Here is a 121896-nt window from a genome sequence, read left to right as displayed (position 1 = left end):
GAATTCTGGTTCCATTCTTTATATTTTTGCTCACTGTAACCAAAATATAAAGAATGACTCCTGACTTTTGCACAGTAATGTTGATATGACAGAATGAGAGGTACTGTAGACATAAAACAAACAAACAAGGAAACAGATAACGTCAGCTCGGAACTGTTGTTTATGGCGGTACAAGAAGAGGAGAAAATTCCTGGTGCACCATAGTGGCTTGTAATGGCATGTAAATTGTGCTCAGGTGTCTTTGTAATTCCAGGAAAAATCCGGAGACTTCAGTGAAGTCAGCCTCGAGCGGCATTGGAGTCAACACCTGGCGGCCACACGTGGTACTTCACCTCAAAACTTCCGTGTTGGCTCCTGCTTTGAGGCAAGGATGTGGTCACTTTGTCCCACCCAAAGTTTGTGAAAGCGGCCGTTGTTCTGTGAGACTTTAGGGCAACTGTTTTAGGTAATTCACTTTCATCTGGATGCCTGGAGTTGCATTAAAGCAGAAGATGCATTCAAGGAGCGCACAGTAGATCAGAGAAAACACGTCCAAACGTTCTATGGGATAAAGTTACGGAGCAGGCTGTAAACATTTCTAAGAAAATGAAAACTGGATTTACTGGTTAGAGGAAGGTAAGGAATATGCCATACTCTTTAACGGCTTCTTCTGCTAAAGAAATTAAAAAATATATATATTTTACTGTATCTGTGTTAGCTGAATAATTAATGAGAGTTGCGCACAAACTTTTTTTTTATAATAATACCTTAGTATAGAAAAAGTGATATGAATTTGTATGTTCATTATTCTTCTTATTAGTTTTCATCATAATTTATTTTTAACGTCGTTTTTGTGCTTTTAAAAATATAAAAATATTTTCCCGTGTTCTTTTATTTTCTCACTTATGAATAAATATAAAAGAGATGTTTGTATTTTTTACGCTATTATCTTTCGAACTCTTAAAATGTATTTCAACTAACGACTTACTCAAAATCATAATTCTAATCTTGTTCTTTTGCTTGCTCTTCTTTCCTGCGCTCGTTTGGCACAGTCGTCACGCTCTGTGGCTCTGGATAATGTCACGTTAGCTCTGGCAAAGCAGGAAATCCCACATCCCTGAGGGGACCCTCAGTGTCACTCACACTGAGAAACTTTTAAAAATGAATTTCTACTTCTCGACCCCATTAATGGATGATATGAGCCTTGGATCAACTTGATGTTTTATGATCCCATCCTATCACTAAACCCTTAGTAAAGCAGTCTTTGCTCTTCGTGTTTCAGTCTTCTAATAATCAGGGGCAGCCTTTTGTTATGCCTGTCTTTTTACCATCAAATGCCCACTGAGGTGTAAAGGCATGATAATCCAGTGTGTCAAAAGGGGCTGTGAGTCATTTCTCCTGCTTCAGTGGGACCCCAGGTTTCTTGTTTGTATTGCTTCTTTTACAGCAGAGTTTGGCTTAGATTGGTTGGCTGTCTTGAGCAAATTCATAAAGACCTGTTTTTTTTTTTTTTTAAAGTCCATGCTGCACAAAGTGTGAGAGTATGCTGCAGCTGTACTGTGTGTGTGCATGTGTTTTGCATAGAGATACTATAATATACGCATCTGTAATAGGAAAACATTCAGAGCATTCATTTACTAAATGTCCCGTGTTAAACAGGAAGGTGGTGTGATTCTGCCTTCTAGAGAAAACACGCTCAACCGACCAATGGGAGTCAAGACTCGTACTGATGTTGGCATTGCTCCTTTTTTAAAGTTTTCCATACATTCCTCCTCTAAACACAGACACTCTTGTTGTATCACTAGGGACATACCGATGTTTCGTCTGTACTCTTGTGCCACTGTTTCACTTGATGCTTACTTTTCTTTGCTCTGCACAGCGCCCACATGCTTCAGCATCATTTCCAGTTTCCCCCCGAAGAGGAATTTGGCACATCATTGTGATAAAAGGGATGAATGAGGTACAGAGCACTCCTAAATGCATGATGTTAAATCTACTTTACGCTTTAAATGTGGATTTCAAGTGCCACTGTGGTAATTGCAGTCTTAATACATCTTCTCTTTAGTCAGAATAATGTGTTGCTGAGTGCAGTTTGCTCATCATATTGTCTAATGTTAAAAGCACTGCTGTGCAGCGTTAAATAAAACTGGCATATTACAGTTTAATTTAACCCTGCACAGCAAATGCCATATAAAGTATTTAATCTGGGGTTTTTTTTTAATGTATTGATCAGTATCTTGGGATTTTTACCAACTTGTTTTTTAAAATTGCATGTCTAATACCATTTCATACAGACAGCATATAAATGGGAGTCACTGACGCCTTTCTAAGGCTTTTACCCTTCAGCAAGCAGCTTTGCGATGGTGACCACTGGAGACTGTGCTTGTGTCTTATATCCTCCTTCCTAATGTGACCTCAGAAAATGGTCAGGTCCACTATAATTAAATACAGCTCAGCTCTCTCTCTTGTAATAGTAAGCAAGAGCTTGAAATAAAATAATAGTAATAATGAAATGACCAAAGATCCTTATCAAATATTCTAGCTGGGACTTTCTTTATTAATATATTAGAAAAAGTTATTTTTCTACATAAATAAACAGATTTAATATTTATCTTTTTGTTTTAAACAAGACCTTTGTGACATTTAAAGAACCTGCTGCTTCCTCACAATATTTTTATCATTTGTATTCCAGGGGCGATCTGCTATCTTCAAAAGGCGGCACCTTGCCTTGCCCAAGGCCAACACCATCAGCTCTGAACCAACCAGAGACACTCTCTCGGTGGATTTGGGAGACAGTGAGGCTGCTCAGCCTGAGGGTGATGGAGCCTTCCCTTTATCTGAGCTCTCACACCTGTTCGAGAGCCAGGATGGATCCCCAGCAACTCAGGACTCGAGTCAGGAGTCAATTCTGGAGCCGGCCCAGCCGGGCCACCCCGCAGACAGCAGACAGTACCTACGGATGAAGTTCCACGGTGCTTTCAAGAAGGGCATATCCAACCCGATGGACCTCCTGGAATCCACCATATATGAGTCAAATGTGGTTCCTGCTCCCAAGAAAGCACCCATGGACTCACTCTTTGACTATGGCACCTACGGAAGCTCAAGCAACCAGAAGAGACGCAGAAAGAAGCTCCCAAGAGGGTGAGAGAAAAGATCTAAGCTGTTCTCAAACTGCAACATTTGTGTGCTTCCAGGAAACATGGAAAATGATTCAAATGATTCAAACATCTCGCCTTAGGCGTTTACCTTTCTGTCGTTAAAATATACTGGATTTTTATCCGTGGACAAAAGGGCTAGTTTGGAAAAGTTTTGTCATTAAAAACAAAATCCTCCCACATTGGCCACTCTGCAGACAGAGGTGTGCCACATGAAGTGGTGCAGTTTGAACACATAGAGACGCACTGTGTGTGAAGCACAGTCCCTAAAAGCCAACAGAGAGCATGTTGTTGTTTCCCCTGCAGCCGCTGAGGTAATATTAAGGCTGCTGTCTGTTCCTGGCTGCCCTACCTGCCCCATACGCACAGAGGTCTATTTATTGGAGCAGTGAAGGCTGTTTGATTGCTTATATAGTTTGTAAGTAAAAAAAAAATCTTAATGTTCTATCAGTGAAATATTAAAAATTCACTGGTTCACAGGGAGTTCCTGCTCTTGTTGGATCATCAGTTCAGTTGGAACATGTAACGCAACGTAAATCCTGTTTCTGTGTCATCTCAGTAAAACAGAGGCATCCTGTGACGAGAGCCAGAGCTCTGATCCTCCAAAAGTCGTGAAAGTATTCAACCGCTGGCTTCTCTTCGACTGTGTGTCACGTGGAGACCCCGCGGAACTCGAGGGCCTGTTGCAGTACCTGCAAAGTAACAACAAGAGGTTAACCGATGAGGAATTCAGAGGTACGTTTTAAGATGCAGTTGATTCATATTTGTTTCCTACTCTTTCTAATGTTTTTGGGGGTTTTTTAAGTTTTGTCAGCTCTGCGCTCAGCTTTGTCCTCCGGCTCCTTTGACCTTTTGCACTTCCTCGCCTCTCCCTGTCTCTATCTGGTTTTGACTCTGACAATATTAAGAGGAAAAGGTGGAATGACGTTAGAGTCTTTGTGTGACCCAGTGCAAAGCTTCCTGTGTGTGTCTGAGGAGCTTTATGTCAGGCAGCACAGAGAAATCACAGCAAACTGTGGCCTCTGTGAGAGAGTTTAAATAGTGCTTTATTTTTAGGCTCAGAATCTCATAATAGCTTGTTTAAAAGGGCTTGTTTGACCCCTGTCTTTAACAGCCTGTTACTGTAAATCCCAAATACTGATTTATTTCCCAAAACTTGGGCTAATTTATCGTGTACATGTTCTGGGGTGTACTACAGCACATCTGATAGGATTGGGGTAGCCTTGGATGCTGGAGGCCTAAAGGGGTATTGGAAGCTTTTGTATCACACTTAGATTAGATTAAATAAAGAAATAAAATCCCTTTCTAAACAAAATATGTCTGGATTAAAGTCTTTTCTTTTTCTTTCTGGTAAACTTTTTTCTTTCTACCAGAGCCATACACAGGTAAGACATGTCTGCCAAAAGCTTTGATGAACCTTTATGGCCGTCAGAACAACACCATCCCAGTGCTGGTGGACATAGCAGAGAAGAATGGGAGTCTCAGAGAGTTCATAAATACGCCCTTCAGGGACGTCTACTACAGAGGTATGAAAATAATCCCAAAACGACCACATGCAGTTGCAGAAAATGCATTTGTGCTTTAAATTAATGTGAATTTTGCGGTTAGTATATAGGGCTGCTGTCCCTTCTTCTTGCCCTGAGTTACAGCTGGCAGGGGAAAATGTGTTTATAGTTAATATGTTTGCAATGTCTTGGAACCCTGAATTGGAGAAATGGTGAAGTAAACAACAACTGTTTACAGTCCAGACACCATTTGTTTGGCTTTCACTCCTTACACTGTTAGCTGTGAGACAGTAGCACCTTGTGACAAAAAATGAGTTGTTAGGTCACTCAGTGTAACCTCTGAGCTTTTACTCCTTTTTGCACTTTTGGGAAATATTGTAGAAGACAGTTACTAAAACTTTGAGCTCCTGAAAACCTGTCCACAAACCCAACCCTTACTCCACATTGATTTAATTAACACAAAGCAGTGGTATGACATAACGTAATATTTCTTCTGCTGGGTTCGGTGGCGTTGTCAGGCCAGACAGCGCTCCACATTGCCATCGAACGACGCTGTAAGCAGTATGTGAAGCTGCTGGTGGAAAAGGGAGCTGACGTTCATGCCCAGGCGAGGGGACGCTTCTTCCAGCCCAAAGACGAGGGTGGTTACTTCTACTTTGGTAAAGACCTTTGTAAGCACATAAAAACTTATGTGCTTCTGTTTTTCTACTTTTAGCGCACCTATTCCCAGTCCCAGTCAGCCACACATACAGAGTCCTGGAAATGCATATAATCTTTATATAATTGGGAGGTTTGTTTGAGGTTTGTATGACTTCACCGGTCACATTTTCAATTTCCACTCTCACTGCTTTGCTCATAAGCGGTTATTCAGCTTTTTTACAATGCAGAATTCACATCAGCGCAACGCAGGAGCTGCCAAGATCAAGTAGTTAACGCATGGAGTATTTTTCTGGCAAATAAACAGCTGTTTCCATGGAGAAATGAAGTGACATTTTGGCAGAGCCAATACACTCAGGGTACTGCTGTGGTCCAGCGGTGAGCTCCACCTTTACCTCTACCCAGATTTTTTTGACATATTGAGGAGCTTTCATTAGTCACGCTCTGAAAACACATGAAAAGACGAACCTTATGTCAGCTGTTCAAGGACTGCATCCAGTGAAAGGTGTCTGTGTCCTGCATTTGAGAAATGTAAACATCCTCTGCTGGTGCAAAGCACCTCATTGACCTGCTAACAGCAGTAGGGGAACTACATCAGAGCCGGTAAAGTAAACCCAACACTGCCCTCTGCTGGGTAATGTTCAGATTTTACTAAGGGACAGCATATAACAGGTTTGACATCAGCTGTGTGAAGTACCCAGAAAAAAATGTCTTTATATACATGTTATCATTTTTAATTGCAATCGAACAATATAAATGATGCACATTGTTTTTCTCCTAAAACGTCAAAAGACAAGTAGATTTGCTACATTATGGGCTCTATTTTTACTTTTATTTAAAAATTTTATTGTATTTTTTACCCAAACCAAATTTAAAAATTGTCTGTATGGTCACAATCGAGCATCACACTCCTTACTCATCAAACAGGGGATGATTTCTATTTGCACTTAGCATGGCTGTCATTCCCAAATCCCAGCGTGTCCGGGCACAGTGTGAGTAATTTGCTGCGGAGCTTTGCAGTGAGGTGTACAGGAACCTGGCAGGGCTGATGGCTAATGGGATTTAGACTCACGCTAACACTCTGCATGCACCCGTGCAAATCCATGAAGAGGAGCGTTTCTATGCGGGGTGACAAAGTAATCTGTCACCCATGGCAACGGCTCATTTTCAGCAGCTGCTTTTGGCACTCTGGCCCCATTGCGCCCCTCCCTCAAACAACTGCTAATTGTGCTGTTTTCATAGGGGGGATTTAAGTCAGATCTTTGATCCATGTTTTGTATGCTTTGCAGGGACATACAGACACCAGCTACAGTTCCTAATTAACCCTCCTGTTGGTTTGCTTATTTTTAATCTGAAATGCAGCTTTCCTAATAATCTCCTGTGATTTCAGAATTAAGTGAACACACACACACTCTCTGTCTGTTTGCCCAGGTGAGCTGCCTCTCTCTCTGGCTGCCTGCACGAACCAGCCTGACATAGTGCACTACCTGACGGAGAATCCACACAAAAAAGCTGACCTGCGACGCCAGGATTCACGTGGAAACACGGTGCTGCACGCGCTGGTGCACATTGCAGACAACACCAAGGACAACACGCGTTTCCTCACAAAGATGTACGACCTGCTGCTAATCAAGACTGCCAAGCTTTACCCAGACTGCAACCTGGAGACAGTGCCGAACAATGATGGCATGTCGCCTCTCATGATGGCTGCCAGATTGGGCAAGATAGGGGTAGATAAAATGTTTTAAGCATCATTTTCACTTATTATAGAAAGTCCAAATCAAAGATGCTTAGGCCACCTTGTTCATGTTCCTCCAGATTTTTCAACACATTATCCGACGTGAGATCAAAGACGAGGAAGTTCGTCATCTGTCCCGTAAGTTTAAGGACTGGGCCTATGGTCCAGTGTACTCCTCCCTCTATGATCTCTCTTCACTGGATACATGTGGCGAGGAGCCATCTGTGCTGGAAATCCTTGTCTACACCAGTCACAATGAGGTAAACAAAGACAGTATTTTCTTAGTTTTTTTCTTTCAAAACTTGAAATTAAGGTTTTTGAGCCCACCGTTTGATTATTAAAACATCTAAACTAAGCATAAAAAATACACGGGAAACCTGGCACATTGTATACATATACAAATATCAGGATTTATTTATGTTTTTATGTTTTCATCACATCTATTAGCATCATGTTTTTGGTCCTCTGTTGTCAGAACCGCCATGAGATGCTGGCAGTGGAGCCCATCAATGAGCTGTTGAGGGCCAAATGGAAAAGGTTTGCTGCTGTCACTTTTTACATCAGTGTGTTCTCCTACCTCATCACCATGATCATATTCACCCTGGTGGCTTATTACCAACCAACAGATGGAAAGGTAGGTGTGAAATGACTGAAAATGACTTTTCAAGACACCACTTGAATATTTTCATTTATCATTGCAGGGATTTAATTTTATGTTCTGTCTCATGTATAAAATACAATGTATCCTCTGCTATAGCAGCAATTTTATGTCCCATATTTGCTCAGTTCTGCACTAACAGGAGTTCAGTGCTCTACATTATAAGAATATTTACTTTTTTGGGGGTGCGGGGGATCTGCTTCCCTGCCAAGAGGCAGATAAGGAGATTGATGGCATTCTCATATCTTTACAATAAATATTAAGCTACAGGCAGCTGACAGTTATCTTTATTTAGCATAAGCAGGAGGGAAACAGTGAGCATACCTCTATCCAAACTTTGAAATGTGAAACTCCAGAGTAAAATGTGACAAATTGAAATCTTACGGGGGATTACATGCTAATACTAAACTAAGATAAAAGCTGCAGGCTCGGGGTTTATTCTGATAGATATAAGATTGATAGCAATCTTCTCATCCAACTCTCAGCGAGGAAGTGAAGCCACATAGGCCTCCAAAAAGATAAACTAATCCTTTAATTTTTGGTCATAGTCACTTTTTTCCTTATAAACATTCTGCATATGATGCTTTTCTTGTGTGTTTTGCTAAGATGTTCAGATGTTCTTCCTTCCAGCCTCCATACCCACGTACCACATCGTCTGACTACTGGCGGATGGCCGGGGAGATTGTCACACTGGCATCAGGAATCTTCTTCTTCCTCACAAATGTTAGTGTGTGCCCTCCGACCTCTTGTTATATTCTGACCATCGCTTGGTTGATGCTTTCTCCCAGTCTCTTTCAGCCTGTTCAGCAGTGTTGTTGTCACTGTGGAAATGTTTCTCTCACTTTTTTTTTCTTTTTGCAGATTAAGGACCTCTTCCTGAAAAAGTGCCCTGGGGTGAAGTCTTTATTTATTGATGGATCCTTTCAACTGCTGTAGTAAGTCTCCATCCTCTGTACTCACAGGCTCTGATCCTCACCTCCGCTATATCGTTTGCTGGCTTTTACCCGAGGCAAATTTCGCATCCTTTTAATTGAGTCATCTAATTAATTTGTCAGCCTCCTCGCTGGCATGTTTTATATTTTAAATCTTTAATTAAACCCATGATCCAAACACAGAGCAGAGGATGTCGAGCATCCTCTCTGAACTGTGTTGATTTAGATCATTAGCCGTGATGTATACATTCTGTTAAAATGCCAAATGCCAGCAGTCGTATCTTCCTGCCATCATCCCTACTTCAGTATTACACAATTCACCAGTGATACTGGTTTACTGACAAAGTTATTCTCTGTCCTCTCTAGCTTCATCTACTCTGTATTGATCATAGTCACAGCTGCTCTCTACCTGTCTGGCATTAAGGCCTACGTCTCTGTCATGGTGTTTGCACTCGCCCTGGGCTGGATGAACACACTTTACTTCACCAGGGGCCTGAAGCTCACGGGCACCTACAGCATCATGATACAAAAGGTTAGACTGTGAAAATGGACAGCTAATTAAAAAAATGCAAGACATCCAAAGGCTTGTGTGTGTCTTAACATTTGTTTTCTTCTTAGATTCTTATCAAGGACCTTTTCAGGTTTCTGCTGGTGTATGTGCTCTTCATGATCGGTTTTGCATCAGGTAAGCTACCGGGACAACAGCACCTTGAAAAAAATTATACAATCGTCACACTTTTAGTAACTGCTTTCAATCCTTATGATAATCACACATTCTGCTGGCTGTAGCATCATATTTATAATAATCAGACTGGTAGAACTTGCCTCTCAGGTTAATGTTCATGTAAGTGCTCACAGACTCTTAGCCAACCTGCCTTTTGTTTCCATCCCACAGCCTTGGTATCTCTGCTGACAGTGTGCCCAGTGTGTAACGGTAGTTGCCCAACCGACCAAACAACCTACCCTGCATGCAGGGACAATAACACTTTCAGCACTTTCCTTCTGGACCTCTTCAAGCTCACCATTGGGATGGGAGACCTGGACATGATCTACAGTGCACAGGATCCAGTCGTCTTTCTCATCCTGTTAGTTACTTACATCATTCTCACCTTCGTGCTGCTACTCAACATGTTGATCGCTTTGATGGGGGAGACAGTGGGTCAGGTCTCCAAGGAGAGCAAAAAAATCTGGAAGCTTCAGGTGAGTCAGTTGTTTGTGGAAGCCGACGAAAAACGAGGCTCATTTAAACATATAATTTAAATGGAAAAGAAATGAAAGCCTTATAACTGCCAGCAGGGGGCGACGCTTCTGCTAGCATAAACGAGTTTGATTACATAGAAGCCAATGAGAAAATAAACTTCCTGCACTCTGGATTTTTGACTTTCCTAACACATTTGTGGTCTCAGTGTCTACTGACAAGTTTTATTTTAAAGAGCATGATGATTATTTAAAATTATAGAACCATAACTTACTGTAATACAAAGCACCTCTGTCTGTGTCTTTCTTCTTTTTATTTTGTCTGCCCGCTCCTCCTACATGATCAACCAGACTTGAGCACAGGTGCATCTTAGGCCCCTGAAGGTTCTTATCTAACTCAGCTATTAGCACAGCATCATGTTGCCCAGTATCTGCCTAGCAACAGACTAAAATGCTTTCATTTCCCCCGTTTTTTTTAAATTTCTTTCTGTTTGGACTACTGTAGCTCACTTTATGTGGGGGTCAGTCAGTCGTTGCTCTCACGTCTGCAGCTGGTTCAAAATCCCGCAGCACAACTCATAACAGGAACTTGTAAAAGAGAACACGTAACAAAGTACTGAGATCCAGGAGGAAGCTCAGAGCCTTTTCTATTGTTGCTCCTAAATTATGGAAAAACTTGCCCTTGCACATTAGAGCGGCCCCTTCACTGTCCACTTTTAAAACATGTCTTAAAACCCATTTTTATTCTTTGGCTTTTGACCGTAGTGAGACTTAGTTGTTTTTTTGTTTTTTTGTTTTTTTTAAATTAAACCGTTTATTAACTAACTAGTTAATTATTTTACCTTTTTTCTTCTTTAATTTGGCTTTTATTTTTATCTAATGTAATTGTATTATTTAGTAATTTAGTACAGCACTTTGTGTCAGCTGTGGTTGTTTTTAAAGTGCTTTATAAATAAAGATGATGATGATGATAAAATAACCTGTTTTAGCATTTAGGCACCTATAACACCTTATATGACCATTGTATCATTTTTCATTTCACCAAACTAATGTCATATTTAAATCCAGAAAATGGTGTATATTATTACACCATCACTTTACTTGGCAACCACCTAGCAACAAGCTCACACCTGTTTTTTGGCTTTAATGTACCTACAACACTTGATGAAAGCACTGAATCGTATTAAATTCACACAGTAACGTCTCATTCATATCCAGAGAAGTTGAATTATACATGCATAACAACCACCTAACAACGGCCTAAAATGACCCATGTTTAGTGTATGAACACCTGCCACCCGTATTTGGTTACTTTCCTCGTTGTGATTAAACATATCAGTATGCCAACAGCACAAACGGATAAAACGACACGGTAGCATGGGCATACACTGGTGGAGTCAAATAGATGACAGAGTTCAGAATATGACTATGTTGTGATTAAGAGGGCTGCAGCATCCCTCAAACGTGTCAGTGAGATCAGGCTGCAGTTCATCCTGTGGAAATCTTCAGTTTGTGAAGCATATAGTTGCCAAAGATTTATTCTCTAGACATAATTATAATAACATGTACAAATTTTTTATGGCAAACTATCAAGAACTTCTTGATATTTATTTATACATAAAACAGGGACAATAGATATTAACATTGCTTTAAACAAAAATGCAGCTGATGCAGGAGTTCGCTAGTTTGCAGACCTTGTCCCTGGTTAGACACAATATGTCAATACAAATATAACTCAAAAAGCAGCAAATAATAATAATATTGATAATAATAACAGACAGCATCTACTACAAGTAAATCCAGCATTTAAGAACAATTAACAGTGATAGAAGACCCATTTCTGGGATCCCAAATGTACTTTTTTTAGGCTATAATTTTACCTTTACTTTAAAACTTATGAGATCAGTTCATGTTGTTATTTTTGGTGGCAAAGTGCTCCAAATCTGTGAGTATTTAACTGTAAACGAGCACTGACAAAATGTTGTGTTATATTTCCCTAATTTACAACCACCAGTAATTAAGCTGCCCTTGTGGTTACAGCTTTACTGCTGAATTTCAAAATCTGCTTTGTTATGATAGTTTCTGTTTACTTCAAATATTTTTCATAATTTGTACTCCCAGTGGGCAACGACTATCTTGGACATCGAGCGCTCGTTCCCGGTCTGTCTTCGCAAGTCTTTTCGAGTTGGAGAGATGGTGACGGTGGGGAAGAACTATGATGGCACACCTGATCGGCGCTGGTGTTTCAGGTGATCTGTCTGATTCGTAATCTGTGCCACTCAACAGCGCCGGCGCTACAACTAAGAAATCTCATTGCTAATGGGGTCCTTTTATGTAATCAGGGTGGACGAGGTTAACTGGTGTCACTGGAATCAGAACCTGGCGATAATTAACGAGGATCCGGGAAAGAGTGATACCATCCAAGCCAACGGGTTGCAGCAGGGCGTTAGAGCTTTGAGGAGAGGTGAGAGATTCTCGTTGCATTCTCGTGGTTAAATAAAAAGACAGATACAATGTACACTCATCTGGACCACACATTCATTTAATCTTCCTTGTTATCGGCCTTAGATCGCTGGTCCACAGTGGTCCCGCGGGCGGTGGAGTTGAGCAAAGGCTCTCAGTCTCATGATCTCGCGGTGGAGATGGAGCTGCTGTCACCCAGGCACTGATTCCCGCAGATGATGAGTGCTGTCCTTGTGATGAGGAGACAGCAGAAAGCCATCAGCATCAGTGAAATCACTCTGCAGGGAACGATTTGGCCAATAAGTGTACTAATTTGCACGCGTCTCCTGTGCCTTTTGTTCAGAAAAGCTGTCACGAATATAAAAGCAGCACACTCTGTGTAACAGGACAGACGACATGCAGAGACACTGGATAAAGAATTGCCGAGTTAAAGACATTAAATGCTGTTAGAAACTAACCCTGAGACCAAAAAAGGATAACAAAAAATGTGTTTTGTAAGCAGGGAGCTGTAATTTGTTTTGTACTTGTCACATAAGAATGGAAAATCTCAAAAAAATGTACTGTACCTCCACTTTTCAGACATCAGTGTCAGAATACTCAGGGATATAAGAAAGCGAGAATATTTCAGCATTTACAGTGCCGTATACTTTCGAAAACACAATCGTAGCAGGCTAGCAGAAGCATAATTACAATATTATTGCATTTTTTGTGATAGTAATAAAACTTTGCACCTATATTTACAATAAGAGATACTTCTTTATGAAAACATATCAATAAATATTTATAGACTTATAGAATAGAACTTTTTCACTTTTAATTTTCTTACTGTGTTTTGCAAAGTCCTCCCCCGTGTGTTCTTAATTACGCTCCACATGCTGATTTAAATGTTCATTTTCTAAAGTGTAGGGGAGCAGTGTCTGCAAAGAGGACACATCTATTATAGAAAGTCTATTTCTTTCCATTTTTATATGATATTAATTAAATAGTTTCCAAACTTTGACAATCTCAGGCTAGGAATTCCAGCTTAGGCAGACACAGCCGTCATTTGGACTGAAACACTATTTACATTATTACACGTATACAGAGACATTATTCTGAACATGGTGGGCATGATGAGCAGGTTATAGTTGTCAAGCAAGTATGCAAATGGAAGACAATAGCCTTCCGTGTTCTTTTGCAGCTGGGGTATTTGCATAATCAACTCTCAGTCCCTCCATTATGTACTTCCCCTTATTTGCTGCAGTGTTTTCATTGCAATTGGCTCCTTGCCCTATATAGCTTGTTTTTAAAAACACTGCTTGTTTGTGTTACTGCATTACACAACAGCTGATGGGCTGTACATTTCATTTTCACTTATTCATTACTGTTAAAAGTCACATTATGTTTACATTTCCAATCTATGACTGTTCATTTTTATACTGTTTGTACGTTGCTGCACAGAACAGTAAACACTGACTGTGTTTTATATGTTGTTTGTCTTTTGGGTGCTTTTTCTACAGAAAATACTTTCCAGTTAGGTTTTGAATGATTAAAAATCCATGTTGCTATTTTACTCCCAAAGGTAAATAAAACCTGACATTAGACCACAGTGAGTGAGACGACGGTCTAATGTGGTTTAATCCATCTGAGGAAATGCTGAAAGGATTCCTTTTCTTCTGTGCCAATAATTGCTATCAGTTTATGACTTCTGTTGTTTAGTTTGCATTTAATAATAGTCCCCAGCCACTTTATTAGTTACACCTTGCCAGTACCTGATTGGACCTCTTATGTCTTCAGAACTGCCTTAATTTTTAATGCGCAGTTTCAACAAGGTAATCTTCAGAGATTTTGGTCCATGTTGATATGATAGCATCACACAGCTGCTGCAGATTTGCCAGCCGCACATCCATGATGCAAATCTCCCAAAGGTTCTCTATTAGATTGAGATCTGGTGACTGTGGAGGCAGTCAGTAGCATAGTGAGCTCATTATAATCCTCAAGAAACCAGTTTGAAATGATTTGAACTTCATGACATGGTGCGTTATCTCGCCGGAAGCAACCATTAGAAGATGGGTACACTTTGGTCATAGAGGGATACAGATGGTCAGCAACAATACCAAGGTAAATTGTGAGGTTTGAACAATGATAAGGAGTTCAAAGCATGCCAAGAATATATCCCCACCCCATTACATCACCAGCATCAGCATGAACCATTGATACAAGGCAGGATGGAGCCACGTGTTCATGCTGTTTATGGTAAACTCTTATCCTACTATTCAAAGGTTGCTGCATAAATTCAGACTCATCTGTTTTTGCAATCTTCTTTTGTCCAAATTTGGTGAGCCTGTGCAAATTGTAGCCTTGGTTTCCTGTTCTTAAGCTGACAGGAGTGGCACAGAATGCGGTCTTTTGCTGCTGTAGCCCATCTGCGTCAAGGTTTGACGTGTTGCACATTCAGAGATGGTATTCTGCATAGCTTGGTTGTAATGAGTGGTTATTTGAGATAGTGTTGCCTTGCTATCAGCAGGAAGCAGTTTGGCCTCCTCTGATCTCTGACTTCAAAAAGGCATTTTCACCCAAAGAACTGCCACTCAGTGGATATTTTCTTTTTTCTCTTTCCATTCTCTCTAAACTCCAGAGACGGTTGTGTGGGTTAATCCCGGTGAATCAGCAGTTTCTGAAATACTCAGACCAGCCCGTCTGGTACCAACAACCATGCAAAGTTCAAAGTCACTTAAAGCACCTTTCTTCCCCATTCAGATGCTCAGTTTGAACTTCAGCGGGTCATCCTGACCATGTCTGCATGTCTAAATGCAGTGAGGTGCCGGGAGGTGACTGACTGATTTGCATTAATAAGCAATTGAACATATGTGCCTAACAAAGTGGCCAGTGAGCATATGTAGTTAGGCTATTATCATAATAGTTATAAAGAATATTCCCTTTCTTTCCATGAAAAAAATACAATTCTACAATGTAAGATCTGCATTATCTACAGTGTTTTAAAATTACATAAAATGTATACAAAAGTCAAAATGAACCTTAATTTTCATAAACTCATGCAGTATTCCTGACCTCTGCAATCCTCATCTGCATCACTTGCAGTTCCTTCTCTGGCCTGCTGATGGCTGCAGAGCTCTAAATTCCTCTACCGCTGTTGCAAGTTGAGATTCCAGTTGACAGAGTGTTAGCCATGTCTACCGTTGTGACTCTAGGGCATCTATATATAGTATATTTTAATTATAGCTGTAAATAATCAATTGTGAGGGCTAACTGTTATAAAAACATATGGTAAAGTGAACAGAATGCGGTTCGCCAATGAAATATATTTTCCCACTGGACCTCAGGTCTTATTGATGCCCTTGGAAACACCTGGCCAGTGATTATGGGCTTTTGCCTTCCTAATGAAAGCACAAGCTGGCAACAATTTATGGACTGGTTCATTGCCTTTCACATTTCATCGTTACACCTCACCTTTCCCTATTTAAAGAGGAGCTGGAACGGCAATTCTCACTAATGATAACCAAAGCCTGACTGGACACCTCTTGTCCTTCTCCTCTCTCTCCTCGCTCACTGAGGCCAGCAGCGCTGAAGGACACAGGGAATCTCTCGCCACCTCAGAGAAGAGGCTAATCCTCTTTGCCCCAACTTTAACTGGGCCACTAATCCTCCAGGTTTATCTAAGCAGTGAGCACCTAGCGCTGCTGACAACTTGGCCTTCCCTCCTCTCTGTAGCCTGTTAAGTAGGGCAGGACTCGGTCCTGCGAGTGTCACTGTCAGCAACTCTAGAACCGCACACTTACACAGGAAGTGTGAACTGTTAACAAAATGGCTCACTCTCTTGCAGCATGTGCATGCTTGCTGCCACAAATGTGTCTCAACAAACCAAGTGACAGCCAAGAAGGATCATGTCGTAACTGCCCTTCATTTAGTAACCACACAAAAGGAAAAGTTGCCAGTCTCAGCAAAGTTTAAAGTAAACTAACCACCTTAGATACTGGCAGAACAAATTGTTCCGCTATTGTCTGGCCAGTTAAGCTTTAAGGTGTTCAGGCTGATGAGTGGATACTGAACTGGACTTGGGCCAGCTCATTCTTTCATCACCAAACAACAGCCCAGACTGTCTGATGACTTAAAGTACAACATTAATTGTCTGCCTGAGGTCCAGCAGACCAGCACAGAGAAGAAAGCACATATTGGTGACACTCCCACTAATCATTTCTCCAACTTTCATTGCAAAAGAGATGATAAATCGTTACTGAATGACGCTCTACAAGGGAAGATTATGTCAGGCTCAGACCTGAGAGATAACTCCAGGAGCACATTTTCTGCTGTATTCAGCCAGTGCTAATTGTCTTTTCGAAATAATTCCTTCCATGATCCCCAGTGAAATATTTCACCGCAGTGGGGTGCTTCTAAACGTAGCGAGCAATCACTTGACGCACCGGGCGATGAAGAGGAGGAGCCAGGAACATACTGGTTAGGCGGCGTGTGAGATGACCTTTCAGTTCATCTAAGATGAAACGAGGCCGCTGAACCCGAAATGATTCAGAGTGTCTAAACTGACAGGCGAGGGCATGGCCATGGCAGAGTTTCAGCCGGCTGCCCGGCCTCCACAGGCATCTCTCATGATTTATTGTGAAATTGCCAGGGACTCAATGTGGCGTGCAGGTGAATGAGTTTTGCTAATAAGAGAAGCATTTCTGCTCCACAGAGCTCTTTTTCTATCTGAGCGAGCGTGTATGAAATCAGTGTGCAGTCTCCCACTACCACACGCTCTGGTGGAGGCAGCTGGCTCATCAGTCTACGACTTATCTGATGTTTTAGGTGGGTGGAGAGGCTGGCAGTGAGGAGAGAAAAGAGAAGAAAAGTGTCAATATTGAGGTGTTGAAGGTACCTGTGTTGTTCAACATTTAGATTAAGTGTATGCTGAGTTACTTCGAGTGCTGGAAAATTCTCAACACACAATTCCTATAGATGAGTTGATATTAGACTGTTATATAATATAAGCGATGGAGTTAAATATAGTGAAAAAAACCAGTGTAAATGGTTTTTGGTGTTTTAACTGGAGGGAATTTTTCAGTGGTTATTTTATAGGTCTGTTCTTTCATTATGCCGCAGCTTGTGTGTCCAACCATCAAAGGAGATGCTTTCACTTTGAAAATTTGTGTATACTGTGACTTAGCCTGCATTTGTCTTTGCTTGAGAGCAAAAACATAAGAAAAAAAATCAGGCAGTCCCACATTATTAAATTACTGTTTCCTTTGTGTCCCAAAGCTTGCCTGGCAACAAAAGCACAAACCACACATGCGCCATGAACTGCGAGGCCTTACCGATGCTGCAATAGACTGCTGTAAAGGTGAAAAGGATTGTCGCCGCGGCATATGGCGGTGATGCACAAAGTGAATCCTAAGACTGATATGCTTATCTTCATTACAGCAAGGTCTTCTTCAGGGATTTTAAAAATTGTTTAAGAAAGAAGGAATGAAAGTAAGGAGTAATGCGGATAACAGGACAGACATAGAAGTCATCTGCTTTATTTACTTATGTCAAACAATAATACATAAGAGACGAGAGGTCAAAAGAAAACCAACCATCTACATTTAAAATAAAGAAATTTCAGTCCTGAGATTGACAAAAAGCAGGGAGAACAGACAAAATATCTACTGTGATCGTTGGGATGGAGGAGGGACAGTGGCAGTTTCAGCAAATTGAAGATGATGGTTGTGGGGAGATTAGGGGGAGATTGCAGAACTGGAGAGGGTAAGCAATCACTGGGATGCTTGGCTGTAGGCACATTCAAAAGTTGAAAACCCCACTACTAAAGGATTTTACAGCTTTTTTTCTTTTTTCTTTTTTCTTTTTAAATATTCAGACTTCTTAGTTCAAAATCTGAGTCTCATATATTATAATTTTTCCAAAAAAGAAAAAAGGAAGATATTCTTTACATATTTTCATCCTGAGGAGACAAAATCATTTTTAAACATAAATACAACACTGCAGGGAGAACAATAAGAGAGATGCTTTATAGATTTCCCATTTCCATATATATTATTTTCTCAAGGTTGCGGCACCCTCAGACTTTGGCAGCGTTGGTGCATTTGAGATCGTTCGGGAAAAACAGCCCTGTTTGTCCACAGGAACATTCGGAGAGCCTCACAAACAGTGAAAGGAATCAGGAAGAAAATAAGCAAAATCCCCAGACTTTTGAGTTTTGATTGGATACAGCAATATCCCCACAGCGTAAACAAGATGAATATTTGGAGGCCATAAGCTTTCTCAGCTGAACATACATACTTGTGGCGCTGAAGAAATAAAAACGCTCTTGGAATTATGCCCCGCTGCATTGCCTTTCAGAAAAGGGCTCCGAGGCTGTGCCTTTTGGGATAAAGATCCTGATTTATTTCTTCATCTGTGCTGATCTTTTACCTTGCGGTGCATTTAACAGGTGCTGAAAACAAAATTTAAATTCTACGGCGCTCACATGTGACCCATCCAGTTCTATCAGACAGCACTAAAGAGACAGCAGTGTGCTCAACGTTTGTGACAAAACACAGAAAAATCTTTTAATGGTATTGTGCAATACAGCAATAAGGCTGGTGGATTAACAATACAAGCCTCCTCAAAACCAACTGAACTATTGATTAAGGTATTTTCTTGCTAGGTAGGAGCCAAATGGAGAGGAATGGCCTTGTGGATGTAACGTTAAGGAGGGATGCTGGGAAGAACTCTGAGATGAGAGCCCCAGGGGCCCAAGGGCAGCCAGGGGACATGACTGAGGTTGACCAAATCATTGTGGAAGTAAGGGGGTGGGGGGGCGCTTGGGCCTTCTCCCCCTCCTGTCATCTGTAGATTAGAGCAGCGCCAAGACTCTACAGAGTGAGCAGCTGCCTATATATTTTTTTGTCCTTCCCTCCCCTCCCGTTCCCTCTCTTCTGAGAGTGAAAGAGCTGACCCTGCTTTGAACGACCCCGTCTGCTCTCTTTTCTTCTCAGCAGTATTTAAGGCGCATAATATGCAACTAGACCTTTACACTGGGTAAAGGTCCTCGTGGACTTATTGGGATTTACTAAGGGATTTTTACAACCAGCATAAGTCATTTCACCTTCGTTCTGCCCTCGGGCGATCCTTGAGAGCATCTCTCTGCCCTTGAAAATGTGTTAACAGTCAATATCGGTCTGTTGCTACAGCGATAAATTACAGATCCAAATGTCCTCATTCAGACTGAGATTTCTGTGTCATTAATAATTTCCTGGACAAAATATTTGTTGAAGTGTTAAAAAGTTTAAAGTGAAGTTTTTGTTTGTTTGTTTTTTTACTTAGGAAAATCAGATTGAGGCTCAATAAGTCTTTCAGCCAGAGAGGTGATTTCAGTTGGCCTTCAATCTGATATGTGACCGCAGAGCCAAATAGGGGAAGCTTCAACCAGGCACCAGGAATATGGCAATTATCCTGATTACTGATGCTTCGAGGCTTCTCTGGCCCCCAAATCCTTGCCCACATCCTTTCCTCTCTCCAAACCCCCCTTTTTTGTTTTTTTTTGCTGAGACCTGTCACATTGCACAGGACCCATCAGCCAGGCAGAGAACAACCATATAACCATATATAATCCAACAGAAAACAAATCCCCTCGATCAAACACAGCCCAGCCTTTAAAGCAGGCCTCTGAGCCCAGGTGCCAGGGTGCAGTGCTGAGGCCCTCAGAGAAGCCGCGGAGGCTGTGATTTAGCAGCCTCCCCCCACCCACTCACCCACAGAAAACCATTCTATCCTCCTCTTTAACGCCAGCCAGCCAGTCCTAACCTTCAGTTTGTTTAAGCACTGCTGAACCCAGTTGGCCCCGGACAACGGGAGGGTGGGCTTAGATAATGACATGCCATATGCCACTCTGCCTCTGCAGCTGAGTGAGCCATGGCTGGATCAGCCCAGGCACAAATCTATTTGAAATTTAATTCTATTATCCTAATATGGGCTAAGCGTCCATTGTCCAAATCAGGAACAGAGGAATGGACCACAGTTCCAGGGATAAGATGCATCCCATCAATAGAAGCTCATTAATGTGTGTAAAGGACCAAGGGGACAGACAGTTTGGAGCCTGTACATAATGAACGGTGGCCACAAAGGCACAGAGTCACCTTTCGCTAAATAAAACTGTTGTTGTTTTTAACTTTGTATTTTTCTAAATGACAAATGATCGTATTCACGTGGATTTTTTCTGTTTATTCGGCTGAAGTTGGCTTCAAATGGCCAGATTTCTCTCAGTATCTAAGAGGAAATCCTTTACTATTTGAAAGGTGTTTGATTTCAACCCTTTGACTGAATGAATACTCTCTGCTGGCTGTGTCCTGTAGCCAGACGTCACCCAATATTCCCATTAGTAGAGAGGCCTGGTGCCTCAGACCTCCACTGGTGGGAAAGGCCAGACACTAGAAGCTCCACTGCCTCAAGTGTCTCCTCTTCACTTCAACATCATGTGACAGGGTTTAATGCTTGGATGCCGAAGCCAAACGGAAGGGATTTTGGGAAGGGATGTATCTGTAAATCTGTCAAAATATTTCTACAAGACAGAAAATATGCTGGAATCAGACCGCGGCTGGGGCATTAAGCTGTTGAAACAACATGAAAAATTTCACTGGAATGTTAAAGAGGCTTACTGTGCAAATTTAAGCCAAGGGGCTTGGTACTCTTTAGACTGGAATCTCTGTCAGCGTTCAGATACAGTGGCATGCCTACGAACACCATTACCTCAAAATTTAAGGCTCATCGTTAATAATTAAGGGAAAAGATCAAATCATAACGATGCTTCTTCTTCTTTTAAATATCCGTCGCATTTCAGTATTAACGGTTAATGTTTTTCAGCAGTGCTGTCTGTCCCGTATCTTTGGATGGCCAAAGTGTAAACATTTAAAAGACGATCATCTAAATGCACTGCTACTACTACGTTTATCATTACAGCACATTATCCGAGCGATGTCACACACCGTATTCCACTCTGGGTCTCACAGAGCTGCTGTAACAATATCCCAAGCTTCCCACTGCCTTTTAGAGGTCACATGTTAAAAAATAATCACAGACTTCAAAGCCGAAATGTGGCTTCTGAATACATTTTTAAAGAAATTTATTTTACACCTCAAAACAAAAGATGGATAAGGATTAGGGATGTGGTACATTGGGAATGTATTGACAACTGTAGTTTACATTTTTTTTGGTGTAAGCTCAGAGAAAAAAAATGTTAATACAGTCATAATAATTGCACTTCATAAATCTAGACTAATGCCAGTATTTCCCCACAACAAAGCTCTGGTTCTTTCTTCCTCTGCAGTTAATAAATTCAATTTACTACTCAAATTTGACTGACAAAAGAAATGCTAATTTAAGACCAGAGGACTGCTGCACTGATCCAATTTTTCTCTTTCACTTGAGTCCCACTAGGCAATAAAACATCGCAGTAATTTAAGTGCAGTACATTCAAGGGAATCTCACAGTCATAATAAATATTTCACTGCTCTGAATCATCAAGTTAAGACTGGCCTCGGCTAAACGCATCCCAACCAGGGGCTGAAATGGACAATGAAAAGCAGTGAGCTTTGAGTCTCATTTCATCTGATGCCAGAGGACAGGGCATGATTGTTTTCATTTGTTTTTGTTTGCAGGATTAGGGGTGAATAGCACCCCGAAGATATGATCTCCATTTGTTTCCACCACTTTCTCATGATGATAGCACCTGACAGATGAAGAGGCTGTAGTGCTGTAAATACAGTCATAAAGGAGTCACGTGAGAAAATGCTCTCTAGCTCCACTGAAAATCTAAAGCCTCCGAAAATAAAAATTAAATAAGAGGGGTTGAATTTGCAAACCATCTCCCGTACATTATGCAGATATAATGTTTATGGGACCGGTGACTCAGTCTTTCGGTCTTGGTGGTAAAAATCTTGTAATGACAGAATTTGAGAAGAAGAAGAAAAAAAAAAGTCTGAGGATTTTGAAGAACACAAATTTAAAAAAGAAAAAGACAAAGCACGCACGCATGCACTCAGCCACATACACGCATTAACATACATGTAAGGTTATGCAGATAACCTCCCAGTCACATTCTTCATTGTAACAATTCTTTTTCTTGTAATGTTTTTTTTCTTTTTTGCAATGTTTTCTTTTTAAATAAGTATTTATTGTATTGTATGATTCCAGTGTTGGTTAGGAAAAAAAACAGCTCTCCAAACAGGTTCTTACAGAACCAAAGCAGCAACTATGCCTCACACCAGGACATAAGAAACTGCACGTCAGCCAGAGGAGAAATTATTAAGTCATCAAAACAAGAAGTGGAAAATAATAAAATTAAATTGAAAAAAAAAAAAGCAAGCATTTGAGACACTTTTCCCCATAGCAGCCAAATACATATAATATACCTACAAATATATCAAACAACAAAAAATAGGTTCAAGTTTTTCAAGTTTCTTAAATATATCATATCCAAACTACCCAATTCCAAACTTCAAAGTTAACAAAATTCAAGCAGTGCAATTTATGTATCAATTATTATAACAGCAATAATAACTAATATCGTACTAGCCTTTTAACTCAACCTTATGATCCTTGTACATAACACCCGAGTACAGCCTATAGTCTTCTCACTTGTCAGTACATGTTTTGTTTTTTTGTCTTTTGTACGTGTTCACGTGTGTGTACTGTTACAGAGTTTGGATTTTGAGAGCAGCCCTAAATATTGGCCCTTTTGTGACCATTTCAGTGACAACCTACACAGTAGCTTCATCCTTAGTATTTAGAATGGGGATACAAGTGGCTTATGCACTTCATGTCAAGCTATGATTCTGGTCAAAACAAGTTCAGGCATGAGAAAAAAACAAAAACAAGAAACAAAACAAAAACAGGAGACCAAAAATATAATTAATTCAAAATCCTATTGGCAAACCACAAGCTGGAACATCAGGAGAATCATGAAATCCCTTTTCATTCCCACTGGCAATCACTACCACTTTTTGTATTTGGGATTTCCACAGCCTACCTTGAAACCACCAAACCTAGGGCCACACAGCACGACAACTGCTCTTCTCTAAGCACCCACACTAGTTAAAGCAGTGGCACTCGCATCAACCCCCTGCCCCCCCTCCCAAAAAAAACATCTGGTTTTTTTTTTTGTTTTTTTTTTTTAAACTTGGAGAATCTTCACAAATTCACAACTCTTGATTCGTTTCCTTTACTTCCCCCTTTATCTGTAAACAGGGAGGCGGATGTGTGCATGCTGGTGGTCTAAGAGACGTGGCACAGACACAGTCTCGTAGCCTTTGCCAAGCATCTGCTCCTTGATGCAGGGTGGGTGGATGTCGTTGATCAGGTACTCCAGAGACTGCAAGCTGCTGCTCAGCACAGACGTGTTGCACAAGCTTTTGCTGGGCAGGCTGCAGCACAAACCTCCCCCGCTGTCTATAGCAGGGTGGTGATGGTGATGGTGATAGTGGTGATGGTGGTGAGGGTAGCCCATCTCTCTGTGCCCTGTGGCCGGCCCTCCGGTGGAGGTGCCCAAAAGCTCCTGGGGATTGTAGCAGTCACTGTCAGGTGTCACCAGCACGCTGTTCCACGGCGGCGCAAAGTACTGACCCACTGAGAAGTTTCCGTGCATACCCACGCAGTTCAAAGGGGAAGAGCTGACTTTGTCCAGCCCGCCTCCTCCACTGGCACTGGCAGTCAGGTGGTAAGGTCTAGAAGAAGAGGAGGACACCTGGGCACCCATAATCCCTCCTCCTGGAACACAAGTTTCCGGGGACTTGCTGATGGCGCCCCCTCCTCCACTGCCTCCACTGTACATGCGGAGCACAGCCTGTTGCTGCTGCTGTTGCTGCTGATGTTGCTGCTGCTTCTGCCATAGTATATAGTCCATACCATCTGCGTACACACCAGTCTTCATCGCCTCTGAGTTCTGAGCCGGCAGCCCCTGACCTGTATATACCATGTTAGCCTGGGGACCCATTCCTACCACATAGCCTCCACCGGAGGAGTTAGAAGAGACCCCCATGACAGCCGCGCCCTGCTTGGAAGGGCTGGAATTCGATGGTGCGGTGGCAGCCCCTTGACACACCTGCTGCAGAGCCTGGGCCTGGCAATGTTGGTTGATCTGGTAGATGATGCTCTGAATGGAGGGAAGGTTGGATTGCGTGGGCAAGGCCAGGCCTCGGCCCCCCGTTACAGGGATCACTGAGCCAGCTACAGTGACATTTGGGGGTACTGACAGTCTGGGGCCTTCTGGAGGCTTTGAGGGCCCAGTGTGGTATACCATTTGGCCATGGCCACTGGCTAAAGTGCTACTACTAGGGGGCGGGTATGGGGCAACAGCTATGTGGGCTGGAGAGAGCTTAGTCCGTCTGCCTTCGGAGTTCTTGAGAACACCTTTTGAAGAGACGAAGGTGGATGTTGACGATGATGACGATGACGAGGAGGAGGACTTAACAATAGCAAGGAGACCCTGGTAGCCCCCTGTGTGGAGGTGTGGGTAGGGACTATAGCGTTGGCCTGTGGTGTCATATCCATTTACAGTCCGGTTAAGGTGCTTGTGCTGGGGAACCCTGATGTTGGTGGGGAAGATCTTGATGGACAGCGGGCTGTTGGCTGTCTTCTGAGCATAGGCATCAAGTTCTGCCGCAGTGGGGTAGCGAGGGGAGTGTGTGGGCACTACTAGTTCACCTGCAAGACACAAAAAAGAAGAAAAAAAAGAATGACTTAAATGAATAAATGCCCGTAGAAGAAGCGAACAGCAGACCTGGGGTTTAATTACCAGAAATATCAAAGAGCCTGACAGCAATGGCATTCACAAAGCCGGGTCAATCAATTGTAATAACCACTGTTCTCCTGGAATAGTAAGATCTGGCAGCAGCACCACGGCTAGATTGAAAGCAGGTTAAAAGATGTCATCGTGACACAAGAGCAGGCGAATAACACAAGATTACAAACAGCAGAAACACTTCAGAGCAAACCCACACAGAGTTTGAAAATTGTAAATGAGGGCTGGCATTCATTTGCGTTCTCTCTCTCGTCCTCCATCTTAGCTTTCCTCCCATCTCATTTTCTCACCCTCCTGTGGAAGTTCATCCCTAGACAAATGGATCTTTTTAAAAACTCATTCTGTCAAAGCCTGGTACCTTAGGCGCTGTTAAATCAGTGCATTGTGAAATTAATTCGGACTCTCTTTAGCATTGAATTGGGTTAGCCTTGGATACCAGGCAAGGAGGGATGAAGGGGAGGGGATAAAAGCTTGTTTAATTGCAGTGGCACATTTGAGATTTATAAGTGCTATCACTTACTGGGTCTTACCCTTGGCCACAGAATTTTCACATTTTTTATTCAGTCCAGGAGTACATGAGAGGCCCTAGCAAAAACCTATTAAAAATCCATGGGGAATTAGTAGCCTGGTTAAGGTGAACTACATGAGAGCAGAGCCAAGTCCAGAATACTTGAGTGATATTTTTTTTTTTTGCTGAAAGTATTTGTTAAAAAGGCAGAAAAACATAAACTCAGTGATGAAATAAATCAAACATTAGTTTTACAAATGGTATGCTCATACGTGACAATGAAATATTTCCAGTATGAGGTTAGAGAAGTAAAAAGCTGGCCTCCGTATCCTTGTAATATAAATTGATGTTACAAAAACTACACAAAAATGCTTGATTGAACAGGAAAAAAAGATAAATAGACGCCAGTATAGCAAATGTCTTCCTCTTACTTTACGTCCAAATTCTCTCTAAGGTTTGACCAGTGAAACCACTCATTTCAAAAATCAATTGGACACTGGTGTTGAGTGAGACTGGCGATGGTCCTCGGTCGTTGAACCAAGGGTTGGCCATTGTGAACTGAGGTGGCAAACAGGAAAAAATGCAATTTCTAAAAACCCCACCATGTGTCATTGTTTGGGGGGGGGGGCACGGAGGTGAGGCACTGCAGTGAGATTGGATTTAAACAACATTATTCAGGCAATTTCATGGCTACTTAGCTCAGTGCAACAAAAAGGGTATGGGGGTGGGAAAAGAACTCAATTTACAAGCAATATATCAGCTGCCACAAATGACTTGCAACCCCTTCAAAAATGACTTTTTTATGCAAAAGCTAACAAAATGCACAAAAATTTAACTGCCGTAACTGTGCCGTCAGCAAATGTCCTGGCGACCCAAGGCAGTCTGCAGGGTGCAGGCTGTGACTAGGACTCACTCCATTTGCTTTCCGATTGCAAAATCATTTTAAAGAGACTCCACAGCCAAGTAGTCACAATTCTCATTTCTTTGCTCCCATTACAGAAAGCATGGGGAGTTCATTTCAAAAACCCTATGGGTCTCCAACTGTGAAAATGATTAAATCTACAAGATCCATATCATAAAAGAAATAAATTGGGAATTTAACAGCAGACTGGAGAAACTGTGAATATTCCAAGCCAAATTTAGTGCCTGAACTATTATACGCGTGTTGTTTCATCCGACAGGCAACATGCTTTCCAGATCAGAAACTCTATGGCATCAAATTAGGCTTTAAATTTTGTAAAAGAAAGAAAAAAAAAGTGCTGACATTAATTATTTAATTTTAATTTAGAGTGTCATTCTAATGGGCTTGTCTGAGTATGCCAGGCTAGCCTATCTAAGATCTAACCAACCTTACTGAGGCAAAGCCCTGCTTCCCTGGTGACAGCAGTGCCATTTGCTTTGATGTTCTGACTTGCAGAGGAAAACTGACAGAAGACTTATTTGCTCAGAAGAAAAAAAACATGCTCATTTCAAAGCACATTGCTGGTCCACATGCAAATGGATGGCAGCATTTTTTCTGATCATCTTTACATGAGGGCAAAAAAACATCTTTGATCATCACATGGTCTAAATGAGGAAAGATACTTGGCTTTCAGGCATATCAAGGGCCTGTGCCCTGCCGCCCCTATAAGCCCCCAGCTGCAGTATGCCCATCATTCCACCTAATTACTGCCACATGAGGAAAAAAACTATAAAAACAGCCAGGAAATTCATTAAAGGGTGGCTAATTCTATTCCTTCTCACTGACTGAGCCCATATTTTCCATGCCTGAGCCTGCATTTCTTCTGAGAGAGAGAGAGGAGAAAGCCTTCTCCCTCCGTCTTTTCCCAGCTTGGCCCTTGTTTGTCAATAGGCAGAGCCTTTGGCACACCAACCTGGCATCAAAGGGTTTCACACTTCACAGGCCACAGGGATTAGAGGCCTTTCAGGCCTACAAAACCCATCTCAGCTCCACAAAGGCTTCCGGTTATTAGAACCCATGGGCATAAAGGAAGAAGAGGAGGAGGAGGAGGCAAATGAGCATCTGGATGCTTCTGATTCTGGCTTCCTCTTTAAAAAGTTCCACGGTAAAAATTTTATAGCAAAGTTGATTACAGTAGCCTAAGTATGGCCACAAACCAGAGCATATTTCACTCTCATACACACATTGTTATTCACACTGTGTGTTTGATGTGCGGGGTCTCTGCATTTCTCTCCTCCAGAGCAGTAAGTCTATAAGTGAGGACATGGAGGTTAAAGGAGTGAGTCTCTTTTTAGGCTGGCGCTCTGTGACTTATTGGTTTAGGCTGCAGTAGATCATAGCAATGAGCAGCAGCATACAGATGGTGCGGGCTGATAAACACCCTCTGAGGCCGCCAGCACTGCCTCCTTTGTGCGAGCCCTTACCTCCTCATAAGGTGGGAGGGGGGGTTTCCTGCACCTGTGCACACTCTCTAGCGTGGTCGTGCATGCAAACATCATGCAGAAAAACAGGGGGAAAAAAATGGGGGGAGGCACATTCGCATGCATACACACACCTGCATCGGCAGTTGTGTGTCTCATTTGCCATCAGTGGAGCATGTTGTTATCCTCTGCTCAGCGCTCTCTCATGAAATGTAGGGCAGGGACAACAACAGGTGCCTGTGCGGGCGACAGCCTGCAATGCCTCCTGGGCTAAATGCTTCACACTCGCTTCATTTCAACATGCGACAGCCTTGTAAGGATTAATTATTTCCCCTGGGGATGGAAGAATATGCTATTTCCCTTCCTGAGAGCAGGAGGCTATGTGCACTCACAAGCACATGAAATAGCTCACAGTAAATGAACAGCAAAACCTGGGCAAGCGCTGCTTTGAAAAGAAGTAAGAGCGGAAAAAAAACTTTCACATGAAAGGAATGTAAACAAACCAAGCATAGTGTGATTGAACTGCATTGGAGATTAGATAAAAGCTCAGGCAAACACATGCATTAGTACTGAGAGATCACGCGCCAGGGAGCGGAGATGGCAGGGAGGCAATTAATGGGCTGACCTTCGTCCTTAATCACCCAGTGCCTGGCACACAATGCCCATGTGTCAGAGCAGCACATCTCTAAATGCCACCCCTCATTAGCACGATGCACGCCGTGAGAGAGGGGCTATCTGTGCAGTGCTCCACTCTCCAGCGGTCAGACAGAGATAGCAAGGCAGGGATTGGATAACATGGCAGCACAGCACTGAACTGAGCTGCAATAGGCCATGATATGATCTAGAAATCCCATTTCACTTGGAGGATGGGCACTCTCCTTTCTCTCCATTTTTGATTGGCATGAAACTCCCCAAGCGCAACGTCCTTGGTGTACCCGGTGCTGTCACTGTGATTGCGTGTGTGCTTTTTGTGTGATTGCTCTGTGTGTGTGTGTCTGTGTGCATTTGGTGAAGGGGGTACCCAATTCTGAACACTCAATTAACACTCCTTTAATTAGCCAGCAGTACATTTTGAATTCTGATGAACTAATTTTCTTGGTGTGACGGTGGAAGAGGCGGCAGAGGGGGGAGGCCTGGTAAAGATGAGGTCCACTGGGTACAAAACAGCAATAAAGAGGGAACTGGTTAGATTAGACTGTAAAAAATCCATTAAATTCTGTGCACTTCTTCCAAGTGAGAGGTCAAATTGTGTTGATCACAAGAAGCAAAGGCAGACAGAGAGAGTATGAGAGCATGGAGTTAGGTGAGGTGAAAAGAGGAGGGGTAGCAGGGGAGAGGAGCAAAAAAAAGGAGAGGAGATAGGGAGTCAGAGGCTGTGCGAGAGTGCAGCACCAAATCCAGAGGACCACGAGAATGCTTTGCATTTTAATTAGAGGTTTAAATGAATAAGCGGAGGAAAAAGTCTGAGAGAACTGCCTGAGATGCCCTTGCTCCCATTTATTAGTGTTCCAAGTGTTCTAAAATTATGAGCAGGTTGGAGAAGTTTCTTCTTATTAGCGGAGAAAACGCTCCAAAACATCAAAAAGCCCTCAGCATTTCCTCACTCACTCCTGCAAAGTCTACGTCCCTACTTACCACACGCTTTGATCCCCTCTGACCATGCACACTGGTGAGCAGGGGAGAAGAGCGCTTGTTTAGATGAAGGAAGAGGACCATTTGGTTGAACTGCAATTAGGTTTTCACAGAACAACGAGTGTGTAATACACTCAGACTACGGCCAAACAAACAGAGCAGCCTGTGATGAGGTTAGGGCAAACTACAGGAACAGAGATGACCAGGAAGACGAAAGAAAGCGAGAGGTCAGTCTTAGTTCAGCACCCGCTACTTTCGCTGGGAACCATTTCCCCTCATAATGACAGTCCACATTAAGTAAAAGCACGTCCTCGAAATACTCAGCATATATACCGTAAACCTATATGCACTCATGTGTGCTGGGCCTCTTTTCTTCGCCTTTGCTCTTCATTTATCTGGGTTGTCTTTTTGAGGACTGGGCTGGCGGGATGCTCCTTTTCCACACTCTCGCAGCCCATTCCTGCACTAATGTACAGTCAGCCATTAATCTCACTGTAATAAATTTATTCAAATTAATAATTCATGGCAATTCAAATCCTTCACATCACAATCTCCCAGCTTGGAAAAGGTTTGACCTGTCAAGCACGGGGCAGGCTGAACAGCATTGTCCCTTGAAGGAACCCTTGACCTGTGGCTATTGTTTATCTCTTAGCAGATAGAATCAGCGTCCCTTAACTTGCTGTAAAAGGATGGGCAGGCTGGGGAAAGCCAGAGGCAGCTTCACGTCCTGAACAATACCTGCCTTGTGCTAATGGAGGTGTCATCTGGCACAAGGCTGATTAGTCAGCGATTACAGCCAGGCCTCAATTGCCGTGACAACTGCTGCAAACACAATGGGCCCTGATAGAGCCAGCTGTTTGGTCCTCTGCAATTAACCCTGCATCCCACTCGTCTCCGGCAGAGCGCTGCCTCTAATTGACTATCGGGCACACAAAGCAGGGGCTTTCGTCCAGACCCCCTGGACATAGACCCCCGCCCCTCTGCCGAGGAAGAGATGATAATAATAGAGGCGTCCTGTGGACTCAGCCGCCAGTCAATCAAAGCCTCGGTGCCCCACAGGAGCTTCCTGAGGAGAGGGAGAGAGCGGAGGAAGCTCATGTATGAGCCACTGATCAACAGGGTAGAGCAGCCTTGCAGGGGGGCAGACATGTTGAATATGCCCTCAACCAAAGTACTAATCAATTCAAGTGCACGTGAGGGGAAAGGAAACCCTGCTGCTTGCTTGATATCAAAAAAGCATTTTTTTTTTACAAGCACTCATCTCTCTCTGTTCATCTCAAGGTTGATTTTCTGTGCAACAACACAGGGAAGGAAAAAAAAATCCAGGCAATTATTTGTCAGGCCTCTGCTATCTATAATTGCAAAGATAAAAATCAATCACTGCAATGATTTCTCAGAGGATAGAGCTGTCTGAATTCAGCAGCTGCTTGTGTCATCACAATCATCAAACAAATGCATATTGTGAGGCAGTGGAAACAAAAATGTGCTCACCAGATAACTCTTTTCTAAATACTTCATGACTTATTGATTGGATGTTTTTTTAATACGACTTTGTTGAATCAAAATCGGTTTATTTAACGCAGCTTTTTGTTTCCAGTTGCCGTCACTTTATCAAACATCGCACACAAACTTACAAGAAAATTATTTCTCTAATCAAATTAATTTCTATGTAAATAAAAGCAGTAGCTGGACAAGATATTTCAACAGGGGATACCATACTGCACTGCATATTGGGCTTTTAACCTGCCAACATGTTTCACAAATAGCAAAGCGGATAATGAGAATGTTAAAGCAATCTGCACACTGATCCTTCACAGGCACGCAGGCATGGCACCATGTCAAAAATGGATTTAATTGTTAAAATAGATTTAAGCAAAACTTGGACAAAACTCCCACATTTAATCTTTCATTTCATTAAAGACAATCTCATCCAAGATTTAATCTATCTATTTTCCACACAAGCAGATGGAAGAAATACTAAACTGAAAGACTAATCTGGGCTTCCTCCTCACTGCAGCATGAGGTCATTTGTTTAGCCTGCAGTGAAGCGGCACACGTGTGCGGTAAATACAGTACGCTGATACAGAGATGGGGTCCACAGGTACTGGATAACAGTGAAAAGGAGCAGCAGAAAAACAGAAATGTTTTTCACTTTCTGTTCCGCATGTTGTTACACGTTTTTTAATGTTTTACATATGCGGCTAACGTGTCCAAATCAAAACTGCTAATTGGATTTCTATTATAAAGGTTTCTACCAAAGAAATGTGAAATATTATACCATCAGGACACTGTCGTGTTTACATTTTCTCATTAGAATTTATCTCCAAAGCCAGATGTTACTGAATCAGCTATGAAAATTAATTAGCTGGTTTGATGTGGCAGCCTCATGCTCCTTCTAGACAGACCTGGCTTTTATGGGCTGTAGGGGAAATTACTGAGAACTGATTGATCCTGAAGGACTCCTCTGTACACATGGCCTGCCAGCCAGACACACACACACACACACACACACACACACAGATCCCACTAACAACTAATTCTAATATTTTACCCTCCCGATGAAACTGATGTTTTTTCTCTTTAATAACATCAATAGCAATTCATCAATAAAATCCATAAATCAGAATTAGCTTCAAGCTAACTGATTTCTTATTAAAAACCACCAAACAGGTGAATAAACACAATTTAGTCTGAAAAAAGGACAACTCTCAGCCTGAGTGTGTTGACCTCTAAAACCCACCACTCTCTGAAATAATAGCATTGCCCTCTGACCCATAAAAAAACATTGACTCTCCCTCTGCATGTCTTTGGATCTTTTTTTCACCGCTTTCTCTTGTTTCTCCCCATCCTTTTCATTTCTTTGTGCTCCTCTCACGCTTCATCCCCCTCTCTGTCTTTTCATCCTCCTCTCCGTCTCCTCTGTCTCTTCATCCCCCTCTCAGTCTCTTCTGTCTCCCTCTCTGAGTAAGTGAGTTTCATCTGGGGTGCTTGCCGGGCGAAATCACCTCAGGGCGAACACTTTATTATCTGTAGTCAAAGCGTCACCACAAATACCATTCTACACACACAAGTGTCACTTTCCATTTGTCTGCACTCTGGCTGCATTAGCAGAGCCTTGCCAGCCCAGAGCCTCATCTCAAACGCACCCAGCAGAAGAAAACTAACAGCGTGGGAAAGCACTCGCCCTGCATTCCTGCCCCATTAACACCACTGGCAGCACCAGAGCAGACCTGCTGCCTCTCAAAGGAATTAAGACATTATTATCAACACTGACCTTTCTGAAATATCTTACAATATGACAAGCTATTTAGGCAGGAGCCTTAGAGTCTAGGGGAAGATATCTTAATGTGCATGAAAGGGAACTAAGCAGATGAGCCTCCCTTTAATTCCGGAGATCACTGCACATGTTAATTACTAATGATCTAGCTGAGAGTCTGGTCAACACAACACCAGTGGGTAGTTTAGTCCTCTTTGAGCCGCAAAGGAATGCAGGCCGGCAGCAGCCGTGTCAGGCCTTTTGTAGGACACCCGTGCACCAAACAAACAGAAAAACTGGGGCAACATGTTTACCTCACACTACACGCTGAATTTCATAAACAACAACAACAACAACAACAAAATTAATTTAAAAAAAAAAACACCCAAACAAAAAGAACAAGCTCCGTGTTTGTTCCCATGACAGCCAACACCAAAAAAAAAAAAAAAAAAAAAGGCATTTCAATGGAAGAATAACCGTCCTGAATATTTCACACTGTGAAGAGAGCTGCTCACAGCCACAGCGTCATTTCAGGAACAAGTTTCACCAGGCTCTTTCCATTTGCAATAATTTATGGGGCTGGATGGGCAACATAATAGATTAATGGAAAAAAATAACTATATTCATCGCAAAAATTGCTTTCTGTTTAATAATCAAGGCCTGCCAAAGGGCTTAGTTGAGTGCACGGTTCTGTATAGAAGCAGGTTCTGTGATGAGCCAGCCCTCAGGCCTGCCTGGGCCACCCTCATTGTGCATACAGCATGGTCTAGAAAGCAGAGCTTTATCAGCAAATACCCCGAGTCAGCACAAGCAGCGGGGTGGTTATGTGCTGCGACTGGCACACCAGCCGATATTGTCATGTGCGATTAGGCCTGTGCTCATGAGCCTGTGAACTCATTCCTATGGCATCAAAGTCAACTTCACCTCCTACTCTCCTCCATTTACATCCATTCCTCTCTGCTGCCCTCTCCTCCTTCCTTCCCCAGGTTCTTCCCATTTTACATTCAGCCCTGCCGCTTCACAGCGTACCTTCAGTGAACCTTGTGAAAAGCTGTGCTCTGCTGAAAACAGATAGAGAGGGAGAATAAAACAGCAGGTTAAACTGGTTTGATTTCCAAAACAAATCTCGACAGCTTAATTAACTCCAGCCAAAAGGGTCATCCACAAGTTAGAGCCAGCCAGAGCAACAAAGGAGCAGACGGCTCCAGTTGTTTTGTTTTGTCTTGGTACACCTCTCCAGATGACAAGGCTGATAGAGAGGAACAAAGCACAGCTCACGGAAGACAGAAAGACAAACTATGAGGCCCGTTATGGGGAGACATCAGGAAGAGGAAACAGAGATTAAACCATTCAGCGATGAGCCAGAGAGCAATGCGGGACACAGAGCCAAGAAAAAACCCCAACAAGCTAAAAACCTGACCTGAAAGATTTATGTCAGGCCCTCCTTGTTCTGTCTTTAAGAGAATATGCCACGCTGTGACACCATTTTCTCAAAGGGCTACATGTACAGCAAAGAGCCAGCAGCATTCAGAGTCATGCACAAACACAAATGGACACAGCAACAACACACACACAGTTTTGGAGTAAAAAAGAAAAACCCAGAGGTAAAGATCGTAAGCACATAAGCACAAGAAAAGGAACCAGTGCACAGAGCAGAGGAGACGGGGAGGTAAGGGAGAGAGAGCGGGAGAGAGATGGAGAGATGAAGGAAGGCTGGAGGGGCCTGGGCAGGCCTGTCAAACTGGAGGAAGTGCTGGTGCGCAGGCCTGCAGGTAAATGGAAGAAGAAAGGCGCCTGCAGGCTGCCTGAGGCAAGCCTGGGCCCTTCTGTTCTATCATTTAGGAGACAAGTCCTCCACTGATTCCCAATTAATATTTAACACTGCACAGACAACAAGGCAGTACACATGCCGAGGAGAGGAGAGGAGAGGAGAGGAGAGGAGAGGAGAGAACCATTGAAAGGACATGCATAAATGAGAACGTTGTCAAAAAGATTAATCAAAATTTGTAAAAGATTTAATGTCAGTGGAGTTTTTGAAGGAAGGATTTAATAGATGCAGTGTTCTATAATGTTAACCATCGCTTAAAGCTGAATGTTTTAATGTTTATTTTTCATCAATAAGGCTCCATCTTATCCAACTATGGGTCTGTGGTCAAACTTAAAAACTTGTTTTAAGTATTAAAGTTCAGTTCAACGGAATTCAGTATGCTTTATTGGCATGAATGATGCACAACTGTGTCAAGGAACCCCGTCACCAAAGCGACAAAATTAGTTTATATAGTTTATGTGTTAAGTTAGATCGATGACACCTTAAAGTTAACAGAGAAAATGAGATACAAATGCATTACAAGAACATTGTGAGTAGATCGTCACCCACTATCTTGCTGGCGAGATTCACCAAGCAGTCTGAGTGCAAGTGAAAGCACCATTAGATGATGTAACAGGTAGTGTAGAAGCAACATACTGACTGCTGTATGGTCTTCGCAGACCCATGGCTCTTATTCATTATTATTTAATAGATTCATTTTTATTGCATAAAAAGAAGTGACTATAGGCCACTACAAACTATTACTGATATCAAATTTGAGTTGTATTCTTGCAAGTAAATGTTTTGTTTCTTACTCAATGCACTCCTCTAAATGAAACCTGTATATTTGTATCACTGGCACCATCTGGTCACTGCCATGATCAATTTCCTGAGAAGCCACTTTCATTTGAAGACCAATCTGACAATCTGAGTTTGCAGATTGTCCTTTGAATTGTGATTGGTTAGGGGAAACTGATTCTTGGGGATAGTCTCTAAAGTCTTTAAGGAACCATGGAAGAGGGTTGTAGCAAGAGGTCTAGGATAAAACCTTAGGGTCAGACCATGGCGTCAAATCTTTAACTATGTAAGTAAATATTCAAATATGAAGATCCTAAAATGACAAAAATGGGCTTCATTAGAATGAGTAAACAGCAGACTGCAGTTAAATGTCCCAGTGGAGCAATGATTTGATTATTGTGCTGTGGTCAGTTTGCACTCCCATGCTCTCTCTGCCAAAACCTCTGCACTGCTTCGGCAGAATGAAAAACCAAAGGCAGGAGTGGTATTAAAAGTGCATTTCTGGTTCAAACCAAAACTACACACTGCTAATGGCTCTCTAATTTCAAATTGCTCACACATGACTTCTTGTGCATTTTCTAATCATGTTTACACCCTTCAAAGAACTTGTGCAATAACATACTGATCAATAAGTACTCTGTGAATCTCAATAATAGCTATGAGGTTAAAATGCGTTGGCTAATTCACTTAAAACTAAATGCTGGTGAATCCTCCAAAGAGGACTACTTTTATGCAAAATATTGCCAGTTTAGTAGAATTTAAGAAGGTAAATAATAATATCTTGATTTAAACTTTCGAATCTGCTGTAGTATTTTCATTTGGATGAAGCAACTAGACAGAAATAGAGCAATTAATGGCTTGAAGTTTGGTTAAAAAATAACTCAAACTTTTCTTCCAACTCGCACACTTTTAAAGTCCAATTACTGGACCAAAATTCCGTTTTTATTTTAAGTTTTGTTAAGACGTCCATGCTCAAAAACAAAATATCCTGCCAGGAGTGTGCCAAACCTCCTGAACGCCTCTCACAGCCAGGCTGTGCTGGGTTTAGCTTTATGAAGACACGATCATTTCCTGTGGGACAGCTAGAGCTTGCAGACACTCTCTGTACCCTCGCTCAGATCGTCCAACCCACCCCCACTTTCTGGCAGGCGAAGACAGAGGGTGTCGCTGCCTTGCACCTGGGATGCCCAAATGCCAGCTCGGAGGCTTTGGAACAAGGAACCTGTTTTTGAACCCAAGTCCTGCTGCGACCAAAACTACACCAGAGTCCCTTTTCCTCAAGCTCACCTCTCAAGGCAATAAGATTGCTTCACCCCCTGTGTTCACAGCAGAAGGCAGAGGGCAGAGGGAAGGCATGGCTCTGCTGGATGTCACCATCCGGAAATGATTCTCTGTGTGCCAGCAATCAGACGCCAACACGACAGAAGAGGCTGTGGTATGCATGAGGTAAGATATGTACAACTAATATCATATGGCCGTCTCTCTGAAATAAACTGCGACTCAAAATTCTCCGCTTTTCACAATCTAGCAATATTACAGAAGTGCAAATTACACAATCAGTGCAGCTATGCAAAGCCAGCGATTCCTCAAAATGAAACTGCATAAATAGGAATCGTGGATGAGTTATGGAGGAAGACGTGGATAGCTGTCAATCACCTTGCACTGTAAAAAACACCTCGTGACCTCTGCTTCCTTGCTGCAGACAGTGGAATAATGACAGTCTCTGTGGACCCTCTGTGGAATTCCAAATGGGAGTTAGAAATGAGGTAGTTCAATCAGCGGGAAAAGGTCAAGTGCATGCAGATTTGCTCTCCCTTGCAGTCTCCATTCCTTTTTTCCCAGTTTCGCTTTACACCCTCCAGCCCCCGCCACCTCCAGGGTACTGAGGCAATCAGGGTAAAGGCTGTTATTTCTGCTGCCGCAAGTGACCACGTTTAAATATTCAACTAAAAAAGTCCCTTCCCTCCCCTTTCTTGCCAACTCCCCCTTTTCCCCCTTGGATAGTAGTTGTTGAAGTATTGTGGTGCAATTTGATACGGCCAGCTAATTCCACTGTTATGTCTCGTACTGCCTCAGACAAGTGTGGAGGAGAGGTGGCAGCAGGTCATTACCTGAGCATATTTCCCTCCCAATGGCAATGTGGCTTAGGAAGAGAAGCAGCTAAAAGCAAAGAAAACTAATGGCCTTGGCAGCTCTGCCTGCAAAAGCATGGGGCTATTAGGAAAACTACAATCCCCAGGTGTACCTCTATGTCATGTCCTAAGGCTGTATGTGACAAGGCCAGGTTGTCTCTGTCGATCAAGCTGGAAGAGGGCCGAACCTGGCCTGACATAGCATGAACCTGGGATACCAAGCCTTCTGGGAATTTTTCATCTACACCTGGCTGATTGGCACCCCCGGGCCTCCCGGGTGGTGTCACACAGGGTTATGGTTGCAGGTGTGCTTGTGTAAATGTGTGTGTACACATCTCTGCTACAAGAAAAATTCTGGGCTGTACAACAGTTGATTGAAGAGTGGCTTTAGCTTTAAATAATAATTTAAAAAAGTAGCTTTATGTTTTTGACATAAGTAGAATTGCGTTCATCTTTAAAGGAAAATCATTTTTGTTTTAATTAGGCTTAGGTGCAGTGACACCAAAAGTAATTATAAATCACCATTGTGTGCTCATGAGTCGCAACCAGGCCCTGTTGAGGTTAGAGACACAAGGGAACACCCAGGTTTAGCCCAAAGTCTGATCCAATCATTGGACAAATATGGGAGTGGCAGTAAGCTGTTTTGTTAACAAGGGTACTGTAGCATTGACAGCATGTCTGCACAAAATGTGCAAATATGCACACCCATTTTGACAACTGCATCATTACAAAATGTCATGCTGGCACAAACGCAACTGCTAAGGAATGAATAAACAAATTAAAACCTGCTGAAATTTGAAAAGATATTATTTTGGAAAATAGCCAGCAGAAATACCCCCATCAACTACTCAAGTGAAGGATTCTGGACCTGTTATTCTCTAGCTGACATGCGACAGAGTAATTGCTGTCTGGGCAAGAGGGGAGGCAGGGTAGTGGTGGGGGCTGCTGGGCCTCCTGTCCAGCCATCTCAGTGTTCACTGGACTGGTCCGCCTCCCGTTCCCCTCCGAGAGCGGGGCTTTAACACTCACCCGTGTTCCCTGGACCTTCCGGACCACATCGAAGGATGATCAAGGAAAGGAATGGGTGGAGAGGGAGGTCACCACCGGCTGAGGGTGGCCAGGGTCAGTGGCATCCATTCACCCCTCTCCCCCTGCAGGGCCTTTCTCTCTCATCTGCCTGGATGGGTGCCCTCTCTGTGGGGCACAACACGATGAGAGGTCCTGGCTCCGCTGCCGTCTCTGCCTTTCATGTCTCCATATAGGGCAGTGGTAGATAGACGCGGAGGGGGAGGACGAAGGAGGGGGCAAGCTACAAATGTCACCCATAAGGGGGGATTTAATTAAAAATGACAGGGGCTGGCGCTGGAGAGTGCAGCCACATATGTGCGGAATTTGGGCGCAGTGAAAGCAAGTGCCTATGATTTATAATTCAAGTAATGCTCCGCACTCCTTTTAATTCTACGGCCAAAGAAAAAAAACTATCAAAAGGCTGCCCTGTGAGGCTAATCCAATATGATATTTTTAAGGGCAGGCGGTCAATAGCTTTTTGAAAAGCCAGCTTCTCTGTCTCCCTTTCTGCTTCTCTCTCTCTCTCCTCTACTTGTCTGTCTTTCCCCGTCTCTCTCTCTGCTCCTGCCTCCTTTCTCTCCCCGCTCTACAGTACCTCACCCCACCCTCCTGAGCACAGACACAGAGCGGGCTGTGATAATGGAAACATCCCGCTCTCCGCCTCCTGTTTCTCCTGCTAAGCTCTGTGCGCTTGGGGGAAATTGATTGTCTGGCGAGCCGATCTGAACACTTCCAGCTGATGGTAGAGCCAGTTAAGTCCTTTTTTATTGAGGGTATGAGGGATTTTTAATGGGATTCAATAGGAGTCGCATCAATGAACTGTGCAGCCACTCGGCATCTGCATGCAGGGGCTTTTTCTAAAACCCTCCTCGCCCTCTTATCCCAATGCTCTGCCACCCCACCTCCACTTTCTCTGACACTGAAGGAAAGCAGATGCAAATGACAGAGCTCGCCTCTACCTTCGCTGCCACGTAATCCCCCTCCTGCACTTTTACTTACTGTCCATTTCAAGGGTGTATTCTTATATTCAGCTTCCTGTTGAGAGCCCTGTCATTTTACCCACAAACCCTTTCCATTCTGGCACAAACTTGGCCACGACCAATCAGTCATGGGACCTGCTCAGCATGGTGACCTGAGTGTGCCCACTTCTGCAGCCAGACCCACTGTCTGCTTTTCTGCAGCCTTTCTAGGCCCGGACAAACAATTGCCTTATTGAGGCCAAGTGGTGCACGATGGTGGAAATCCAACACTTGCCTCCCCCTCCCTCCAGTCCAAGGACAGAAAGGAGGTTATTATGTTCAAACATCCTCATTATGAACCTCAAGTCAGTCACTGCGGTAGTCCTTCAATCAAAGGGTTTAACAGGTGGAGAAGGAGAGGGAGTGACAGGGAGAGTTAGACAGAGAGGGTCAGCGAGAGGGAGGGCAAAGGGAAAGCTGGAGACTGTTCTTTTTCTCTATTGATTTGAGTCCTGACTCCCACTGGCTGCTCTTCAATAAAGGACCTTGAGAGGAAGTGGGCTAATCCTGCAAAATTGGAAGTAGGGAATCGATTAAGAAGACTGCTGAAGACTCCTTCCATTTCTCTCCCTTCCTCTTCATCTTTACCTTCACTAATTTTATTTTCACAATTTCTCCTTCCCCCTCCCCCTTTCACTGTGCCTCTTTCTCTAAAACCTCATTAGCGATTTGTGGTTGGTTCACTAATCTAAAGAGCTAACCCTTCCAAATGCACCCAAGGCTTTGTTTATCTCTCTGTTCCTCCCTGTTTCATGCACATCTATACACCTCCATATCCACACAGACTAGAAAAAACAACAAAAAAAGTCTGAGTACATATATTATACAGTCACCTTTTTGTTTATGATTCTTCTCTCCTCTGCATAAGGAATTTGGAAAGTGATGCTGAGCTGAAGAGTAGCTAATTGGACAGTGAGGAGCTGAAAAAGAATTTGGGCAGTGCTTCATTTCTTCGCCAATCAAGAGTTTCAAGCCTTTCACAGGGCTAGTTAAAGGCTTGATACAATGCTCCTCTGATGAAGAAGCCCAGATCCTTCTATTTCCACTAAGCCTTTGTAAGCTTGGGTAAAAACTGCAAGGTTAGTACTCCCCTGCTCTCCATCCGCCAGCCTTTTTAATCAGCTTGAGGTAGCTCGTAGCCCTGCCATGTAAACAAAGGCCAATAAAGAGTCTAGGAGTGTTAAATAAGCAGGAAAGACCTTTCCTCCACTTGTCAGACAAAAAAGGCTTATTCAAAGCTTCAGCAAAGTTAACGAGAAGTTCACCTTCCAGAGGCCTGACCGCTGCAGCTCTCTCTAATCCCAAACTGGTTAGAGCTAGTTTCGCCAGCACTCTTAGCGGTTTTCAGCCCTGGCTCATCTCTGTCCCTTTACACCATTTTGTGGGTGGACAGAGGGTGGTGCTAGGGAGCAAACAGAGCAGCTGTCACACTTTACATGCGGCCGGCACAACCAGGGCCAGACACTGTAAATGTTTACAGACCCTCAGGGTCACCCAGGGCCACTGAGGCACGTTAAACACTGTCTGTTCGGCCCTGTTGCCACGACTGCACAATCAGCACTGCTAAACAGCCTCCCTCACAATGAGTAGCCAAACAACATAGCATTCCAAGGCCTAAGTGCAAAGTGAATGAAAGTGTTTAGAATTCCTCAGAGTATTGAGAGAAAATAGTGCCAACAACAGAAACTGAAAAGTCTATTTTTTGTAACTTCTCAGTTAGGGTTAACAACAAGTTTCTGTCCTTCAGCATGAAGATCAAACACAAACGTCGTTCTCATTCCACTGCTTCAGGCAAGAATTCCTGACCTCCATCGCACCCTCTCTTTGTTAACTTACATTTCCGTCCAAGGGCTTGTGGTGGCTCCAGGGTCTTGCTGGCACACACTGGGTGCTGGGGTTGAGGGTTTTGCCTCCTCTGCAAACAGGCCAGCATGGCGAGGTGGGCACAGTACAACAGCCGGGGGAGTTCTGCGGCCAACCTAGAGTAGAAAAGGAGCAAGAGAAAGAGAAAAAGAGGAACACTGCAGTGAATTAAGCAGGATGATTCGAGGTCATGGCCGTGTCTCGTAAGGCTGCAGGAACTCACTCTGGGCTAGATGGGCTAGGTTTCTCACTCACGATTTAATTGGTAAAGCATGCCTACGGCTGCCTGCCCCTCAGCTGTGTGTTGAATGATAAACACACACCTGCATCGGGGCACCACAGTTGACACGGGTTCAGAGCACAGTCCAGGCCAGTCACTCTGCAGCTTCAAACAGCACATCCACAAAGCCATTCAACCGCATCTCCTGTCCATGAAACCATCGTCAAAACAAACACACGGGCTCACACACAAAGTAGCAATACTCAGGCACACTGAGACACATTCCTTCCAGGCCAGTGTGTACGTGGTGATTGATGGCGTTATCTATGGACAGCTAAAAAAAAAATAAAAAAATAAAAAATGGGAATGCTGAGAAAACAGCAGTCTGCCTGCAACAACTTAACATGCAACAGCTCTGGGGGACTGTCAGGAAAGGCCTGGGGGGGACTGAGTGGTGTCTGCATGTATGTGTAGCCGTGTGTTGAACCGTATGGTTGCATGTGTGTGTGTGAGCAAATGCGATGGGCTAGGAGGGGGAGACTGCCAACCGTACATCAGAGCTAGTGACGGCACTAATCAATCTCCCTCTAGGCTATAAATCTCCAGCTCTACACTTCCATTTTTCCCCCACAGCCACCTTCACTCAGGAACAGGGAAGCAGTTGCTGCTAGTTTCTTCTGAAAAAGCCCATCCTAGTCCTAGTGGAAAGCACAGGACACAGTTTTACATATATTATGCAGATACAGGTTATCATTCATTAGAAACTTATGAGTGTCAATGATGACTGATTACTTCTACTGGTTTTATAGGCCAGATGAAAACAGCTAAAGCAAACCGCTGAGGTTCCAGAAGTGATTTTATATGATAAGGATCGAGATTCACTTCACCATTGTTTACACAGCAGATACCGTTCATTTCCTGGAACCACACGCTCTCGCTGTATTGAACACTTTTGCAGCCCAGTCTCACCTACAATGGATAATGGCTGTGTCTATAAAAAGGATTGTGGCCTTAATCTTAGCTCAGCCTGTGTTTGAATGTCTTGTCCAAAATGCATCAATATAAAACACTATTGTTTCCATCTGGGCTGGTCTCCTCTCATATTAAAACAAAGAACAGAGGCAAATATTTCATCTATGCTGTCAGTGCCAGCGTCTCCCGCCATGATGCGTGGCAGATTATTGAAAAATGATTTCTCATGCGCCTGTCACAGGCTTGTCCCCTGTTATTTATTTTCTCAGTGAATCACTAAATGAACATTTAGCCACCTGCCATCAGTCCATTACTTAGTTTTATAGATTATCATTTTAATATGAAAGAATGCAATTACAATGATTACAAGATAAATTAATGGCAGCAAAGCGCCGGCTCCTGTCTCATTCATTTAAAGAATAAAGCAAAACACAGACCAGCAGTGAAAATCGTCAAAAAATTAAACCAGTCATTGAAGAATCCAAACAAATCAAGCTTGTAAATGACCCAATGTTCCTGTAATATTTGACCAAAGTGAAAAACCATCATCTAAAGCAGGCTACGTTATGACAAACACTTACAAAGTCAATTTTGTAACTTTTATTGAATATCTGTGACAATGACTTCCAAATGCACAAATGCAAATTTGTGCTACGTTATCTGGCCTTAAAACAGAACATCCCCAGCACAGTTTAGGTGAAAAAGAGGAAAATTATAGACAAAATCCTTCCTCTAAGTTTGGCAGTAATTAACTTTCGATTTGTATTTACAGGTGTATTTGTATAAACTTGTGAAATTCCCCACATATATTTTACCTTTTAAAAACAGGAGATTTAAGAAGTGCATCCAAATGTTCTACAGCCATTTAGCTTTTCGAATGATTCAAGCAAAATTTGATTAGAAGTGTGAGGGTGGAAAATGCAGAAAGGAACTACGATATGCAAACACATCTAGCTGCCTGTAATTAACACTGAATGACTTCCCTGGTTTGAATAGGCAATGATCAGAAACAGGTGTTAAATGCATCCTCCCCGCCCAGAATGCAGTCTTTCACCCATAAAAAGCCTTTTAAAAAAATAAAAAAATAAAACAGTTTTAAAGAAATTACATTTGACCTCAGACCCCGAGGCTTGTATAATGCACTTAACACTCGCATGTATTTTTAAAGCATTTTAGAAGCAGCACAAAACAACTCTTTTAGCCTGTCGGTGTGAAAAGGGTGTTCACTAAAAATGCATCTCTCTAATAAATATGAGTAAACTGCATCTTTAGACTCCGAAGACTCCACTCCCTCTTCCTCTCTCACACACATTTGCAGTGAAGAGAGGGGCCACTCTCTGTCTCGCCAGGTGCTTGAGCAAAAAAAGGTCGCTTGCAGTGCCATTTCCTCTCACACACAGGCAGGCCTGGCCTAAACACACTGGCACTTTGAGCTCATTACTGGCTATTCACATAATCCTTTCTCTGTGTCCTCGCTGTGAGGATACTAATTTCACAACAAGCCCATCCTCACAGTCCATTTGTTCAAAGATAGTGGTTGAGAGAGTGGAAAGGGACACGGTGTAGATTGAGACTAAAAGCTAGTCTTAACGGGGGATACCGCCACCGCTTTCCCCTCTCTGAAATAAAAGACAATCGTCTAACTACCCTCCATTTTTCTCCATTTGCTGCTCACCAAATGTATTCGGAGGCATTATACTTGCTGAAAGAGACCCTCTTTTTTTCAATTCAATTTCAAGAACCAATTTTCCCCTATTATTGCCGTTAAGAGAGAAGCCGAAGGTGCAAGTCTTCAGCTTGTTTGTCATGTCCCTCTTTTCCCCTCATCTCCTCCCATTAGGTTATTGTACTACTTAGCAGATGTCTATCAGTGGCAGGAAATAATCTCCAAACTAAAACCCTGTGATCCATCGTCCAGCTGCCCAAAAAAACAGCCTGTCTTCCTGAGGTCAAACCCCGTGGAGCTGCTGAAGAATGTGCGAGCACACACACTCACTGCCCCCCCCCCCAAAAAAAACCCACCTGCACTTCACTCACTCATCAAATCCACTCACAGGTCTCCTATTACACCAGTGCAGGGATATCTCAAAAGCCAGGATGTCTATCGGCTCTTTCTCGTTCTGCTAACGCTGCTGCAGGGTTTGCAATGGGGGCGGAAGATCAGTCCCATGAGATGAGGGAATAAGCCGGAATCAAGAGGCGGTGGGCTTGGCAGAGGGCTATTTCTTAGTTAAAAGGTTCTTAAACTGCAGAGGAGATCAGAAGAGATGGCTCCCTGCGCCCAAAGCTGTCTGCTCAGATAAGCATCCTGCCAAGTGCGGGGTGTAACAGGGTGGTCATGGATGAATGTACGGTGTGTGCGTGTGTTTTTTGAGGTATACATGTTCCAGGTGAAAGAGAGAGTGAGGCAGCTGATACCCAGGACATGTCCGTGCTAACAGGTTTTCATCTTAAAATTAAAATGTAAAACTTTTGCGGCTTTTTGCCTAACATCCAAACTACTTTACCTTTTTTTGGGGGGCACTGAAAACAGAGATTTTATTTGAATTTAAAAACTCTCAGACTGTGTTTTAGTCTGAAGTAGAGAAACGATGTTGGAGACAACATGTGCAGTTTGATTTGAGTCCTCGTCTGATTCATCACGCTGCTGTCACATTACGCTTTTCATCAGTCTTGACTACCAGCGGTTATTTTAACACGGTACATCAGGTGTTGCTGACCTTGATTTCTGTACCATCAGAAATCAAGATCAGCAATGTGCTTATCATGCTGGCTCTATGTGCCGGTGGCATGCAGTGTTCATTTTTTCAGGAGTTTATTTATGAACAAAGGTTATTTCTTTGCTGGTGCAAAAATGCTGATCTAGTTATAAATATAAATACATTAAAGTTAAAGTAGCCTCAGGGCCGGGTACTTATGGCTCTAAAAATATATCTCAAGTGGCAAAAACTATCCAAATTAAATGCATGTCCAACCTGAACTGTTGGCTTACTGTGTAATCAGATGGGTGCTGGTTTAAAATACGTTTGCATTAAATGTGAACCGCACTTCTGCAGCTGTTTGTGTTTAAACAGCATTTATCATGTGTAAACTCTTATTTACTGCTATATGAAAAGTTTATCAGTATCACAGGATTTACGCTCATATAAGCCAGTCTGCATCTCCAGCAGCAACATTCTGTATTAATACAGGGCACGCGTATCAAGACTGAAAGCTAGCATCTGGCTGTTGGGGTGATTAACAGGTTTGACTGCCATATCCAAAACCTAACTAAACTAGTCCGTGGCTCCTATAACTGTAACCGCTTTCTTGTAACAATTGATTGGAATAATTAACAATGTATTGATTGGATATCAGCCCGATTCTGACAAAAAGCTGCACTGGTTACGGCCATAATGGCTCCAATCAATCACTCGAGTTCTATTTTGTCCCGTGTTTACTACACTACGCTTCAGCTGCAGCGCACTCGCTCTCACTCACTTACGTTCAGTGTAACACTTGCTGGGAAGCTTTTATTGCACTTACAGCAACATAACTTCTTGTTGTCAACTCTGCTTCTATTATTTCACTTCACCTGTGTAGAGTGAAACTGCTTCCTTCCTTCCCCGAAGAAACAGGTGAAGTCGTAAGTGATAGCCATATACAGAAGCTTATTTATCATAATTTTTTGTTCTCATTTTAATACTTTATTCCCACTGGGTTATTATTATTATGATCATTGTTTTACTAAGAAATACTGAAACAGTAAATTTATATTCTTGGATGTATCTTATTTAATTTTCTTGTATTCAGTGTGTTGCAAAATAAAGGTTTGTAGTATGATACAACATCAGCACCGCTATCTGCGAGAAGCTGATTTCATGTTTTGCCAGTGTTAGCGGGCAAAATAAACTATTTTCCAGCTCTAGTTAATGTTGCTGTTGTTACCAGTTTACAGAAAACTTCTCATCAAGCTTCTACAGTTAATCGTCTTAAGCGTCAGCAGTGAAAATTTCCCCTCCCAGCAGTGGTTCGGGAGCCTGGCAGACAGCCTCGACAATAAGCGGGGGGCGTGGCTTCAGCCTAATTGAATGGTGACCCTGCAGTCTCACTATGGGACGCCCCATGCAGTGCTTTTAACAAGCTGCTGTGTCTCCCCTCTTAATAAGCCCAAACAAGTTAATCCAATCGACACACTCAAACCCTTTCTTTTTCTTTAACAAGGCACTGCCTCTACCCCGTTAATCCCTGGCTCCCCCCTTCTCCGTCACCATACCCTCACATGAATGGAGGGAGAGTGAAAGGCTCCATTAGGGAGGACTGGCAGTAAACCCCTTTCGGCTCGGCACTTTCCACACACCAGCATTAAATTATTTGCACTCATACTGTATATTCAAACACCCACTCACTAATGCTCACATGTATCCGACAAAAAAAAAAAGGGGTCTATTTGGATGTGGCACACAATGAGAGGGTTATGTTCGCCGACCCTGATCCACATAGACAAACCAACAACAAAACCACACACAAACAAAAATTCTGAGGGGACGTTTGCCGACAGGCACGCACTCTGGGACATGAAAAAGGCATTGTTAACAAACCCTCCCAGCTCCACAAACAACAGCCACTGATTCCCTAACAATACAAGCCCCTGGATGCACTCACCCACCAGCTCTGTACAACCTCACACCAGCGCGATAAATAACCTGCACAACAAAAGGCCATTGTGTGTAAAAGCCAACAGTTTGGGCATTATTGCCATGATATACAGTGTTGGAATAACATATTGGCAGCAGAGCCTTATATATAATAATGCAGCATGTCACAGTTATTGGGGCTTATACGGCCTTGTATGCCGAGCAGTCATATTTATAAGAGGTTTCCCTGCAGATGAAGGGCAACTTGGCAAAAACACTCAGCTGTTAGCTTTCCATATTCCAGTCAGCTTCAATAGCTTCGCCCATGGGATGAAGGGTGAGGAATGTCTGGCAGTCCAATAGCAGCGAGTCGTCTGTCATCTCTAATCAAAACACGCATGCCTAGACTAATGTCAAGCCTATAATAGCAATGAGGACTAATTGACTTCACAGCCAACTACTGCATCTTTGTGCTGAGCTACGTTTCATTAGTGCTAAATAACAGCCTCACGGAGCATTGAGCTGTTACGTGGCAACTAAACTCCAGTGTTTAAAAAAGAGGAAAAGAGACTGAAGTTCAGAAGATAGTAAATGTATGTCCACACAGACTAAGGAGCATTTAAACCAGTTATGAGTGGACATATTAAAAATACTCTCATTTCTCCAAATGAACTGCAATACGAGAGTAAAATCTGAAGGTGGTTCAAGTTGACTTGTCAGGCAGTGTTTCCACCAGTTTGCGCTCCTATTCTAGGAAGGTGCACTGACAGACACCTGCCTAGAGGTTGTTAATGTTTACCATTTGCTGGGTTTAATGTCAATTATTATAAGTATGAGACCGTGCAATCTTATAATCAAGCCGTGCAATCTTATAATCAAGCTGTAAATTCTTCCTGATCTTGTTCTGAGAATATTACACAGCAGGCTGTAAAAGATTATTAAGACTTTTTTAAGAATGTGTCTATTTTCCTGACTTATTTGGCAAATCCCGTTTAGTCATTTTGCATGCACATCAAGCTTCATTTGTCTTTTCAGACTGTTTTTAGCTGCGAGAACTTGTTTTGTGCCTCCCTCATAGTAATTGCTTAATAATCACACTTGATTTGGTAAGTCACATTAGTATTCGAAATACTGGTGTTGTGTCAACATCAGCACATTAATTTGCAAAAGGCAACACGCTCCCTCAAAAACCTTACCCAGTATCGTTATTATTTTCTATTTTTTAACAAAATCATCAAGGTTGTTTTATCTTAAAACATAAATATTTAACATTTCTGGATAAGAGGATCCACTAGCCTTTAAACATACATCAACTCAAAGATGAGATGTGAAACAATATAATCAACAACAGACCAAATGCTCAAAGGAAGGCATCGTTTTATAGATGGACTTTTTACCATAATTCTGACAATAATTCATGTTACAGTGTTGGACGGTATTGATCCCCCCTCACAACTTTTGTTCTTCGCTATAATGCACTCCACACTTGTCACGTTAAAGACGGTAACATTGTATTGATTGCAACACGGTATATTACACTCTTGTAGAGAGATTTATTCACTAACTGTAGGGTTGGCGGTTTGATCCCTGATCACTTGCTATAATGTGTTGTTTTTCACTTACACCTCACAGAGAAAATCCCCGGTTTCAAGAGATTTTCACTCTCATAAAAGAAAGTAACCGTCAATAAAATAACTGACATTCATCTTACATTTATTTGACTTAATACAGTGCTTGGGATGCATGCCAGTGCTTTGTATTGACTTGAATTGTTATATCACTAATCTCACTTTTCTGAAGCCTACATATTTTTTCTTGTTTCAAGAAACCTTGCTAAAGCATCTGTACTGGCAGATAATTAGACTTATTTCTAGTGGGAATTCTTCTCTAATCAAGAATTTAATTCTTATATTTAGTTATTTATTTGTTTGTTGTTGCCGCGAGCAGACCAGCTCGCATAGTTCGGCTCACTCTTTGCACCTGCAGCTGTTCCTGCACATGGAGTTCATAACATGCTCCGCTGCCTGGTAAGGTTTCGAAATAAAAAATGTCCCCACATATCCGAAACATTGTAAAGCACGGCCAATCCGAGCTAGTGAGGACAACAATGTATAGTGCGCCGCAGTACTAGGAAGCAATCAGTCTCCAGTTCTCAGAGGTATTACCTGTGCAGCTTTCGGTGGGACTTACCAAAGCATTAGTCATGTAAGGCTTAACATTACTGCTCTTTTTACACCTACAGAATGAGTGATCACCGCGGAGCTGTTACAGCAAGCCAAGCACGATGAGTATGACCTTCACATCACATGTGACAGTGAAGGGGCCTTGAGCACCGAGGGGTTAAGGACATTGTTCTTGACAGAGTCTGCCAACTTGCGAAACGGTTTTCTTTTCAACAGGCCTGAGAGCTGAGACAGTTTCTTCAGCCTCGATAAACATGAGTAAAATGTAACTGAAATATATCTAATCAACGGTTAATGTATTCAAATAATAAATCATTAAGGGAAATGTGAATATATACCAATCAGATACATTTCATTTGAACAGATTTTATTCAATTTAACATTTTACTACACAGGAACTGTAATTTTGGGCATAATTTGAGTTTAACGAATTCTGACCGTGCTTACTGATCAAACAGTAAGAGTTTGTGTTGATTGAAGGGTTTGTTTATTTTGTGTAAACAACAGTACAAACGGAATACCGTTTTAGCCTTTAGAAAAGCGTCCTTTGCACTAATAGCCGACCGGGAATCTGCCCTCATTCATTTCAACCAATGTACTCTTCCAAAATGACAGAGTCCCTGCGCTCCTGCTCAAGCCTGTGGGGGACTTTGAGCAATGAGAGTGTGGCTTAAGATTGTCAGACAAACCACAGTGGAAACACATCCTGTTCCCCGCTTATTGTCTCAGCCGTTGTTGTTTTTTGTTATATTGTTTTACAAAGCAAAAGGATCAGTTGTTGTTTCATACCACTTTCACACACAGACCCAGCTAAATGATTATCGAACAATGTAGAGGCCGACTGTAAAGTTGATCCTGAAAAACACAGGGCAACTGAAATGGATGATCTTTAATTAACTAAAGTTTAATCACACATTCAAACTGCATATCAATCCAAAACAAACAAACAGAATGCTTCTCCATGCAAAACCCAGGAAGCATGTCCAAATATAAACCAGCTCCCTCCCTGCTAACTTCAGCAATATGTGAAAAAAAACAACGATTTTTTTGGTTTTAATGCTGGGATTTCTGTTTTCCTCCATAAACCTTATTACACACTGTTTGTAAAGCATTGTTGATGTTGCAAAATTTCTTATCCCAATGTGACACAATCCTTTATTGTCCCAGACAGGTCCATTCATGGCTTAACACAACAACAATAAAACAAGGGCTCTTTTTTCCCCCCTTTCTAACCATCCTATAGTGGCTCACTTGAATATTCAAATGTTCATTGTCTTTTCTGCGTTTTGTTCATTGTTTGTTGTGCTGTCATTCCTCAGCTTGGCTCCTGAACTTCAAAGAAAGGCTTATGTCAATTTATGATGAAATGGAGTGAGCAGGCGAGAGGCAAGACGGAGAGGGAACGAGCGAGAGAGAGAACCTTCATGCAAAACGGCCCTGCCTCAGAATGTATGCTTATTAATGGGTGTTCAATAAATCAATGGAATATAATTAAATTCAAACAGTGTGATTTCTTCTCCGACTCCAAATATCACTCTCTCTGCAGGGCCTAAGGTGACCCCAATTCCCATGGTCCAAAGGACAACTCCGCTGTCTTTCACTGGAGGGTGTCACAGATCCAATACTAAGTCATGCATAACATTAGCGTGTTTTGAAGCCCACAAGGCAATCAAATAGTGCACCGTTGAAATGTTGACACTGATCTCATTTGATATATCTCAAGTGTGACAAAGCCATTTTTGCTCTGCTGGATATTAAAGACTTTAAAAGAGAGGATGACACGAGTGCTCACAGCTAGTTTGGAAAAGGAAACAGGCAGTTTTTGCCACATATTTTCTCCGTATTGCAGTTTATATCGCTGAGGCTCAGCAGTCTCTCTTTTACTCCATAATGTGTGCCATCCAGCTGTTGTCATCTTTTTCCCTCTCGAAGCTGGCCCCGACCATGCCAGCAAAGGGAATCCAATTGGACAGAGTGGGAGGTGAGTCTGCGGTTGGTAATCACCTGCTGGCTAAAGGCACAGATGGCACAAACATCAGCAAGATGTTCATGCAGCAGCGATCCAAGAAGTCTTTCTGACAGGCTGACAAACAAATACAGAAACCTGAGAAACCCACAGGAAGCTGAGGAAGCACTGCAAGCAGGTTTGATGCAGAAAGTTGGCAACCTGGGAGTAAGTGAGCAACCTGAGGTGCCAAGCACTGATCCCTGTGCTGTTTTCACAGGCAAGATGCTGATTGCAGATTTAAAAATTTAGACTCTTTGCTCAACAAGAGTAGCCTAATAACGTACTGTGCTGTGAGCCGATGGCAGAGTTAGCAGCACTCATGCAGGCTGACTTCTTCTTCCTCTGTGATTTTATTTAGCAGACCAAACACTTGCATTCTGTTTCAGGTTTTAGGACTGCACTTCAACGAGAACACGACTGTAGTACATCTGTTAAGATTTCTCCCTGAGCTGCCATGACTTCTCCTGACACGCTGGAGAGAGCCCATTTAAGTTTTCACTAGGATTAACAGGCGATATATTTAACTACAACAGTTTGCACAAGCATGCAGCTATCGCTCCAATCAGGTGTAAAGCCTGTTAGCTCTTCTCTCTCAGCTCTGGATGAAGGAAGTTAGACGAAGTCATTTAGTTTATTGATGTTGCTGGCAGAGATTTTTTTTTATTTTATGGTAGTCAAGGCTCCCAACACATCAAACATATCAGAGTAAAAAGGCCCCAGAGACATCCCTCTTCTTGAAGACTCCCCAGCAGATGAGCTCCTTCTGCTGTCTGTGTTACTGCTTGGTGCCGTGGTTTGTCCTTCACAAGAGACAGGTAACACTGCCAAGACCCAGTAATTAGTGCAGATGGAGACTGTAATACTCTCTTCCCCTCCCTGCAGAAATGCCAAGGGAGGCAATCTATAAATTCCTGCATATTAATGCAATTTAAAACCACTCCAGACACCTTGCTGGAGGCATGTGATAAAAAGGGTGAAAGCCAGACTATGGCACAGAGCTGCGGATATGTCGCTGACATCAGTACCGTCTCAGCAACTTTGTGACCTAACACAAACCGGAATAGAGTCCCAATCTGTCTCCTTTCTTGGAAAAGGCTTTCCAAATCCTGACCTTAGGCCTTACAACTGGGTCTCTATCAATAATTAAATGGTAATCTAAAAACCCATTTTAGTTAGGTCATCTTTCTGCGCCATTGTCCCCGCTTCTCTTCTTCCTCCGTCTATTTTTTCCCGTCTTTCCGTAAGATCTAGTTAGAGATTCCATTAGCATGAGAAAGCAGGCTGGTAATTGTCTTCACCCTACTGAGTGATCCCTGGATAGAGGATTAGGCAGTGAGAAAGCCCTATTTCAACTTGGAGCACAGATGCTGCCCACAGCCACCCACTCCAGATTAGATTAGACTGTGGAGGGATGAAACCAACTGGTAACTTCAAGCAGCATTAAACAAAAAGCGTGGACAGGAGGTTAAAACCAAACTTTTGTTCACCTTTCAGCACCAGCTGTGGCCACCTTGTTTCCTTTTCTCTCTCTGTGTCTCTCTCTCAGTCTAGTCTTTTTCAAAATTTCTCTTTTAATCTACTAATATGCTTTTCTGTTGAAAATGGGGATTGTGGGAAAGGCAGCTTATAGTTTCTCTCTCTGATATACACAGAGTATTTAGAGCTGAATCTCCCTAAATCATCCCCCTGGGCCACCCTGTCCGTCACTAATCTGCACTCCACCACCCACTCATAAGGAGGTGTCACATTTCTGGCACTCCTCCATGGGATATAAGCACTTCAAACACTACAGCTTCTCCACTTGACCTTTCCACGGAGATGATCGATTAAGCCAGTTGGATTTATTCCATAAACAGGCAACCATTACATCAGAAAGGCGAGGAATTTACCTCTGAGGCAGAACTTAAAATCCATATAAGCTTCATGAGGATTCCAATTTTTATTGGCTTTTTCAATCCACGTCTTGGAGAACATTAATAACCACTGAGCTTTTTCGGGAGGCTGTTACCGTATCTGAACCGCAGCAGTTCTCCGGCTGTAATTATCGAAGCAAATCACAATGACAACAGAGTGAAATTCAACCGCTATCTGTACTCCATAAACCTGATGATGCAGGAAAACGATTGAGCTCACTGCACTGCCGGGGTAGTACGAGGCGCATTATAAAACAAGGGGAAATTTAGCCCTGAAAAATTCAACGCCGCAAATGTGGCTTCCTTCTTTTAAAAACGTAACAAAAAAACAGAAAAGGAAACAAAACACAAACTGATACTTCTTTAGTTTGCTGTTTAGGAGGCTCTGCAGGGTAAACAAAGGAGTATAAGCAACAATAAAAGCTTTATTACACTCAGCAGAAACTTTATTAGGTACACCTGTGAAATCTAATGCAACAGCTCTACCATAAATTTGTCTGGAGACTCTATTATGTTGCACCCCTCACATTAACCGGGCTGAAAGCATATAAGGAACAATGTAGTCTAGCTCAGGTGTTGGGCTACATCAAAAAAGTGTAAAAGTAGACTTAAGGGTGGAGCTGCTGAACTGCATTGCATAAGACTTCATTGTCTCTAGTGAAGAAGAGCTACAACCCTGTAGCTTTCTTGTTTTTATGCTTGAATACCTTTTGTATGCTTTCAGTACAGACAAGAAACAATCTGAAGTGAATCAACAGGGTGAAGACACCTAGTAAGATGAAAAGTATTTCGGTGGCAGTACGCTCGAGTTAACAAGCTCAAATTTCATTTGTGAAAGTTAAAACAGGAACTCTAAAACCGCTTTCATTTAGCCAGAAAAGCAGAGACCTCCATCGAGGAGCTGGACTCCTCCTGTTAGTGATCACAGTAGCCAGAGAGCTCTGCTTCAGCTCTGAGGGACTCCTGCTCTATGGTAATCATATCCTATTTGAATAATGAGGCAATACCACCACTCCTGCTGCCCATTCCCCCTGCATCCTTGACTGGAGTCTTTGATAGACACTAATTCTAGCTCCATCTATAAAGCTCCTCTCATGCATTTTTAATAGAATCTATTACTTTAGGATTAAATTATAAAAGACTGTCCTCCTTAAATTTTTAATAGTTTGCATAATTGGTATCAGGGCCTGAATGCGGACCATAAAAACCCAGTTTGTACAGGGCTAAGCTGCAGAACGAGTTAGACGAAAGCACAAAACACTGTTGCACAAAAAGTGCATGGCTATATGACACTATTGCATGCAAGCACACATCTGCACACACATCGCAGCGTGCATGTGAGCGAGGCTTTTACAGCTTTGGTTTCACTGTCGCTGTGAATACGATGGCGCGACCTCTGAGGGAAGGGCACAATAAGGTCAGGGACCACGAGAGATACTCTTGGCTGCTGACTCCTGAAGCAGCCTGAGGCAGGAGGAGTCACTTGAAGGAAACTGGAGACATGAACCAGGTGTCCACAGACACCTGCTGCCAAAGATGTGACCACAACACTCACCAGGGCAAACAGCAAAAACTACTTAGCAGGTTTACAACCTCCCTTTGTCCCCACAGTCACTGATAACTGTGTTCAGTCAGCGTAAATGGAAATGTATTTCCCCTCTCTGTTCCTCGTCGCAGGCAGATCAGCCACAAGTTAAATGTCATCTGCGCTCTCTCACTCTCTACATCTCTAGCTCGGCTCCTTCCAATAGCAGACAGAGCATACAGGAGAACAAATGTGTCTGAGACATCGCCTCCAAACTAAAGCCCCCTTAGAAATCTATGCACGTCACCAGTCCCCAAATTAGCACCACAGGGACACCCTCCTCACCGCCCCCGCATGCTAGCGGCAGCTCTTTGGCATATCTGTACTGGGGAAAATATTTCACACTGTATGAATTATTAAGTGAGGGGCCAGTGCTAAGCAGTGTGGAGATAGACCAGTTATTCACAGCTCTATTGGGACGGATGCGTCGGAAACCCGGGCCGCTCGCCTATCAGATCGTTTGTCACGAGCAATAGACAATTTACAATGAGAGAATTTTTCAATTTATTCGTTCTGCTGTCACTGCACTTTTCCACCTCCACTCATTCCACTCGACAACCCCCCCCCTCCTTTAGTTCCGTCTCTTCTGGTTGAGGGGGCTCCATGCCCGAACCACCCGCGCGCTTCTCAGTCTGATACTGTTGCTCACTTTGTCTTCTGCGAGGGGAAGTCTGGGAGTGTAACACATGCGTAGAAGGCACGAGGAGAGGGACTGTGCTGCTTTAATCATCTTAACTGAAGTAAAGGTGTGTTAAGGACATGCTGTGTTACCTGAGGGCTCTAGGTGATGAAGCTGATCTGTGGCTCTGTGACAGGGGAAAGAACAGGAGACTAGGGGGGAAGATGCTTGGCTGTGCCTCTTCAGAACTTTTTGAGTACTTCAGAACTTTTTTTTTGTCCCTGTGTGATAGGGGCAAAAGAAAGACTTAACTGAACCAAACTGCAAGTCAACAGAAAAGAACCTTACAGAATGCATAGATGTGACAAATACTATGATTGGACCTGTATTGTAATAAAAGACTTAAAAAGAAAAACACATCTAGAAGGATTTTTTTTTTTAAGTTAATGAGAATCTTCTTCAGGAGAAAGAAGAGGATCCCACCAGGCATTTCCTCTTTCACTTAAGTGGAAATGCCAAATAACAACTCCCACACAGAAAGACAGAAGACCTCAGCACAAACGTCTGGCAGAATGCAATTTTACCATTAATTACCGAAGCCACACATTTCGTTTTTGTTCACAAATACCCTCCGTTAAAGAGGATGAACTGCAGAACAGACCATGCCCGAAAGCCCAAAGCAGTACTCTTGCACCATTTCATGTTTCCAAACCTTTAAAAAAAAAAAAAAAAAAATAGATTCTGTCTCTCTAAGCTGAATATACAAGAGAAACAGAACATTACATGAGCAGCTTTGTTGGTCTAAATGCTTATGGAGTGCACTGAGAGCAGCAAAGCAGCCCAGAGTGTTTCTTTATCGGTGATGTCCTTTGAAAACCTGATGCAGACGGGTTGCACTGAATAGGTCTTGATGTGAAAGGCAGAGATGTTAGATAAATGTGCTCATAGCCAAGGCCTTTGCCCTCTTCCCGATGACGCGTTCTTTTACTCAAATACCTACTCCCCCTTTACATGCAAGCACACACACACACACGGAAACACAGACGAACAGTGCCAATAATCCCACTGAGGGCAGCATTTGTTTGGGGACAAGGTGACCCTGTTGCCTTGGGGCCTGTGAACAGGCACAATGAAGGCCTCTCATCCTGCACACACCCAGCTGGCTGTGTTGGGCTGACGATGGGTGGAGAGGTGAAGGGGAGAAGGGTGGGGTTGTGAGAGGCATCGCAACACCCTTCGTCTGCAGTTTTAAAACTCCATTCAGGAAGCCCCCCTGAGATAGCTCTTTTCACACCCTTCACAGACGGAGCAAAATCCCCGCTTGTAACCCAGAGTCACGCAGTCAACAGATGGAGCTGCTATTGAGTGAAGGATCGCGGCAGCAGAGGCGGCTCCCCATCCATCCCCGCTGGAAACAATGGGGCAGCAGGTCAAGAGTGCCGTCTCCAGGAGGAGGGGTCAGGGAGGAGGGGCGTGCTTCGACACAGTTGAGCTATGCGAGCGCTTTGAAACCGGAGGAACTGAGAATCTTTTGGGGTAACGGACAGAGGGGAGGAGGCTCGCGGCTACGTGCAAGTCGCCAAGTTCCCGGGGATCAGGCTCAGGTGGAGGAGGATTGCGTGTGAATCTGGGACAGCAGTGTTTGTGTTTAACCTGCAAACAAGAACAAAAAGACATCCCTATGCACACACATTTGCCTGTTCAGAAGAAAACACAGACTTACAGTTTAACATACATTCCAAGGACTCGCACTTATACTCGCTCATCTCGTTGCAAACACAGCCACGCGTAAAGAAAAGCGGACCTCATTTTTGATCAAAAAAGAAAAGGAAATACAGAAAAAAAAAACTCAGTGCAATGATGCTTTATAGACAGAAAGGCGAGAAAACGATTGAAGTGCCCCGAAGACATTTTTTTCCATAAAATACTAATGTGTATACTTTTAAAGTTCGTGTCAAGTATTACAAAAGTGGGTCAGAGAGCTTTCTAGTTTTGAAAGCACACAATTAAAAAGCAAACACTTCTATTCAACTATTCCTTATTGTTCAAGCTCTCAATTTTCTCACAGAAGCATCACATAAGATCAAAGTTCCAGACTAAAGCTTATATAAATAGTGACACTAAAGTGCTCTGAATTTATTAATGTTTTGTGTGTGTGTGCTTTTCAAATGTACCGAGTTAACTGTGTGAACCACAGAGGAAAACTATGAATAGCTACATGCTGAATCGCTCATGTGTGCGTGCATGCACAGGTGCATGACCACACAGATCAGAACAAAGCACTCGTGGCTTGCTTTACAGGGGAAAGTATATCCATTTTCATTGACCAGAACTCTGGCTATTATTTTGCTCTGACCTGGAAGTCAATTAGTCAGCTAGGTTGCACTGCCTCGCTGGATTTCTATGACTGGAGCAGAGACAAAGACACAATCAAGGTATACAGTGATCCCACAATTTCAGTCTCTTTTATATGGCATGAACATTTCTGAGGGAGAGAGAAGCCAAAATACTGCTGCCACATGCTCCTCATCCTTGAAAGGTTTGGTTTATGGGGCCATTTTGCACAGGAAGGAACTCATTATAAAGCAGAGGGTGTCAAGAGCATTGCAGCAATTCTCCATTAACATCCACTTGACAAGAAAGTGCAAAAAAAAAGAAGAAGAAAAAAGAAGACTTCCTATCACTCGGGATGTTCACAAATCGCACCTAATTAAACACAAAAGCCTAAGTCCATGAAATCAGAGTGCAGAAAGCCATTTGAAGACAGAGGTGAGAGAGAGCGTTTTCTTGGTGGCAAGAAACATACATTGCAAGGAGGCCACAATTTCATTCATGTTTGCGTCTCCTTCAAACAAATTGTCAGCTAAGTACACTGGGACAAAGGGCTGAACTGTTATTCTACCTTCGCTAGGTCACATCACAATACATCAATGGGTTGCCATTTCAGAATATGCTGCTGTTATGCTATTTGAGCCCAGAATTGAAAAAAATAAAGACTATTCCAACCATGCTGAAAAGGATCAATAAGCGCATAGAAAAAGAAAATGGCCATAAACACAGAGGCTTTTATTCAGAGTGCCACAATGTAGATGAAAGCACAGAATGCACCTGGAGAGCGAAGCTGAAAGAGGCAGAAGACAACAGAGCCCACAGAGTTATCAGGTGGGTCCAGAGAGCGTTATCTATATTCAGACCTCGGGATCATCCATCTCCGCAGCACCTATTAGAGTTCTAATATTGTAGGTTTTAAGGAGGCTCTGCTTTCCTGCCACAGTGAGACAGATTCAGCACTGTTGCCCCCTTTCCCTTTTCAGTGTGGTCTCACAAGGTCCTCTTGGTTTTCTACAAACAATACTGCTGGGCTGCGGCCCTTATTTAAAAGATTAATAGGATGCTGTCTTGGCAGAGAAGCAATCAGTGAGGTTTCTGTGACAGCAGAAAATGTGTGAAAACAAGGGAAAGAGGAGAGACCATTGTCACGGTTACCAACTGGCTGCTGGAGCTCAATTGAGATAGCTGTGGCTTTCAAGCCCAGCTGTCAATCACAGCAGCGAGCATCAATGGGGTAAATTTAAATGATAAAACGATAAGTCATGAGCAGGCGATTTCGCTGTCATCAGGACGGGGGCTGCTTCAGAGTAACTCACTATGGGTGCAGAGATTTCACTGCAGCCATATGGAATTTGGTTTTGCATCGAGTTGCTGGCTTCACCCCTCAATCATGACAGAATGTGTAATCACCAAATGTCTTCCTCTCAATCCCTGTTACAATTGGCAGCACAGTGCTGCCACTAGAGATGGGGGAACAAAATGGAAAGCTGACTAAATGACAAGCTTTAAGTGACACTTAATTTGAGATACCCCGGCATTCTCTCAGCTCCAGTAAACAGGATCTATCAAACTTCGCCCACAGACTGTATGACTCCGCAGCTGTCTGTGGGGAGAGGCACAGTATGCCTGAGAGGCCCCCAGCTACCAAGAGTGATGATAAAGAAATCAAATCCTTAATAGTTCCTAAAACACTCCAGAAGAGCTATAGGAACAATTAGCACACTTTCAAAATGTGTACATTTGCATTGTCTGTGTGTCTCGAGGATTTTCGACCTCTGACGATAAGCATAGACTGTATAAAAAAGATGAACAAGGCCACTGGTTTGTGCACTCCCTAAATGCTGATCATATCATTTTTTTGAAATCAGATATTACATATAAGGTGTGGATCTGACTGAAAAATCCAGGGACACTGCTGGCCACCATAAAGCATAAACTTGACGTTAAAGCACGCTAAGTATAACGGAGCCGTAACGTATAAAATTCACATCTTGTATAAATAAGATTTGAAACCAGCGACTGACACCAAAAAACAGCTGGAAAACTGCTAATCATGGTCACAGATCAAGTGAGAAGTCGGTTTGTTTACCCACAGACTTTATACAAACAGACTTCTTTTTCCACCCCAAGAAGTCGCCCCCTGCTGGCCATTAGAAAGAACGTAGAGTTAGAGCAACTCTGCATTGGCCTCACTTTTCAGACCCAGAGACTATGTCCATCTTTTATTTACATTCTGTGCAACAAACCCATTAAAAAAAATTAAATTAAAAAAAAAAACAAAAAAAACAATACTTGGAGGTCATATCACACAACGTACAAGGCACATCTATAACCACACATAGACACACAGAGATACACAGAACCTCTGTTATCAAATGCCCCTAACTGTTCAAAAAGTTATTTAAAACCCGTGTAACAGAAGCTAATGACAGCCTTAGAGGAAATGACAGAGTAGGGAAAAACACAAGTGAGCTGGTGAAGAAGTGAGAGAAAAACACTTAACAGCTGTTTTCTCCCTTCTTCCCTTTGCTCATCCCAGGAGAGAGTTCCACACGATCTCCCTGATCCTAGTTTGTGGCTGACAGAGGGGACCGCAGATCTGTTCATCTCCCCACTCACATGGCTCTGTGCGTCCCCCCCCACCCCCGCCTGCCTCGCCATCGTGCTCTGATGCCAAGAGGGAAAGATGGTAGAGAATGAGGAGGGGAAGCGGGAGTGGGGGGGGGGTCTACATCAAGGAGAGACTCTCCCAGTGGGTTCTCGTCAGTTCCAGGCCATTGCACCTTGTTCGCTGGGATTTTGTTTACACACACACGCACGCACACGTGTGCACAAGAACTCACACACACATACATGCGGAGGCAGATGACTATTAATGGATACAATAATGCAGAGTCGCTTTTCAGTTTTTTTGGGCTGCACAGTCACGTGTTTTGTTTTTAACTACTGTTGTGACAACAGGAAGCTTCAGCGGCAGATCACTGTAAGTCACTGACAAAGAAAAAAATAATACAACAGTCTGAAGCCTCGCAGAGCTCATTTAAGTGGCACAGAAGCAGATGACATTCAATCAAAACCCAGTGATACGGTTGATGTGGTCAGCGGTAATGTGTAGCCAAAAGGCCTGACACACTTCCACGGTCTTCGGGGACAAGCGGGGAACGGCAGGCTGCCCTTGTGTGTTCAGTCTCTACAGATGTTGCCTTGGAGAGCGGCTGACTGGTGGGCTGCCGTGACAGCTGGACAGCTGTTCTATAGATGCAGCTACAGAAGCATGGCACTGAGATTGAGGGGGAGGATAGGGATGTATGTTTAGTTTATCTGTATGAAGTTCCCAGGACATACGAAGCTGTCAATTTTAGCATTGGTGCATGAGCCCGGATAAGAAAAGATGGCACCGAAGAGGATATGGAGAAAGAGCACAGATGGGCAAATATCAGACGCGGCTGACGATCTATAAAGAAGCTCCAATAACAAAACAGATTTTTTTTTTTAAGTGTAGATATAATACGTCAATCCAGAAATGAACAAATACACCACCAACTGGCTACGCGAGCGCAAGACAAAGCATTTAATTTGATCCACAAGGTCTGTTTAAGCAGCCGTGACTTTTTATCATCATAAACAAGTAAAAGTTTAATATGAACTTCACAGGCGTGTTCAAATGATTCAAATCTCATGAAAGAGGAAAGGAAAGAAAAAAAAAAAAACTGGGAAGATTAAAAAAAGAAGAAAGAAACAGAAACAGAGAGAATAACTGGCAGATAATTTAAAGGACTCTGGAATTTGTGCCAACACCGAGGCTGCTGGTGATGAAAGGCAGCTTAAATTGGGGGTCATGTTCAGATATTACACCTTTACTCTGCCACTTAAAAATCCAGTAACCTAAAATTCAAACCTGCAAGAGAACAGTGCGAGTAGACTGTATCTATTACAACAGAACTGCTTCAGACTAAGATCTGAAAAAACAGAACAGATGAAAAAAAAGAGCTGAAATGTTGGGAAACACTCCGCTGTATTAAATGTTGTCACCTGCTGAATAAACACGCTGTAAATCATGAGTTAAATAGCTGGGACGGGTGCCAGTCACCACTGCCAAAGCTCGAATTTGTCCTTAGCGGGCCAGACTTTTCATTATACCATAAAAGGTCAGCAATTTGTTCAACTCAATAAAAAAATGTTAATAAAACTAAGAGCTCACATGAAGCAGCCCTTGATAGCTTCTGGTCGCTCATCAGAAAACATGAAAGTGTGTGTCTGTGTATTTGTGCATCTGCACCGTCACCAGTGTGGCATTATGTCGGTCAAAGGTCGTACAGCGGCAGGAAATATAGCTTTGGCCTAGTCGTAATCCAGGCCAAACTCCAACAGCAAAAGCACATACAAACACTTTCCTACAAACACACATGAATGCAAGTGCAATTTTGCATTGCACAAAAGCCGGGAGTCGATAAGCACCACCACGCAAAAATCCCCAATTCCAGCTCACACCCTCCACCCTACTGTGCTAAATAAATGAAAAGCCCCATTATAATTATATATGAAATCTTTTAGAGGAAAAAAGTGATTACTGTGGATGCAAGTCTGGAAGTGGGTGGGGGTGGGTCATTGCTAAGCAACCAGTCATTATCCTCCAGAGTAGAGAGCGAGGTGACCGGCCATCCATCTAACTCCGGTGGCTTGCCTGGCTCCTGTGTACCCCCCCTCGCCCACACCACAAACACCTTCTCTTCCCCTTCTTTCCTCCGCCACTCACCCTCTCTGGCTCTCCCTCTTCCTTGCTCCCTCACTCTCTCTCTGCCGTCTCCCCGTCCGAATACAAACAGAGATAAAGAACGCTGCAATCGCTCTTGACACACAAATAGGTTAACACAATAAAGCCGGCTTTGCCTGGCTCACTCGAGGGAGGAAAGCAATTCCAGCAGCAGGCAGGAGGTAATAAAACAGGGCTAGGAGTGTGTGTATGTGTGCGTGTGTCCATACATGTCCTCATGTCAATGTTCCTGTGTTTTTGTATGTGAATGGAAGCAGGCACACAGAAGCTCTTTGGCCCCAGGGCCTAATATCCCAGGGATTTTCAACCCTTTCTTGACACAAATAATACCAGGAGAGAAAATGACAGAAATTCCAGGGTGCTCTGCCATTTAGATTAAAGGAATGGTGGTTTTATATTAACAGTATAGCTGACCTGCATGATCCCTATAAAAACATTCTCCTACGGGTCATATGGCGGCTCTTTTGCAAATGGTCTCTGCCTCGCATGGTTAAAATTCAACAAGTAAATTGAATGAGTTTTATCTGTGCAAGCCTCGGCTCACTCTCCCTGATGCGGCTGCCAGGCCTGGCAATAAATGATAAAAATCTCCAGAGTTTTATTAAATCGTGTTGCATTCACGCTGAACTCGGGGAAAATGGCGAGGTGGCTTCTGCAATTACAGTGCAGACCAGACAACATTGTTTTCTCCAGTCAGTGGAAATTTCATTACCTTACAGCAACCGCCTTAGAATTGGGTAATAGCCTCTTTTTGTCACAGACGTAAGCCGTCTGCGGGAGGTGTGACACCCCCTTAAGTGTTATCCATTTGCAACAATATGCACCAAGCCAGTCGCAGTCCGGATGCTGGTCAGCATAATGTACAGCGTTATTCAGTGATACGGTGGAGGAAGAGAACGGACCAAACAAAAAAAAAAAAAGAAAAAGGAAAGCGGTCAATAGCTAATTCCTGAAATGACTGTGGCGTAATCAAAAGCATTGAACCTGGATACATCCATGCAGCTGACATATCTCTCCTCAGGCTACGCATGCCCCCCTTCTCTGGCGTGTCAATAAATAGAGAGAGGGCTAGCACATTTGGCTGTGGATGGACTGAACTGTGAAGAAACCCCAATTAAAGCCTCTAGAAAAGTTTCACACATTTAGGTCATACAGGACAACCATTTGTAAGCGTCAATCAATTCCCCCACATTTTTACCCGCGGCTTCTTCAACCAGCTAATCAAACAGCAGAGATGTAAAGTGGTGGCCATTGTCAACAGGGAATAAATTACCAAAGCATGAAGAGAAAACATCTTATCTGTCTGATGTATTTCCTGCTTCTGCAGAAAGCTACAAAGCCCAAGGGAGAGCAGTCAACCAAAATGCAGGGAGAGATGGAGATTAGGATGATGTGCAGTTCCTTGTTCCATTAAAGTTTGATCTTCCTCAATAGCCGAGGAAAATCAGATATCTCCCATTCAAGATTAAAGTACACCAGCAGAGAGGCAGAGATTAATCAGAGGCCTGCATGAGATAAAAACAGCCTTGCTTCTGGCATGGAAAACAGTGGCAATAAAGAGTTCAGCTGATAATATGAAACATGGCGAGGCACAATAGCAAATCAAACAGCATGTAGGGGCCTCCAAAACAAATCAAAGCACCGACTAGACTGCGATACAGTGGCTGAAGAAGTACAGCAGGGGCTGATCTGATAGTAACCAAGGCCTTCATTTTATTACTGTTTAAGGTTGAGGAGGGCACGCTGTGGATTTTCCCATGTTGCTCTCTGTCGCCAGCCTTTCATTCCCTCTCCTCCTCTTCTCCTTGAGATCAAATGGCGCTGGGGTGATTTCACAGCAGCCTGCACTGTCACCCAGAACAAATCAATGTGACCATGAGGAAGGCAAGAGCGGCATTGTTTTTAAGGAGAGCAAATTCGCTGTTGGAGAGCTTGTCAGATTTGCTTTATTCTCCTTCTTCCCCCCAAGAAGTCTTTGCAAGGAGCATGCCACCCCTCACTTTACTGCCTGTGCTGTGGAACAAACTATAAACTGCACAGTACTCTGGCTCGCCATATGACTGTACTCATTAACCACGTTTGAACAGCACAGTTCCCGCTCACGATATTGCACAAGCGCCAAAAAAAGAAATAAATAAAATGGGCTGGGTGTCCCTAACCTTTAGAAATGAAAGACTAGACATTAACCTCGAGCCCTGCTGAGACGTGACTTCCATTCTGCCTGACGGAGGGGCGAGAGGGGAAAAGAGAGAGGAGGTCGGAGGATCATTGCTGTCCGTCATGCGCTAAGTGGTTGCAGATAACCCTGATGAGGAGCTGCCAAGGTCTCATGAGCAGAGTAGTGAGCAGGTACAACTCACAAAAATAAGTGAAAATGATCAGTGGGCAGAGAACCGACACCCTTACCAGAAACACAGAAAGAGTGCACGCAATCACACTGCTGTAACTTATGTTAGAGTAGTTCTTCTGCATCACACAAAATCAACTTTCATGTAAACGCTAGAGCGCCTGTTTATAAAACCAAGAAGCTTGCACTGTATTTAAAATTTACTACCACGTCTCACTTAATGCTTTATGATGTATAAATGGAATCTCACTCTGGCATCACATTTCGCACAAGTGTTGATGTCATTAGGTATAAAGTGCTGTGATTTCATTCGTTTTTACAAGGCTAGCAGCATGAAGAGGTTTTTCTCCTACCATATACTGTATTATGGAGTATATGGTTGATAAAATGAGTATTTCTTCTTCTTCTTGTTCTCATTTTTTGATTACTGTAGTTCAGCATTTATAACCATGACAGTGTGGACACACTGGGAAGAATACTCATTTCATTTGACTTCCTCAGTACAGCTAATATAACCATGAAGGTTAATCTTTAAGCGCTGAAATAGTCATAATAATGGTCACAAAAAAAGGGCGATATAGATTAGATAGCATTAACAGCTAGCAGTGTATGGGGGTGCTACCTGCACACAAATGTGCTAAATAGCTAAGTAGAAGGACTCTTATTAATCCTGCCTGCAAAGTCCCACCAACGCCACCAAGTCTGCTGGAAAGTGGACATCACTTTTCACCTGTATTTGTTCACGCCGAGTTGCTGAAAGGTGTCTCTGTTTCTCTAGCCCCACTTCCACGTAATGCTTTTTGTTTTCTGTTTCCCTTTTCATGTTCTGTCACTACTGTTCCAGGTACTGATGTGCAAAACAAATCTCTGTACAGGGACAATAGAGTTTATATCAAAACAAGTAAAACTGCAAAGAACAAGAAAGGGCAAATTTTCTGTTGTTTGGCTTAACATGAAAAAGCGTTAAAAGCGTTAAAACAAGAACTGTTATAGACTTTCGCTGATATGAAACACTTTGATCAGGTACCTAATGAGCTGCTGTTGACGTGGCTTTGAGGGTCCGATGATGTTTCCAGGTAAGAAGCTTTGTGCTTTCCTGTGATATCAGTTAACGTAAGAGTTGTTGTCTTTTCTTTGGCAGGAAAAGAAGATGAATTTAATGTTTGTTTTCATCCAAAGTGTATTATTCTATAATTGGACTTGGTGGGAAAAAGCTATTTAAAAAAAAAAAAGATTTAATTTGCACTTTCAGTAAGAATGGACATAAGCTTAGACACTTGAGGGGTCAGTAGATCTTGAGTAAGGCGCTCTCTCACACACACACACACACACACACACACACACCCCTACTATTTTAGTCATCTTAACTGTCAAAATGAGTTTTGGTGCCTCTGGGTAGGTGTTGAGACAATCAAACCATGCAGGGATTAAAAAAGATTAATACACAGCACAGGAAATTAAACTTCAGCGACTTTAACGATATTCATGAGTGGAGCTCACTTATTCACTCCAGGCAGGCACTTTAATAAGCAAAGAATACAGCAAGGAGCCCAAATGCAATCAATCAATCAAGCTGATACGCTATTTGAGTTCCAAACTTATAAAATTTCAGGGTTATTTTGGCGTGTTTCTGTTAACTCATTGCTCAAATATGTTCACTACCTTCCAGCTGTTGGCAGCTCAATTAAGTACAAGAGATTACATTTTACTCAAGTTGGCGACTTACGCCCGTTTCATTTTATGATCAAGTAAAAAATAATGTGGAAAACACGTGAAATTAACTTTGAGCCCACAAAGCACCGATATCCTTTTGTCAGCTACCAATGCAGAGAAAGCAGAGCAAAAGCAAACATGGTGAAAGCGAGAGGAATGAAATGTGGATCAAGTCTTGAGCTGGCAGCGGGACCCTTGAAGCTCCAGTGTTACAAAAAAAGAAAAATCGAAAAGCAAGCCAAAAAAAAGCAGTCAGAACAACAACTACAATCTCAAAAAGGTAATTCAGTGACCTAAATATTAAAGCTTCCCTGCCATTCCACTCTCCCCTGCCTTGTCCAACCATCATGTTGAGTTAAGGCAAGCATTATGCTGGGGAGACTATTTGTTTAGGTGAGGAGCAGCCGCAGAGCTAATATGAGCACAATTTGCTCAGCAGGTCATAGACGCAGAGTGGAGGAAGTAAATGAGGCAGTTCTGCCCCCTCGGGTGCAGCTCCTGCCTCATACATCACTGGATGTTTTATTCAATACAGCCAGGAAGGCTCTATGTCAGGTGCCCTGACTGTGGGGGCGCCTGCCCTGCTGTAGGGGCCCATATTACATTCTGCAAGCTGCCTATCTGCAAGGCTGCTGGAGAGAGAACGACTGGAAGATAAGAATTTGAGGATGCTTGTAGTCTAATGATAAAACATACAGTGTGTGGCTTTTTCACTGCACAGTCAGCATAATGTGGAGGCTCATTTACGTGCAATGCGAGCAATGGAACTAAATATTGCAAAGCAACCTCAGCAACCAGCGAGGCTCAAAGTTCACGGGAAACAATCCAAACTTTATCAGCTAATTCACAGTCGAGTCAAATTTTCAGACTTCCTCTGGCTGCACCAGAGGCTGGGGCCGCAGAGGGCACGTGAGCTGTGGAATTCACGGGACAATGACAAATTGTCTCCCGACCTTAGTGCAGCACTGAGGATCATCCATATCACCGAGCATAAAGTGAAAACTTTTACAGCGCTAGGCACACATGCTCGTGAATTTTATGAGTCTCTCTATGAAAGCCTGTCACACCATACAGGCACACAATAAAATAAAATAAAAAAGACAGAGATTGTGTATCATTAACACACCAGGGTGAAAATCTCTAATTGCAGCAGGCACTGTAGTTACCCTACCCGTGCGCGGTGACGCACGGGGGCGTACAGATGAGAAATTCGCACCTTTTGCTCTGAGCCGCAACTCTTCCAGTGCCACACATCCCCGTGTCTGTGATGCCTGCCTGCAGTGCACTGGCCTCGACAATATACTTAATTGCTACCCATACTTGAAAAGACCAATATTACACATCAAAGCAGCTCCTCGAGCAATTCGGCAGCGGCTCTCTAACAAGTCGATTTTTACAACACTTCCTATGGGTCAAACAAAGGGTTTAAATCCGAGACATCATCAACCGTGTGGGCAGCATCCTGGGGGGAAAGGAGGGGGGCATTTTATAAACATTCATTATTTTCAGGCGTTTCTCTGTTTCGGCGACAATCCTCCCCAAACATTGAAGCGAAGCTCTGACACAAACTACCATGATGGTTACAAATAAATGACCCGTACCATTCAGAATCTACACGACTGGGAGAGACAGACATGCAAAATATATTTACCATAAATTGCTCCGTAGTGTACACTAGAACTCCATGCAGATCGTAGCATTCACTGAGCAATCTGCCTCATACTTCTGCGGTCCAAATTAAAACGGATTCATTCTGTTGCCCCAAAATCCAGATGCTGCTTTGTCGATGTCAAATGTTGATTAAGTTTATCCTCGTCTTCCGACGGTATGCAAATGTAGCGGTAACCCTGCAAATTAGATTCCACACTCTAGCCTCTAGCATGCAAAGTTAATAAGCTTTGCCTTTTTTTCTCGATTCGGCTGCCAATTTTTGTCGAGGGCAAAAGCGCAGGTCGGCAATTTCAAGAGCGTCCTCAGAAGGATTGCGCACCAAGTGTGCTTCGGGTTTTCACCGTTTAGTCTCCGAATCAAAGTAGGTACAGGGTCCCGGTTGATCTTCCTCTCGCTTGAAGATATCTCCAAATAGCAGAACTCTTAACCGACACACTGGGTAGGTTTAGCGGCTACGCAGTATTCCAAAAAAATCCCCCCGCTGTTACGCATGGGTTTCGTGGTCCGCCTGCTCAATTTTGACGACCTTATGAGAAATGTATCATTCAAATGTTTTCATCTAGGCAATATTGTGTGAAGGTACCCTGAAAGAGATCAAGGCTGGGCCAAAGTAGCTGCCTGAATATCCTAAACTGATGCGATGTAAAATCCCGGAGAGCAGGCTCTGCTCCGTCCGTCACTTTATCCGAGGTGTCGGCAGACGCTCTGAGATGTGTTGCCTCTCGATTCAGACTTAAATTTCCAGGTGAGGCTGTGGAGTAACCTTGACGGCAAAGCCCCGAAAGGCTCTCTTTGGTAATATTAACCAAACAGGAAAAGGTTACGTCTGGATAAAGAGCTAGCTACTTCTGGCAGCTCCGGGATGCGGTCCTGCCCTTCTGCCGAGCTGCCGAGACTGACAATAACCCGGAACGCTGCAGACTGTCAGGCTGCACAGACCGCCCACCGACCAATCACCGCACTGAGGGAATAGAAACATTCCCACGGGTTAGCCAATCATTGGTAATTGAGGACTGTTACCATAGAGATCCTCGGCGTCTAGGCGTCTGAAACCACGTTGTTTATACGCAGAAAAATAATAATAATAAAGAAAACGTAATTATAAATTTAACATAGCAGAATTCATATTAATATCGTAATTACTCTTTTATCCATTGTAGGGTTTCATCCATTCCCCCCAGCAGTCAAAGGTTAACAGCTTTATTGGAAAACCTGGGCTCAAACCCGAAGGCATCTCTAAAGTGCCCTTGAGCAACAATGACCTCAAGCTGCAGGAAGGCCCCCCTGTAGCTGAAATTAAGTATTGTTATGCAGCTTGAATAAAATTAAGTGTGATCAGTGTGCTAAAATTACTACACTGTTCATAAACGTAAACGTTTCAAGTGCTATTTAACTCCATTGCTTTGTAAATTGCTTTGTAAATCTAATAGAACAGCTGTTACATCTTTTAAAATTCATTTTAAACATCCAAAGTTCTCTTCTTTTCTGATCGTCAACAGCCCGGGAAGCATGGAGCTTGCTGTTTTCTACATGATATATTAAGACAACACTTTTTTCCTACCAAAATTCCCATATTTCCAGTTGCTTCCCGTTTTAAATTACCCACATTTCAGCAAGAACATCTTTAAAAAAGTATGACATGTCTGTGACTGTCTGCTTAACTTTGCAGAATTCCATCACTGACACCAGAAGCTTATGAGTCACTGGAAACCTCACAAAACACCTATTTTTGCCAAAAGAAAAAAAATGTCACTACAACAGTGGGGAAGTGGACTGTTTACTCTGACAGAAGCCCTTAGTATTTTTCCTCTTCTTGCCAACTGTGTCCGGTGCACACAGACCCTGGGACACACAAAGGCAGTACAAGCAATCACACATCATGGACTCTCATAATAAGCTGACGCTGGGAAGTGGGTGATGCAGCACTCAGCTTATGCCAGTGCTGATAAGAGCCTGAAAGTATTACCTCGGTCTGGCAGCCCGCTCCAAGAAATCCATCGTGAGCCAGGTCATCAATTCTGCCCTATCTGATTGCTCACCAATCCCTGGCAGCTCCATGTCGCTGTCCTGGCTTCTGCCTTTGAAATTTTCTCTATGACTTGCACTTTTGTGCTAGTTCTTTCACAGAAAAACAGACACATACTGTATGTACACACAGGATCTTTTATGTGATCTTACACCTACATGTCAAATAATAAAGCAATGTGTGTGTGAGAGAGAAAGCAATGTAGACTTTCCAGAACAATGGATTGCCTGACTTACTTAGTCTCAATCAGATCTCCTGCTTATTGCTGCAGTGGACCTAAAAAGCATACATTTAAAACTTGTGGAGTTCATTCATATCACACATACTGTGTGGCTGCGCAGTCAATCAAACAGATGAACAATTAATTGAAAAATACTCAAGCAGGCCTGTGCTGTGCTCCAGTGAGGCAGTCGGGCAGGCAGGCAGGCAAATAAGCCATTTGATTAGCTGATAAGCAGATGACTCAACAAACATTCAAGGCATGTTTACTGTGGTTTGATTAGAGTACGTCCAATACGCAGAAGATTGGACACAAATACGTTGTGAAAACACTCAGCTGTTCCAATCCCCAAGGCAGCATGAGGGCACATAAAAACAATGAATTATTTATGGGGGAGACTAGTGAAATATCACAGTGGATAATTTTCTGTGGGCTATATTAAATGTAGTTTTCAAAATGATATGGCTGAGTCTGTGCATTTCCCAGAAATCATTCCCTCCCAGTGACAGGATCTAGAGCCTGGAGATTGGACATGAAATCATATTAGATATTTCCCCTGCCAAGAAATCTATGAGCGTTTATCTAAAACACCAAAGCAAGGGTTATTCACATGCTAATTGGGCCTCCCTCTTTCTTAGTAAATATGATCAAAGGATATTTGCTTTGTCTCTGTTTTAGGTATTAGCTCTGGTTCAAAATGAAAGACCTAGAATCAAGGCAAGCCTTTTGCATGCCACATCTGAAAGAGGGTTCACAATACCAGTAAATCCAGGTTCTGCTTCAGTAGAAATCACTGCAGCATCTCTTTGAATGGGGCATCTCATAAATAAAGCTCTTATACTCCCCATCCGGAGCTAACATTAATGTCTGTCTCAGAGCTGAAAGCCTTACGCTGTTACAATTTGTTCCTGAAAGTCAACTCAGTTTAATTGAGCAAAGTTCAAGACTCCGCAAACAGCAAAGTAACAGGGAAAAAAAATCGATGGCGGCAGAGGCATGGAAAAAAGAGATAGCATTGATTTATCTGCCATTGATTCACGAGGATCGCTGCATTGTGCCCTGCGGTTGAAATGCACCCTGTCTGCCAACTGATGGGGATGAATTTGAAAAGGTGTCAAGTGGTTGGAGGACACAGAGGTGGAGGATGAGATCGGGCGCAGCGAGCGGTGGCTGGGGAGGAAGAGTAGACTGGAGTGGGAGCAAGGGCATGAAGTATCAAACAGAAAGAAGGCGGAAGAAGAAAGGCTTGATAAGAGGGGATAATGTTGCAAGGATGACACCACTACCATGCGGGCCCCAGTCTCCATAGCGTTGTGTTAAAATGTCTGACAGGAGCGAGGAGAGATCAACTTGAAAGCAGAATACCGAGTGACCCGAAGGACCTCAAGTTAAAACCACCGCCATGACACCTGTTTAAATCCACTCTGCTCTATCCGTTTGATGATAAAAAACATCTGAGATTAAAATAACACATCAGACTCTAATATTTCAGAGTATTATAAGCAGCTGAGGCAGCGGGGCAACAACAGTTTAGTCAGTGAGAAGTAAAAGGTTGTTACAATAACACTGTGTGTAAGCATTTATCAAATCCCGCTGTTGCAAGTACTTGACAAGAAAAGCAACTTTTGCAATATTTTAAGTCTCAACTATTGGCAAATAGATGCCTCCTCAGAGACTAATACTGACAGCCATATGTTGTTGAGAAGAGGGGAAGCCAGGACAGAGATCAGAGGCCAGAGCAGCTACACAGGCAGAGAAGCATTATTGCTCAACTTTGGTATCTTTACAACATCCCTTTTCCTCTGCTGTGACTGCTGGCAGTCTCCTGTTTATGCCGACGCTAAAAGAGAACTATTATTTTCTGTTGTTTGATGTTAATTGTGTGTTTAGGGGTATTTTAGAAAAGCAGACATAGTTTCTTTTCATTGCCATTGTGGCAGCATTTTTAAATATTTTGTTTTATTTTCCCAAAGTCTGTGCGTCTGTGTTCAGTGTGTAGTAAAAATGTAGCTGTTCGACCAGAAGCCCGACACCTATTTGTGTTTTAAAACGAGTCGTGTAATCATAGCGTGGCTTCAAGTGGTTCCTGAGCAGCTTTAGCTAAGAGCGAGTCTATTTTATTTTTTTCCCTTTTTGCAAAGTGCAGTTTAAGTCAAGATGACACTTGTTTGACTTAGAAGTCTGCTTTTTTCTCAGCGGCGTTTTGGTTCAACCCTGGAAAGCATCTTGGTTTCCTGTGTGTGACCAACCAGTGATATCTTCACGAGAAACCCCCCCAGTGCCTCCGCACACACACAGGAAGCCGTTTGCAGGGAGGCTGAGTTAAGGTTATCTAATGCATGCCCTGTGTTTGGTGCAACTGTGCTGTGCGTGATGACTGTTATTATTCATGCGACCAAGGTTGATTTTTCTAAAAAAAACAAAAGTTAAATCCAATTACTGTTACCACATAAGGGTGTGAAAAGCAGAAACTGTGCTGTAAATGAGAAATAACAATGCTGAGTATGAAACAGATACCCACAGATGATCAGAGATGAAATATGATGTTTGTTTCACGTAGCCAGATCCTTGCACATCTTCATTAAAGGGACTCATAAAAGCTCTTGAGTGTGGGAAGATCATTCACAGCGTGACCCCCTGTCACATCCTGTAAAATCTCACGGCATCTCGTCCTCCTCATAAAAACAAAAAACACGGGGAAGCAGACGCCCAAACTGTTTGAATTTGCTACACCTAAGGTAGGAAACCAGATTCCAGTAATTGGAAGGCTTTGAAGCAGAAGTTGTTCCTTGTAGCTGTCACTGCAGTAAGAAAATAAAACAACTTTTACCACCTCCACGGGGTCTGTCAGCATCTTTATAGTAGCTGCACTACCTAGCAGGATATCAAAAAACGACAAATTTAACTATATTCTTTTATTCGTTAATCTAAATGTGGTGGATTTAAATATTTTACATCTACTTAAAGCTTTTCAGGATCATATAGAAATATCAGAATCTTACAAAACTGGAAGTACAAAATATTAGCAACTTACCTCACACTCTTGTCTATTAAGAGGCGCTCTTGAAATCACACATTTACAGTGTTTTCCTCCCCACAGCATCTGGTTAAGGCAGGTCTGCCGAGAACACAGCTATTCTTCCTGTTGTTTGACAGCTGCACATGCTGTATCACCTCTCCCCTCATACAATGCAATGTCACAGCAGCACCACTGTATGTAGCAGCCAAGGGGCCACTGAATGTAACCTAAGTAAAGGACTGCTTTAGAGAAAGGGGCCTAGGAACAGCAATAAGAAACATAAAGATTCATTGTTAATATGTTTGGGGAAAAAAATCAGAAAAATACATTAAAAAAGTTGTAAATTACAATTTCCTCCATTTTACATATTAATCTTACAAGATCTCTATGTAGCACTATCATTTACTCATGTAGGTGGCAACTTGTGCATTGTTATTCATTCCTAACTCCACATAAAATCAACACCATGAAACCACTTTGCATGACATATAATACAGAAACATCAATTACAGATGAATTGAATGTACAAAAATACCTCTTAATCTTTGATTTCAGGTGTTTTCAGTCCCAGTGCCACAGGTGCATAAAATCAAGCACAGAGTCATGTACTCTTTACAAACATTTGTGAAAGAACTCTTTGCTCTAAAGAGCTCACTGAATTTGAGTGTGGTACTGCCACGCTCAAATGCCACCATTGCAACAAGTCAGTGTGTGAAATTTGTTCTGTCCTAGATATTCCACCATAAACCACAGAGGTTACAGAGCGAGGTCACTGAGTGCATAGTGTGCACAAGTCCCCAGCGCACTGCTGACTCAATAACTGCAGAGCTTTGGCATTAATATCAGCACAAAAACTGCATGCCAGGAGCTTCATGGGATGGGTTTCCATAGTCAAGCATTATATCTGTAAGTATCATTTTCAGTTGGTCCAGTACATTTACTCAATTTCATCTGTGTGTACATTCAAAAGCAACACTTTCTGATGGTGTTTGCACTAAAAAGTTAATTCTGTATTAAAATGATTTTGATTAGATTTGACTCATTCTAATAGCATTTCAAGTATGCAGTGTGTTCACTGAGGTGGACTCAAAATGAGCGTGTGTACATATGCTGAATTTTCCTTTTGAGTGTGGTTCTGTATGTATAATTTGCAATACAAATTTAATTTAATACGACTGCAGGAGGTTCTCGCAGTCATCAAAAACAGTGAAAGCTGCAGGAGCATCTCGAAAAAGAATTTGAATTATGTGTTTCTGCTATTCAATTGAGTTGCAATTCTCCATGTCTGCCAAGGCGTGACCTTTAACCTCATCACTAACCCATCAATTTATGCTATTAGACATTTGTGCGAAGTGCCATCATAATTAACCTATGGATCCTTGGCCTATGGTTAAAATGTGCTTTGTAAGGTCACAGTGACCTTTGACCTTTTCCCACTACACCCTAATAAGTTCATTCTTTAGTCCAGGTTGACCTCTTTGGCAGATGTAATGAAATTTCCTCCAGGTGTTTCTGAGATATTGCATTCAGAAGAATCCGATTGACTGACATACCAAAAACATAACTGCTCCGCTCACAGCTGTTGCCAACACAGATTTTGCATTTTGGGGCATTTTCAATCATGTTCTTCAGCAACCTTTAGATGAATCTCTTGACATCCAGGCTCAGCAGTTGCTTTCTACAGTCATTATTTCCAAAGAGTACTTCGTTTTATGAACACAGCAAGTACAACCACAATTCCAAAACAGCAGCAATGCCATGTTAAACGTAAATAAAATCAGAATGCAGTCATTTGCAAGAATCATAACCCAATTTTTTATTTTTAACATAGAAAATAAATCAAATGTTTAAATTGACAAAATGTACCATTTAAAGAAAAATGTTAGCTTGTTTTGAATTTGATAGTGGCAAATTCAAAACATGTTCTTTTACCAACAGTTTATAAACATGTGGGAACTGAGGAGACCAGTTTTGGGGCTTTTAGGAATGGTGTCCCATTTTTGTCTAAAACAGGATTCTAGCTGCTCAACAGTCCTCGGTCTTCTTTGTTGTATTGTTTTGAGTTGGTGAAAGGTTTGAAATGCAGGCAGGCCAGTTCAGCAGCCGGATTCTTCTACCATCAAATCCTGCTGCTGCAGTATGCCGTTTAGCGTTGTCCTATTGAAATACGCAGGAAAAAGACGACATCTGGATGGGAGCATATGGTGCTTTAAAACCTGTATACATCTTACAACATTTATGGTGCCTGTCCAGATGCGCGAGCTGCCAACTCCATTGGCAATAGCCCCATACCATCAGAGATGCAGACTTTTGAACCCAGTGCTGATAACAAGCTGGATGGTCCCTCTCTCTTTAGTCCAGAGGATGCAGCGTTCATGTTTTTCAAAAAGCATTTTAACTTTGTATTCAACTGACCACATAATAGTTTCCCAAATCCATTTTAATGAGCTTTGACCAGAGAAGATGCCAGGGATTCTGGACTACTTTATTGTATGATAGATCTTTTACCTGCATTTGTTGATGGCACAGCAAGTGTTCTTGAGCCCATTCAGTGATTTCCATGACAAAATCGTGCCTGTTTTTAATGCAGTCCTGCATGAAGGCCAAAGATTTCGGGCATCCAGTGCTGCACACAGAGATTTCTCAAGATTTTCTCAATCTTTTGATGATAATACGCCCTGTAGATGATGACATGATGAGTTTTCACAATTTTATGTTGATGATCCTTATTCTGAAATTGTTCTGCAATTTGTAGATGTGGGTATTTATTAGTGAACCTCTGTCCTGTTGTTCCTCCAGGTGTTTCTTTTTGTGCAACTTTTCAGCTTTTTTGTTGCCCCTGTCCAAACCTTTTTGAGACATCTTGCTGCAATCAAAGTCAAAATGAGCCAAAATATTATTCATTAAATAATAAAATGTCTCAGGTTTAAGCATCTGATATGCTTTGTGTGTTCTACAGTAAATAAAATCTGGGTTTGTGAGTTATGCAGATCATTGTACTTGTATCTCTTTTTATTTACATTTAACACAGCACCCCAACTTTGTTTAGAATTGGGGTTGTTGAATAATGTCAAAATGCTTGTAGCCCATGCACTGCAAAGGGGACCAAATTCTTTTTAACTTAACATTTTAAAGCCATATTTAAACATGTTGTGTAATAAGTCTATTAGTGCTATCTTCTTGCCAACGCTGTTTTTCTGCTCATGAAGCTGGAGTGAGAAGTAAGCTGTAAACAGATACTGAAAATAGCCATTCTGTCTGTCTTATTGTGACAGCACATATTGAGTTCATTAAATATTGTGTCATGTTAAATGTACAACAGTTACAAAGAACAATCCAAGTAGGCGGAGTTGTGTGTTGTGAAGACTGTTTTTCTTTTAAGCAAAATTAGCCATTTCCCAGCTGAAGCTGAAGGATTAACGTACAAATATGGGACTGACATTGAACTGTTCACCTAGCTCTGCAAGAAATTAATCATATCGTGACTTCATTGTAAGGTCTTGTAAAGTAGCAAAGTTGTCTGTCTGTTAATATTAGTCTTGGCTGCGCTCAGTTATTTGCATTAATAGATTCACATGATTTTGTAATCCCGTTTGCCAGTTACCATATTCTGAATTTTTTGTGTCAATTTTAGAATTTCCCTGGCTTGTTCAATTCAAGTTGTGAGGTAGCTGGCAGAACACTTTCCGCGTCTCTCCATCTCAGTCAGTCAGGCTCCAGTGGACAGAGGGACCATCATCCTCTGCTTTGCGCAGTGCTCAGCTCTGCCCAATTTTGCACCTCCGTTTGCAAGTGATAGAGCACTATCAGTTCTGACAGCTCCCCAGAGCCACTGGGATTTGAGTGCTCCCTCCTTTCACCCACCCTGCACCCCAAAAAACACACACACAAGCACATTTTTCTCTACTGTCTGTGTCTTAAAAGGATGACGGCTGAAAATGAAAGGCGAAACAAAAGCTGTCAAAGCATAGAAAGAAAGAGAACTGAGGATATCTGTAGTGATGTTGAGGACAATGGGATACTTTGTCCCTAGTTTCATTATTGGCTTGTGTTTAATTTGAAACAGACAGCTAATCACATTAAAGACAACCTCTCAACAACACTGGGGCACTGCTGTCTCCTGGAAGCAATCACCACGCTGAAACTGTCTCATCAGATTCTTGGTTCAATTACTTAACTCCATACAAATTGTCCTTGATGCAACTGGAATGTGAGCTCTGATGACTGCATTTCTCTGACACTACAGGAGCTTTAGCTGCTATACGGTGATAATGATAATGATCATCATTAAAATACTATGTTTAAGTTAATTGTTCGTATTTACATTGTTTATATGATAATTTTTCACTATAACAGCTTTACAATAAACAGAAATCTGTACTTAATACCACATTCTTAAATATTTAAGGTAAACATTGCCATGTTATTGCAATGAGTAGACAACTTTGGTAAATTATAGTATATAGTATTTATGCTACTGTCACTATTGTCTTATGTGGCTTACATAATTTTCTTAAGCTGAATGTCAACGCGACATTGATGTGCATATTTTAAAGTTGATATGGCTAACTTTTTTGAAAGCTATAACCTCTGTGACTGAAAAAGAAACAACATGAAGTGCCAAAAATGGTTTTAGTCTTTATAGTCATTTTATGTATTTCTCCAGTGAAAACTGCACAGGGCATAAAATGTTATATACTAACTCGGACTTCTTTTTATTAACATCCCGGACCCACCCAGGCTGCCCCTGGGTGGGTCCGGGATGGGTGTGAGGTTCTGGGGGCGCTCCGTCTCTGGGCTGGGGCCCGGGCCGGGCCTCGGGGGCTTGGGTCCAGGTTGGTGTGTTGCCGGGGTTGTGGGCGGGTGGGTGCATGGGGGCCCAGCCCTGGAGCAGGGTGCCACCGGTGCATCAAGCCACCTGGGGGGCTCTTCAACTGGTGGGGGAGATTGTCACATCTTGCAGGAGCTTTCCTCTCTTCAGGAGCTCTCTCTGCAGGAGGGGGAGATACAGGAGAGGTGGAGGAAGATCTCAGCCTGGGTGTTTGTTGTCTTATGTAGTCTGGAAGATGAGTGGATGGTGGGGTGGGTGCAGTTTTCTCTGTGGTGGGGTTGGGTGGACTGTCCCGGGCTCTGTGGGGCCGGGAGGCGCTGCTGCACTGGGCCCCGGTCTGGATGGGCCTGGGCCCCCTTTCCCTGGCGGGTCGCGGAGTATGGGGGTGCCTACTGGGGTCAGCGGGGGAGCTGGCCCCAGGGAGGGGTCACTTGCCCCTCCCTTCCTTCCCTCCCCATCTCCAGCTGCCTCCCTCTTCCCGCTCCACCACAACCACCCACACATGCAGGACCTTGGAGTAGGGGTATGTCACCAGGGTGCAGAGGAGGCTGTGCCCCCCCCCCCCCCCCCCCCCCACACTCTAGCAGATCATTACATGAAGGAACCTTTAAAAAAAACAAAAAACAAGCGCGTCCATGCTCACAGGTGTACACACGGGTGATCACACCCACAAACTACACCCTTTTTGGCTCCTACCTCAAAGCACACTGTGTTCTGTTGATCTTATGTGCTGCACAATAATGTTTAACATTTAGTATTTACTGTCATATTCCCATATATCATTGTGATGTTGTTTATTCTATTACTCTTGTTCTCTTCTGCTTGTTTTCTTTTTTCTTTCTCAGCAGGTGATTGATATATGCATTTTTTTTCTTTCTTTTTTTTTCTGCCCTTTCTGTTGGTTTTTGTCTTTTGCCCTTCTCCCCCGTCACTCTTCTCAGCTGTTTCTCTTCCCCTCTTTCTTTCTCCCCTTCTTTCCCCCAGTCAAGTCTGTCCCGTATTCAGTAAGTGAAAATAAAATAAACAATAAAAGGTGAATCAAATGGACCATTACGGCAAGGCTGGGATGGTCAATTTGGTAAAGTAAATCCGTTGGGCATCTTTCTTTGCCTTTAGACAACAATTCTGATGGCAAAAGAGCCAAACGGGACAGGCACAAAAAAAACAAAAAAAAAAAATTACGTATTTCGAGGGGTGATGCCAACATATGCAAGCTACCAGAGGTGGCATAATTACAGACATTTTTTACTTAAGTAGAAGTACAGATACCTGTGTTAAAGAAAATACTCAGTATGCAGTACAGTAAAAGTACTGAATCAGTTTCTTTCCTCAGGTAAAAGTGAAAAGTACAGGCTCTGAAATGTACACGAGGTAAGAACTCCTTGAAGAACAATTCTATTTATTTTTATGCAACGTTAGCTGAAATTAATATATATTAATATGAAAATAAAATTATATTAATCCATAAGAATATAAATGTGATTAAAATCTAAATTCTACTTTAAATGAATGTTCTCATCTGGAATCTGTTATGTAGGAGAAGAATTTTGAAAAAATAACATTTCTGCTGCCTACATTGTAGAGGGGGAGTTTGCCTCCACACTTAAGAAGGAAAATAAGTGCAGTGAGGAGTTAAAGTGAGATTTGGCAAGTGGGAGAACCCTGAGATCGGTGGTAATGGCTCAGCGTGGGGAAAAGAATCACAACTCACAAAAATTTCTATTGTGAGCTCCAGTCGACTTTTACATCTTTCTTCATTTCTGAGTATCTCACACTCGTTTTGCTCCCTTTTACATACAGCAACTGAACCTTTAGCTAGCAACACAATGTGCAACAGACTGTACACAGTTTGTGTGGTTGCTGATGTTTGTTAAGCTGTTAGAAATGTTGCATTTGAAATTATCTGACAGTTAAAAAAAAACTTTTCTTGCTTTATGCTTGCTCCTCTTCTGTATTGCTAGCTACAGGGAGTGCAGAATTACTAGGCAAGTTGTATTTTTGAGGAATGATGTTATTATTGAACAACAACCATGTTCTCAATGAACCCAAAAAACTCATTAATATCAAAGCTGAATGTTTTTGGAAGTAGTTTTTAGTTTGTTTTTAGTTTTAGCTATTTTAGGGGGATATCTGTGTGTGCAGGTGACTATTACTGTGCATAATTATTAGGCAACTTAACAAAAAACAAATATATACCCATTTCAATTATTTATTTTTACCAGTGAAACCAATATAACATCTCCACATTCACAAATATACATTTCTGACATTCAAAAACAAAACAAAAACAAATCAGCGGCCAATATAGCCACCTTTCTTTGCAAGGACACTCAAAAGCCTGCCATCCATGGATTCTGTCAGTGTTTTGATCTGTTCACCATCAACATTGCGTGCAGCAGCAACCACAGCCTCCCAGACACTGTTCAGAGAGGTGTACTGTTTCCCTCCTTGTAAATCTCACATTTGATGATGGACCACAGGTTCTCAATGGGGTTCAGATCAGGTGAACAAGGTGACCATGTCATTAGTTTTTCTTCTTTTATACCCTTTCTTGCCAGCCACGCTGTGGAGTACTTGGACGCGTGTGATGGAGCATTGTCCTGCATGAAAATCATGTTTTTCTTGAAGGATGCAGACTTCTTCCTGTACCACTGCTTGAAGAAGGTGTCTTCCAGAAACTGGCAGTAGGACTGGGAGTTGAGCTTGACTCCATCCTCAACCCGAAAAGGCCCCACAAGCTCATCTTTGATGATACCAGCCCAAACCAGTACTCCACCTCCACCTTGCTGGCGTCTGAGTCAGACTGGAGCTCTCTGCCCTTTACCAATCCAGCCACGGGCCCATCCATCTGGCCCATCAAGACTCACTCTCATTTCATCAGTCCATAAAACCTTAGAAAAACCAGTCTTGAGATATTTCTTGGCCCAGTCTTGACGTTTCAGCTTGTGTGTCTTGTTCAGTGGTGGTCGTCTTTCAGCCTTTCTTACCTTGGCCATGTCTCTGAGTATTGCACACCTTGTGCTTTTGGGCACTCCAGTGATGTTGCAGCTCTGAAATATGACCAAACTGGTGGCAAGTGGCATCTTGGCAGCTGCACGCTTGACTTTTCTCAGTTCATGGGCAGTTATTTTGCGCCTTGGTTTTTCCACACACTTCTTGCGACCCTGTTGACTATTTTGAATGAAATGCTTGATTGTTCGATGATCACGCTTCAGAAGCTTTGCAATCTTGAGACTGCTGCATCCCTCTGCAAGATATCTCACTATTTTTGACTTTTCTGAGCCTGTCAAGTCCTTCTTTTGACCCATTTTGCCAAAGGAAAGGACGTTGCCTAATAATTATGCACACCTGGTATAGGGTGTTGATGTCATTAGACCACACCCCTTCTCATTACAGAGATGCACATCACCTAATATGCTTAATTGGTAGTAGGCTTTCGAGCCTATACAGCTTGGAGTAAGACAACATGCATGAAGAGGATGATGTGGACAAAACACTCATTTGCCTAATAATTCTGCACTCCCTGTAAATGCTAAAGTACAAAGGCCACCACTTATGGACACCGGTACTTAATCTAACTCACTTAATTTAATCCTTGAATAAAACACTATAAATGATACAGTTGAACATAAAGTAAGGAGCCTGTTTTGAAAATCCAAGGAGTAGAAATTATAGATGTTTGTATCAAAATGTAGGAAGTAAAATTAAAAAGTTATCAAAAAAAAAAATCCTTGCATAGCAATGTTGCTATTCAGACTAGCTAACATTAGCTACAGATGGACAGTGTTAGCTGAAAATATAGCACTCTACGCTCTCTTCCATACATGGTCACTTCATGATGAAAAAACATGTAACTTAAATAATGACAAACTCAAGTCTCAAAAGGTTTGGTGAAGTTCCATACAGAGTCTATACTATTAGGAAATTTACATAGACAGCCACAGATTTTGGTTATTACCATATTCTCGCAAGCAAATTGCATGTAAATGCCAATCCATTTAATCATGACCTGATAGAAGACTGTCCATCTTATTGCTGTTTTATCACCATCTTGATGCACCAAAATCACTTGGAAGACGGCAACTGACTGGAAGTAGTAGCAGGCATGGTTCCCATCACTGAACCATTTTCAACCAACGAGATCACAAGTTCATTCCAAACGTCCGCAGTTATTTTGGTGATCCAACCACTGTATGTATGACTGTAGCGTTAGCTATTGTTCTATAACAATATGTAGTAAAAAAGGCTGTTGATTATAGACACTTTAAAGCTGAACATTTCACTGTGCTATTGCGATGAGGGGCTGCTTCACAGACATAAAGATTTACCCTTTAAAAATAAGCTGAATAAACTATCAAAATATTTAGGCAGAAATGAGAGAGCAGGTTGAAAGTTTGTGTTGAAAGCAGGTTAAGTCTCCCAGCAGGACATCTTAAGTCAAAGCACAAAGTATGAACAAGATCAGAGCGAAATCTTAAACTGGAGTCTTCAGAGCGGAAAGCTGGAGCAAGATAGAAACATCCACTTCACATGGGAAGAAAAACTAGCTGATATAAGCGGCATGCAATTAGCTGGACTTAGAGGATGCTTTGTAAAAATTAAATAGTCCATTTCCCATTTCACCACGACGTAATTGACTTTCAGGGTGATTTATATTTGTTCGGCTAAAATCACTCCAAAAGAAACTGGATCCAAAGAAGCTCTCAGGAATCCAGGTGTTCATTTACATGTCCGTTTGCTACCTCGTGTCTGCATGTCAGATGATGGTTAAAAGGTGCACCGACAGTGGTGAATGCTTAAACTACACAGTCATTGACCTCTGTCTAGCACTGCACTCTTCTTTCTTCAACTGTTCTAGTTTCCTCACTTCAGTTTCTTCACAGATTTTCCTTCAACACCCACCTCATTCATTTCTCTTTCTCAACTGCTTCTAACCTTTGACTCTTCCTACCACTCTTAATCCCTTTTTTGTTTCAAGGAAGGATCTTGACTGCATTATTCAATATTCATATTTCCATCTACACCATTCCTCCTCACTCAACTCTAACCTCAGAAAAGCTGCCTTTCTTTTGCTTGGTGAATTATTATCCCATCTTCTGTGAGACCTTGCCAATCTATTAATCTAACTTGCCATTTACTGTCTTTTCTCTCCAGCTCTGTTAAAGGTTGGCTGCCTCTCCTCTCACTCTATCTGTCAGTCAGTCTTTGTGTGCAAATCCCACATCTTTCTCCCCCAGACTGAATTATTCAATTTAGATGCCATTTGTTTCACAGTTGGCAATAGGGACTGTGTGCACTCTCCTCTGTATAAACTGTGGTTCTAATCGCCGGCTGAACCCACCCCCTTTAACTCTGAATATTCTTAAGCAATGCAGCCTCTTTTCTATTTCACATTCATTTTCTGTCCATTCCTCTGAATTAGCAGTATATATGTGTGAAGAATGTTTTAGGAGCTGTTGTCTCAGGGGACACTTTCACACATGGAAATCAGTTTGTCGAGACGAGCGTTTCACTCAAAGGTGCCATCAAGATTCACTATTATGAGCAGGGAAGGGGTTGACATGTCTGCACCCTTGACCTTACTCCATTTAAATAGGTTGTTATTGAGGGAACACACCTTAAAAAGTTTTTATCAGGACAAACAGAAAGATCAGTTGACACAGGATTTTAAAAGAAATATAAGAGATTACACACAAAGTAAAACTTATTCTCTCTGCAGATATGAAAATCAACTACGGGACCAAAAGAGTAATATCATTTACACATAACACTTTAGCTGCTACATCATTGGATAATGTTGTGCAGATGTCCATTGTATTACAGGACAGGAACACAGGACCTGGGTTTTGGTGTGTCTGGCTTTGGGTCGTATTGATTGTTGGGTTTACCCTCCATGGTTCTGGCTTGTTCTGGCACATTCTGTGAATGTTGGATTGGATCAACACCAGAAATACAGTGATTGACTTCAGAAGGAAGAGGAAGACTACATGACCCATGTCTAACCTGGAACAGGATGTTGGTGTATTGGAGGAATACAGGTAGCTGAGTATCCGCATCAACAATCCGGTCGTTAAGTCTGACGTCACTAGCCGTGTCTGGGCCTAAACTCCGCTGCAGGTCCACAAGCTAACTTTTTTTCCACTCGATAAAAGTTAACGTGAGGGTTCTCAGTGGTCAGGAACAAATGTAATCGCATGGCAGGATGCTGTAAAAGGACCAAACTTCAGCCAGGAGAACAACTGAGATAATCCATCCACAATACGAGGTTAGTCATTCATATACTGCTGCATGGGCTGGGCTGTAGTTACATTGTAAGGTTTTAAAAACTGAGCTTAAATAAATGATTAGCGGTAATAAAAGCCGAGGGAGGTCAACAGTGATCACTGACTGTTTTAGGAGCTTTTTGAGATTAAATAGAAGAAAATACAAAACTTAAACATGTTAACAACACAAAAGCCATATTAAACGCAGACTACTTTAGGCCCGGAAGTCACGTCATCACTTAACGACCGGCTGAACTGGAAAACCAACACAGAGGCTATTTACAAGAAGGGGATGAGTAGGCTCTTTTTCTGAGATCCTTCAAAATGTACAGGAAAATGTTTTTCCATCAGTCGGTTGTGTTGAGTGTTGTGTTGAGTTTACTTTGCAGTGGTCTGCTAAAGGAGCAACACTGGAGCTGGTGACACCAGCATTGGATAAGCTGATCAGGAAGGCTGGCTCTGTGATTGGCTGCAAACTGGACACCTTTAAAGCTGTGTTGGAGAGAAGGTCACCAATCAAACTTTTATCCACCATGGATTATCCTGACCACCCTCAGCACAACTTACTCTAAGAGACTGATACAGCTCCACTGCCACAAGGACAGAAACAGGAAATCTTTCATACCAAATACTATCGCCCTCTATAATGCAATATATGTCTGTTATTGTTGGCATTCATTGTTTTAAATTACTATAATTGAAAAAAAAAAATCCAAATATTGAATAAATAAATTCTGATGTATTTATCTGGTACCATTTCTGGTTGCATGCCTTCACCAGGTTTCAAACCCCGACCAACTGTTCTAGATACGGTAAAGTTGCTGTCCAGCTGCTATAATGACACAGAGCCTCTGATCATGGGAGCAGGAGAACAGGCCCTAAGCACCAGAGAGGCAGGGCCACAGTCAACAGGACCCAAGTTAAAGACTGCAAAGTTACCCCAGAGACAATCCAGCACATAGTAGCAGGATGTAAGATGTAAACTGGGACAGCATACACTGAGAGGAAAAACCAAATGGCTGGGATAGTGTACAGGAACATCTGTGCCGCATATGGACTAGAAGTCCCCAGTTCCCAACGGGAAAGACCACCAAAGGTGGTTGAGAATGACAGGGCTAAGGTCCTATGGGACTTCAAGTTCCAGACAGACAAGCAGCTGCTGGATAGTGGTGGTTGACAAGGAGCAGAAGACTGCAATTGTGATAAGTGTAGCAATCCCAGAAGGCACACAAGAAAATAGAGAGGTACCAAGGGCTGAAGGGACAATGGAAGCAGATATGGAAGGTAAATTCCAGAGTGGGAATAGGAGCCTTAGGAGCTGTAACCCCAAAACTCTAAGAATGGGTCCAGCTGATTCCAACATCAGTGGCCTCTGTCCAGAAGAGTGCAGTCCGAGGAATGAAGATGCACACATTCCTACTCTGATGCTGTGTCTGAAATCCGTTCCAACTGACAAGTAAGAGTACTTGGTGTAAACCCTGTTATTTTAATTTATTTATTTATTTTGGATGACCAAGAAATAAATATGGAGTGAAAGTAACAAAGTAATAATTTTTGTAGGAAATTAATAAAGCAAACAAACAAAAATTTGGCAATGCTGCTGTGATGAGTTTTATTATTCTAACATTTAACTTGTATAAATTCATATTGTTAATTATTGGACTGGAAAACGATGTAGAAAAACATTTTGGCTTCCAAAGTAGGATATGCCAGAAAAATGATTGAGAACCACTGCATGAGAGTTCCTGTATTGTTGTCTTCTGTGTAGAACAACAGGTCTTAAGTTAGTTTGGTCAGCTCATCATCAAGTTGTTGCATCTGTATCACAGCAAATGAGACGGTGAGATGGTGCTATGCTTGTTTTTTTTGTACCAACGTTCTGACCATTTGTGTGACCTACGGAGAGCCTACAGAGAGGGGTTTTCAACCCTCACTACATCCTATGCAGTCCTTTAGAAACCTAACAAGACGTAGCTCAGCTGTGTGTGGGTCGAATGCTGATTGGTTGGCAAGTGGGCGAGGAGAGGGAAGAGAGCTTCGTTTCTTCCATTCAGGAATTCGTAAGGAAGGGAAGAAGCATGATAAAACATCAAAGATCAACAAAACACAGCATGAATACTTTTGAAGTGGAAGGACGCAGCCTCGCCCACGGTTTCGCATTGGGTTAAGGATGTATTATTTCATCTTAAATTAGAGAAAATTAGGTTCGTTTTGAGAGGCTCTGTAAATACATTTAATAAAGTCTGGAAACCCTTTTTGATATTTTTTGACCAACCATCTACACAGGTTCAGGAGTGACCTTCATTTATTTATTTTTAATTATATTTGTTTGCTTATTTTTTCTTCCTTCTTATTCTGTATACCTTGGCTGGTGTTATTTTGCACTGATTGAAAGTTTTTCCTTTTAAACTTTTGATTACTTGACAGCGAAGAGGGGTGTTGTTTGTTAGGGTGGGTTTTTATTTTAATTTTTCTCCCCTCTTTTACTTTTATTTGACGCTTTGTATTTTTGTATTTCATTGTGAAAAATAATAAATATACCGTATTAAACACCAAAACACAGCATGAAAAGCACAGGCAGAGGCTGCGGCAGACACGTTTCAGTGTCAGCTTCAGTCAGTTTCAGTTCTGCTCTTTGTATAACTTTGCTCTTCTCTGGTACTTGCTGATCCACCAACAGCTTCATAAGGCAGACTGGCTCACGGACCAGTTGTACCACTAGCAAAAGACCTTTGTCAACATTAGGGGCAGGTAGAAGGGCAGTCATTATCTCCCTGCAGTCTGCCAATGCACTGGCAATGGAGAACCATTAGAGTTTCCTGATTTGGTATATATAAAATCTTAAATCATAGCTAGTAATTGCAACAACTAATTAGAAACAAATTTAAACTTTCATGCAACTGATTTTTCTAGAGGAAGTCAAACTATAACATTCAAATTGAAAAGTGTCAACATACCTTTCTAAACGAAAATGTCTGTGCTGATCCCTCCCTGATAAAACGTTCAACAGTTGACTTAATGCACCAGTAAAGCCTCAAAGATTCCCTGCTACAATGCTACATTTAAAATGTGAATGATAGGGGCTCTTTCTGGTGCCAGTAATGCACTCTACTAGCTTAGCCCTGACAAACATGTATCCTTTGGGCCCATCTAATCTCTGATGCCATGGTTTCCAACACCTCTACTCCAACTGCAAATGGAGGCAATCCGTTTCCCGGGCAACAAACTTCTCTCCTTGCTTCGGTCATGCAAATCCCTCTGAAGAAAGGGCAAAAAGTTAAGGAAGCCCATCCAGCCACTTTGCAAAGTGGTATGACAGAGACAGGATTCAGTGAAAGTGGGGAGACTCCTTTCTCAATAGAGCTGCAGGCTTGTCTCACTCCCATTTCATTCTCTCTCCACCAATGTTCCCATCTCTTGTGGAAATAGTGTGAAAATAGTCAAAGGACTTATTAACTCACACAGACACAATAGACACATAACCCCCCACTTTTTAAGGTAAATTTCAAATAAAAAATAAATAAATAAAATAAAATAACGATCCCCAAACGCATTGTTCTTTTATTTAAAAAAAAAAAAAAAAAAGACACACATACACAGAGGACCAAGGTAATAGCATTAAAAGCTGCGATAATACAGACAGGAAAAGGGAATGACTAGTCTGGTAAATTAAATCTACGAGAGCCTCTGTGTACCTTGAGACCCTCACAGGGGCATTTTCTCCTCGGTGGCCTTAGAGCACCCTTCCTCCTAATGGAAGGGAAGCAGAACAGATGGGACACAAATTGCACTTTCATACACCTCAAGGTTCAAGGCAATTTCCCCTCTGCGCCAGTGAAGTTCTCGGATTGCCTCTCCATCCTTTGAGCCTTTCACTCTTCAAAGGGGTTTGGGTTTGTTCAGTGCCCTGACTCATACACACACACACACACACACACACACACAGAGAGAGAGAGAGAGAGAGAGAAAAACTAAAAGCACTTCTCAAATTGGTCATCCTGTATGTTTTATCATCACAAAGTAATTTCTGTGAGTCATTTTAATGATGACATGATACCATCAAAAATGCTGCCTAAATAATTAGTTGAATTTTTTCTAAAAGAGCCCTTTGTTTGGTCTGGCAGGCATGTATTCAGGACACTCTGATGCCCTTTACAATGCAGGCTGTGTTCTAAATCACTTGCTCCTCAATGTATAGTGGACTCTGTGGTGGGTTTGTCATTTTTAAGTGCTGTCCAAATGTATAGTGAATATTGCTATACCCCATGTAGTGCACTCAAAATATCCTACAAAGCCTTGCAAAAGGCAGCGTAGAATCAGTTGTCATTACTCAAGCGCCGTATAACATCATGCACTGCACTAAAGGAAAAATGGCAGACAGGGAAAAAATGTATCACAGAATTGCACGGTGGAATTTATTTATTAAACCAAAGTTAATCTGTTGTGTTTAAATTATGCAATAGCAACAGCATAATTAACAGTACAAAGAAAATGAACTGTGTACTGTCCAGAGGTGTTTTTCATTTTGCCAATAAGCTCAGCATAGCTCTCTATGACGAATCCCCTAAACAGACATTAAGGAGAAGTGAGTGAGTGTAAAACATTTTAACGGCGACCGTATTATTATTATTATTATAATTCTTTTTTGGTAATATATATTTTTATTAGAATATTGTTGCATTAGATGGCTATCCGTCTCTATTTCCTAATCTTACATCTATGAGAAGAAGAAATGCAGAGCAGATTTCCTCTCTTTCATTTGATATTTGTGTAGTGTGCTGTTGAATGGCCCAGGTGCTAGCTGAGCTGCTGAGGAGGTAATAAAAGACCTCCAGCAGTATTGTTTACGGCACCATTAACAAACAAACATTAGGGCCCATTTGACTAAATACTGCTGACAGAGAATATGGTGATCAATCACCATGGCAACCATCCCCATTAATTAATATTGCACTTGGAGATTTAGGAATGATTGGATGGCGAGGACAGAGAGTGTGTGCAGATTTATTTATATTTTGTCTATAGGATGGGGAGGGTGGGTTGGAAGTCGTGGGTGGGGTTTCCACAGCAGCATCTTTCATTTCTGGCCTTTGTCCGATGCCTGCAGAAGTAGCCTTGCTCTGCATACCAACCAAGGGGTTAACTGTGTCCCCAAAGCAATTACAGCCAATTGTGGAGCTAGTTAGCAATTAGTGGATTAAATGTAATGAGTCTGCCGTTGCCATGGCGACTGAATTTTTTCAATGATACTTGTGGAAATGAAGAGCCCTTTAAAAAAAAAAAGACAGTGGTTTTAACAGATGTCGGCAGATAGGTGCAGTCCATTTAGTGCCTTCGTCACTTTAGTTTGTTATTGAATGTAATTAGTTGTTTTCATGTAAACCCGAAATGGAGAAAAAAAACATTGTAATTAACCTCTGGGATCAATGCAGCTAGTAAAGAAGACCAGGCAAAAGAGGAGCCCTCATCTGTGCATAAGAGCACCTGGTGTGGGTGGTTTGAAGCTAATTTTCAAAGCCCCTAAATGTTTCGCTGTGTATCTGATCTTTTTCTCTTTTTTTTTATATCATATTTTCAAAATTAGCTGCAATCACACAAACTTTGATGGATACATGGTGGGACCAGCACTAAAGATGGTTTGCATGATGAACAAGTTGTATGTACTAAGCTTGTATGTTGCTCACTCAGCTGTCAGCTATAGTTATTAGACTGTTCAGTCATATGCATATTGCACATATACAGTACCATCTGTGCTTTTGTCCCTTCAGGGCCAGAGCTGACATATTAAAGTGCAGAGACTCTTATTGAGTAGTATAATGGATTCCAAACTACAGCATTTCATATCCCATGTAATTTGATCGCTATTTAGTCCGGATATCTGATCCCCATTCCTCTGCCTTTATGAAACCGTCTGTGCAAACGGGGCCAGAATCCAAAAATGATTTATGATAGATTCATGAAGAGAGGCCAAGGGGAGAGAAACAGATTAGGTAAAAATCTGGAGAGATAAAGATGAGACGTCTGTCTGCTGCTGAGGGCAGCGAGACAAGCCCTGTCTGTATCAAGCTCAGGGAAATGTGCTCAGGGCCCTGACAGACAGCATCGAACCATCTCAGAGCTGACACAGACATCATCTTCCCTTTCTTTTCCTAGGGCAAGGGGAGAACTGTGACATTGCCAATTATAGAGTCCTTAGATGGCCGTCTTGTAGTGTTTCTGTGAATGTATAAAATCTGGTTGAAGGCTTTTGTCAGGTTTTCTTCTCAATAAACATGTCATCATGTTTCCAGCCAGCAAATGATGCAAGAGAACAGTGTATCATGCCTTGAAGTGTGTGCAGCTGAAGCACCTGTTAGCAGCTAGAAAGGAGAGGTCTGATCCTGTCAACTGAGCACATAAGGAGTGGACAGCATGATTTATCCAGTGTGCTGCACATCTGCTAATGCTATGAAGTGACTGGAATCCACAGCCACAACTCGGTGTACAGGTGGCATAAATATATCTCTGTTAAACCAGCAAAAAGCCACTGCCTGGTTTTCGTTCAGACACTCTCTGTCCAAGTCATATCGCCGTTACATCACCCAGAACAGAGTCGGGTGGACTTTGACATCTGATCACAATGAAAGTGTTGCTGTTTTCTCACTGGGTAAACCAGCATTTGTGTGACAAATCAACAGTAAAACCGACTTGATTCAGCCCACTTCTCCACTTTTCAGCTTCCATCTCTTTTTCATTTCTCCCCTCCTCACAGGTATGATGACTGTCAGCCATAATGCCGGTCAGCATGAGCCCGGCTGCAGCGAGCAGAGTGCTGGAAGGCCTGTGCGATTACCCCTGGCCCCCTGCTGCGAGCACTGCAGCGGTGGAGGGACTGAGTGGGAGAGTGGTGAGCTTTTAATACCATGCACAATAGGGCACCTCAACCCCAGACAGGCACCATATTTACACTGAGCTAAGGCTCTCCCTGAGCCTTATGACAGAGCAGGCAGAATGATCACCCCTCGCCTTGCAGCCAGGGATCCATAATTCATGAGAAGAGGTGGATGGGGTGCAAACAGGGCATGCTTACAGAGGGGTGGGGGGTGCTGCCTGAGGAGTGTGTCCTGAGCCCTGTGTGTCTAAGTAATTAAATGGGATTAGGTATGCGCTGAACCCATTTTCAGAGAGATTGGCTGGCAATGCCATTATTATTGGAAAGGATCAGAGGGGCTTATAGGCATTGAGGAGAAAGGTAACTGAAGAGAGAGGTTTGAGGAGATTTATTAAAAGAAAAAAAACCCTACTTTCTCAAATGTGGGTGGCAGGTTGGAAACAATCATCTTTTACGTCCCTTTTCCCTCTTTGAGGCAGAGAGAGGTGAGACAGATTCTGTCTTGCGGTTGAGCTTCCAGTGAAGATGTGGAAGGCACATAAACTCGTCAAAGAAACCAGGGCTAACTATGTCTCTGCACCTCTGCTCTGCCCAAAACATCCGTTTCTAATTTGTGTGACAATGCCAGTGTGGATGGCACCTGATTTGCAAGAGGGTGCCCGGAGCAGAACTCATTTGAATAAGCACACATTCGAGTTATCACGGATCAGGAAGAGGAGCTCAAAGACAGACAGGGCGCAATTTCTGTGCTCAGTAGCTCAACACCTCAACAAACTCAGTTAACAATAGGTCTCTGTGTGCACCTGGACTGTAAACCTAACAATAGAGCGGAAAAAAAGGTCCAAACACAATCCTGCATTGTAACCCAAATGTCTTATTCCTAATCTGAATGGATGGTAAATCCCGGCTAGTGTGCTCTACTGAGGAATGATTTCCTTTTGCCAGAAGAGCTGAAGCAACTTCTTGTTTGTGCCTCCCTTTTCCCTTACAGAGAGAACCTTTTGGCGACAGCAACCCTGGGAGAGATGCAGAAAGCACGTCCCCTGGGGAGAAAAGCTGCCTCAGGCTTCAGAAAGCCTATTTACAACAAGCTGTGCTTGTTACTTTCATCAAAATAGAGCACTGAGCTTTTCTCTTGCCTTGTTTTTTTGTGCTTTTGGCAGGAGGTTGTTATTGTAAAGCACTGACTCCATTGTGCTCAGCAGTGCGGTGAAAGTCTTGCTGTCCACAGCCATAGAGAAGACAAGACATGAGAGATGGCTAGATGGAAAGAAGGGAAGACACCCTTTTCCCTCAAGACACCAGACTGTTTTATAGACTTTGAAGGAGTGTCTGTGGGACGAGTAGAGAAACCTGCTATGTCACCGAATTTTCCCAACCTTTGATCCTCAGCTGTACTCCATCAAGATCAATTAGAGGATCGGTGGTCTCTGGCGGGCACGTTTGTCATAATCTATTGGGTATGGTGCATTCCACATATTGAAGGAGAGGACAGAAAATCAATAAACTGGATTGGGCTGCCAGGCCCAGGGGGAGGTCTCCTTACCCTGGCTTGCATGGCTCAGGCTCAACTCCCCTCCATCAAGCCTCTCCTTTTACTTCTGTTTGAGCCATTAAATTGAATTTCACCAAAAGGTCTCAACAAAAAAGAAAGATATATAGCATATGGCTTTTGTATTCCACAGACTCTCCATTTGCCCTGCAGGCAAATATGCAATCACATATAGTCAATGTTCAGGAAGGGCTGCTGTTTGCTTTTGATTTTATAAAAAGCAAACACCATCTGATTTATCACTCCAGTAGGCTTTACTCACTAGTAGAAGATATACCCTCGCTTTCTGTTTGTCATCGTCAAGCACTGACACATACTGCATGGAATGGATAAAACCATGAAATACTTTTAGATTGTGTTACACTTTAAATGTGTAGTGAGACAAAGGCATTGGTCTGACAGATCTTTTAAACATGCACATTCTAGTTTGCTCTTATCAACCCTGAGCAGAGGGAACAGAAAGGAACTCTGGTGTGAATCAAGGTCAATGACTCCTTGACAACTGTTCCATCTGCGAGGTATTATCATTTCATTACCTGCCCACGTCAATAGCCACTGCTGTTTTCTTTTTGACTCCATTTCCATAGTAACTATTGACTCGTTGTTTTTAAGGAGCCAATCACTCTTGGACAATTGTCTCAAAAGCTCCAATTAATGGTGAAAAATCAGTCGCAGCTTACGGCTGGTTGAAAACGCTGCGTTTGCCTGTATGGGAGGATAAGGCTAAGGGCGACACATGCTGTCTATTGTTCCCGAGAGGTAATAATCATCGAAACAGTATGGCAATCTCCCACAAGGCAGAGATTTCCATATACATGACTGACTGCGTTGCTGATCTGGTTATTGTCACTGTCACCATCAGCCCCCGTGCACGCTCCCACTCCTAAATTTCACCACCTTTCCTCTCTCTTTCTTCAAGTATGTAGAACAAAAGAGAAAAGAAATATTACCCAAAGGAGGTGGTCCACCTACAAAATCTATAAAGTCCTCCATCAAAATCAGCTCCCTCGCTTTATGAGGACATTAATCTGCTGCTGCAGTGCTCTGCTCTTCAAAGCACCTTGACAGTGTGATTGTGCCCCCCCCCCCCCCCCCCCTTCCTCATGGATGCTGTTTCTTGTGTGCTTTGTTATACAAAATCTCAAAAGTTTATCAAACGGAGGTGAGGCTGTGAGAAAGAGACTGCACCTCAGAGAGAAATAAAGGATGGAGATGTAGAGAGGACAGAGATAGATGGAGAGAAAGAGAGGAGGGAGGAAAGAGCAGCACTTCTGAGTAACAGCCCTGCCAAAATAAATCCTCTACGGGAAAAACAAAACATCCTGTGAAATAAAACTCTAGCATCCCCATCCGAAAATGCTGCAACCTTCATCTATTACTCTCAAGTGTCAGATAAATGTCTGGAAGAGATGGAGAAGTTGTCCTTGCAGTTGTGCTTTCTCTGCCTAAACTCTGCATGTGCCTTCTCCCCGTCCCCCTCCACAAATATGAAACTCACGCAGCATACGCACGAACACACTCGGCTATGTACCACGGCTGGGTCAGTCAACCGAGAGCATCTACGGTGGACTTGATACTGATTTTATTGACTGTCTTTAGGCAGGGGAATGAGCGATGTCTGTCAAACTAGTGAACAAAAAGAGGAGACAAAGTTAAAAATCCATCATTCGGATGCTATTGTCTTCGCGTTGGTCATGATAAATGCGGCTTACAGATACTCCCCATCCGCTATTACAATCAAATTCATCTCTGGCTGTGCTCACTGGCCCCAGTGAAGTCTGCCAGAGAGATTATCTACAACACACAAGAAAAGCAGTGCTCTGTTCTTTAACAGCCTTTCAGTGTGCAGAGAGTTACCAGGAACATGTGCAGAGCTGAGCCAGTGGCACTGCTCTGTTTAGTAAATAAATTAAGTCAGTAAATGGGGATGGCAAGAGTGGGACCCCCGCTCTTGTTAATTATGGCCTTGGCTGCAGCTCTGGGACTCCTGAGCTAACAGATAGGGTCTGGGATACTAAGGTTTCCAGGTGGGATTGTCAAACTAGGCCCTCCTGTCTGCTGCTGTGGCAAATGCAGGATCTCAGACACAAATTATGTGCTGTCAATGGAGAGGAGGCAAATAAAATGCGCGCAGAATAATCTCCAGTAAGAAGGCTCCACTCCAGTCGTTTCATTTAACAGCCTGTCCTTTTTTTAAGATTCACTTAGTAATCACAGATGAGATGTGCACATCAAACAAGACGAGCGACTTTGGTCTACACAGCTGCCTTATAAAAAGCAAACAAGCTATAAATAAAAGAGAATTTTATAGAGGGGTGTCTGTCTGGCATGTGTAGTTGAAATAGGGAGAAGAGGAAAGGAAAGGAAAGGAATAGGGCATCTGTGAGACATCAGAGACCACAGTGCATGACATTACTTATTATGAATACAATGTGATGCTATTTAAATGTGATGGTAGGAACAGGTTGGCTCAGGGTGGGGCTGGTGTCACAGCTCGTAATGAGATCCTTTGATGTGTCAGATAAGGGGGAAGTGAATAAGGGAGAGGGCCCTCTGGGGAGGAGAGGCGAGAGGACACCCAGCCACCATCACCACCACCTCCTCCAAAAGAGAGGAAAAAGGAATAAAGATGAGAAAACTGTGGGTGGAGGCAGGAAGCAGTTACACATTAACCAGACAGGACATAAAGGGTTTTTAAATAACTAAGCCACGCCTCTTAGAGCTGCTATATACCTGACGAAACTTCTGCTGGAGTTAAAAATGGTGGATTGAGTGCTCAAAATTTTTGTTAATTTTTTTACTGGGGACGTGTTTGACAAGACTGTTTAGTTATATGACTGATTGATTTTCAGTCTATGCTCATAAAATATTATTTATGAGCTTATGGTATAATCAGACATGATTTAGGCTGTGATTACACGCAGACACATAGTCGGTAATGTTCTTTTTTCTTTCTTGTGCAACATCATAATTATTGGACAGTAGCACAAGTTCAGCAAATTGTCAGTGATTTTTTTATTGATTTTATTTGATTGATCTTTTAAAATTATAATATCAATAAAGACACGTATACAGTATCAAACACTGTGCTGTTTTCTGGTAACTCAGCTCGTCAAAGCACAACACACACACTCACAAACACATTTTTTCCTGACCTTAAGAGCGTTAAACTCACTCCAGGTGTCCCGACGGGCTCAATCTGGGACGCTCTGCCATTAGCAGATTTCTCCACCCGCTGTCTCAGTGCAGCCTGCTTTATTTTTGTCAGAAATCAATCAGCCCATCATCAGCTTTACTATGTGTTTGTGTGCACCCACTGTGCGCATAAAACCCATGCGCTCAGACAGTCACATATACAAACAAACAGAAGCCTGGAAACAACACAGGGGCCCTGCTTGATGTTTTTGATGGCAAACAAAGTGCAAAGACAGAGAGGAATAATTTGACAGAGAAAGAGAATCTGACAGTGTGTATTTGGAGGCCTTGTACTTTTGACACCTGCAAGTGAAGCAGTGTTATTGAAGCTTACTTTGAAGGCAAGGGTGGAAGAATAATCAGGGCCTGCTTCTGAGTACACGGGGGAAGCTCGGCACAACATGCTTTTTATGATCGCAAACAAATTGGTATTATTATTAATGTCACCTCACATGAACTTACATATCAAGAGGCAAAGGTGGCTTTTGTTTTGTTTTTGGTGCACATGCCTCTTTTATCTGAAACAAGTTTGTTGTCCCTAACTATTCTACTGGCTTCTTCTTTTTTGCAGGGGTATCTTGAGATAACCAAGACTCTTATTTTTTTTAACTATCTCTCCATCGGGGCAGGTTTGGGGTTATCGTGAAGCTGGATGCTCAGCAGAGTTGTAATCTACCAGCCTGCTGCTCAAACATCGCAATCAATTATCAGCTGTCTCAACAGAATCAGAGATGATCTCCACGCATTGTTCCATGCGGAAAGTCCAGCGCACACAAAAGAAAGGATAAAAATCTAATGAGCTGTTGCTTTGCACTGCGACAAATCTGCAAAGAAAGACTGTGAATAACACATAAGGTGAAATAACATGAAAGGACGTGAAAGGAAAGTCAAACCCTTACTTGAACGGTGTAGACAACAGTAGGTTATTTACAGTCAACGTCTGGGACGGCGACTTGCGTTTCACCTGGAGACCCATAAGCTCACAGAATCATCAAAGCAGCAACTGCCACAACCTGGCGTGTGTGGGCCCGTGTGTCACACCTCATTTCCCCCGAGTCTTCATGTCTGTTGACAAGCAAATGACTTGGGGGAAACATTCACATTTACACACCAGAGGTTACGTGCCTTACCTTTATTTCCCATCAGCAAAAGCCTGGAAATATGGAAATTTGACTCCTACATACTGGTAGTTAAAGTACTGTCAACACTGTTTTATAAAAGGTGTTGGTGATCACAATCATATATTATCACAATAATCACAAAAGAAATCCAGGTATTCCCTTTAATCAGATTATATTAACTGGCTTTCAAGGCTGTGTTTATAGTATATATCAGTTTAAATGAATAATAATAACCAAATATTACTGTAGTGAATTAGCAACTATGGTTATATGATGGCAGTGGAGGCATGTCCCATAATGAACTGTAGAAGGTCCTGAGTTTGACTCCACCATATGTATGGAGTTTGTTTGTTCTCCTAGTGTTGGCGCAGGTTATCTCCGGGTACTCCGGCTTTCTCCCACAGGCCAAATATATGCAGTTAGTGGAGTTACATTAATTGGTCACTTGAAATTGCCTATAGGTGTGAGTGGTTGACTGTGTTAGCCCTGTGACGGACTGGCAACCAGTCCAGGGTGTACTCTGACGCTTGCCATGTCAGCTGGGATGGGCTCCAGCCTATCCAGCTGTGACCCTGAAGTGGATAAGTGGAAGAAGATGGATGGATGGATTTTTTTCCCACTGTTTGTTTATTTTTTAAAGGTCTCCACAGAGATGTTGCCAAATGCTTATTTTTACAACTACAAAGTTCCTATCCAAAGCATTCTCGTGTTTTATCACTGGACTGCAAAAACCACAGAAACCTGCAGCAGAAGTCACTGGGTCATGGCAGGGGGCCTCTGCTTACAAGGTTGTTTTTGTACAAGTTTCACTTCCGGCCCTTCATCTTGACAGCAAGTCAGAGTCTCTAAATCTTTCCCTCAATAAAAACTCTCCTTTCAGGCCCAGGTTTTCACCCTGCCTGGCCTGACATCCCCCGCATGCTGCAGCTGTGACCTCAGAGCTCTTTATGCACCACAGTGGGAGGAGGTTACACAGTGGAGAGCATGGCATGTAGGGTTGGTCTCTGTAAAGTAGGCTATTTTTGTTCGTACACTCTTGATATTCCTCTGATGTTGCTGAGACCGATTAGGTTGAAATTATTGGACTCTTCCATATCACAGTTTTTGGGCTTGCATTTCCATTAAAAGCTTTTTGGGATGTCCAGAGAAACATTTTCCCGGTGTGTATAAAGAAAAAGTGGTTTACCATTCCCAAATTTGTACAGTGTACTATATATTTTTAAAGTTGCATGAATAGGGGGCACAAATTCAGGTGGACCCAACCTCAAAGCAATACATGTGCTTCTTTGTGACTACTAAATATGTTGCTAGTTTAGTTTAGTTATGATGAAAAAAAGGTTAACTCTGCACTATACATTTAATTTCTTCTTTCTAAAAGAGTCAATTACAAATTACACCGCTAATAGCATTCATCTGTTAAATTCATCTGATAAATGCTTTGCACCACATTTTTTAGCAACTGCTGTTGCTATCATGCTTTCAGAACACTTTTAGCAACCTACCACAGCTGACTGACAACTTACTTCATTATCAGTTTTATGATGAGATGGTTAACACACATCTTCACAGAAACCTCAATAATCTAATTAAAGTGCAGATCGCAGAAACCTGCCTGCTCGCGTTTTCATGAGTGTCCCTCGAGTTGATGACCTCTATTACTAGATTTACTGTGGTGAGGTGAAAATAAGCTCCTCCGATTTCCACTGATCACCAGAGGGCACAACATGCTCCTCTCTGCTGGGTGGGGTCATAACCCGTGAATTTGAAAGTTCTTGCACAGAAGGAAATCTGGCAATTTATCTAAAGGATCACTTAAAGGTTTTTGCATAGAGAACAAAGGGCTCTGTAAATCATTGCTAATCAGACACCGAGAAGAAAATTAAATCGGTGGGAGAATCAATTGTCTCCGATTGATCGGTGTAGAGGACAGCTGATTTGGCCCCAGAGAGTTGTGGAATTCCAGAGGCCATACACAGAGACACAGATCTGTTTCCACTTTGTAGTCACAGCTGTCAGAGCTCATTTCTTTCAAGGTGGATGACCGTTTCTGAAGGTAGCTCTGCTGGGTTTAACTAAAACAAAACCTTAGAGGGAAGAGTAATATGAACAGAAAGCAGTCTGATGGAATCTGACTGGATAGAGAGAAGATTAAGGCAAAATTGTCCTCAGTCTTTCTTTGCCTGTCTGTCTCCCTCCTTCTCCAGCTTTACTCTTGGAAGTAAACAGATCTTCAATCTACAGATGCGCAACAGATGGCTTCAAGTTTAATGATGGCTCATTTCCTGATTTTTGAGGTCACAGACACAGTGATTTACCAACATCGTGGAAATATTTTTCACCTTGAACAATTACATTGTGGTAGTAAAACTATTTGGAATGACAGTTTGGGCACACAGGGGTCAGTATAATTACACAAATTAAACAAACTAATTCTGCCATCATACAAGCATCTATCTATGCAGCCAGCTACATAATATGGACAAAAAATGTTGGGTCACACCTAATCTTTGAATTCAGGAGTTTTCAGTCCCATTGTCACAGGTGTCTAAACTCAAGCCCCTAAACTCACAGTCTGCCTTTACAAACATTTGTTAAAGAATGGGTCATTCTACAGGGCTCACTGAGGTTGAGTGTGGTGTTGTAATAGGATCCCACCACCGCAACAAGACAGTTTGTGAAATTTTTCCCCTCCCAGATATTCCACAATCAGAGAGCAGGGTCGCCGAGTGTTGAGGCACAAAGTGCGTACAAGTTGCCAACGGCAGCTTTAGATCTCCAAACCTCCTCTGGCATTAACAACAGCACAGAAACTGTGCACCGGGAGCTTCGTGGTATGCTTTTCCAGAGTTGAGCAGCTTCTTTAGGTATAATGTATTGGTGGCCCAGTACCTTTGTCCATGTGGTACATTTTGCATTGCAACTCTTTACTCTTTTTTTTATTTCTTTGTGCTCTGGACAGGAAAGTTTAGTCTGTTGCTCCATCCATCTGCCAAAGTACATCAACAGCTTTTAGAGGGCCTGCAATCAAATTTCATGGTTTCCAGAGGACGAGGCCTATGACTTGGGGGATTCCCTGCGTTTTCTTCTGAAATCACAAGTGGGGCATCAACACCAGAACAGAATTCATTCGTTAATATTTTTTAAATACAAATACCAGCAAAAAACACTAAATTCCATCAACTTTAGCTGTACATTGCTATTTCAACCTTGTATTCACTATAATTCAATACACTAAGTCAGGGGTCGGCAACCTTTCTGATGACAAGTGCCGTCAGTGTGCCATATGATTGCATTAGCAATAAATTTAATAATGCTCTATATTAACAGTTACACACTATATAGAACCACTTTATATTTGTTTGCAGATGTTTGCAGCTATCAGCAAATAGTTATCAGCTATTTTGAAACAAAAAAAAAGACACTTTTTATCAATAACAAGAACTCCATAACAGCAAATGAACTGTACAACAGAAAATACAAATGCTATTTATGGTCTCCTCACAACAATGGTAAGAAAAATAAACTGGGCCAATATGGCATGTTTGTTAACCCTTTAAGACCTACCATAGAACCAAGTCCGCCAGAGCTTATATTATATTTTTACATGTTGTAGTGCCATTTTTGGGAGCATTTCAAGTTGCTATACATCAATACAACCATTACAGCCTAAATTTTAATAATATGCATGCATTAAGTGCATAGTAATTACATAAATTGCAAAAAAGTGCAATAAACTATAAAAAAATTGAAAATCGTTTTTGTTTTTTTAACATATATTTCTAGTTAGAGAAATTTAAGAGGCTTATCCCTCAAAACTGTAAATACAAAAAAGTTGCACAAACTAGTTTCCCACCACAGGAAATTTATTTTGAGTGTCTTCAAAGTTTTAATTTTGAAATACACCAATTTCTATACACTGCAGGAAAAACGAAAATAAATATTGCAAATTTGCAAAAAAGCAGCATATGCATCAAAATAAACTATTTCCAGCAGTGCAATATGAGTCCTAAGCATCCCAGAAACGACACAGAAAGTCATAAAGTCAAACATAACTTTTAAAAACACCAGGCCTTGATGGCCTTGATGGGAAAAAACTACATTTCCGCGAAAATGACGTCACTTCCGGTTTCGGGCAGGTCATGGTGGACATGAGATAGTTCGTGCTGATGGGCGTAGGAAGTGTTATGAACAGCTGATCGGATCGGCAAAGCCTGTTTCTGGAATATTATGTTTTTGTTGCTGCAAGTGCTTTTTATGCAGTTTTTGCAAAACTATATGTGGAAGGAAACTGTGACCGAGGACAAGCTGATGGCATAAGATGTAAGTACAACTCCTCTGGTTTCATATGCAAAAAAAATTTTTGCGCTAGCTCATGTGGTTGCAGTGCTACCAGGATTTAAAAATAGTTATGCAAAACGGAGCGTGCCCGCTCTGGCCGGTTTTAAAGGGTTAATACACATGTTAATGTGATCTCTGGTCTCCCACTCAGAGGCAGAGGTCTCCGAGGGTCCAGCATTCAGACGGCTACCTGAGGACAGTCATGTGAGAGAAAATCTGCTCACACAGATATGTAGAACCAAATACTGTCAATAAGGCCTCTGCAATGTTCTGAAGACAATTAAACTTGTCAGGTAGTGATGTCCAGCAGGTGAAAATGCAAGCTCCATGAACACACACAGCTATGGATTCCAGCTGCTTCGATGTTGCATTAACTGGCATTAACTCAGCCAGTTAATGCGAGACAAATTCAGCTGCTCATTAAAGATTTCTGGTTTGATCAGAAAAGAAAACATTGGTCCATACACCTGAAAGTCCCAAAAACACATTGTGAATTCTGTCTCGAGTCTACGGATGTATCCGTGTATTTCCATGGTGCTAATGCTGCACTGAGCGGAAAGCTCCTGAAGCATTTGAAGTGTCGGAATGTGGAAAGCTAACAACATCCCTCTCATTAAGTTATTTTTAGCCAATTACAAGTTGAATCTGGTAGTTGGGGTTGTTAGTTAAGATACCGTCATTAAGAAGAGGCACAACTAATCTGTCTATCAGAGCTCATTTACGATGTGCACCGCTGGCCTGGCCATTTATTTTTAATGCACCTCAGATTAATTCACTGCGTGTCGTGCCCAGGGCTGGACTGGGACAAAAAATCGGCCCGGACATTTTGACTAGAGACCGGCCCACCAGGTATTAAAGCCATAAAGCCTTTGAATGAAAACAAATGCTGTTGTGACAGTGATGTACAGTCTTGTTGGTATATGTATGATTTCTATACATTTTACGTCAGATAAAAACTTTGGTTTTAAGCTTCAGATAATTATTTAATAACAGCCAGACATTTTAAATGAGAATAAGAAAGTATTTCTTTGTGCCCCCCTCTCCCTGTTAATGCCCTACCTGGCCCCCCTGGCAAAACTTTGCTAGACCCGCCCCTGCACAGTTACCAGCTGTCAGCTACATAGAAAAGGATCCTGGTGTTATTTGTCTCTCAGAAACAGTTCATAACTTCAACTCATTCATGTCACCTAAAGGTAAATCTGTTTCTCCATCACCTGTTCAGCTCTGATGATTCAGTAAGGACATCTCCTGGTTTCATCCTCATGTTTCCCTCTCACCAGATAACCAAACCGATATCATGACCAGCAGCTTTACAGCTGTAGCTCCAGCAAACATCAGCTGATACTAGAAATTAATATTAAATAAATTCTAACAACAGCTGATCAAGCTTAAACATGCTGCTGTTGTTTAGCGCGACATCTGCTGGTTTCCTCTTTCTGGCACAAAGTGCCCAGTATGCCCGATGGCCAGCTATGGTCGCGCCATCAGTTAACCCTTCTGCACACGTGCCTAGGATTGCCGACCCCTGCACTAAGTGATATGGTGACATGATGATGTATAATGGGCTGAGGACTTAGCCCAAAGACCCAATGACTAAGAGCATGCAAAGCTAAGCTGGTAGCATGGCTGTATATTCTTAGTCATTTTTTGCAGCCTTTTTTGGCTCATACCCAAGCCAACAAGTGCCATTATGAGCCATTAATATGAACCATTCAAGTCAAAAAGTGTAATACCCACTGCATTAGTTGCACTAATGCTTTGGATGTAGTTTTTAGAGTAATGAAACTACAATGACAAAAGAATTAGTAAGGATGTACATAACCTAGACTATGAGCATTTAAAATTAAAGGTTATAAAACAACAGTTATGTATTGCTAATAATCTACTGCTTCAGCATTAACCACAGGGTATGTAGGTTTATCCCCACATACACAATTCACTCAGTGCCAGCCTCTCTTTGCATGTGTCATGAAAAATATAGTTGTAAATTCCACAAATGTTTCACCTTGTTAGAGGTTTACAATTATAGCAAAGACCCCTGAGGCAAACCTAATCTCAAAGTGAAGGGAAATCTTCTATCATATCAAGTGAAATTACTGTGAGCTTTTCTCAGCCTATTCCGATAAGATACCGATCAGCCAAATAGATTGGCTTTTCCATTATCTGCTGGGAGATCTTGGAAGGCATTGGGTAGATAATTTGCTAATGTTTCCTGTGACCTCCCCAGATTCAAATTATGTCTTTGGGTACATGTCAACTCAATCCTTCTGTTTACCACGGAGTAAGCACTCAAAGAGCCATTAATATTCACTGCAACGCAACTGTCTTTCCACATATTTTTCTGCAGCATTTACAGACTCAAAGAAGGGTAGACTCCATGTTACTTGAAGGGTATGGATAGAGCTGGCTGAGTGCTTTACAGACCTTGTGGGTGGTTAGAAAAGAAATGACAAAGCCAGAGATGAAAAAAGGAAGAACAGGAAGAGTATAGAAGATGGGGACTAGGGAATAATAATATAATTTAGAAAGTGAAAAATCACCTTTAGCTGCCTCAGATGTTCCAGAGAGGCTAGACTATTCAAGTCCAACCCATATTTCAATGAACAACAGAAGCCTACTTTCATATTCCTACATTTAGAAGGAAGGGTCAATTATTCTGGGTCTAATTAACAAAATGTAATGAGCTGCTTTGATGTGGGAATTTACTGAAATGAACACAGGAAAATAATTTTAATAACAGAGGTACATTGTCAGTTTTCATTAAACACTTGCTTAATTCTGCTTTTTTTTATCATAAATACACAGCGGCGGTCCATAAAAAAGAAAAGAGGCTAACTGGTTAAATCTAGCGCATAAACAATTCAATTTAATTAAAAACACATAAAAGCTGGGTAGATTTGTTTTGTCATGTTCAATTGGTGCGCTCCCCCACCTCAGTATCAAAATGATATGAAAAGACTGCAAAGGATTAAATTAAACTAGCGCTCAGCATGAAGCTAGTAGAATTTACGCCATATGAACATTTTGTATCAGATCAGTAGTCTGTGTCATGAGAACAGTGTGACCTGCTATTGTTGTGAGTTTAAAGTTGTATTTGTAGCAGCTCAGCACTACTGAGAGTGAAGTCCTACCCCTGCAGACAATGTCTTCTACTCATCTAATGACACATGTTAAATCTACAAACAAATCAAATGTAGTAGATAAAGTCTGCTGTGCCAAAAAGAACCCAAGATTCTTTTTGACTTTAGTTACAAAAGGCAAAGCAAGTACAGCAAGCAAATAAAGTGCCGAATTGTTACAAATGTGAAGCTAAAATCTGAAAAACTGGCCTGATGGTGACTTAATAACAGCTCACTTTCAGCCGGACTGTGTCCTACACAGCATGCAAAAGGGACACTAACCAAAAAGAAATGAGGGCAACTGCCATTTCATCTTGCAATCATATTTTAAAACCTTGCTCAAATTTTCATTTATCCCAGCACCACCCCCTCCTTCTGGAGTTATTAAATCAGCTGGAAGCAGTGCAGCTCTGTCACACATAGTATTAGAACGTCCCCCCTCCCTCCTATTACCAGGTGCAGCCCTGTGATTTAAAGCTTTGATTCTGTTCAAATGACAACAAAGGTGAGCCCAGAGCTGACGCTCCTAATTCATCATTCTCTGCTTGATAAGAGCGGGATTAATGCTTTTAATGCGACGGTCGCAGGCAATCATCCATTTTAAAGCTGGCTCCCTGGAGGATGCAGCTAAAAAGGGAAAACACCTGAAACACAGGGTATGAAGAAGGCACATCACAGGGATAAACTGAGCTTTAGAAGGCCTCTTTATAGATCTTGATGGATCCAGAACTGCCCTGTGGTCTTGGCCTGCATCCCAGGAGCAGATGGCTGCAAGACCCGGGGTAAAGTTTGACCTAAATGCTGAAATCCAAAATTCAGAAAGCACGAGAATTGCCCTCCTCAAAAATCAAACCTCCCCATATCCCATCCCCTGCCAGGGTTACCGTAGCGACTGTGGCTTTGAGTGAAAGTGCTTTGACCATTATGGATCTGTGTGTAAAATAGCACAATATTTAGGACATGTTTTCCTGCTTTAATAACTCCTTATGTGTTCACGCCATGCTTAATTTAACATCTACTGATGTCTCCACCCTTGCTCTATGGCCCTTAACTTGGGTAAACGCATGGGAGATGGAATGAAAATGATCCATTATCCACATGTTTCTGGGCAGAGTGAGCTCCATCGCTGCTGTTTCTCTCTGTAGCTGTAATTTCCACTATAATATGCTCTCCAAAGAAAAGAACTGGTAATCAGAAGGTTGATTTTGACAGGAAATGACCATATGTAGTTTTCTATCACCTAAAGTTCTTTTTCCATTCTTGGTTAACCACCTGCAAACCAAGGTGCTCTCTGTAAAGTCTGGCCAAATCTGCCCCAGACAATAAAATCAAGTCATAATACCCAGGGTAGATCCCTCTAAGGAACGCAATAAAGTGTGTTATCATCCTTTAAGTAGGAAAACAAGTCCTGTCCTTCTCCTCAGGTGCTGTGTTTAACCTTGAACCTCAGTAATGAGAAATGAGTCTCAGTCAAATATGTTTTTATTGTCTTTACTGTCTTTATATGTTCCATTTGGTAGCAAGAGCAGACAAGGGAGTCCTTTGTTTTTGGTTTATTTATTTACTTTGTGAAAAACAAAGCACACAAAAGCACAGACTTGATCAGCATTTGATCCTGATGAATATGGAATATAAGGATTTTGTCTTTGGGACTGGCCAAAACACAAAAAAGCACTAAGGCTTAATACATTTGAATTATGAAATAGATTTTATGTGGATTCCAGACTTGCAAACCTAATGCTGTGCTCAACTCTAATTGAATTAAATGCAGCTGAGCTCATTTAACAGCAAGCCACTGTAAAACTTTATGGTACAGTACAGTTTGTCACTCTCGAGTCGCACTCTGTCCTGCCATTACAACATCACGTTGCATCAAGTCACAGAGAAGCTAAAGAATTCAAATCACAAGTTTATTATTTTTTAGTATTGCCACACTTTGACTGTTGATCTGTGCTGGCCGGCATTTATCTCCACGCTATTTATTTATTTAATTTTCAGTGCTGACTACAAGGGTGGGACAAAAGCTTCTACCACATTTCATTAAAAACAAGAATCTGAATTATGGCAGATGAGTGATCCTGTTCATCTTTATGAATAATGCTCTACAGAGCTACATTTTCAAAATACAAGAATAAACTGTAAGTGTAGATCACAAGGTCAACAGCTTAGAAACTTTTGAGCCCCAACTTGTAAGAAACTGTGTTTTTATAGTAAGTTCACTGTAAATTAACTGTTTCAAGCTTGGAAATGTATCAGTCTGTACTTTATTTTATTTAAAGAGAAATATACCACAGACGATATGTGTATAGCTTCTTTCTGTTTCAGTATCACCTTTGTTTTTCATTAACAGTGTAACAACTATGTATCATTTATTGGGATTTATTTAGAATGAAGCAATTAAATCTATTAACTCTTTCTCCTAATCTACATTAGTATCGGTGGTGGCAGACACTCATCGTTTTACGTCTCTCCTGACCTCCTCGTACATATTGAGAGTAATTTGAACAAAAATGTAAAATTCTTATGGAGTCATCACTCTATTAGACCTGTTGTTGGAGATTTTCAGTCCAGTTCTTGTGTAATTTGGCATACTTCAGGCTTTTCTCCCTGTTTCCTGTCCTTAAGAATGGCTTCTTGACAGCCACCCTTCCACTGAGACTATTTCTGATGAGGCTTCGGTGAACAGTTGACAATTTTATGTCATAACTGTTATTTTAGGCCTTTTTTGTAGGTTTAACTAAAGAAATGGGAACAAATGATGCATTCTTGCAACAGGGTGCAAGTAAAAAAAAAATGCCTCAAGATACAATTTTAAATTGGTTCTTTGCTATTGGTTAGGTTTGCTTTAAAAAAATTAGTCTGGCTTTAAAAGTCTGGCTGCTTGAAAGCAAAATATGAAAACAATGAGGAATAGTTCAAGGATTTTTCCGCAGTATTGTAACTATTAAGAAACAATTGCAACCCTAATGATGCACAGCACACTATGATACCCAAAGTTAGTCCCTTAACATAAAAAGCAAAACATTGCCACTGTGGTAATACAGTCATGTGAGGTCATTTCAGCAGGGATTTATCTGCCTGCTGTAACGTTTCTTTGGGTTTCAGGAACATTTTCAGAGGAGGGCCCACAGCTGATGCGCCCCAGGTGTTGGCCGACACTGGAGCTCGGAGCCTTGACACTATGTGTAAGTCAGTCATCCATTTTAATTCCATGCTGTATCACACTGTACACTTTGTTGAGCACACTGACATGTTTCAAGATGCAAGCAGTGGCATTTAGGGAAGAGTCAGGCAACCAGGATGAGTCATGGACTTTGCATGGTTTTGTGTGTAATTGGCCTGTGAGGGAAAAAGTGACCTTAGATAACTGCTCAAGTTAACGTTCATTTTTACTAACGTCCTCTCGGCCCAGCGGAGGCAGAGAGTCTGTTCGTTTGCATGTTATCTGATCAAAATGTAGGACTAGCCTTTGAGTTAGCTATAGCACCTCCTGTAAATGGGGAATGTACCTAACAAAACCCAACATTTGAAGGCCAGCAGTGTTGGTGTGCATTAAATCTAGAAACAACCTACATAGTGACTTTCCTCCTAATCGCTGCTCAAGGCCAAAGTATGGTGCTACAGGCCAAAGCTCTATGAGCTGTGATGTTTCATTATTATCCCCCTTTAGCTACAATGACAACACAGTAGGCTGCTTTAATTACTCTCCATCAGTAGGGGAGTCAAAGCCACTTCAGAGACACACTCTAATCCCCCTCCCTTCTTTTTCTCTGCAGGGCACACATTGTCTCCTAAATATCATTTCCCTGAGCTCTATGCACACTATTGGATTAAAATGTGGAAATTTTGCTGAAAGGAAGAGGAGGTGGGAATGGGGGGCTGGCATTTGGGTATTTGAGCTGAGCCTGAGGACCAAGCTGTCTCTGGTAACAGCGTTTTAGTTGCATCTGCTCCACAGCCCACAGAAGAGACGCAGACATACATCACAGCTCTTGAGTTAGCCCCACAGACACATATTATGACTCTTTGTGCACAAATAATCATTATAAATAAGCTCGTTGGATTTTAAAGCCTGTGTTCGTACAGCAACAACGTTCAGCGTCCTTCTCTCAGTGTGCCTGTTCAAGTCATGTACAAGTCCACATCCTTCCTACCTTATGGAATTTTTGTATATTTGCAGAATCAACCCGAATGAGAAAAGTGAAGTGGAACAATTATATGGACAAAATGGCACAAAAGACTTTACTTGCTAGTAGCATCATCCTGAAAGTGTGTGAGTTGTTGTTGGCAATGTGTGAATATTTGTTTGCTGTACTGAAAGCTGGGAGCAAGGGTTGGAGTATGCAACACTCCATGCACATATAAAAGAGTATAATGTCAATATCCACAAAATATAAGCTGAGTTTTAGAGTAAGTGCAGTTCACTTAGGCCAGTCAGAGCAGTTAGAGGGCTGTAGAGTGTTTGCATCTGTACTCTGAGTCTGTTAAAACTTGTAATACTAGGAAAATACTGCAGCTTTAATTCTCTATTGGTCAGTGAATACACAGTGATCTAGAGTTGTGTATGTGAAGCACTACATACAGTAAGGTCAATTAAATGCATTTACATTCACTGGCCACTTTATAAGGTACACCTTGGTAGCACCAGGATGGACCCTTTCTGGCTTTAGTTCTTCTTGGCATAGATTCAGTCAGATGATGGAAACGTTCCACTGAGATTTTGGTCCACATTGACATGAAAGCATCACACAGTTGCTGTTGATTTGTCGGCTGCTCATCCATGATGAGAATCCCCCCCACATCACTAAGGTGTTCTGTTGGATTAAGCTCTGGTACCCGTGAAAGGCATTTAAATACAGGGAACCCATTGTGATGTTCAAGAAACCAGTTTAAGATAATGTGAGCTTTTTGACATGGTCAATAAGGGATGGACATGGTCAGCAACAATACTCGGGTAGGCTGTGGTATTTAATTCAATTCAATTCAATTTTATTTATACAGCACCAAATCACAACAGCAGTTGCCTCAAGGTACTTTATATTGTAAGGTAGACCCTACAATAATACACACAGAGAAAAATCAAACAATCATATGAGCCCTATGAACAAGCACGTTGGCAACAGTGGGAAGGAAAAACTCCCTTTTTAAAAGGAAGAAACCTCCAACAGAACCAAGCTCAGGGAGGGGCGGGGCCATCTGCCGCGACCGGTTGGGGTGAGAGAAGGAAGACAGCATAGAAGTCATAAAGTTCAGTTGATACTAAGTGGCCCAAAGTGTGTCAAGAAAATATCTGTCACTACTATAACTAACCTTAACCATTAATACAGGGAAGAATGCATCCATGCTCTCATGTTGCTACCTTACCGTCCAAATGTAGCAGCAGAAGTCAAGATTCATCAAGCCCGGCAAGATTTTTCCAATTTTGGTGAGCCTTTGTAGCCTCAGTTTCCTATAGCTGCCATGTGATTGTTTGATTAGATATAAGTGTTAAAGAGCAGTTGAACAACTGTTGAGTGAAGAAAAATGAAAGGACTTACCTCTTTACTAATACAGGTCCTTTAGCCACCACAGCTGCCAAAGTCAGCCACACTGAAAACCTGTGAGAGATTTTAAACCTTCATGCTAGACAGCAATATCCACCTCAGTTATACCAAATGAGGGAATATATGGTGGAAGTATGGTGCTACTTTCCTCCACCAGAGTTTCAGAAACTTGAAAATCAGTGTCATTGTTCTGCTGATATGTGACGGTTCAACCACAAACAATGATTCCTTTATGCAGTTTCTTTCTGCGCATTCATATAAAGAGTTAGAGATAAATATTATGGAACTTTTTTAAAAGTGCAACCTCCAATCATTTGGTCTAGACCTCATCACGTCCATTACATCTTATTGTCCCATATGCTGATCCACAGATTTGAGCTTAGAGTTTGCAGAATTTAGTTATTCACACATAGAGATCGACTTGTATCGTTTGCTTTATACTTTAAAGCAAATGATACTTACTTACATTTATAATTTCAAATGTACAGAGCAGATAAAATAATTGAAAAACATGAACTATTTCCTCCCCCACCAAATAACAAACACTAAAATATGTGAAATAATGAAAACTGTAGCCATTTACAAGCGTGGGAATTCGAAAATTATGCAAATCCTGTTCTATGACCTTTACAGTCTGAGGTAGATAGTAGTGATGGGATTTCCGGCTCTTTTTAGAGAACCGCCTCTTTCGGCTCAGCTCACTAAAAAGAGTCGGCTCTTTTGGCTCTAAACCGGCTCTTCAGGTTGTTTTGTTGCTTTAATTCATTTATTATTAACAATAATATAAAATTATGCAAAAAAGGAATTACTAGTGTAAAAGAAAAAGTGGTTTTATTTATATATGTTTATATATAAATATATGCGATGGCCCCTTGAGACAAAGCACGTACAAATTTGGTACTTGCTGGCTTGTGTAGCCACTAGGTAACAAAAGCTCAACACTGCGCCCAGCATCCTGGAGCACTTCTGTTGTCTTTTGTACGTGTTTTGGAGTTTTTACGTGTTTTGGAGTTTTTACATGTTATTCACTTCACATTAAATGTAATAAATAAATTATATAATACAAAAAACAACTATTCACATTTCAACTTTTAAATATTTACATTTTCAGCTTTTTCCTTTTAAACAAATTTAAAGTGAAACAACACAAAACACTGCAAACCACAACACAATTAAATATAAATTAAAATATGAAAACAAAAAGAACATGCATATTCTCTGTCATATGGACCTGCATGAATAAACTTTCTGAATCCTTTATCATCTGCAACTGAAAATAGTTGTGGATGATTACTATACCTTTCTAATGTGACGTTGTTGTCCCTGGATCTCACAAGACTTGCATGCGGAGTGAAGCGGAAAAAAAGTGCGAGAGAGAGGGTGAGAGAAAGAAAAAAACAAAACAAAAACACCTCGCGATAAGGAGCCGGCTCGCGTCGTTCACTTCAAAGATCGGCTCTAAGAGCCGTTTCGTTCGCGACCGACACATCACTACACATCACTAGTAGATAGTTAAGTTGCCAAAGGGTTTAAAACAGGAGACTCTTCAGTTCAAAAGCTCAGGTGCAATTAATAAAAATAACAATGGGGAAATTCCGCTTACTTGTGCTTGTTTTGAGAGCACTGGAAATCTGCATGCTCACAAGGAAACTTGAATGGAACGGTATCACAGTAAATCATTATGGGTACTGTATCGTCATAGATTCCTAAAATCCTGTTCCGCCTTAATGAAGAAACTCCTTTTAAATTAAACAAAGTCCCATGCAGAGCCATTTACCACACAGCAACTGGTGTCTGAATGTAGAGATAACTGGCTTGTTAAGAAAAGGTGACTGTGGTAAGGTACCACATGACACTGCTACAGCCATTGATGAAGCCATCAGTGCTGAAACCCATTTTCACTCACTGAAAGGCATTTTGGAAAAGAAAAAAAAATGCTTTCTCTGTAAAATGACTTACAGGGAGTGTCTCTCCACAGAAGACAGGGATACGAGTATTCACTAAACCAGTTCAGAGGGGACAGCTCGCATTGTCTTCTTTTATTGCTCACGATAAAGCAGTATTAGAATTCCCACTTCCTGCTCCTGTATGCATGCCAAGACTCTTTGTTAGGCTGAATGCAGAGCCTATTCATCTCAGAGTGCTCATCAGAACGCTGCTCTAACACAGTCGTGAGTTTTGACTGATGTCGGCGAGGTGCAGGATGGCTTTGTGTAAGCAGGAGCCGGAGTTTGTATACAGACCCCCTCACCTTCTCCTCATGGGCCTCTGCTGACCTCTGCATGGCCTCACTCCAACGCTAACAATGCGGGGTCCTTTTACAGAATCAGAAGACCCCACAATAACAGCCAGGCTGTTTAATACCAAACCCAGGTTAACCTCCTGGCCCCACTTGGCCCCTGCCTTCTGTGGTTTAAGGAGGATTGGGGTTGATGTTTCTTGGAGCTATTTTTCAAAGCTAATGAAGTGGAATAATATTGCTATTACTAGTCGTGTGAAGTATCAGCAAATTCATTTTTGCACCGCAGTGTTGATTGTCACATACAAACAAAGAAATTACAGCTGCCCCAATTCCCCCTCATAAACACTGCACTGCTGTGCATTGTAGTCTACTGTGTTTTGTTGCATGAATATGATGGTACAACAGTAAGGTAGCAGATGTTGCGAGCACCAACAATGCAGAATGGGTTAGGAGACGTCATTACATGGGAACTAGGTCACCATTCAAGCACACTCGGTTGCATTGACTGTTTCGAGTGACTATTGATTTTCTGACTAAAGCAATGACTTCATTAATATCACCATTAGTCTGCCATCTGACACAAATGGGTAGCTTGGCTGATGGATCAGACAATAATTCAAGTGGATACGAATCAGAGATTGCATGAATTAAACATACAGTACATTTCACAACAAATTTGCATTACCCAAAACAGGACAAGGTTGAAGAGCTACTTCGCTCAACCGTGTTCAAACAAAATTACCACCAGAAAAAAGAAAAACTGGTGGCAACATAACCCCCGTTTTAGTGTGCACAAACATAAGCAGACATTATCAGTAAATTCCCCTTTCATCGTTCAATTTAAACTTAATCTGTGAAAGATGAGAGAAAAATCAACAGATCGCTTTTCAGCAGGTTCTCAAAACAAAAACAACAATGAAAGAAGGATTATTTTCTCTTTAATCCGGGGGCAACAGCTTAGCTAAAACAAAAGCAAGACCATGGGAACGCATAGAGGAATGAGAAGGCTTGCTCTGCCCACCAAACCCAGATCTCCAGCAAACCACAAAAGAAGAACAATGACTGTGCGAGTGTGTGTGCGTGTGTGCGAGTAGGAGAGAAAGGGAAACGGGATTTGAGATCTATATTGAAACTGCAAATAGCTTTTAAAGATTAGTGATGGGCACAAGGAGGTGACAGCAATGGGGATGTGTGAAAAGTGGATTGCCCCTCCCTACTGTGACTATTTTGATAGCAGTAGGGTTGACAAGCATCGACTTGATTGTGAGATGGCAATGTGCGCTGAAAAGCCTTGACAAGTTTCTTTGAGGCATGTACAGATCTTTTGGTGACTGAAAGGAACACAAATCAGGATTATGTATTACATAGCCATATTCAAACAGCTGGCATTAGGAGCTCTGAAGAATCTGTTGTTCAAGGATGCACCACCCTCTCCCTCTCCCTCTCTCCCTGTGTCTGCACTGTAATTACCCAAATCTGCGCTTTTAGAAAACGATTTTTTATAAAGGCACACAATCATGGCCTGAATACTCACAGCACAACCTACTGTAAATGTTTCCGAGACTACTTAACGAGAAAGTCTTTCAAATGTGTCAAAAGTGGAACTTTGTGGTTTTAATTTAAGGTGTCTAATTTTTGTATCGCGGCGCATTCAGCTTTTATGTTGTGGGAGCATGAGAGTACACCCTGTACCCTGTGCTTATTTAAACCGATCACCATGGTCATCGCAGGCTGTGTAGTTGCTCTGTTGTCAGAGATGTGTCTCACTCTGCAGCATTTGTCAGGATTAGACAGGAGTAATCCCTAACCAAACTCCAGAGGATGTAATTTGGAGATATGTGCTGGAACTGAAACTGTGTCGGCTTACTCCCACAAACCCCCATCTTCCACCCCATCTGAGCCATCTAACTCCTTTCTGCCAGCCCTCAGACATGTCCAATATTTTGAAATGATAGAAAATGTAAAATACGGACACGAAAAAGCTGAGAAAAGTGGAGAAGTGTCCTTCAGCTCACTTTCTCGCTCCAGTCCCGAACAAACCCTCCTCCAGGCAGGTGAGGTGCTCGAGATGTCAGGCCCCATCGCTGATATCCGTTCTAATATCCCCTCAACACTTGGCTGTCACATCACCACCCACCATTAAGTCATCGCATGTGTCCAACACTGGGGCCGATCTGTGTGCTCTGGCCCACTCCCAACCCAATGCCTTTATCGTACCCCAACCTCTCTGTGACAGACAGGACTGATCTCCCCCGCAGCAACCCTCCATCCTGCCAGTAAAAGGACAGCAGTGGCAAAAGCCCCCCAGGGCCCACTGAGGATGGACTCATGAATCAAACATGCGCCCAAAGCTTCCTTCTTATCACCGAGGTCAGCCCAGGCATTAATACGCCATGGCTCGGGGGAGCTACCTACTGTGACCTCCCCCAGCTTCCCTGAACAGAAGGGCACAGTCCTCAGGAGCCGGTACAGTGAGAGAGGGCCTCCCTCCAACACAGTCACTTCACATTAAGTCCACACACTGAGAGAGGGGGCGACAGAGAAAGATAGAAATGAGAGAAGAAAAAAGAGGCACAGAAATGAAGCATAAAAGAGCAAATGGACAAAGAAGGAGAGAAAAAGAAAAACAATATTCTGTGGTGCAATGTTGGGCAGGGAATAAAACGCGGGTAAAATCGACTGTGTATACAGACCCTTTCAAACACCACCAATCTTCATTGGCCAGACGGGGTGTGATATATGTGACTGTCTGCCAGCGTAAATTAGGCAGTCCAGCCCGCTGTGTGGTAAAGCATGACGGGGCCGGACAGTGCACTAACTCAGGCGGCCTGGTGCCATGCGCACCAGCTTCTCTCTGCTTTGCCGTGCCATAAATCACCAGCTGGGGGAAATGAATCGCTGTCCGTCCGAGCTGGATGCACCAGCTGGCATCGCCATCACCTGACCAGCAGGAGCCCGTGCCGACACTGGAGCGGCTGAAATCAAGAAAAATGAGGCATGGAGGCAGACGGAGCCATACCCCTGCACTCTCTCATTAGTCTCCTCTGGGCTTCCTCCACACTGAGCTCGTCTGAAGTGAAAGGGCACACAAAATATATTTCAGAGTGTCACCTGAGGGGAGGGAGAGAAAAAAAAGAGAGGAAGAAATGATCACCCCTGGTCTCCTCACAAATCTATGTAGAACTGAACTGGCAGACAGCATTAGTGTTTCTGAACACAGAGCTCTGAGAGACAGCAGGAGGGACCGCAGCTCGGGGAAAAGAAGAGGCAGCGTGTGGGGGACAGCTTTGTGTTCACTCTTATTTAATGGAGTTATTTTACTGAAAGTAATGACTCAACCCTATTGGGGATTCCACTCTGCATTCAGATGTAGTTAACGGAAAAACATGTTGATGAATAGATTTTCACTTTTCAATATTGCTGAGTTGCTAGTGGAGAGCCCACTTATATGCTGACCGCTGCGATTATGAGAAGCTGTGTGGGCGTCAGAACTGAGGCACTCATCAGGAAAATGGGTTGAAATTACATCAATACAGCCACACAGAGCATTGGAGAGATCTAAAATAATATATACTTGATCCTCTGCTATGGACATAAGGTTGCTGTTTACCTCTGGTGTCCGGAATTACGGATTCAAAACATTTTTCGCACTAATCTCTAACTCGTGTTGAGAAAGCAACAACTTTGCAATGAAAGTCACCGATGGATACGGATTCATTATGAAAATAGGGGAGTGTAAATGAACAGATGCTGCTGAAATTGACATTAAATTTGAGCCTAGTGATACAACACTGGGTTGCTGCCTATGATTGGCAAGGCCAATTTCCTGTGAACCCCCACAGCAGTTTTAGACTAAATTTCATTGGTCCTGCTGTAGTCCTGTGGAGGAGCAAGTCAATCACTGTCTGAGACATCGAGGATTAGCTCCTCTTTCCTGCTCAGATGAATTTGCCCATCATGCTGTGGTGATGAATGGCAGGAAGGCTGAGGAAATGTACTGTGGCCTCATTGGAGGTAGCAAGGTGAAGTCTGGCCTGGCAGCCTGCCCCAGGCTCGAACCTCACCCCCCACAGACGTCCAGGTGCACGCTCATATATCCGCAGCCAGCTCATCAGTCGGCTGGTCAGTCAGTAATAAACCACGGCATCAGTTTGACATCTGTTTTGACAAGGAAGTTGATTCCATCAGCCTGTCCCAGGGTCCCTGGATGCAGCAGATAGTGTCCACTGTGTCTCCTCTATTCATATGAAAGGGCTATATTTAAAGGTCAGCATAGTTTAAACCGCCTGCTGCTTAAAAACAACACATTTGATCTGGTATTGGGGAAAAATGTATTAAAGTTAAGCTCAACTCAACTCAATTTTTATGATAATGTAATTACAAGCAAGCGAGCATGGTTTTATTACGCGCTGGTGACAGGATATCAGTTCCCTTTCATCAAAACATTCCCATCATGCCTCTGTGGATGTGGCTCAGTTGCAACAAAAACAACCGCTCTCCATTTCCTGTCCTCTTCTCTGCAGCTGTTACTGTCACCACCTTCTGCCCCCAGCCCTACCCTCACCACACCTCCTCCATTTCAGCTGTAATCATGTAGCCATGCAAATGCTGTGCGCTGAGAGGTTCATGTTGCCCTCTCTGGGACATCATTCCCAGCTGCCTGAGCCCTTGAGCTGACCACCCAGGGGAGGGAGAAGAGGAAGTCATTACTGCTATCACAGTCAGGCACAGTCCCTACACTGCCAGACAGCCCCTCCAACTCATAAAGTCCTTGACGACTTCACTAAAACATCCAATTTCAATCGGACCTCATTTATAATGACAAATAGAAATCAATCGCTCTAACCACTGCACACTCCTCCTGAATCTGCCTGCTTATTTGACTGCCCAAAATGGCACAGAAAAAAAAAAGGATCCCCCCTACCTCCCCTCCCCTCCCCTAACGCTGGTATCCTATCCACATCTCCGGGATATTCATAATTCATCATCTTCGATTCCTGACATCTGCCACTGATTGTGCCGACGGGTTGGCTGGAATTAGCCACTCCTGGGAGCAGCGTTAATGTGCTGGTAGGCAGGCACATGCATTGCGGCTGGGGAGGGGTTGCGGGGTTGGGTGGAGGATTGAGGCCGAAGCGGCAGGAGCCTTTCACACTCCTAATGTGTAATTAGGAGCCATTTTGGAGTGCTGACTTTCTCCACTGAAATTAGCTGCCTTTTATTAATCAGGCAGCCCAGTTCAATGGCACGATGGGTCTCCCTATAATCTAACACAAAATGTTGTTCTTAATTACGGAGGGGGAGAGGCAGCACACAGAGGGGCTACAGCTCCTGCATGATCCCCCAGGGTTCAATTTCTTAGCTGCAGAACACATGCAAATTGAACATTTACTGCAGCATAACAGTCCACATGCTGTGCTAAAAATAATAGTCAATAGATTATCAATTATTCTTCCAGCTTAAGCATAACAGCCCACATTTGGCATGCTTTGCATAATGCGAATGTACCTTATAATAAGCATACAAAGACCAGAACTCTCAGAGCCACAGTCTGTGGAATAATTTGCATTTGCTGAATGTCAACTCCACTTGAATGAGAGATCATACGTTATTATGTGATTACAAGCACTGGTCCTCCTTTGGAGAGTTAAGTGCTGTGACCCTGACCACGCTCATCAGTGCTGATGCCCTCATGACTACAGATGAGGTCTAAATACTTCACTGTTCATCCTCAATGGTAGCGATTTCTTTCTTTCTTTCTTTTCTCTCTCTGTTTTTTACTTTCCATTACACATCTAATGAGAAAGACAACAACTACACGAGACTATCTTGTGATAGGATGACATGAACTGCAGTGCCAATGAATACCACACCCATCTTTGAAAATGTTACATGTTTATACACCAGAGAAAAATACTTCAAATACAAACACCATAGCATTTTACAATAGATTTGGGCAGGGCCGTAAAGCAGAGGGCCCATTTCTGGGGCCCTTTTTCCCAGTACTCATCGTTTTGACTCCATATGTACATGTGCTCAGTTTTGTGACTATATTACACTCTCCTGTAGACATCTAGCACTCAAAACAATCTACATTTATAGTTTCTTGCATAAAAGCTGGGGGGGAAATTCCACTCAAAATGGGAATCTGCAAATTCCCTAACACGCTAGTAATAATTTTCAAATTATTAAATTATTCAAAAACATCTAAGTAAAGCTAATCATGCTGACTAAAAGAAACATCTTCCACATTGATAACCATCCTTGTTGAGTTAAACTGCTTTATTTGCTGCATCAAAAGTGTCTTGTTTGTTGGTTTCTTATCCTTGAGAAATCCTCCCTTTCACAGCAGTCCCAGATTTGGTTGGCTATGTTAAGAGTTGATTTATTTCGCATTTCTTTAAATTGCTTCCCCCACAATATTATCCTCCTGTAAGTGAATGCAATCATGCAAAATTGCCACTTTTGTGTTTCTAGTGTTCCACAAAGCCTGATGCATATTTATGAATATTGTTGTAGTGCCAGCTATCCCTATAATCTTCTTGGGAAATGCACAAAAATCTATGACCAAATCCTTAAAATGGCTTCTTGACAAAAGTTTCTCTTACTACCAAGGGCCCTAACTGCTGATTAACAAACAATCACCACACAGAGATGGCACACTACTAATGTGAAGCGTATGATAAAGACCCCCTCTTGTCTCCTGATGGCAGTGCAGCAGGACTATCATATCACTGAGGTCATCTCTTGCTGCAAGGCCAAGTCCGATTTAGCATTCGGCATAGTGGCTGAACGAGAGGATAGCTTGTCACTCAAGCCTTATTGATGGAATCCAGAACAAAAAAATTAGATGCAGGGTCAATGAGTGAAGGTCCTGGCTTATCTCTGCTCAGCTTGAAACTGTGTCCAGTGGAACAGAAACTGTCACACAGGGTTAACACGGGCATGGACAGCAATTCTGAGAAATGGAAAATTGTCAAGAAAATTTATGGCTATGCAAGAAACAAAAGCCAAACTGTGACTGATTTATACAACACCAATAAACATGTGAAATGTGGAATGGGAGCCAGAGTGGTTTCACTTCAGAGTTTCACTACTTACTTAAAATAAAAGAAATGTTGATTTAATTTGAAAAAACAAAGTAGCAAACAAAATAAATTATTATTGCAATAATTAACTGAATAATAAAAAGTTCAAATTAAGATGCAACAACAGCTAGTGATATCCGTGGCCAAAATCATGACCGCTTTCTCTTATACGGTAAATCGCAAAGGCCACCATTCCTTTATGTTCTGCTTTCAAGGGGGCAGACTTTCTGGTAATTGTGGTCTCCAGGTTTGTTTCACATATTTTCACTCCAGTCCTTCTAACTGACAATTTTTGCAGAAAGGGTTTTTTGTAAAGCCACCAAATCTGACCTGTGAATCCTCAAATTATATATTTTTAAAAAGGCACCTAACTCAAGAGAAAAATTGGTGTTTGTTACAATTTAACAAAGAACTAAGTTTGAATTGTATCTTTAGATATTTTGTTACAAGCAGGCTATTTCAAAATATATAATTTGTTTCCATTTCTTTAGTTGAATCAATGAAAACTGCCAAAGATAACACAGTTTGACAGACATAAAATAATATTTTTGCACGTAAAATGAGGTTAACAAAGAGCTTGGCATATTTCGGCTGGACAATAGAAGAAGAAAAAAACTATCTACACCAGGTGAACAGTGTCTAAAAGTCATGTCATTAATGAAGCTGACCCTGCAGTTGATCCATTTACTGTTAGGGAAACAGAGGCTGAAGCATTTCAAACAGGAGAGAGGTGTAACAGTGAGTGTCTGCAGTCGTCTATAAAACACAGTGGAGGCTCTGTCACGTTTGGAGCTGCATTTCAGTCAGCGGTGTTGATCTTGTCATAATTTAAGGAATTATGAATGAAGAAAAGTACAGACAGATTTTGATCCACTATGCAATATAATCTGAAAAGCATCTGATTGGCAGTAGCTTTATTTTTCAACATGACAAAGATCCCAAACACACTGCCAATGCAGTAACAACATACCTGAGAGAAAAACATGGTGAAGAATAGGATAATGAATGTATTGTTTTTCGGTGACTGGTGGACGCTGTGACCTCACAAAAACAATAAAAAGAAGAAGAAGAAGAAGAATGAAGAATTTAAGCATTAATTATAACATAATTTCACACAAAATGTTTAACAGAATGAAATGATTCATAAAATTCTATACAAAAGGTCAAAGATCCAGTCTGGGCAAGCAGCATTTTATTGCAGCAGCACACCGAGGAAGCAATAATTTAAACTACCTTATAAACTGGGCCATTTACCTTCTGATTGAAACCAATATAAAAATCACTGAAACATGAAGTAAATAACATTGATTACCTTGTAAGCAAGTAAACAGTTTGTTCCTGAAGCCAATAAACTGAAAGCAGAAAAAGATCAATTAAAGTGGGGAAGCAAAAGGGTTTGAGCAACTTTGACAATGTCAGAGTTATTACCTCTAAAACAGCAGGTCACGTCTTCCCAATATCCAGAAGTTACCTATCAAATGTTTTAGAACTGTGGAGTCAGCTGATCATGTTATCCAGCTGAAAAACACAGGCTAAGATGGGAAAGTGTCAGAGCACACAGTGAACTAAGCTACTGAGTATGGGGCTACATATCTCCAAACCACAATAGTGCCCATGACGACAACTATCTGCCACATAAAGTGGAAATGATGGGCAAGTTAGCATCAGAACTAAACCACAGAGTAATAGAAGAAGTTGGCTTGGTCTGATGAATCACCTTTTTTTTCTTTATAGCCATGTGTGTATGTGGGTCATTTAGCTCAGGGAGATGGCAGCAGGAGAAACTATGGAAAGAAGGCAAGCTCTTGGCAATGTTTGACTCAGAAACCTTGAGTCCCTGCATTTATATGCATATTATTTTGACATACTGCCTACCTAAACACTGGGTGGAGACCACATCTGAAGGCAGTGTCCTCTTTCAGCAGAATAATGCATCCTGCCAAACTGTTAAAAAAATAAAATAAAAATGTTCAGAAGTTGTTCTGGGGATTTAAAAAA

The 121896-nt window shown here is 42.2% G+C and overlaps 2 protein-coding genes and 1 long non-coding RNA gene across 3 annotated transcripts; 1 reads left to right on the top strand and 2 right to left on the bottom strand.

Annotated features, from left to right (window-relative positions):
- The first annotated feature begins 372 nt into the window (after positions 1–372).
- Positions 373–13751, top strand: trpv4 (transient receptor potential cation channel, subfamily V, member 4). Its single transcript, XM_085475349.1, has 17 exons — positions 373–615; positions 1859–1939; positions 2672–3120; positions 3694–3869; positions 4508–4660; positions 5158–5298; positions 6728–7026; positions 7115–7294; positions 7510–7668; positions 8323–8415; positions 8554–8627; positions 8991–9156; positions 9243–9309; positions 9520–9824; positions 11943–12070; positions 12164–12285; positions 12390–13751. The coding sequence occupies exons 2-17, from the start codon at positions 1931–1933 to the stop codon at positions 12488–12490; spliced, it is 2622 nt and encodes an 873-aa protein (XP_085331475.1). The 5' UTR covers positions 373–615; positions 1859–1930; the 3' UTR covers positions 12491–13751.
- A 4030-nt stretch (positions 13752–17781) lies between these two features.
- Positions 17782–69370, bottom strand: fam222aa (family with sequence similarity 222 member Aa). Its single transcript, XM_085475353.1, has 3 exons — positions 68451–69370; positions 41492–41634; positions 17782–24956 (listed from the first exon to the last, which is right to left on the bottom strand). Exons 2-3 carry the CDS (start codon positions 41586–41588, stop codon positions 23488–23490), a joined length of 1566 nt encoding a protein of 521 aa, XP_085331479.1. The 5' UTR covers positions 41589–41634; positions 68451–69370; the 3' UTR covers positions 17782–23487.
- Positions 69371–70262: 892 nt separating this feature from the next.
- LOC146696965 (uncharacterized) lies at positions 70263–88003 on the bottom strand. The gene is made up of 5 exons (XR_014923349.1): positions 87787–88003; positions 73751–73993; positions 73238–73517; positions 70437–70588; positions 70263–70312 (listed from the first exon to the last, which is right to left on the bottom strand). It is a non-coding gene; the product is annotated as an uncharacterized LOC146696965 (long non-coding RNA).
- Between the last annotated feature and the right edge of the window lie 33893 nt (positions 88004–121896).

This window comes from Copadichromis virginalis, linkage group LG12 (assembly GCF_057382275.1).
Source record: "Copadichromis virginalis isolate Kocher_CV1m ecotype Utaka linkage group LG12, C_Virginalis_male_GT1.1, whole genome shotgun sequence".
In the NCBI taxonomy this organism is placed as follows: Eukaryota; Metazoa; Chordata; class Actinopteri; order Cichliformes; family Cichlidae; genus Copadichromis; species Copadichromis virginalis.
Note: the sequence above shows the minus strand (reverse complement) of the source record. Positions and strands in the feature narration are given on the sequence as shown.

Excerpts from the sequence above, each read along its gene's own strand:
- trpv4 (XM_085475349.1), top strand. Across the intron at positions 3,121-3,693 it reads AGAAAGAAGCTCCCAAGAGG|TAAAACAGAGGCATCCTGTG; the intron begins GTGAGAGAAAAG and ends GTGTCATCTCAG. Across the intron at positions 8,416-8,553 it reads TCTTCTTCTTCCTCACAAAT|ATTAAGGACCTCTTCCTGAA; the intron begins GTTAGTGTGTGC and ends TTCTTTTTGCAG.
- fam222aa (XM_085475353.1), bottom strand. The coding sequence starts at position 41,588 with ATGCTGGCCTGTTTGCAGAGGAGGCAAAACCCTCAACCCCAGCACCCA. Across the intron at positions 24,957-41,491 it reads ACAAGCCCTTGGACGGAAAT|GTGAACTAGTAGTGCCCACA; the intron begins GTAAGTTAACAA and ends TGTGTCTTGCAG.